This window comes from Lepisosteus oculatus, chromosome 14, assembly GCF_040954835.1.
Source record: "Lepisosteus oculatus isolate fLepOcu1 chromosome 14, fLepOcu1.hap2, whole genome shotgun sequence".
NCBI classification, from domain to species: Eukaryota; Metazoa; Chordata; class Actinopteri; order Semionotiformes; family Lepisosteidae; genus Lepisosteus; species Lepisosteus oculatus.
Window position 1 is genome coordinate 55,910,850 of NC_090709.1, and position 129,151 is coordinate 56,040,000.

The 129,151-nt window shown below is 46.5% G+C and overlaps 2 protein-coding genes, 1 long non-coding RNA gene and 22 other non-coding genes across 25 annotated transcripts; 13 read left to right on the top strand and 12 right to left on the bottom strand.

The window, feature by feature from the left end:
- Nucleotides 1-15,699: 15,699 nt before the first annotated feature.
- On the bottom strand, nt 15,700-18,063 carry LOC138242505 (uncharacterized). Its single transcript, XR_011191645.1, has 4 exons — nt 17,965-18,063; nt 17,549-17,618; nt 16,314-16,382; nt 15,700-15,786 (listed from the first exon to the last, which is right to left on the bottom strand). It is a non-coding gene; the product is annotated as an uncharacterized lncRNA (long non-coding RNA).
- Nucleotides 18,064-37,333: 19,270 nt separating this feature from the next.
- On the top strand, nt 37,334-37,406 carry trnaf-gaa (transfer RNA phenylalanine (anticodon GAA)). Its single transcript has one exon. It is a non-coding gene; the product is annotated as a tRNA-Phe (tRNA).
- Nucleotides 37,407-38,138: 732 nt separating this feature from the next.
- On the bottom strand, nt 38,139-38,210 carry trnah-gug (transfer RNA histidin (anticodon GUG)). The gene has a single exon. It is a non-coding gene; the product is annotated as a tRNA-His (tRNA).
- Nucleotides 38,211-38,904: 694 nt separating this feature from the next.
- Nucleotides 38,905-38,977, top strand: trnav-cac (transfer RNA valine (anticodon CAC)). Its single transcript has one exon. It is a non-coding gene; the product is annotated as a tRNA-Val (tRNA).
- A 1,715-nt stretch (nt 38,978-40,692) lies between these two features.
- On the top strand, nt 40,693-40,765 carry trnaf-gaa (transfer RNA phenylalanine (anticodon GAA)). Its single transcript has one exon. It is a non-coding gene; the product is annotated as a tRNA-Phe (tRNA).
- Nucleotides 40,766-40,874: 109 nt separating this feature from the next.
- Nucleotides 40,875-40,947, top strand: trnav-aac (transfer RNA valine (anticodon AAC)). Its single transcript has one exon. It is a non-coding gene; the product is annotated as a tRNA-Val (tRNA).
- A 1,340-nt stretch (nt 40,948-42,287) lies between these two features.
- Nucleotides 42,288-42,360, top strand: trnav-cac (transfer RNA valine (anticodon CAC)). The gene has a single exon. It is a non-coding gene; the product is annotated as a tRNA-Val (tRNA).
- A 619-nt stretch (nt 42,361-42,979) lies between these two features.
- trnad-guc (transfer RNA aspartic acid (anticodon GUC)) lies at nt 42,980-43,051 on the bottom strand. The gene has a single exon. It is a non-coding gene; the product is annotated as a tRNA-Asp (tRNA).
- A 1,024-nt stretch (nt 43,052-44,075) lies between these two features.
- Nucleotides 44,076-44,148, top strand: trnaf-gaa (transfer RNA phenylalanine (anticodon GAA)). The gene has a single exon. It is a non-coding gene; the product is annotated as a tRNA-Phe (tRNA).
- A 109-nt stretch (nt 44,149-44,257) lies between these two features.
- trnav-aac (transfer RNA valine (anticodon AAC)) lies at nt 44,258-44,330 on the top strand. The gene has a single exon. It is a non-coding gene; the product is annotated as a tRNA-Val (tRNA).
- Nucleotides 44,331-45,670: 1,340 nt separating this feature from the next.
- Nucleotides 45,671-45,743, top strand: trnav-cac (transfer RNA valine (anticodon CAC)). Its single transcript has one exon. It is a non-coding gene; the product is annotated as a tRNA-Val (tRNA).
- Nucleotides 45,744-46,362: 619 nt separating this feature from the next.
- On the bottom strand, nt 46,363-46,434 carry trnad-guc (transfer RNA aspartic acid (anticodon GUC)). The gene has a single exon. It is a non-coding gene; the product is annotated as a tRNA-Asp (tRNA).
- Nucleotides 46,435-47,458: 1,024 nt separating this feature from the next.
- trnaf-gaa (transfer RNA phenylalanine (anticodon GAA)) lies at nt 47,459-47,531 on the top strand. Its single transcript has one exon. It is a non-coding gene; the product is annotated as a tRNA-Phe (tRNA).
- A 109-nt stretch (nt 47,532-47,640) lies between these two features.
- On the top strand, nt 47,641-47,713 carry trnav-aac (transfer RNA valine (anticodon AAC)). Its single transcript has one exon. It is a non-coding gene; the product is annotated as a tRNA-Val (tRNA).
- A 574-nt stretch (nt 47,714-48,287) lies between these two features.
- On the bottom strand, nt 48,288-48,359 carry trnah-gug (transfer RNA histidin (anticodon GUG)). Its single transcript has one exon. It is a non-coding gene; the product is annotated as a tRNA-His (tRNA).
- A 1,388-nt stretch (nt 48,360-49,747) lies between these two features.
- Nucleotides 49,748-49,819, bottom strand: trnad-guc (transfer RNA aspartic acid (anticodon GUC)). Its single transcript has one exon. It is a non-coding gene; the product is annotated as a tRNA-Asp (tRNA).
- A 1,022-nt stretch (nt 49,820-50,841) lies between these two features.
- trnaf-gaa (transfer RNA phenylalanine (anticodon GAA)) lies at nt 50,842-50,914 on the top strand. The gene has a single exon. It is a non-coding gene; the product is annotated as a tRNA-Phe (tRNA).
- Nucleotides 50,915-59,454: 8,540 nt separating this feature from the next.
- LOC138243044 (RING finger protein 112-like) lies at nt 59,455-73,566 on the bottom strand. The gene is made up of 12 exons (XM_069198531.1): nt 73,525-73,566; nt 72,924-73,028; nt 72,778-72,828; nt 72,150-72,206; nt 71,107-71,193; nt 67,606-67,729; nt 65,761-65,873; nt 65,065-65,118; nt 64,807-64,878; nt 64,490-64,702; nt 61,022-61,237; nt 59,455-60,060 (listed from the first exon to the last, which is right to left on the bottom strand). Exons 2-12 carry the CDS (start codon nt 72,924-72,926, stop codon nt 59,911-59,913), a joined length of 1,140 nt encoding a protein of 379 aa, XP_069054632.1. The 5' UTR covers nt 72,927-73,028; nt 73,525-73,566; the 3' UTR covers nt 59,455-59,910.
- Nucleotides 73,567-73,648: 82 nt separating this feature from the next.
- On the bottom strand, nt 73,649-74,543 carry LOC138242668 (RING finger protein 112-like). The gene is made up of 2 exons (XM_069198224.1): nt 74,270-74,543; nt 73,649-73,924 (listed from the first exon to the last, which is right to left on the bottom strand). The coding sequence occupies exons 1-2, from the start codon at nt 74,537-74,539 to the stop codon at nt 73,649-73,651; spliced, it is 546 nt and encodes a 181-aa protein (XP_069054325.1). The 5' UTR covers nt 74,540-74,543.
- A 22,408-nt stretch (nt 74,544-96,951) lies between these two features.
- trnas-gcu (transfer RNA serine (anticodon GCU)) lies at nt 96,952-97,033 on the top strand. The gene has a single exon. It is a non-coding gene; the product is annotated as a tRNA-Ser (tRNA).
- Nucleotides 97,034-99,394: 2,361 nt separating this feature from the next.
- Nucleotides 99,395-99,468, bottom strand: trnat-agu (transfer RNA threonine (anticodon AGU)). The gene has a single exon. It is a non-coding gene; the product is annotated as a tRNA-Thr (tRNA).
- A 1,916-nt stretch (nt 99,469-101,384) lies between these two features.
- Nucleotides 101,385-101,456, bottom strand: trnat-cgu (transfer RNA threonine (anticodon CGU)). The gene has a single exon. It is a non-coding gene; the product is annotated as a tRNA-Thr (tRNA).
- A 1,791-nt stretch (nt 101,457-103,247) lies between these two features.
- Nucleotides 103,248-103,320, bottom strand: trnak-uuu (transfer RNA lysine (anticodon UUU)). The gene has a single exon. It is a non-coding gene; the product is annotated as a tRNA-Lys (tRNA).
- A 2,935-nt stretch (nt 103,321-106,255) lies between these two features.
- On the top strand, nt 106,256-106,328 carry trnak-uuu (transfer RNA lysine (anticodon UUU)). Its single transcript has one exon. It is a non-coding gene; the product is annotated as a tRNA-Lys (tRNA).
- Nucleotides 106,329-116,316: 9,988 nt separating this feature from the next.
- trnal-caa (transfer RNA leucine (anticodon CAA)) lies at nt 116,317-116,427 on the bottom strand. Its single transcript has 2 exons — nt 116,390-116,427; nt 116,317-116,362 (listed from the first exon to the last, which is right to left on the bottom strand). It is a non-coding gene; the product is annotated as a tRNA-Leu (tRNA).
- Nucleotides 116,428-129,151: the final 12,724 nt, after the last annotated feature.

Genomic DNA, 129,151 nt, shown 5'->3' on the forward strand with positions numbered 1-129,151 from the left:
TTAGGGGTCAGAGTGGGGAGCTGTAGGGTATCGGGAGTTTAGGGGTCAGTGGGGGGAGCTGTAGGGTAGATGTGGGGCACCGGGCCCACCACAGGGCGGCCGGTCCAGTCTCGCGGAAGGCGAACGGGTCAGACTTACGGAAAAGCACCGGGACTTGGGCCGGGATCTCTCCCACTGCCAGTCAGGGTTCTGCCTGACCGGTGTGACCTGTGAAGACGCCAAACAGCCCATCTCCGAGACAGCTCTGACCAAATAGCCCAGCCCAGTCGTGTCGAGACTAGAGGCCTTGGGCAGTCTCTACAGTGTGTCCAGTGAGAGTGTGGACAGTGTGTCCAGTGAAAGTCTGGAAAGGTGAGTGTGTACAGTGTGTCCAGTAAGAGTCTGGACAGGTGAGTCTGACCAGTGTGTCCAGTGAGAGTCTGGACAGGTGAGTCTGACCAGTGTGTCCAGTGAGAGTCTGGACAGGTGAGTGTGTACAGTGTGTCCAGCAAGAGTCCGGACAGGTGAGTGTGTACAGTGTGTCCAGTAAGAGTCTGGACAGGTGAGTCTGACCAGTGTGTCCAGTAAGAGTCTGGACAGGTGAGTCTCTACAGTGTGTCCAGTAAGAGTCTGGACAGGTGAGTCTGTACAGTGTGTCCAGGAAGGGTCTGGGACGTCCAGAGGCAATCTGTACTCTCAGAAGGGCCATAATGGACCCGCGACCCTGTCTCTTGAGCCGAGGCGCGTCCTCAGTCAAGATCACCACTGGAAGTGTCTCTCCTCGTCTGGAGGTGTTACCGTGAGACCTGGTCTGTCAAGCGCTTTGCGCTGCTATGTGTATGAAAGGTGCTCTATCAGTCAAGTTTATTATTATTATTATTATTATTATTATAATACAGCGAGCGCTGCTGGGGGTGGAGAGGTCAGTCGGAGGAGGGCTGGACGCTGGACGCTGGACGGCGGGCGGGAGGGGTGGACTTACGACGCCTCGCTGGGCCCAGGTCCTGCTGCGACCGCGCACGGCCGTGCGGCATCTCTGTTGGTGCATCGTCCTGCCGAGACAAGCAGAGTCACAGAGGGGAGGGGAGGGGGCGGAGCCACACAGCTGGGCGGCTTGTTCCCCACCCCCACCCCCCTCTGTGTACAGTAGAGCCTCCTGTCCTGACTGGAGGGGCTCAACCAGCTGTGTCCTGAGAGAAGCCAGTGTATCGGCTTCAACCACACGGGCTGGGCGGCTTGTTCCCCACCCCCACCCCCCTCTGTGTACAGTAGAGCCTCCTGTCCTGACTGGAGGAGCTCAACCAGCTGTGTCCTGAGAGAAGCCAGGGTATCGGCTTCACCCACAGGGCTAGGCGGCTTGTTCCACACCCCTGCCACCCTCTGTGTAGAGGTGCACCTCCTCTCAATATCTTTTTACAGCACGATCACACCAATAAGAGTGGAGTAACGGTAAAAAAAAAAACTTTTTCTCAACTTATTTTGTTATTTCTCACCAGCGGCGCTTTTGAGCGACTTACCGATTTCACGGGGATACTGAAGAGCGATTCTGAAGCTGAAACTAACGATCGAAGTCGAAGTAACTTTATTGGAAGAAACACGTGTTTAGAAAGGACTCTATAGTCCTTTCCTCCTCCTCTCTCTTCACTCCTCTGAGCTCATGGGGCTCCGGCGCCGCCCCCCGCTAGAATCCGCCGCTCTGTGACGTCAGGCGGCTCATTGTGACGCCCCCGTGACGTCGCACCCAGCCGGGTGTCCCTGTACGACCCCGGTAGTCGCCACCTCGGACAGGCAGGGGAAACGGGTCCAGGTGTTACAAGGGTTACAAAAGCTGCACTTGAATTTAAAGACAAAATCACGTCGAGGGCGCATTCAGCACCCCCACGTCCAACACGGGTTTCCGTGGGGTGGGGATCAGTAAAATAGACACCCCCCCTACCCCCAAGTCAAAGAAAGACCGACCTCCACCCCCCTCTAGCAGCCAAGGGCGGAAATTTCGGGCCACGCCACGTCCAAAAAACACGAGTCCCCCCCAACGTCCTGTGGGGAAAAGAGACGCCATTTTCTTTTCCAAGCGCTGCGTGGGACCTCACGACCCCCCCAAAAAAATGGGTTTCGCAGACGAGGAAAACCAGATACATCGACCTCTCTACAACACCACCCGGCTGTTTTTGTTTCAGACCGTGGGAAAAAAATAAATAAAATTTTGCCCCTCACCGACCGCCGCGCAAAAAAACACAACTTCACGCTACAGAAACGGCCTGTGTGAGGGGGGGCATGGGAAAAAAATAAAACCTGCGTGTTTTCGGCAGAGTAAGCTCAACGGGGAAACTCCCTGAATCTCGGGGTTGCTCCTTGAACCCCGAAAACGACCTTTTTTCTCTCGTTTTCTTGGTGTCTGGGACGTTCACGAACCCCGCCGTGTCGGTGCGATTCCCAGCGGGACTTGAACATAGCCCCCCCCCGTGGGGACACAGTGCCCCCGTGTGGCCAAGAGGACCACCACCTGCAGGGCTGAGCTTTTACTGCCGTGTCCCGCTTTCACTCTGGCGATGAAGGAGGGAATCAAGGAGGAGAATTAATATTGTGATCCACCAGTCCATCACAGGACACACACACACCCTGGACAGGACAGCATTCCTTCACAGGATACCAGTCCATCACAGTACACACACACACCCTGGACAGGACAGCAGTCCATCACAGGACACACACACACTCACACACCCTGGACAGGACAGCAGTCCATCACAGGACACACACACTCACACACCCTGGACAGGACACCAGTCCATCATAGGACACACACACTCATACACCCTGGACAGGACACCAGTCCATCACAGGACACACACACTCACACACCCTGGACAGGACAGCAGTCCATCACAGGACACACACACTCACACACCCTGGACAGGACACCAGTCCATCATAGGACACACACACTCATACACCCTGGACAGGACACCAGTCCATCACAGGACACACACACTCACACACCCTGGACAGGACAGCAGTCCATCACAGGACACACACACAGTCACACCCTGGACAGTACACCAGTCCATCACAGGATGTTCAGTGCCTCTCTCTAATAAAGTAGAAATGCGACATTAAACTCCGTTCGAAACGGGAGAAATCACCAGGACACGATACACCTTGCTCCGGACGATGGGAGAAGACCTGTACCTTCACGAGTCCGGGTTGTGAAAACTTCTTCTGGCAGTTCAAAACGTTTCGAAGAGACTACAGCGCTACCCTGTGTTCCATTTCTATCATGTATTATTATACAGTCATAAGTATCTGTACTGATCACAGAGTCCCCCTCTCACTGCCAGGACAGGAGCCCAGTGCAGCACGAATAATAATAATAATTAATAAGTCTGGACTCTCCACTCAGAGCTCTTCCCAGGTCAGGGGGATCCCCTCCAGCCCCCCCAGTGTGCAGCCCCCACCTGGATGATGCTCCAGTCCGCTCAGCACACAGCAGCTCTCAGTGGGGAGGAGAGCAGAAGGATGGAGCCAGTTCAGAGAGGGGGGTGATTAGGAGGCCATGATGGGTCAAGACCAGGGGGGGAATCAGGCCAGGACACTGGGGTAACACCCCTACTTTTCTCCAGAAACACCCCGGGATTGTTAATGAGCACAGAGAGTCAGGACCTCGGTTTGACGTCTCATCCGAAGGACGGCGCCTGTTTACAGTCCAGTGTCCTCTGTCACTATACTGGGGCATCAGGACCCACACAGACCGCAGGGTGAGAGAACCCCCTGCCGGCCCCACTAACACCTCTCCCAGCAGCAACCTTAGTTCTTATTGTCAAGAAGGAAAGAATATTAGGAACATGAAAAGGCTGAATGTCTTAAATGCATTTTTTTATACTGAAACAGAGGAGCACACACACACGTCATTACAAACGCACACCCGCACAGAGACGTTCTCAAGTGCCTTGTTCATATTTATGGGCTCCAACAGGAACAAAAAACGCCAGCCTGACAACTCGAGCATTCAAACCAAGAACCCAACACGTACTCACGTTGGCAGCCTGTGCATCCAGAACGTATCATTTCTTGAAAGGGATTGCTGTCCGCATGCACATCTGAATCCCAAACAGAATCTCTAGTAAAATACGATCATTTGTGAAATAGGCAAATGACTGTCTCAGGGGCCCATTCCTCATTCTCAAGATACATGTATGCAGTACGTACACCATGCATTGAGCAATAGGGACTGAAGACACCACAGGTAAGGTTAGAAGTCATTCTGAGGTGCCACATGTGAGGGATACAGCTAGGCATCTGAAATGCAGGGTTTGAGAGCCCCTCCAGGAGCACTGCATCCTTTGAGACAGACCCGTGCATATTAAACAAATGATTATTTCTTTCAGCATTAGGGACTAAATATACTAAACGTATGATGGTAAAATGTTATTTTCACATATATTAATGTAATAAATGATTGCTTATGCTTAATAAACAAATCTAATTAAAATAAAAGCTTAAGTTTTGTATTTATCTTGTACCATAGAACATGATTTTCTTTGTATTTCAAGCCCACAAAGTGTCCAAATGACACACTACATGATATAAGGAAGATTATCACATGCATATCGGTATTATCTTTCTTATGAAAATGCATTCCTTTCATTACCTTTTACTTTTTAAAATGAACTCAAATTGTGTATAATGTAATAATTTAAGTAGAGGACGCCTTCACTGTCCTGACTCTCCGCTGTGTCTCTGATCCTGTCTCTGTCTGTGGCACTTCTCTCTGTGTATCTGATCTCCTCCATGAGGACTCCTTCACTGTCCTGACTCTCCACTGTGTCTCTGATCCTATCTCTGTCTGTGGCTCTTCTCTCTGTGTATCTGATCTCCTCCATGAGGACGCCTTCACTGTCCTGACTCTCCCCTGTGTCTCTGATCCTGTCTCTGTCTGTGGTTCTTCTCTCAGTGTATCTGATCTCCTCCATGAGGACTCCTTCACTGTCCTGACTCTCCGCTGTGTCTCTGATCCTGTCTCTGTCTGTGGCTCTTCTCTCAGTGTATCTGATCTCCTCCATGAGGACGCCTTCACTGTCCTGACTCTCCACTGTGTCTCTGATCCTGTCTCTGTCTGTGGCTCTTCTCTCAGTGTATCTGATCTCCTCGATGAGGACGCCTTCACTGTCCTGACTCTCTCCTGTGTCTCTGATCCTGTCTCTGTCTGTCTGTGGCTTTTCTGTGAGTTTGACCTTGAGAGATCTGTAATGCTGAGTTCTCACTGGAGCAGTCCGATATGATGGTCAATAAAAGGTCCAGCAAAGTCAAAGCTGGTCGCTCCCAGAACAGGACAACGCAAGCTCAAGTATCAATTCATGAAGTTTGTGGGTTTTAATGGATCCGGCCTGAGCAAGCCTGGTTCAGTTAGCAAACGGGCGGCCCACGATCGGCTTTCAACTCATTTCACAACTGCGGTCTCTCATCCTGTGTTTTGGGTTGTTTCAGAACGCCTGGAGAAAACGGACTCCGACTACTGTCTGGCGCAAACCCCACTCCCAGCTGGTAACGGTGAGATCCGAAGACCTTTTAGAACAGGACTTGTAAATATTCCCATTCCATCGTCGTCAGAAGTATGAAGTGGCTCTGCGGGTTTTTTTTAAAAACCCAGCGACACCGACTTTGTCTTCACCCGCAGCGGAGCAGGTCAAGGTTTATCCCTGCGCTGGAAGGACAGGAAAAGAGACGCGGCGTTTCGGCCGCGGAGCCTCCTTCGGGCGCGTGAAGCCGGAAAAGACCACAGTCGAAATGTCGCGTCTCTTTCCCCTCTCTCTCGGCCGCGTGGAACGATCCCGTACCTGCTGCCTCTGCGGCCTGCGGGTGGCCGACACGGCCCCCTCCCTGACCGTTATCCCTACCTGCCGCGCGTCTTCAGCGACGCTTCCCTGACCGTTATCTCTCTTTCAGGAACCGCGGCACCGCAGGAATTCCACTACTCCGTGATCCAGGATCCCGGGCCCGCGGGCGGAAGTAGGTTTTGCCTTCTCGCGTGTAAGGGCTCGCAGGGCTCAAACAGCAGCGGCGGGGGGCGGCGAGACGCCTGTGGTGCGCGGGCTTGCTAGGTCAGTGCGAGGTGAAGTCGGGGCAGAGCCCCTGGACCACAGCCCCACCACCGGGAGCTCTGCTAAGTGGTGGGTTGGGCAATCATTACTGGAAACGAGTGTCAAGTGTCAACACGAGTGTGAGCAGCGTCGATTCGAGTGTGAACGGTGTCGACACGAGTCCTGTTGGTCAGTACAGTGTCAATGCGAGTGTGAACAGTGAGCCCTGTTGTTTAGTATGGTGTTAATGTAAGTCTTATCCTGTATAGTATAAGTTAACATAAGTATTGACCTGTATGCTGTTCTCTACAGACATCACACTACCCAACAGTGATGTGGAGTACGCCACCGTCAACAAACCGAGAGCAGCACAAAGTGAGGACATTTTTAACTCTTTACCACAGTATAAAACCCACAGGAGTAATGAGAAAGACACTAAAAACAACAACACTGATAGTGAACAAGAGATTTTGAACAATACACATTCTAGTCAGATTTAAATACCCACAGACCTGACCGTTGGAAGTTGTAAAAAAATGCAAATTATTTTTTTTCTGCGTGCAGGTTTTCTAAGAATTGAAGAAAGGTTAAAAACGAGAGAACGCCATTCGGTTTTTCAAGCCTGTCTGGTAGTTAGTGATTAATTGGACCCATGATTTAATCCACCTGTATCTGGAGAGAAGCCAGGGTATCAGCATCAACAACAAGGCTGGGCAGCTTGTTCCCCACCCGCCTCTGTGTAAAGACACGTCACCCATTCTTGGTTTTATTTTCACCTTTCACTATACGTGAAGAATTCCAAAAGGTGCACAAATGCTCTGGAGCTATTCTGTGGTTCAGCGATGTCTCTGGAGCCTTTTTTCACAGTGTGCGACTTCCCTGTGTGTCTCCCTGAACACAGGGTCTGACTGAAGGGGCACTGACCTGCAGGAATGGGAGGAGACCGAGCTGGGACGGTTCTGCCATGTCAGCGAAACTCTGGACCCCGACTTCATCTGCCAAAGAAACAGCAGCGTCAATTAACTCAGCCAGCGAGTTCAACTGTTGCCTCCCTTCTCTCCATCTCTGTGTGTCCCATCTCTTCATAACCCGTCTCTTATCAATCCTACTGTGTTTCATTTACTCTTCCTCACTCTGTCTCCTGTCCGGTTGTCTGCACTTAAAACTGAGGTATTTCCTGTGATCTCCTCTCTCTCGCTGTGTCTCCTGTCCTGTGTGTTTGTTACTGAGGGATTCTCTGTGATCTCCTCTCTCTCGCTGTGTCTCCTGTCCTGTGTGTTAGTATGTTTGTTACTGAGGTATTTCCTGTGATCTCCTCTCTCTCACTGTGTCTCCTGTTCTTCAGTGTTTTAATCCTCTTAAATAATTTAGCTCATTCCTCTCTCACTCACTGCGAACACATCCATTCTGTGTTCAGTTCCTCTGACTTGCCTCTTGCATCAGCGCTAGCAATATCATGCATCTATTTAATTTAAAATTATTGATCTGTCACCTTGATAGTTCGATCTCTGCTACAGTTAGCATAGATGGCACAATTAAAAGGACGATGAGCTCAACATCTGTGCGCGTCTAATTAACTGAACCGTACAGAACGTCCTGCCTCAGCTAGTCTCTCGCTGGCGAGGTCGCCCATCGGCTAGGCCACGTCTCCAGGAAATTCTGCGGACTGGACACTGCGGGAGGGTGGGGCTGTGTTTCCACACGAACGCCGGAAATCACTCAGGATCTCCAGAGAGACTCCTGTAGCCTTACAGCATCACAGTCACAGGCCTCAGCATTGCAACTGTATAATATCAAACGCCCAGACACCCTGAGGTGAGGCCGACCAGTCTGAAGTATTACCTGTAAACACCAGGCACACTGGAACCTGACTTCATCGTCCACTTAGCGCAGAGGTGGGGCGGACGGTCAGTTTTCTGGGGAGAAAAAAAACAACACCAGGAATTTAGCATACTGAAAGGATCATGGAGTGATGATCTGGCTGAACCCGCTTGGCTGAGGGCTCCTGGCCAGAGGACGAGGAGGCTGGGACCCCCCCTGCACAGCGAGGAGGAGTGACCAGGGGGGGCAGCTACACAGGTGGAGACGGGGTGGGAGAGGGACGCGAGGGAGAGAGGGGGATCACGTGCAGTATTGATAGTGTTTCAGGAGAGGAGTCAGGAGTGATTGCTAAAATATCGACAGCCGAGTCTGACCGAACTAGGGTGTGGCCATCCCTCATGAACTGATGCCCCAGTATAATGACGGGGGACACTGGACTGTAAACAGGCGCCGTCCTTCGGATGAGACGTAAAACCGAGGTCCTGACTCTCTGTGGTCATTAACAATCCCGGGGTGTTTCTCGAAAAGAGTAGGGGTGTAACCCAGGCGTCCTGGCCAAATTTCCCATTGGCCCTTACCAATCATGGCCTCCTAATAACCCCCCTCTCTGAACTGGCTTCATCCCTCTGCTCTCCTCCCCACTAAGAGCTGCTGTGTGGGGAGCGTTCTGGCGCACTATGGCTGCCGTCACATCAACCAGGTGGGGGCTGTACATTGGTGGTGGTAGTGGGATTCGTCATACCGAAGGTCGCGCTTCGGGCCGCGGCGATGTTGACGGACTGTCTTGTAGCTGATATTGATGAAGCAATAGTCACAACATTATTCCACACTTCTAACCCTGCACTAGGGGGCGTGCTTCAGGCTCGGGCCAGGGTGAGAGGCGGGTTATGATGACAGTCATGCTTTCTACACCTTATACTGAGCTCAGAAATGGACCGAGCGGACATCTCACGAGCAGATCCCTCCGCGTATAAGAAAGGCAACTTGTCTCGGCAAAAATACCACGGATTCACATCCGAAATATGATAAAAAGGCAAAAACCCCACACTTGGAATGCAAACGTACCCTAAAAAGGAAACACGGTTTTAAAACCAACTTGATTTTCCCCTGGAGAAACATTTTTATGGACACACATCGCATCTATTACACATGTATGACTAAATATAAAGATAAAACTTGATATAAGAAGTCATGACATATCACACATGACAAAGTCTGGTCCAGAATAAACAGTTTACACTGACCCACCTTTATTTACCCTGGTCACTCACTTCTATTAACTGTTTTAATAAGGGTAACAAATGAATATTTGTTTCAATTTGGGATCTACACCTGGGAACCCTGAAATCTTGGCCAGAGGGGAGAAGCTGATATTCAGACGTGAGAATATATTAAAAACAAGGATCTGATGTTGTTTTTCACCTGTCTAATCAAAGCTTGTTCAAAAATTATCTGATTATAGGACACACAAGTTTATAATCATACTCATTCCGCTTTTTAACCCCACAATATGAAACGTATATACACTAAATCTCACGTGTGAGTCCCATAATATACATTTCTTTATGAAAATTAGGAACACTTATTACAATTATCAACCCCCCATGACGAGGCAATATTTCATACCTTTGTTTCTTTGTGGGTTCAAAGTTCTGTCCTGTCGTTTCACACGTAATGTTTTGGTAGTTATCTCAATTTTCCTTTGCAATTATCTCCAAGATCATCATCAACTTTTTGTAAAACGCTATGCACAACTGATATTTAAAGAAAGTCCTGTACCAAAACGTCTTCGTAGGGAAAGACAACTTTTTTTTCCTTACGTCAGTCGCTACACGGTTACTCTTAAAATCCATTCATCGCCGTTAAAAAAAGGTTTCGTTTTTTATTGTGGTTCACTGACATTTCTGTCACAATTCTGAGGGACCCCAAATAAAATTCACTTGCCTGTTTGAAGACGCCGGCGAGGTTAAGACAGGTATCGAGCCACCTGCGTATCTAACGGGCGTTTAAAATAAAAAAAAAATGGCGTGTAATGTTGCGAAGGGCTACTGTTTTTTTATAGTTTGTCGATTGTAAGGGACGTGGGCCGCGAAAGAAATACTGGTCGGAGTAGGAAAAGATTTATTGATGGTTTATTGTACCGCAACGGTCACAATTGACTCACCAGCAAAGATGGCGCCGAGGCCACATCGACTCCCTCCCGCCCTGCCTCGCACCGAAGCTCGAGCTGCGGAGCGCGACGCCGAACCGCCGGTCCGCGGGCGCGGGCGCGGGCATAGACGTCATAACCCCTTCCGAGGCGCAGGAATTATAGATCACTGTAGTTTCTTCTGGACCGGGGTTAGGGACAGTGTGCCCTCCGTGAGAGTCTTCTGAGGAAGCCAGTGTCTCATGGGTGTCCAGGCTGGGTACCATCTGTCCATCACAGGACACACAGACATACACACTCACACACCCATCACATGACACACACACACTCACTCACACATCTTGGACAGGACACCAGTCCATCACAGGACACACACACACTCACACACCCTGGACAGGACACCAGTCACTCACAGGACACACACACACACACTCACACTCACACTCACACTCACACTCACACACCCTGGACAGGACACCAGTCACTCACAGGACACACACACACACAACCTGGATAGGACACCAGTCCCTCACAGGACACACAGACACACACACTCACACACCCTGGACAGGACACCAGTCCATCACATGACACACACAGACTCACTCACACACCCTGGACAGGACAGCAGTCCATCACAGGACACACACACACCAGGGCCAGTTTTCCCAGAAGCCAATTAGCCCAAAAGCCTGTCTTTGGACCCGGAGAACACAGGGAGAACATGCAGACTCCACACAAACAGTTCCGAAAGCCCGAAAAGTGCTTGACGTTTTAATTTGGCAACGCCACGATGGATCCCAGTTTTTTTTTATTTTGGAGGCCAAAGAGGACAAAAAAGGAAACGTCCGGAGTCTTGTAGCGTGAAAAGGGCTTAAATTTCGACTTAAGGAGTTGGCCATCGTTATATTTCGCGAGGTATAATACAGGGGGAAAAAGAACATTTACATTTATCAATCTACTAGTAATACTGGGTGGATGTCACGTTCCCCAAAGTTCAGTGCCTCTCTCTAATACAGCAGAAACACGACATTAAACTCTGATCGAAACGGGAGAAATCACCAGGACACGATACAGCTGACGTCCGGAAAAGAAAAAAAGAACTCCTATTCCCATTTGTAATGACCCTGTCGTGTTTTTCCCGGTGTACGCTTCTCTTTCGGAGACCGTTTCTCTCTGGTGTTGTTTTGCTGTTGGAATAAATGACGAGGTGACCCTTCTGTGTGGAGTCTGCGTGTTCTCTCCAGCGGGTCGTTTCCTCCACCGCAGGGGCTGGTCGAACCGGGGTCTCCCAATCGTCACAGAAGTGTGTGTCGTTTTGGGTGGTGCATCGGGGATACTGCGCCCCGAGGGGGTGGCCTCTCACCTTGCTCCGGACGATGGGAGAAGACCTGTACCTTCACGAGTCCGGGTTGTGAAAACTTCTTCTGACAGTTCAAAACGTTTCGAAGAGACTACAGCGCTACCCTGTTTTCCATTTCTATCGTGTATTATTATACAGTCATAAGTATCTGTCCTGATCACAGAGTCCCCCTCTCACTGCCAGGACAGGAGCCCAGTGCAGCACGAATAATAATAATAATTAATAAGTCTGGACCCTCCACTCAGAGCTCTTCCCAGGTCAGGGGGATCCCCTCCAGCCCCCCCAGTGTGCAGCCCCCACCTGGATGATGCTCCAGTCCGCTCAGCACACAGCAGCTCTCAGTGGGGAGGAGAGCAGAGGGATGGAGCCAGTTCAGAGAGGGGGGTGATAAGGAGGCCATGATGGGTCAAGACCAGGGGGGGAATCAGGCCAGGACACTGGGGTAACACCCCTACTCTTCTCCAGAGACACCCCGGGATTGTTAATGAGTCTCATTAACGTCTGTTGACGTCTCATCCGAAGGACGGCGCCTGTTTACAGTCCAGTGTCCCCCGTCACTATACTGGGGCATCAGGACCCACACAGTCCGCAGGGTGAGAGCGCCCCCTGCTGGCCCCACTCACACCTCTCCCAGTAGCAACTTTGGGGGGGGGGGGGGGCAGGGAAAAAACCAAAAGCTAAACAGATTTTTTTAAAAAAAAATTTATTGATGCTTAACAAAAGGTCATCAGTCCAGTCTGGGGGCCCTCAGCTTCAGTCCAGTGCAGTCTGGGGTCCCTCAGCTTCAGTCCAGACTGGGGTCCCTCAGCATCGGTCCAGCACAGTCTGGGGTCCCTCAGCTTCGGTCCAGCACAGACTGGGGTCCCTCAGCTTCGGTCCAGTCTGGGGTCCCTCAGCTTCGGTCCAGCACAGACTGGGGTCCCTCAGCTTCGGTCCAGCACAGTCTGGGGTCCCTCAGCTTCGGTACAGCACAGCCTGAGGTCCCTCAGCTTTGGTCCAGTCCAGTCTGGGGCCTCTCAGCTCCAGTCTAGTCCAGTCTGGGGCCCCTCAGCTCCAGTCCAGTCCAGTCTGGTGTCCCTCAGCTCCAGTGCAGTCCAGTCTGGGGTCCCTCAGCATCAGACCAGCACAGTCTGGGGTCTCTCAGCTTCAGTCCAGCACAGACTGGGGTCCCTCAGCTTCGGTCCAGCACAGACTGGGGTCCCTCAGCTTCGGTCCAGCACAGTCTGGGGTCCCTCAGCTTCAGTCCAGACTGGGGTCCCTCAGCTTCGGTCCAGCACAGTCTGGTGTACCTCAGCTCCAGTCCAGTCTAGTGCCTCTCAGCTCCGGTCCAGTCCAGTCTGGTGTCCCTAGGCTCCAGTCCAGTCGTCTGGTGTCCCTCAGCTCCAGTCCAGTCCAGTCCAGTCCAGTCCAGTCCAGTCCAGATGTTAGCAGGCACAGAACCAGGAAAGGAACCTGGAAAGAATATTGTTATTGCAGGTGTGAGGGACATAGACACAGACGTCACCATGACATCAAACAGCAAGAGGAGACTCCTCCTTGAATCACAGACATGACCGGGCGGCGCCCCCCTGTCTGCTCACCTGCCCCTCCTCTTCCTCTTCTTGTCCTTCCCGGCAGCCTGCTCCTCCTCTCCCTCGCTCTTCCTCTCCTGAGCTACAGGCTCCGCCACCTCCATCGGCTCGTCTTGATCTTCTGTCTCCACCGACACGCAGCTCAGGGACATCAAAAAGACGCATCGGCGCTTCTGAAGCAGAGACAGGAGAGTCACGTTAAGAGTCGGACTGGACACTCCAGTACATGAACACTGCACTGAGAGAGAGAGGGGTTCATACAGACACACTGACTGGACACTCCAGGACATGAACACTGCACTGAGAGAGAGAGGGGTTCATACAGACACACTGACTGGACACTCCAGGACATGAACACTGCACTGAGAGAGAGAGGGGTTCATACACACACACTGACTGGACACTCCAGTACATGAACACTGCACTGAGAGAGAGAGGGGTTCATACAGACACACTGACTGGACACTGGACAGGAGTAAAGAGAGGATCAGAGCATTACCCACCTTCTTTTTCTTCTGTCTCACAGGAGGTGGTGATTGGACCTCCTCCAGCTGGAGTCCGAGGAGGGAGAGAGGGGGCAGGAGAGGGACAGCACAGGGAGAGAAAGAGAGAGACAGGTGAGTCAAGTGTCCCAAGAGCACAGAGACTCTGCTGAGATCACACTCGCAGTGAGTGAGCCTGGGTGTAGCCCACTAATACTGACCCACTGGAAACCACAGGACAGAGAGGAGGAGGAGAGAGACACACTGAGGACAGAGAGGAGGAGGAGAGAGACACTGACAGTCAGGGCTGAAAGAGAGAGAGACAGAGAGGCAGGGACAGGCAGACAGCAGGCCGAGAGAGACACTGACAGACAGGGCTGAAAGAGACACTGAGACCCAGGGACAGACAAGACGGCAAAACTCCACCACAGACAGGACAGGGGGCAGGGTGGGACCAGCACTGACCTCCTTCCTCTCTCCTGCCGGAGGAGCTGTCTCCACCTCCTCTTCCTCCTGCAAGTCAAGAGACAGGCTGAGAGAGAGACGGGCTGGCGGGACATCGGCGAACAGAGCTGAAGGCAGAGAGCCGTGGAGACAGGCCCAGCTGGGACAACGCAGGACAGACAGAGAGCAGGGAGACACAGGGAGGGAGACCCAGCTGGGACAACGCAGGACAGACAGAGAGCAGGGAGACACACGGAGAGACACAGGGAGAGAGACAGGGAGAGAGGGACAAACACAGAGACTCAGACAGAAGGACAGAAAGACAGAAAGAGAGAAGTACAGACGGACAAAAAGACAGAGAAAAGGACAGATGGACTGATGGACAGAAAGAGAGAAAAGGACAGAAAGACAGATGGACTGAAGGACAGATGGACAGAGAAAAGAACAGAAAGTCAGAAGGACAGATGGACAGAGAAAAGAACAGAAAGACAGAAGGACAGTGAAAGGGACAGATGGACAGAAGGAAAGATGGACAGAGAAAAGGACAGAAGGACAGAGGGACAGATGGACAGACAGACAGATGGACGGACAGACAGATGGACAGAGAAAAGAACAGAAAGTCAGAAGGACAGATGGAAAGAGAAAAGAAAAGAAAGACAGAAGGATAGTGAAAGGGACAGATGGTCAGAAGGAAAGATGGACAGAGAAAAGGACAGAAGGACAGATGGATAGAAAAATAGAAGGATAGACGGACAGACGGACAGAAAGACAGATGGACAGAAGGACAGATGGACAGAGAAAAGAACAGAAAGTCAGAAGGACAGATGGACAGAGAAAAGAACAGAAAGACAGAAGGACAGTGAAAGGGACAGAAGGAAAGATGGACAGAGAAAAGGACAGAAGGACAGATGGACAGACAGACAGACGGATGGACAGACAGACAGACAGACAGACGGACAGACGGACAGACAGACAGACAGACAGACAGACAGACAGACAGATGGACAGACAGACAGACAGATGGACGGACAGACAGACGGACAGACGGACAGACTCTGCCCCACTTGCCTCGTCAGACATCTCCGCCTCTCTCCTTGCCCTCCGCACCGGGGAGCCCCAGGCGGGGCCTGGCGGGGCCGGGCGGGCGATGGGGGGCAGGACGGGTGGGGGCAGGGGCAGGGGCACCGCCCCGGGCAGCAGGGGGGGCTCGAGGGGCATGGCGGCGAGGAAGGGGGGGCGGCGGGGCGGGGCGGTCAGGGGCCTGAGGGGGCCGGAGGGGGGGGCCGGGGGCGGGGAGCGGAGGGGGCTCTCGGGCGAGGACGGGGGGGACACCGAGCGGAACGAGCCGGGCGAGCCCGAGCGGGACGAGCCGGGCGACTCTGGGAGCTCCAGATGCAGCTCGGCCGCCCTCTCCAGCTTCTGGACGAGCTCGGGGAGACACGAAGACACCTCGGGATTCTGTCCAGCGGGGAGAGGGGGAGACACAACGCAGGGGGGATGAGACTACGCCTGGACAGGTGAGTGTGGACAGTGAGAGTGTGGACAGGTGAGTGTGTACAGTGTGTCCAGTGAGAGTCTGGACAGGTGAGTGTGGACAGTGTGTCCAGTGAGAGTCTGGACAGGTGAGTGTGTCCAGTGTGTCCAGTGAGAGTCTGGACAGGTGAGTGTGTACAGTGTGTCCAGTAAGAGTCTGGACAGGTGGGTGTGTCTCTACAGTGTGTCCATTAAGAGTCTGGACAGGCGAGTGTGTCCAGTGTGTCCAGTAAGAGTGTGGACAGGTGTGTCCAACAGTAAGAAGCTGTCTTACCCTGTAACCCAGCTCAGGGGTGTTAGGGGGTGCTCTGTCTCCTCCCCAGATCTCACCTTCAGGCCTGCTGAAATGCCGGACCACTAGGAGACGCTGGAAACGAGGACACAAGACAGAGGTCAGGTCCACAGAGCTCACTCAATCACTACAGCAAGCAGAGACCTCTCGGCCATCAGGACTGTGGGGGTCAGTGTGGGGAGCTGTAGGGCATCGGGAGTTTAGGGGTCAGTGTGGAGCTGTAGGGTATCGGGAGTTTAGGGGTCAGTGTGGGGAGCTGTAGGGTTTCGGGAGTTTAGGGGTCAGAGTGGGGAGCTGTAGGGTATCGGGAGTTTAGGGGTCAGTGTGGGGAGCTGTAGGGTATCGGGAGTTTAGGGGTCAGAGTGGGGAGCTGTAGGGTATCGGGAGTTTAGGGGTCAGTGTGGGGAGCTGTAGGGTATCGGGAGTTTAGGGGTCAGTGTGGGGAGCTGTAGGGTATCGGGAGTTTAGGGGTCAGTGTGGGGAGCTGTGGGGTATCGGGAGTTTAGGGGTCAGTGTGGGGAGCTGTAGGGTAGATGTGGGGCACCGGGCCCACCACAGGGCGGCCGGTCCAGTCTCGCGGAAGGCGACCGGGTCAGACTTACGGAAAAGCACCGGGACTTGGGCCGGGACCTCTCCCGCTGCCAGTCCGGGTTCGGCCTGACCGGTGTGACCTGTGAAGACGCCAGACAGCCCATCTCTGAGACAGCTCTAACCACACAGCCCAGCCCAGTCGTGTCGAGACTAGGGGCCTTGGGCAGTCTCTACAGTGTGTCCAGTGAGAGTGTGGACAGGTGAGTGTGTACAGTGTGTCCAGTGAGAGTGTGGACAGGTGAGTGTGTACAGTGTGTCCAGTGAGAGTCTGGACAGATGAGTGTGTCTCTACAGTGTGTCCAGTAAGAGTCTGGACAGGTGAGTGTGTACAGTGTGTCCAGTGAGAGTCTGGACAGGTGAGTCTCTACAGTGTGTCCAGTGAGAGTCTGGACAGGTGAGTGTGTCCAGTGTGTCCAGTGAGAGTCTGGACAGGCGAGTGTGTCCAGTGTGTCCAGTAAAAGTCTGGACAGGCGAGTGTGTCCAGTGTGTCCAGTAAGAGTCTGGACAGGTGAGTCTCTACAGTGTGTCCAGTGAGAGTCTGGACAGGTGAGTGTGTCCAGTGTGTCCAGTGAGAGTCTGGACAGGTGAGTGTGTCCAGTGAGAGTCTGGACAGGCGAGTGTGTCCAGTGTGTCCAGTGAGAGTCTGGACAGGTGAGTGTGTCCAGTGTGTCCAGTGAGAGTCTGGACAGGTGAGTGTGTACAGTGTGTCCAGTAAGAGTCTGGACAGGCGAGTGTGTCCAGTGTGTCCAGTGAGAGTGTGGACAGGTGAGTGTGTACAGTGTGTCCAGTGAGAGTCATGACAGGTGAGTGTGTACAGTGTGTCCAGTGAAAGTCTGGACAGGTGAGTCTCTACAGTGTGTCCAGGAAGAGTCTGGACAGGTGAGTGTGTCCAGTGTGTCCAGGAAGAGTCTGGGACGTCCAGAGGCAATCTGTGCTCTCAGAAGGCCATAATGGACCTGCAGCTTGGTGTTCCTCGGACCCGCGACCCTGTCTCTTGAGCCGAGGCGTGTCCTCAGTCAAGATCACCACTGGAAGTGTCTCTCCTCGTCTGGAGGTGCTACCGTGAGACCTGGTCTGTCAAGCGCTTTGCGCTGCTATGTGTGTGAAAGGTGCTCTATCAGTGAAGTTTATTATTATTATTATTATTATAATACAGCGAGCGCTGCTGGGGGCGGAGAGGCCAGTCGGAGGAGGGCTGGACGCTGGACGCTGGACGCTGGACGGCGGGCGGGAGGGGTGGACTTACGACGCCTCGCCGGGCCCGGGTCCTGCTGCGACCGCGAACGGCCGTGCGGCATCTCTGTCGGTCCATCGTCCTGCCGAGACAAGCAGAGTCACAGAGGGGAGGGGAGGGGGCGGAGCCACACCGCTGGGCGGCTTGTTCCCCACCCCCGCCCCCCTCTGTGTACAGAAGAGCCTCCTGTCCTGACTGGAGGAGCTCACCCAGCTGTGTCTGGAGAGAAGCCAGGGTATCGGCTTCAACCACACGGACAGGGCGGCCTGTTCCCCACCCCCACCACCCTCTGTGTAGAGGTGCAGCTCCTCTCAATATCTTTTTACAGCACGATCACACCCATAAGAGTGGAGTAACGGTAAAAAAAAACAACTTATTTCTCCACTTATTTTGTTATTTCTTGCCAGCGGCGCTTTTGACTGACTTACCGATTTCACGGGGATACTGAAGAGCGATTCTGTTTATTAAGCGCTATATAGTTCTTTCCTCCTCCTCTCTCTTCACTCCTCTGAGCTCACGGGGCTCCGGCGCCGCCCCCCGCTAGAATCCGCCGCTCTGTGACGTAAGGCGGCTCATTGTGACGCCCCCGTGACGTCGCCCCCGACGCGCTCACGGCTCGGCCGCGAAACAAAAATGGCCGCCATTTTTCGCGGTTGTTTTTTTTGGGGGGGCGGACATTTTATTTTTCCAACTCTCAGCGGCCAGCCGGGTGTCCCTGTACGACCCCGGTAGTCGCCACCTCGGACAGGCAGGGGAAACGGGTCCAGCTGTTTCCGGCCCAAGGGTGACAAAAGCTGCACTTGAATTTAAAGACAAAATCACGTCGAGGGCGCATTCAGCACCCCCACGTCCAACACGGGTTTCCGTGGGGTGGGGTTCAGTGAAAGTAGCAACCCCCCCCGACCCCCAAGTCGAAGAAAGACCAACCTCCACCCCCCTCTAGCGCCCAAGGGCGGACATTTCGGGCCACGCCACGTCCAAAAAACACGGGTCCCCCCCGTCCTGCGGGGAAAAGAGACGCCATTTTCTTTTCCGAGCGCTGCGTGGGACCTCACGACCCCCCCCCCAAAAAAAACGGGCTTCGGTAGACGAGGAAACCCAGGCACGTCGACCTCTCTACAACACCACCCGGCCGTTTCTGTTTCAGACCGTGGGAAAAAAAATAAATAAAATTTCGCCCCTCACCGACCGCCGCGCAAAAAAACACAACTTCACGCTACAGAAACGGCCTGTGTGAGGGGGACACGGGAAAAAAATAAAACCTGCGTGTTTTCGGCAGAGTAAGCTCAGCGGGGAAACTCCCTGAATCTCGGGGTTGCTTCTTGAACCCCGAAAACGACCTTTTCTCTCTCTCTCTCGTTTTCTTGGTGTCTGGGACGTTCACGAACTCCGCCGCGTCGGTGCGATTCCCAGCGGGACGTGAACATAACCCCCCCCCGTGGGGCCACAGCGCCCCAGTGTGGCCGAGAGGACCACCACCCGCAGGGCTGAGCTTTTACTGCCGTGTCCCGCTTTCACTCTGGCGATGAAGGAGGGAATCAAGGAGGAGAATTAATATTGTGATCCACCAGTCCATCACAGGACACACACACACCCTGGACAGGACACCAGTCCATCACAGGACACACACACACCCTGGACAGGACACCAGTCCATCACAGGACACACACACACCCTGGACAGGACACCAGTCCATCACAGGACACACACACACACCCTGGACAGGACACCAGTACTTCACAGGATACCAGTCCATCACAGTACACACACACCCTGGACAGGACACCAGTCCTTCACAGGATACCAGTCCATCACAGGACACACACACCCTGGACAGAACACCAGTCCATCAAAGGACACACACACCCTAGACAGAACACCAGTCCATCAAAGGACACACATACAAACCCTGGACAGGACAGCAGTCCATCACAGGACACACACACACTCACACACCCTGGACAGGACACCAGTCCATCACAGGACACACACACTCACACATCCTGGACAGGACACCAGTCCATCACAGGACACACACACCCTGGATAGAACACCAGTCCATCACAGGACACACACACCCTGGACAGGACACCAGTCCATCAAAGGACACACATACAAACACTGGACAGGACAGCAGTCCATCACAGGACACACACACTCACACACCCTGGACAGGACACCAGTCCATCACAGGACACACACACACTCAAACACCCTGGACAGGACACCAGTCCAGCACAGGACACACACACTCTGGATAGAACACCAGTCCATCACAGGACACACACACACTCACACACCCTGGACAGGACACCAGTCCATCATAGGATGTTCAGTGCCTCTCTCTAATAAAGTAGAAACGCGACATTAGACTCCGTTCGAAACGGGAGAAATCACCAGGACACGATACACCTTGCTCCGGACGAAGGGAGAAGACCTGTACCTTCACGAGTCCGGGTTGTGAAAACTTCTTCTGGCAGTTCAAAACGTTTCGAAGAGACAACAGCGCTACCCTGTTTTCCATTTCTATCGTGTGTTATTATACAGTCATAAGTATCTGTCCTGATTACAGAGTCCCCCTCTCACTGCCAGGACTGAAGCCCAGTGCAGCACGAATAATAATAATAATTAATAAGTCTGGACTCTCCCCTCAGAGCTCTTCCCAGGTCAGGGGGATCCCCTCCAGCCCCCCCAGTGTGCAGCCCCCACCTGGATGATGCTCCAGTCCGCTCAGCACACAGCAGCTCTCAGTGGGGAGGAGAGCAGAGGGATGGAGCCAGTTCAGAGAGGGGGGAGTGATTAGGAGGCCATGATGGGTCAAGACCAGGGGGGGAATCAGGCCAGGACACTGGGGTAACACCCCTACTCTTCTCCAGAGACACCCCGGGATTGTTAACGAGCACAGAGAGTTGGTTTGACGTCTCATCCGAAGGACGGCACCTGTTTACAGTCCAGTGTCCCCCGTCACTATACTGGGGCATCAGGACCCACACAGACCGCAGGGTGAGAGCGCCCCCTGCTGGCCCCACTCACACCTCTCCCAGCAGCAGCCTTGGGGGAGGGGGGAGGGAAAAAACCAAAAGCTAAACAGATTTTTTTTAATTTTTTTTTTATTGATCCTTAACAAAAGAATAAAAATTACAAGCTTCAGTCCAGTCCAGTCTGGTGTCTCTCAGCTCCAGTCCAGTCTGGTGTCCCTCAGCTCCAGTGCAGTCCAGACTGGGGTCCCTCAGCTTCGGTCCAGACTGGGGTCCCTCAGCTTCGGTCCAGCACAGTCTGGGGTCCCTCAGCTCCAGTCCAGTCCAGTCTGGGGCCCCTCAGCTCCAGTCCAGTCCAGTCTGGGGCCCCTCAGCTCCAGTCCAGTCCAGTCTGGGGTCCCTCAGCTTCGGTCCAGCACAGACTGGGGTCCCTCAGCTTCGGTCCAGCACAGTCTCGTGTCCCTCAGCTTCGGTCCAGACTGGGGTCCCTCAGCTTCGGTCCAGCACAGACTGGGGTCCCTCAGCTTCGGTCCAGCACAGTCTGGTGTCCCTCAGCTTCAGTCCAGACTGGGGTCCCTCAGCTTCGGTCCAGCACAGTCTGGGGTCCCTCAGCTCCAGTCCAGTCCAGTCTGGTGTCTCTCAGCTCCGGTCCAGTCCAGTCTGGTGTCCCTAGGCTCCTGTCCAGTCCCGTCTGGTGTCCCTCAGCTCCAGTCCAGTCCAGTCCAGTCCAGTCCAGTCCAGATCTTAGCCGGCACAGAACCAGGAAAGGAACCTGGAAAGAATATTGTTATTGCAGGTGTGAGGGACACAGACACAGACGTCACCATGACATCAAACAGCAAGAGGAGACTCCTCCTTGAATCACAGACACGACCAGGCGGCGCCCCCCTGTCTGCTCACCTGCACCTCCTCTTCCTCCTCTTGTCCTTCCCGGCAGCCAGCTCCTCCTCTCCCTCGCTCTTCCTCTCCTGAGCTACGGTCGCCACCTCCATCGGCTCGTCCTGGTCTTCTGTCTCCACCGACACGCAGCTCAGGGAGTTAAGAAGGGCGCACCAGCGCTTCTGAAGCAGAGACAGGAGAGTCACGTTAAGAGTCGGACTGGACACTCCAGTACATGAACACTGCACTGAGAGAGAGAGGGGTTCACACAGACACACTGACTGGACACTCCAGGACATGAACACTGCACTGAGAGAGAGAGGGGTTCATACAGACACACTGACTGGACACTCCAGTACATTAACACTGCACAGAGAGAGAGAGAGGGGTTCACACAGACACACTGACTGGACACTCCAGTACATGAACACTGCACTGAGAGAGAGAGGGGTTCATACAGACACACTGACTGGACACTCCAGGACATGAACACTGCACTGAGAGAGAGAGAGGGGTTCATACAGACACACTGACTGGACACTCCAGGACATGAACACTGCACTGAGAGAGAGAGAGAGGGGTTCATACAGACACACTGACTGGACACTCCAGTACATGAACACTGCACTGAGAGAGAGAGGGGTTCATACAGACACACTGACTGGACACTCCAGTACATGAACACTGCACTGAGAGAGAGGGGTTCACACAGACACACTGACTGACTGGACACTCCAGTACATGAACACTGCACTGAGAGAGAGAGGGGTTCATACAGACACACTGACTGGACACTCCAGTACATGAACACTGCACTGAGAGAGAGAGGGGTTCATACACACACACTGACTGGACACTCCAGGACATGAACACTGCACTGAGAGAGAGAGAGAGAGAGGGGGGTTCACACAGACACACTGACTGGACACTCCAGGACATGAACACTGCACTGAGAGAGAGAGAGGGGTTCATACAGACACACTGACTGGACACTCCAGGACATGAACACTGCACTGAGAGAGAGAGAGAGGGGTTCATACAGACACACTGACTGGACACTCCAGTACATGAACACTGCACTGAGAGAGAGAGAGAGGGGTTCATACAGACACACTGACTGGACACTCCAGGACATGAACACTGCACTGAGAGAGAGAGGGGTTCATACAGACACACTGACTGGACACTCCAGGACATGAACACTGCACTGAGAGAGAGAGGGGTTCATACAGACACACTGACTGGACACTCCAGGACATGAACACTGCACTGAGAGAGAGAGGGGTTCATACACACACACTGATTGGACACTGGACAGGAGTAAAGAGAGGATCAGAGCATCACCCACCTTCTTTTTCTTCTGTCTCACAGGAGGTGGTGATTGGACCTCCTCCAGCTGGAGTCCGAGGAGGGAGAGAGGGGGCAGGAGAGGGACAGCACAGGGAGAGAAAGAGAGAGACAGGTGAGTCAAGTGTCCCAAGAGCACAGAGACTCTGCTGAGATCACACTCGCAGGGAGTGAGCCTGGGTGTAGCCCACTAATACTGACCCACTGGACACCACAGGACAGAGAGGAGGAGGAGGAGAGAGACACACTGCCTGGACACCACAGGACAGAGAGGAGGAGGAGGAGAGAGACACACTGCCTGGACACCACAGGACAGAGAGGAGGAGGAGAGAGACACACTGAGGACAGAGAGGAGGAGGAGAGAGACACTGACAGACAGGGCTGAAAGAGAGAGAGACACTGAGACCCAGGGACAGGGAGACAGCAGGCCGAGAGAGAGACACTGACAGACAGGGCTGAAAGAGAGAGAGACAGAGAGGCAGGGACAGACAGACAGCAGGCCGAGAGAGAGACACTGACAGACAGGGCTGAAAGAGAGAGAGACACTGAGACCCAGGGACAGACAAGACGGCGAAACTCCACCACAGACAGGACAGGGGGCAGGGTGGGACCAGCACTGACCTCCTTCCTCTCTCCTGCCGGAAGAGCTGTCTCCACCTCCTCTTCCTCCTGCAAGTCAAGAGACAGGCTGAGAGAGAGACGGGCTGGCGGGACATCGGCGAACAGAGCTGAAGGCAGAGAGCCGGGGAGACAGGCCCAGCTGGGACAACGCAGGACCGACAGAGAGCAGGGAGACACAGGGAGAGAGACCCAGCTGGGACAACGCAGGACAGACAGAGAGCAGGGAGACACAGGGAGAGAGACAGGGAGAGAGGGACAAACACAAAGACTCAGACAGAAGGACAGAAAGACAGAAAGAGCGAAGTACAGACGGACAAAAAGACAGAGAAAAGGACAGATGGACTGATGGACAGAAAGAGAGAAAAGGACAGAAAGACAGATGGACTGAAGGACAGATGGACAGAGAAAAGAACAGAAAGTCAGAAGGACAGATGGACAGAGAAAAGAACAGAAAGACAGAAGGACAGTGAAAGGGACAGATGGACAGAAGGAAAGATGGACAGAGAAAAGGACAGAAGGACAGATGGACAGAAAGACAGACGGACAGAAAGAGATGGACAGAAGGACAGATGGACAGAGAAAAGAACAGAAAGTCAGAAGGACAGATGGACAGAGAAAAGAACAGAAAGACAGAAGGACAGTGAAAGGGACAGATGGACAGAAGGAAAGATGGACAGAGAAAAGGACAGAAGGACAGACGGACAGATGGACAGACAGACAGATGGACGGACAGACAGATGGAAAGAGAAAAGAACAGAAAGTCAGAAGGACAGATGGAAAGAGAAAAGAACAGAAAGACAGAAGGACAGTGAAAGGGACAGATGGACAGAAGGAAAGATAGACAGAGAAAAGGACAGCAGGACAGATGGACAGACAGACAGATGGACAGACGGACAGACAGACAGACAGACAGACGGATGGACAGACAGACAGACGGACAGACGGATGGACAGACAGACAGACGGACAGATGGACAGACAGACAGACAGACAGACGGACAGACAGACAGACGGACAGACAGACGGATGGACAGACAGACAGACAGACAGACAGACAGATGGCCAAACAGACAGATGGACAGACAGACGGACAGACGGACAGAAGGACAGATGGACAGACAGACAGACGGACGGACAGAAGGACAGAAGGACAGACGGATGGACAGACAGACAGACAGACAGACGGACAGACGGACAGACAGACGGACAGACGGACAGATGGACAGATGGACAGACAGACAGACAGACAGACAGATGGACGGACAGACAGACAGACAGACAGACAGACAGACAGACAGACGGACAGACTCTGCCCCACTTGCCTCATCAGACATCTCCGCCTCTCTCCTTGCCCTCCGCACCGGGGAGCCCCAGGCGGGGCCTGGCGGGGCCGGGAGGGCGATGGGGGGCAGGACGGGTGGGGGCAGGGGCAGGGGCACCGCCCCGGGCAGCAGGGGGGGCTCGAGGGGCATGGCGGCGAGGAAGGGGGGGCGGCGGGGCGGGGCGGTCAGGGGCCGGAGGGGGCCGGAGGGGGGGGCCGGGGGCGGGGGGCGGAGGGGGCTCTCGGGCGAGGAGGGGGGGGACACCGAGCGGAACGAGCCGGGCGAGCCCGAGCGGGACGAGCCGGGCGACTCTGGGAGCTCCAGCTGCAGCTCGGCCGCCCTCTCCAGCTTCTGGACGAGCTCGGGGAGACACGAAGACACCTCGGGATTCTGTCCAGCGGGGAGAGGGGGAGACACAACGCAGGGGGGATGAGACTACGCCTGGACAGGTGAGTGTGGACAGTGAGAGTGTGGACAGGTGAGTGTAGACAGTGTGTCCAGTGAGAGTGTGGACAGGTGAGTGTGTACAGTGTGTCCAGTAAGAGTCTGGACAGGTGAGTGTGTCCAGTGTGTCCAGTGAGAGTGTGGACAGGTGAGTGTGTCCAGTAAGAGTCTGGACAGGTGAGTGTGTCCAGTGTGTCCAGTGAGAGTGTACAGTGTGTCCAGTGAGAGTGTGGACAGGTGAGTCTCTACAGTGTGTCCAGTGAGAGTCTGGACAGGTGAGTGTGTCCAGTGTGTCCAGTGAGAGTCTGGACAGGTGCGTGTGTACAGTGTGTCCAGAAAGAGTCTGGACAGGTGAGTGTGTACAGTGTGTCCAGTGAGAGTCTGGACAGGTGAGTGTGTCCAGTGTGTCCAGTGAGAGTCTGGACAGGTGAGTGTGTACAGTGTGTCCAGTGAGAGTGTGGACAGGCGAGTCTGTACAGTGTGTCCAGTGAGAGTGTGGACAGGTGAGTGTGGACAGTAAGAGTCTGGACAGGTGAGTGTGTACAGTGTGTCCAGCAAGAGTCTGGACAGGTGAGTGTGTCCAGTGTGTCCAGTAAGAGTCCGGACAGGCGAGTGTGGACAGTGTGTCCAGTAAGAGTGTGGACAGGTGTGTCCAACAGTAAGAAGCTGTCTTACCCTGTAACCCAGCTCAGGGGTGTTAGGGGGTGCTCTGTCTCCTCCCCAGATCTCACCTTCAGGTCTTGAGAAATGACGGACCACTAGGAGACGCTGGAAACGAGGACACAAGACAGAGGTCAGGTCCACAGAGCTCACTCAATCACTACAGCAAGCAGAGACCTCTCGGCCATCAGGACTGTGGGGGTCAGAGTGTGGAGCTGTAGGGTATCGGGAGTTTAGGGGTCAGTGTGGGGAGCTGTAGGGTATCGGGAGTTTAGGGGTCAGTGTGGGGAGCTGTAGGGTATCGGGAGTTTAGGGGTCAGAGTGGGGAGCTGTAGGGTATCGGGAGTTTAGGGGTCAGTGTGGGGAGCTGTAGGGTAGATGTTGGGCACCGGGCCCACCACAGGGCGGCCGATCCAGTCTCGCGGAAGGCGACCGGGTCAGACTTACGGAAAAGCACCGGGATTTGGGCCGGGACCTCTCCCGCTGCCAGTCCGGGTTCGGCCTGACCGGTGTGACCTGTGAAGACGCCAAACAGCCCATCTCCGAGACAGCTCTGACCACATAGCCCAGCCCAGTCGTGTCGAGACTAGAGGCCTTGTGCAGTCTCTACAGTGTGTCCAGTGAGAGTGTGGACAGGTGAGTGTGTACAGTGTGTCCAGTGAGAGTCTGGACAGGTGAGTGTGTACAGTGTGTCCAGTGAGAGTGTGGACAGGTGAGTGTGTACAGTGTGTCCAGTGAGAGTGTGGACAGGTGAGTGTGTACAGTGTGTCCAGTGAGAGTCTGGACAGGTGAGTGTGTACAGTGTGTCCAGTGAGAGTGTGGACAGGTGAGTGTGTACAGTGTGTCCAGTGAGAGTGTGGACAGGTGAGTGTGTACAGTGTGTCCAGTGAGAGTCTGGACAGGTGAGTGTGTCCAGTGTGTCCAGAAAGAGTCTGGACAGGTGAGTCTCTACAGTCTGTCCAGTGAGAGTCTGGACAGGTGAGTGTGTACAGTGTGTCCAGTGAAAGTGTGGACAGGTGAGTGTGTACAGTGTGTCCAGTGAGAGTGTGGACAGGTGAGTGTGTACAGTGTGTCCAGTGAGAGTCTGGACAGGTGAGTCTCTACAGTGTGTCCAGGAAGAGTGTGGGACGTCCAGAGGCAATCTGTGCTCTCAGAAGGCCATAATGGACCTGCAGCTTGGTTTTCCTCGGACCCGCGACCCTGTCTCTTGAGCCGAGACGTGTCCTCAGTCAAGATCACCACTGGAAGTGTCTCTCCTCGTCTAGAGGTGTTACCGTGAGACCTGGTCTGTCAAGCGCTTTGCGCTGCTATGTGTGTGAAAGGTGCTCTATCAGTGAAGTTTATTATTATTATTATTATAATACAGCGAGTGCTGCTGGGGGTGGAGAGGTCAGTCGGAGGAGGGCTGGACGCTGGACGCTGGACGGCGGGCGGGAGGGGTGGACTTACGACGCCTCGCCGGGCCCGGGTCCTGCTGCGACCGCGCACGGCCGTGCGGCATCTCTGTCGGTCCATCGTCCTGCCGAGACAAGCAGAGTCACAGAGGGGAGGGGAGGGGGCGGAGCCACACAGCTGGGCGGCTTGTTCCCCACCCCCGCCCCCCTCTGTGTATAGAAGAGCCTCCTGTCCTGACTGGAGGACCTCACCCAGCTGTGGCTGGAGAGAAGCCAGGGTATCGGCTTCAACCACAGGGCTGGGCGGCTTGTTCCCCACCCCCACCACCCTCTGTGTACAGTAGAGCCTCCTGTCCTGACAGGAGGAGCTCACCCAGCTGTGTCTGGAGAGGAGCCAGGTTATCAGCTTTGTTCCACAGCCCCGCCACCCTCTGTGTAGAGAAGAGCCTCCTGTCCTGACTGGAGGAGCTCACCCAGCTCTGTCTGGAGAGGAGCCAGGGTATCAGCTTTGTTCCACACCCCCGCCACCCTCTGTGTACAGAAGAGCCTCCTGTCCTGACTGGAGGAGCTCACCCAGCTGTGTCTGGAGAGAAGCCAGGGTATCGGCTTCAACCACAGGGCTGGGCAGCTTGTTCCCCACCCCCACCACTCTCTGAGTAGAGGTGCACCTCCTCTCAATATCTTTTTACAGCACGATCACACCCATAAGAGTTGAGTAACGGTAAAAAAAACAACGTATTTCTCCACTTATTTTGTTATTTCTCACTTTTGACTGACTTACCGATTTCACGGGGATTCTGAAGAGCGTTTCTGAAGTTGAAACTAACGATCTAAGTCGAAGTAACTTTATTGGAAGAAACACGTGTTTAGAAAGGACTATATAGCGCTTTCCTCCTCTTCTCTCTTCACTCCTCTGAGCTCATGGGGCTCCGGCGCCGCCCCCCCGCTAGAATCCGCCGCTCTGTGACGTCAGGCGGCTCATTGTGACGCCACCGTGACGTCACCCCCGACGCGTTCACGGCTCGGCCGCGAAACAAAAATGGCCGTCATTTTTCACGGTTGTTGTTTTTTTTGGGTGGACATTTTATTTTTCCCAACTCTCGGCGGCCAGCCGGGTGTCCCTGTACGACCCCGGTAGTCGCCACCTCGGACAGGCAGGGGAAACGGGTCCAGCTGTTTCCGGCCCAAGGCTTACAAAAGCTGCACTTGAATTTAAAGACAAAATCACGTCGAGGGCGCATTCAGCACCCCCACGTCCAACACGGGTTTCCGTGGGGTTTGGTTCAGTGAAATTAGACCACCCCCGCCGACCCCCAAATCAAAGAAAGACCAAACTCCACCCCCCTCTAGCGCCCAAGGGCGGAAATTTCGGGCCACGCCACGTCCAAAAAACACGGGTTCCCCCCCCCCCCCCCCGTCCTGCGGGGAAAAGAAACGTCATTTTCTTTTCCGAGTGCTGCGTGGGACCTCACGACCCCCCCCCCCCCCAAAAAAAAAAAAAAAACGGGCTTCGCAGACGAGGAAAACCAGGCACGTCGACCTCTCTACAACACCACCCGGCTGTTTCTGTTTCAAACCGTGAGAAAAAAATAAATTAAATTTCGCCCTTCACCGACCGCCGCGCAAAAAAACACAACTTCACGCTACAGAAACGGCCTGTGTGAGGGGGGGGCACGGGAAAAAAATAAAACCTGCGTGTTTTCGGCAGAGTAAGCTCAGCGGGGAAACTCCCTGAATCTCGGGGTTGCTTCTTGAACCCCGAAAACGACCTTTTTTCTCTCTCTCGTTTTCTTGGTGTCTGGGACGTTCACGAACTCCGCCGCGTCGGTGCGATTCCCAGCGGGACTTGAACATAACCCCCCCCCGTGGGGCCACAGCGCCCCCGTGTGGCCGAGAGGACCACCACCCGCAGGGCTGAGCTTTTACTGCCGTGTCCCGCTTTCACTCTGGCGATGAAGGAGGGAATCAAGGAGGAGAATTAATATTGTGATCCACCAGTCCATCACAGGACACACACACACCCTGGACAGGACACCAGTCTTTCACAGGATACCAGTCCATCACAGGACACACACACACCCTGGACAGGACACCAGTCCATCACAGGACACACACACACCCTGGACAGGACACCAGTCCATCACAGGACACACACACCCTGGACAGGACAGCAGTCCATCACTGGACACACACACCCTCACACACCCTGGACAGGACAGCAGTCCATCACAGGATGTTCAGTGCCTCTCTCTAATAAAGTAGAAACGCGACATTAAACTCCGTTCGAAACGGGAGAAATCACCAGGACACGATACACCTTGCTCCGGACGATGGGAGAAGACCTGTACCTTCACGAGTCCGGGTTCTGAAAACTTCTTCTGACAGTTCAAAACGTTTCGAAGAGACTACAGCGCTACCCTGTTTTCCATTTCTATCGTGTATTATTATACAGTCATAAGTATCTGTACTGATCACAGAGTCCCCCTCTCACTGCCAGGACTGAAGCCCAGTGCAGCACGAATAATAATAATAATAATTAATAAGTCTGGACCCTCCCCTCAGAGCTCTTCCCAGGTCAGGGGGATCCCCTCCAGCCCCCCCAGTGTGCAGCCCCCACCTGGATTATGCTCCAGTCCGCTCAGCACACAGCAGAGGGAACAGAGGGATGGAGCCAGTTCAGAGAGGGGGGTGAGTAGGAGGCCATGATGGGTCAAGACCAGGGGGGGAATCAGGCCAGGACACTGGGGTAACACCCCTACTCTTCTCCAGAGACACCCCGGGATTGTTAATGAGCACAGAGAGTCAGGACCTTGGTTTGACCTCCCATCCGAAGGACGGCGCCTGTTTACAGTCCAGTGTCCCCCGTCACTATACTGGGGCATCAGGACTCACACAGACCACAGGGTGAGAGCGCCCCCTGCTGGCCCCACTCACACCTCTCCCAGCAGCAACTTTGGGGGGGGGGAGGGAAAAAACCAAAAGCTAAATAGATTTTTTTTTTAAAAAAATTATTGATGCTTAACAAAAGAACAAAAATTACAAGCTTCAGTCCAGACTGGGGTCTGGGGTCCCTCAGCTTCAGTCCAGTCCAGTTTGGGGCCCCTCAGCTTCAGTCCAGTCCAGTCTGGGGCCCCTCAGCTCCAGTGCAGTCCAGACTGGGGTCCCTCAGCTTCGGTCCAGCACAGACTGGGTTCCCTCAGCTTCGGTCCAGCACAGACTGGGGTCCCTCAGCTTCAGTCCAGACTGGGGTCCCTCAGCTTAGGTCCAGCACAGTCTGGGGTCCCTCAGCTCCAGTCCAGTCCAGTCTGGTGTCTCTCAGCTCCGGTGCAGTCCAGTCTGGTGTCTCTCAGCTCCGGTCCAGTCCAGTCTGGTGTCCCTAGGCTCCAGTCCAGTCCAGTCTGGTGTCCCTCAGCTCCTGTCCAGTTCAGTCTGGGGCCCCTCAGCTTCAGTGCAGTCCAGTCTGGCGTCCCTCAGCTCCACTCCAGTCCAGTCCAGTCCAGTCCAGTCCAGATCTTAGCTGGCACAGAACCAGGAAAGGAACCTGGAAAGAATATTGTTATTGCAGGTGTGAGGGACACAGACACAGACGTCACCATGACATCAAACAGCAAGAGGAGACTCCTCCTTGAATCACAGACATGACCGGGCGGCGCCCCCCTGTCTGCTCACCTGCACCTCCTCTTCCTCTACTTGTCCTTCCCGGCATCCTGCTCCTCCTCTCCCTCGCTCTTCCTCTCCTGACCCACGGTCTCCGCCGCCTCCATCAGCTCGTCCTGATCATCTGTCTCCACCGACACGCAGCTCAGGGACTTTAAAAAGACGCACCAGTGCTTCTGAAGCAGAGACAGGAGAGTCACGTTAAGAGTCGGACTGGACACTCCAGGACATGAACACTGCACTGAGAGAGAGAGAGGGGTTCATACAGACACATGACTGGACACTCCAGTACATGAACACTGCACTGAGAGAGAGAGGGGTTCATACAGACACACTGACTGGACACTCCAGTACATGAACACTGCACTGAGAGAGAGAGAGGGGTTCATACAGACACACTGACTGGATACTGACTGGACACTGGACAGATGTAAAGAGAGGATCAGAGCATTACCCACCTTATTTTTCTTCTGTCTCACAGGAGGTGGTGATTGGACCTCCTCCAGCTGGAGTCCGAGGAGGGAGAGAGGGGGCAGGAGAGGGACAGCACAGGGAGAGAAAGAGAGAGACAGGTGAGTCAAGTGTCCCAAGAGTACAGAGACTCTGCTGAGATCACACTCGCAGTGAGTGACACCGACACTAACCAGCCTCAGGACAGCACTGCTAGAGCACCACAACCCAGACTCAACCACATCACAGCACAGATCAAACAGCAATATCTCACACACTGGGACACACACACACAAACACAACATAAACTGGAATGCTACAGAACCTTAAACAGACAATACACACTAGCTGAATATTTGACCAAAATAAAAAATAACAAACAGAAACAGACCCTGACGAAGTACAGGCTCAGTGACCACAACCTGGCCATAGAAACTGGGCGACACAGGCAGACCTGGCTGCCCAGAGAGGACAGGCTGTGCTCCCACTGCCAGCGGGGAGAAATAGAGACAGAGGTGCACTTCCTACTGCACTGTGACAGATACTCTGGGATTAGAGAAACATTCTTCCCGAAATTCAGAAATCTAATCCCAGAGTTCCCACACCTGCCAGAATCACAACGGGTCCCAATCCTACTGGGAGAGGGAGGAGTGAACTCAGTTGATCTGGCAGCCCAGTATGTGATCTCCTGTCACAGCCTGAGGAACAGTGAGTCTGTCTCCCAATAATGCTCCAGCCGCCTACAGTATATGTCAATATTTTATAATATGTCTTTGTTGTAAATGTCTGTAACGTGTCTGCTTTACGCAGAGAGTGGCGGGGGTTGGATGTCAAGGCCTGACGATACCGTATTACGCAGAGAGTGGAGGGGTGGGATGTCAGGGCCATACGACACTTCTTTATTCAGAGAGTGGAGGGGGTGGGATGTCAGGGCTAGATGACACTGCTTTACACAGAGAGTGGAGAGGTGGGTGTCAAGGCTATACGACAGTGCTTTCCGCAGAGAGTGGTGGGGGTGTGATGTCAGGGCCATACAACAGTGCTTTACACAGAGAGTGGTGGGGGTGGGATGTCAGGGCCATATGACACTGCTTTACACAGAGAGTGGCGGGGCTAGGATGTCAGGGCCATATGACACTGCTTTACACAGAGAGTGGTGGGGGTGGGATGTCAGAGCTTGACGACACTGCTTTATGCAGAGAGTGGAGGGGTGGGATGTCAGGGCTATACGACAGTGCTTTCGACAGAGAGTGGTGGGGGTGTGATGTCAGGGCCATATGACACTTCTTTACGCAGGGAGTGGCAGGGGTGGGATGTCAGGGCCTGACGATACTACTTTACACAGTTAGTGGTGGGGGTGGGATTTCAGGGCCATACGACACTTCTTTACGCAGAGAGTGGCAGGGCTTGACGACACTGCTTTATGCAAAAAATGGAGGGGTGGGTGTCAGGGCTATATGACAGTGCTTTCCGCAGAGAGTGGTGGCGGTGTGATGTCAGGGCCATACAGCAGTGCTTTACACAGAGAGTGGTGGGGGTGGGATGTCAGGGCCATATGACACTGCTTTACACAGAGAGTGGCGGGGGTGGGATATCAGGGCCTGACAACACAGCTTAACGCAGAGTGTGGAGGGGTGGGTGTCAGGGTTATACGGCAGTGCTTTACGCAGAGAGTGGTGGGGGAGGGATGTCAGGGCTTGACAACACTGCTTTATGTAGAGAGTGGAGGGGAGGGTTTCAGGGCCATAAGACACTGCTTTATGCAGAGAGTGGAGGGATTGGTGTCAGGGCCATATGACACTACTTTACACAGAGAGTGGCGGGAGTGGGATGTCAGGCCCTGACGATACTACTTTACGTAGACAGTGGCGGGGGTGGGATGTCAGGGCCTGACGATACTTATTTACGCAGAGAGTGGCAGGGGTGGGATGTCAGGGCCTGAAGATACTGCTTTTCGCAGAGAGCGGAGGAGGTGGGATACAACCTCTCAGTGGGGCCAGCAGGGGGCACTCACCCTGCGCTCTGTGTGGGTCTTAATGCCCCAGTGTAGTGACGGGGGACACGATCTGGCCCACCAGCGACGAGCAGGTTACCAGATCTAGACAAAGGGGGCAACTCTTAGTCGTATGAGCTTAGTCACACATCGCAGCGATTAAAAAAACAAAACAAACATATTATGTCTGTTACTAACGACTTTTTTTTCCTACATTGAAAGTCTCTTTCCCGGGTGATTTTCTAGCGCGACTGGGGCTCTTCATTTCTCCTCGGTGTCTCATCGCGGGCGGATTTGAAACAGACCACAGAAGATGGTCACACACTATATTATTATTGAGAGAAAGGCTCACTGTACCTCAGGCTGGGACAGTAGATCACACTGTATTATTATTATTAAGATTATTGAGAGTCTGGCTCACTGTTCCCCAGGCTGGGACAGGAGATCCCACACTGTATTATTATTATTGAGAGACAGGCTTACTCTCTGTTCCTCAAGCTCAGACAGGACATCACATAGTGTATTATTATTGATTGACAGGCTCACTGTTCCTCAGGCTGGGACAGGAGATCACACACTGTATTATTATTATTTAGAGACAGGCTCACTGTCTGTTCCTCAGAGTTGGACAGGAGATCCCACACTGAATTATTATTTTAGAGAGACAGGCTCACTGTATGTTCCCCAGGCTGGGTCAGGAGCTCACACAGTATTATTATAATTATTGAGAGACAGTCTCACTGTCTGTTCCTCAGTCTGGGACAGGAGATCACACACTGTATTATTATTATTGAGAGACAGGCTCACTGTCTGTTCCCCAGGCTGGGACAGGAGATAACACTGTATTATTATTGAGAGACAAACTCACTGTCTGTTCCTCAGGCTGGGACAGTAGATCACACTGTATTATTATTATTGAGAGTCTGGCTCACTGTTCCCCAGGCTGGGACAAGAGATCCCACACTGTATTATTATTATTTAGAGACAGACTCACTGTCTTTTCCTCGGTCTGGGACAGATGGTCACACACTGTATAATTATTGAGACAGGCTCACTGTCTGTTCCTCAATCTGGGACAGTAGATCACATTGTATTATTATTATTAATATTATTGAGAGTCTGGCACACTGTTCCCCAGGCTGGGACAGGAGATCCCACACTGTATTATTATTATTTTGAGACAGGCTCACTGTTTGTTCCTCAGGCTGGGACAGGAGATCACACACTGTATTATTTTTATTGAGAGAGAGGCTCACTGTCTGTTCATCAGACTGGGACAGGAGATCCCACACTGAATTATTATTATTGAGAGACAGGCTTACTCTCTGTTCCTCAGGCGAAGACAGGACATCACATACTGTATTATTATTGATTGACAGGCTCATTGTTCCTCAGGCTGGGACAGGAGATCAGACACTGTATTATTATTATAGTGAGACAGGCTCACTGTATATTCCCCAGGCTGGGACAGGAGGTCATACATTATATCATTATTATAGAGAGACAGGCTCACTGTATGTTCCACAAGCTGAGACAGGAATTCACACTGTATTATTATTATTGAGAGACAGGCTCACTGTCTGTTCCTCAGGCTGGGACAGAGGATCACACACTGTATTATTATTGAGAGACAGGCTCACTGTCTGTTTCTCAGGCTGGGACAGAGGATCACACACTGTATTATTATTGAGAGACAGGCTCACTCTCTGTTCCTCAGGCTGGGACAGGAGATCACACATTGGCTTGTTATTGAGAGGCAGGCTCACTGTCTGTTCCTCAGGCTGGGACAGGAGATCACACGCTGTATTATTATTATTGAGAGAAAGGCTCACTGTCTGTTTCTCAGGCTGGGACAGGAGATCACACACTGTATTACTATTATTGACAGATAGGCTCACTGTGTCTTCACTTGGGCTTGAACAGGAGATCACACACTGGATTATTAGTATTGAGAGAGGCTCACAGTCTGTTCCTCAGGCTGAGACAGGAAATCACACACTATTATTATTACTGAGAGACAGGCTCACAGTCTGTTCCTCAGGCTGGGACAGGAGATCACACACTCTATTATTATTATTGAGAGACAGGCTCACAGTCTGTTCCTCAGGCTGGGACAGTAAATCACACACTCTATTATTATTATTGAGAGACAGGCTCACTGTCTGTTCCTCAGGCTAGGGTAGGATATCACACACTGTATTATTAGTATTGAGAGAAAGCCTCAGTGTTCCCCAGGCCGGGAAAGGAGATAACACATTGTATTTTTATTATTGAGAGACAGGCTCACTGTTCCTCAGGCTGGGACAGGAGATCCCACACTGTATTATTATTATTGAGAAACAGGCTCACTGTCTGTTCCTCAGGCTGGGACAGGAGATCACAAACTGTATTATTATTATAGAGAGACCTGCTCTTTCCTGACTGTTCCTTAGGCTGGGACAGCAGATCATAATCTGCTTTATTATTATTGAGAGACTGGCTCACTCCTGTCTGTTCCTCAGGCTGGGACAGGAGATCACACACTGTATTATTATTATTGAGAGACGGGCTCACTGTCTGTTCCTCTGACTGGGGCAGGAAATGACACACTGTATAATTAGTATTGAGAGACAGGCTCAGTGTTCCCCAGGCTGAGACAGGAGATCACACACTGTATTATTATTATTGAGTATCTGGTTCACTGTTCCCCAGGCTGGGACAGGAAATCACACACTGTATTATTATTATTGAGAGACAGGCTCACTGTCTGTTCCTCAGGCTGGGGCAGGATATCACACACTGTATTATTAGTATTGAGATACAGACTCACTGTCTGTTCCTCCTGCTGGGACTGGAGAACACACACTGTTCTATTATAACTGAGGGACATGCTCACTGTTTGTCCTTCAGACTGGGACAGGACATTCCATACTAGGTTATCATTATTGAGAGACAGGCTCGCTGTCTGTTCCTCAGGCTAGTACAGGAGATCACGCACTGTATTATTATTATTTAGATACAGGCTCACTGTGTGTTCCTCTGGCTGGGACAGTAGATCACACTGTATTATAATTATTGAGAGGCTGACTCACTGTTTCCCAAGCTGGGACAGGGGATCACACACTGTATTATTATTGAGAGACAGGCTCACTGTCTGTTCCTCTGGCTGGGGCAGGGAATCACACACTGTATTATTATTATTGAGAGACAGGCTCACTGTCTGTTCCTCAGGCTGGGACAGGAGATCACACACTGTATTATTATTGAGAGACAGGCTCACTGTCTGTTCCTCTGGCTGGGGCAGGGAATCACACACTGTATTATTAGCATTATTAAGAGACAGGCTCGCTGTCTGCTCCTCAGGCTGGGACAGGATATCACACACTGTTGTAGTGTTCTCTCACGAGGCACCAGTTCTGTAGGGGTTTGGGCATTTACTGGGACAATTATTTTTGTGGCAGTAAATCACAAAATTGATTATTTTAATGGTTTAGAATCCAACCATGCGACATAAATCAAACAATGCACACACAGGTACTAATACACGAGGATACATTTGTTAATATATAGAATATGCATGCAAACCTAACAGATCTTATCGTAAGGCTTAACAGAATACAAAAGATATAAATTCATTCAGTTACAAAGAGTTACACATATCAAGAGGACATAAGTATATCATTCATTTAGACCGTTTCGTAATTGAACTTGTTTACAACGTCTACATGAGATACTCAAAACAAGAACATAACCCTTAGGAATTAAATTGATATCAACTGGTTGGGAGCAGTAATGCAATAAGGTTCAATACTCACTGCCAGTGGGTCCCTTTTCTCACCGTTTCCGTAGTGCAGCGGTTATCACGTTTGCCTCACACGCGAAAAATCACCGGTTCGAAACCGGACGGGAACAGCCTCTTTTTGTACGCTCCTGTACTTCACAGAGGTCTTGAGCGACCGGTCACATGTTCCTTTCCTTCTGAGTGACGTTCCTGCAACACTCTCCCGCTCCTCTTGGTGCGCTCATGCCGCAACACAGGAAGGCTGGAGCAGGTGGCTGTGGGCTTTGCGCACTGCCGAAATAGCTCAGCTGGGAGAGCGTTAGACTGAAGCTCTGAAGGTCCCTGGTTTGATCCCAGGTTTCGGCATTTTGTTTCATCGCGCCCTTTGTTCCTCTCTCCAGCGCCCCCTGCCTACAGTGACGCGTCCCTTTCTCAGCCCGAAACGCAAGCGAGACACCAGCAGCGGTCCCTGCCGGTTTCCGTAGTGTAGAGGCTATCACGTTCACCTAACACGCGAAAAGTCCCCGGTTCGAGACCGGGCGGAAACAGCCTCGTTTTGCACGCTCCTGTACTTCACAGAGGTCTTGAGCGACCGGTCATTTGTTCCCAATGTATTTCCGGTGCCTTCGTGCACTCTTGTACCAAACGCACGTTCCTTCTGTACGCGGAGCCGATCATTTGCAATTGGGCTGTGCCGACAGACCAGGTCGAGCTCTGTCGGCTCAAAAGCAGCGCAGGACCTGCAAGAACAACAGAAAGATTAGCATCCAGCGGGGGCCTCTTAGTGAGCCCAAGAGCTCATCAAGAATCGGCTCCAGCAACAGGGCTGGGCGCATTGTTCCATTCTCCGCCCACTCTCGGTGTAAACAAGTCCCTCCTGGTCTCTGCTTGAAATGCACTTTCCTGCGTTTGCATGGGCGAATGTGAAGAAGATCCTTAGTAAGTCATTGAAGAAAACAGAGAAGAGGTCGGAGTGGCCTCTGTCGTTCATCAACGATCCAGTCAGGCAGTACTCCTCTGTAAAGCGCCGTTCGTTCACGTCGATTGGCTTTTTTTTGCCTTCATTCGTGCGAGTAGTAAAAGCAGACGCCCCTATTCTGCCGTGACCCGGATTCGAACCGGGGTTGTTGCGGCCACAACGCAAAGTACTGACCACTATACGATCACAGCGAGTTACCGAGACACACGCGGCAGGGCGGAAAGGGCTGTGCTCTCTTCGTGTGACATAATTCGGAAAAGTCCTGACGTTGCATTTCAACTGAGCCCCAGTATACATCGACCCTTCGACACTCTGAGTGACAACACTCTTGCGTGTTTTCTCATATTTATGTAGTTTGCTTGCATGATGCCGGGAACAGCATGGTTGTTCGCTGCCATATAGTCTAGCGGTTAGGGTTCCTGGTTTTCACCCAGGCGGTTCGACTCGGTTTTGCCTCCTGCTTTCCAAAAGATCAGCACCGTGTACGAAAGAGCCGCATTAAAACTACTCGAACGTGCAAAACGTGCGAGAAGAGGGGGCGCTTGTTTCCAACCGAAACTTCTCGCGTGTGAGACGAGCTGATCATCGCTGTGGGAGGGTTACTCTGGTAGACAGGGCTGACCTTCGGCAATAGGATTTATAGTCTCCAAGATGATATTTGCACTTTCTGGAGAGGCGATTTTCTCCACTTCAGTAGCCCGATTTCGTCGATTGCGTGGAGAGGGCTGTAGAATGTGGCGCCGCCTTTCCTGCTCCGTCCATGACAGGCGTGCTGGTCTCTGGAGAGAGAGCACGGTCCATCAGCGCACTCCAATAAAGGCACTGGAAGCTGCTAAATCGCATTGGCGAAGCTCAGCGCTGGGCCGCTGGGCACGTCTCACCACCGTTTCCGTAGTGTAGTGGTTATCACGTTCGCCTCACACGCGAAAGGTCCCCGGTTCGAAACCGGGCGGAAACAGACATCTTTTGTCGCCAGGCACAAAAGGGGATTGGGGATTCGCCTAGCGCTGTGATCGAACAGACCCACTGGACCCACCTCTTAGTGTGGCGGGATCTGCACAGTGCATGTCACAGCGCATCCTGCTTTCACTTCAAGGCGCGTCCTGATGCACCCCAGTCTCCCGCGTGACAGGTGGGGACAGGTGACAGGTCCTATACTAACGAGGAAGACATCGCTCTCTCCGACCCCCGGCATCGTGTCCCGACCCACCGTGCTGGAAGCCGACGCGTGCTGTGATTCCTTTACGGAGCAGAAATGACAACCGAGGAGCCGAGAGATCATTTCAGCATTTCGCGTCTGAACGGAAAACACAAACGACCAACTCGGAATGACTTGCCTTTGACGCTTCTCAAAGCGTTCTTTGTGCATCGAACAGACCCACTCACCTCTTAGTGTGGCGGGATCTGCACAGTGCATGTCGCAGCGCTTCCTGCTTTCACTTCAATGTGCTTCCTGATGTCGAGTCGACTGCCGTGCGGAGGCTCTGAAAGCGAGAGCAATGAAAAGGTGCACGACGCTGTGAAAGAAAACAGAGAAGTGAAAGGCAGTCATTTCTCTAAGGAGGTGAAAGAAAAGCTACTCCCCGTCGGGGAATCGAACCCCGGTCTCCCGCGTGACAGGCGGGGATACTTGCCACTATACTAACGGAAGACATCGCTCTCTCCAACCCCCGGCATCGTGTCCCGACCCAGCATGCTGGAAGCCGACGCGTGCTGTGATCCCTTTACGGAGCAGAAATGACAACCGAGGAGCCGAGAGATCATGTCAGCATTTCGCGTCTGAACGGAAAACACAAACGACCAACTCGGAATGACTTGCCTTTGACGCTTTTCAAAGTGTTCTTTGTGCACGACGACTGCGCCGCCTAGCAGATACAAAGGGGTTGTACAACTTTGAACTAGCAACTGGAAGAGGGCTAAGCCCCCTCTCTTTTAGCCCAGGTTCGATCTGTCTCCCAGAATCACCAGGGCGCACACACACACACACCCGTGCCGTTGAAGTGCTCTGCTTCATTTCTAAGTGCAACTCAACATTCACTCCTACCCCGAGTGCAGAAAAGACAGCATCCACAGCAACAACAGCTCAGGTCTCTGCACAGGAGCTAAGCTGCCCTCATCTCCTCTGCTCTGCGGCTCCTGCGGAGTGGAGTCCTGCCTGGAGCCGTGTTTGCAGGCGGCGGCTCCCCGCGCCCTGTCTGGGCGTCGTGTCCAAGAGCTCCTGGGAGGAAGAGCGAGCCCTCCCACTCGGGGGCTTTTCCACGGTCTGTGTGAGGAGGGGCGGGTGTGTCCAGTAGCTTATCGAGCGGAAGCCTGGGGCGGCGGAGAGCTGTGATCGTGCAGACCTTGAGGTGTCACCTCTTTGTCTGCTTTCCCGCCCCCCCTCCGCCCAAGCTCTGCTCCAAAGTAGCCCGGCAACCCCTCACACCTGCACGTGTCACAACCTAAGGTGCGGTCATGAGACACCCATGGGGTGTCGTTCTGTTCTGGCTAATTGTTTCCTGCCCGTCGCAGGCAGGAGTCCATGCGAGGAAGATGCGCTGGACAGAGCTCAGAGGGCGCAGCTGGGTGGCTTTCCTTCTGAGTGACGTTCCTGCAACACTCTCCCGCTACTCTTGGTGCGCTCATGCCACAACACAGGAAGGCTGGAGCAGGTGGCTGTGGGCTTTGCGCACTGCCGAAATAGCTCAGTTGGGAGAGCGTTAGACTGAAGATCTAAAGGTCCCTGGTTCGATCCCGGGTTTCGGCATTTTGTTTCATCGCGCCCTTTGTTCCTCTCTCCAGCGCCACCTGCCTAAAGTGACGCGTCCCTTTCTCAGCCCGAAACGCAAGCGAGACACCAGCAGCAGTCCCTACAGGTTTCTGTAGTGTAGCGGCTATCACGTTCGACTAACACGCGAAAGGTCCCCGGTTCGAGACCGGGCGGAAACAGCCTCGTTTTGCACGCTCCTGTACTTCACAGAGGTCTTGAGCGACCGGTCATTTGTTCCCAATGTATTTCCGGTGCCTTCGTGCACTCTTGTACCAAACGCACGTTCCTTCTGTACGCGGAGCCGATCATTTGCAATTGGGCTGTGCCGACAGACCAGGACGAGCTCTGTCGGCTCAAAAGCAGCGCAGGACCTGCAAGAACAACAGAAAGATTAGCATCCAGCGGGGGCCTCTTAGTGAGCCCAAGAGCTCATCAAGAATCGGCTCCAGCAACAGGGCTGGGCGCATTGTTCCATTCTCCGCCCACTCTCGGTGTAAACAAGTCCCTCCTGGTCTCTGCTTGAAATGCACTTTCCTGCGTTTGCTTTGGTGTAACTGGCTTCCCCTGCATGGGCGAATGTGAAGAAGATCCTTAGTAAGTCATTGAAGAAAACCGAGAAGAGGTCGGAGTGGCCTCTGTCGTTCATCAACGATCCAGTCAGGCAGTACTCCTCTGTAAAGCGCCGTTCGTTCACGTCGATTGGCTTTTTTTTGCCTTCATTCGTGCGAGTAGTAAAAGCAGACGCCCCTATTCTGTCGTGACCCGGATTCGAACCGGGGTTGTTGCGGCCACAACGCAAAGTACTGACCACTATACGATCACAGCGAGTTACCGAGACACACGCGGCAGGGCGGAAAGGGCTGTGCTCTCTTCGTGTGACATAATTCGGAAAAGTCCTGACGTTGCATTTCAACTGAGCCCCAGTATACATCGACCCTTCGACACTCTGAGTGACAACTCTCTTGCGTGTTTTCTCGTATTTATGTAGTTTGCTTGCTTGATGCCGTGAACAGCATGGTTGTTCGCTGCCATATAGTCTAGCGGTTAGGGTTCCTGGTTTTCACCCAGGCGGTTCGACTCGGTTTTGCCTCCTGCTTTCCAAAAGATCAGCACCGTGTACGAAAGAGCCGCATTAAAACTACTCGAACGTGCAAAACGTGCGAGAAGAGGGGGCGCTTGTTTCCAACCGAAACTTCTCGCGTGTGAGACGAGCTGATCATCGCTGTGGGAGGGTTACTCTGGTAGACAGGGCTGACCTTCGGCAATAGGATTTATAGTCTCCAAGATGATATTTGCACTTTCTGGAGAGGCGATTTTCTCCACTTCAGTAGCCCGATTTCGTCGATTGCGTGGAGAGGGCTGTAGAATGTGGCGCCGCCTTTCCTGCTCCGTCCATGACAGGCGTGCTGGTCTCTGGAGAGAGAGCACGGTCCATCAGCGCACTCCAATAAAGGCACTGGAACCAGCTGAATCGCATTGGCGAAGCTCAGGGCTGGGCCGCTGGGCACGTCTTACCACCGTTTCCGTAGTGTAGTGGTTATCACGTTCGCCTCACACGCGAAAGGTCCCCGGTTCGAAACCGGGCGGAAACAGACATCTTTTGTCGCCAGGCACAAAAGGGGATTGGGGATTCGCCTAGCGCTGTGATCGAACAGACCCACTGGACCCACCTCTTAGTGTGGCGGGATCTGCACAGTGCATGTCACAGCGCATCCTGCTTTCACTTCAAGGCGCGTCCTGATGCACCCCAGTCTCCCGCGTGACAGGTGGGGACAGGTGACAGGTCCTATACTAACGAGGAAGACATCGCTCTCTCCGACCCCCGGCATCGTGTCCCGACCCACCGTGCTGGAAGCCGACGCGTGCTGTGATTCCTTTACGGAGCAGAAATGACAACCGAGGAGCCGAGAGATCATTTCAGCATTTCGCGTCTGAACGGAAAACACAAACGACCAACTCGGAATGACTTGCCTTTGACGCTTCTCAAAGCGTTCTTTGTGCATCGAACAGACCCACTCACCTCTTAGTGTGGCGGGATCTGCACAGTGCATGTCGCAGCGCTTCCTGCTTTCACTTCAATGTGCTTCCTGATGTCGAGTCGACTGCCGTGCGGAGGCTCTGAAAGCGAGAGCAATGAAAAGGTGCACGACGCTGTGAAAGAAAACAGAGAAGTGAGGCAGTCATTTCTCTAAGGAGGTGAAAGAAAAGCTACTCCCCGTCGGGGAATCGAACCCCGGTCTCCCGCGTGACAGGCGGGGATACTTGCCACTATACTAACGAGGAAGACATCGCTCTCTCCAACCCCCGGCATCGTGTCCCGACCCAGCATGCTGGAAGCCGACGCGTGCTGTGATTCCTTTACGGAGCAGAAATGACAACCGAGGAGCCGAGAGATCATGTCAGCATTTCGCGTCTGAACGGAAAACACAAACGACCAACTCGGAATGACTTGCCTTTGACGCTTTTCAAAGTGTTCTTTGTGCACGACGACTGCGCCGCCTAGCAGATACAAAGGGGTTGTACAACTTTGAACTAGCAAATGGAAGAGGGCTAAGCCCCCTCTCTTTTAGCCCAGGTTCGATCTGTCTCCCAGAATCACCAGGGCGCACACACACACACACCCGTGCCGTTGAAGTGCTCTGCTTCATTTCTAAGTGCAACTCAACATTCACTCCTACCCCGAGTGCAGAAAAGACAGCATCCACAGCAACAACAGCTCAGGTCTCTGCAGAGGAGCTAAGCTGCCCTCATCTCCTCTGCTCTGCGGCTCCTGCGGAGTGGAGTCCTGCCTGGAGCCGTGTTTGCAGGCGGCGGCTCCCCGCGCCCTGTCTGGGCGTCGTGTCCAAGAGCTCCTGGGAGGAAGAGCGAGCCCTCCCACTCGGGGGCTTTTCCACGGTCTGTGTGAGGAGGGGCGGGTGTGTCCAGTAGCTTATCGAGCGGAAGCCTGGGGCGGCGGAGAGCTGTGATCGTGCAGACCTTGAGGTGTCACCTCTTTGTCTGTTTTCCCGCCCCCCCTCCGCCCAAGCTCTGCTCCAAAGTAGCCCGGCAACCCCTCACACCTGCACGTGTCACAACCTAAGGTGCGGTCATGAGACACCCATGGCGTGTCGTTCTGTTCTTGCTAATTGTTTCCTGCCCGTCGCAGGCAGGAGTCCATGCGAGGAAGATGCGCTGGACAGAGCTCAGAGGGCGCAGCTGGGTGGCTTTCCTTCTGAGTGACGTTCCTGCAACACTCTCCCGCTACTCTTGGTGCGCTCATGCCACAACACAGGAAGGCCGGAGCAGGTGGCTGTGGGCTTTGTGCACTGCCGAAATAGCTCAGTTGGGAGTGCGTTAGACTGAAGATCTAAAGGTCCCTGGTTCGATCCCGGGTTTCGGCATTTTGTTTCATCGCGCCCTTTGTTCCTCTCTCCAGCGCCACCTGCCTAAAGTGACGCGTCCCTTTCTCAGCCCGAAACGCAAGCGAGACACCAGCAGCAGTCCCTACAGGTTTCCGTAGTGTAGCGGCTATCACGTTCGCCTAACACGCGAAAGGTCCCCGGTTCGAGACCGGGCGGAAACAGCCTCGTTTTGCACGCTCCTGTACTTCACAGAGGTCTTGAGCGACCGGTCATTTGTTCCCAATGTATTTCCGGTGCCTTCGTGCACTCTTGTACCAAATGCACGTTCCTTCTGTACGCGGAGCCGATCATTTGCAATTGGGCTGTGCCGACAGACCAGGACGAGCTCTGTCGGCTCAAAAGCAGCGCAGGACCTGCAAGAACAACAGAAAGATTAGCATCCAGCGGGGGCCTCTTAGTGAGCCCAAGAGCTCATCAAGAATCGGCTCCAGCAACAGGGCTGGGCGCATTGTTCCATTCTCCGCCCACTCTCGGTGTAAACAAGTCCCTCCTGGTCTCTGCTTGAAATGCACTTTCCTGCGTTTGCTTTGGTGTAACTGGCTTCCCCTGCATGGGCGAATGTGAAGAAGATCCTTAGTAAGTCATTAAAGAAAACCGAGAAGAGGTCGGAGTGGCCTCTGTCGTTCATGAACGATCCAGTCAGGCAGTACTCCTCTGTAAAGCGCCGTTCGTTCACGTCGATTGGCTTTTTTTTGCCTTCATTCGTGCGAGTAGTAAAAGCAGACGCCCCTATTCTGTCGTGACCCGGATTCGAACCGGGGTTGTTGCGGCCACAACGCAAAGTACTGACCACTATACGATCACAGCGAGTTACCGAGACACACGCGGCAGGGCGGAAAGGGCTGTGCTCTCTTCGTGTGACATAATTCGGAAAAGTCCTGACGTTGCATTTCAACTGAGCCCCAGTATACATCGACCCTTCGACACTCTGAGTGACAACTCTCTTGCGTGTTTTCTCGTATTTATGTAGTTTGCTTGCTTGATGCCGTGAACAGCATGGTTGTTCGCTGCCATATAGTCTAGCGGTTAGGGTTCCTGGTTTTCACCCAGGCGGTTCGACTCGGTTTTGCCTCCTGCTTTCCAAAAGATCAGCACCGTGTACGAAAGAGCCGCATTAAAACTACTCGAACGTGCAAAACGTGCGAGAAGAGGGGGCGCTTGTTTCCAACCGAAACTTCTCGCGTGTGAGACGAGCTGATCATCGCTGTGGGAGGGTTACTCTGGTAGACAGGGCTGACCTTCGGCAATAGGATTTATAGTCTCCAAGATGATATTTGCACTTTCTGGAGAGGCGATTTTCTCCACTTCAGTAGCCCGATTTCGTCGATTGCGTGGAGAGGGCTGTAGAATGTGGCGCCGCCTTTCCTGCTCCGTCCATGACAGGCGTGCTGGTCTCTGGAGAGAGAGCACGGTCCATCAGCGCACTCCAATAAAGGCACTGGAACCAGCTGAATCGCATTGGCGAAGCTCAGGGCTGGGCCGCTGGGCACGTCTTACCACCGTTTCCGTAGTGTAGTGGTTATCACGTTCGCCTCACACGCGAAAGGTCCCCGGTTCGAAACCGGGCGGAAACAGACATCTTTTGTCGCCAGGCACAAAAGGGGATTGGGGATTCGCCTAGCGCTGTGATCGAACAGACCCACTGGACCCACCTCTTAGTGTGGCGGGATCTGCACAGTGCATGTCACAGCGCATCCTGCTTTCACTTCAAGGCGCGTCCTGATGCACCCCAGTCTCCCGCGTGACAGGTGGGGACAGGTGACAGGTCCTATACTAACGAGGAAGACATCGCTCTCTCCGACCCCCGGCATCGTGTCCCGACCCACCGTGCTGGAAGCCGACGCGTGCTGTGATTCCTTTACGGAGCAGAAATGACAACCGAGGAGCCGAGAGATCATTTCAGCATTTCGCGTCTGAACGGAAAACACAAACGACCAACTCGGAATGACTTGCCTTTGACGCTTCTCAAAGCGTTCTTTGTGCATCGAACAGACCCACTCACCTCTTAGTGTGGCGGGATCTGCACAGTGCATGTCGCAGCGCTTCCTGCTTTCACTTCAATGTGCTTCCTGATGTCGAGTCGACTGCCGTGCGGAGGCTCTGAAAGCGAGAGCAATGAAAAGGTGCACGACGCTGTGAAAGAAAACAGAGAAGTGAGGCAGTCATTTCTCTAAGGAGGTGAAAGAAAAGCTACTCCCCGTCGGGGAATCGAACCCCGGTCTCCCGCGTGACAGGCGGGGATACTTGCCACTATACTAACGAGGAAGACATCGCTCTCTCCAACCCCCGGCATCGTGTCCCGACCCAGCATGCTGGAAGCCGACGCGTGCTGTGATTCCTTTACGGAGCAGAAATGACAACCGAGGAGCCGAGAGATCATGTCAGCATTTCGCGTCTGAACGGAAAACACAAACGACCAACTCGGAATGACTTGCCTTTGACGCTTTTCAAAGTGTTCTTTGTGCACGACGACTGCGCCGCCTAGCAGATACAAAGGGGTTGTACAACTTTGAACTAGCAAATGGAAGAGGGCTAAGCCCCCTCTCTTTTAGCCCAGGTTCGATCTGTCTCCCAGAATCACCAGGGCGCACACACACACACACCCGTGCCGTTGAAGTGCTCTGCTTCATTTCTAAGTGCAACTCAACATTCACTCCTACCCCGAGTGCAGAAAAGACAGCATCCACAGCAACAACAGCTCAGGTCTCTGCAGAGGAGCTAAGCTGCCCTCATCTCCTCTGCTCTGCGGCTCCTGCGGAGTGGAGTCCTGCCTGGAGCCGTGTTTGCAGGCGGCGGCTCCCCGCGCCCTGTCTGGGCGTCGTGTCCAAGAGCTCCTGGGAGGAAGAGCGAGCCCTCCCACTCGGGGGCTTTTCCACGGTCTGTGTGAGGAGGGGCGGGTGTGTCCAGTAGCTTATCGAGCGGAAGCCTGGGGCGGCGGAGAGCTGTGATCGTGCAGACCTTGAGGTGTCACCTCTTTGTCTGTTTTCCCGCCCCCCCTCCGCCCAAGCTCTGCTCCAAAGTAGCCCGGCAACCCCTCACACCTGCACGTGTCACAACCTAAGGTGCGGTCATGAGACACCCATGGCGTGTCGTTCTGTTCTTGCTAATTGTTTCCTGCCCGTCGCAGGCAGGAGTCCATGCGAGGAAGATGCGCTGGACAGAGCTCAGAGGGCGCAGCTGGGTGGCTTTCCTTCTGAGTGACGTTCCTGCAACACTCTCCCGCTACTCTTGGTGCGCTCATGCCACAACACAGGAAGGCCGGAGCAGGTGGCTGTGGGCTTTGTGCACTGCCGAAATAGCTCAGTTGGGAGTGCGTTAGACTGAAGATCTAAAGGTCCCTGGTTCGATCCCGGGTTTCGGCATTTTGTTTCATCGCGCCCTTTGTTCCTCTCTCCAGCGCCACCTGCCTAAAGTGACGCGTCCCTTTCTCAGCCCGAAACGCAAGCGAGACACCAGCAGCAGTCCCTACAGGTTTCCGTAGTGTAGCGGCTATCACGTTCGCCTAACACGCGAAAGGTCCCCGGTTCGAGACCGGGCGGAAACAGCCTCGTTTTGCACGCTCCTGTACTTCACAGAGGTCTTGAGCGACCGGTCATTTGTTCCCAATGTATTTCCGGTGCCTTCGTGCACTCTTGTACCAAATGCACGTTCCTTCTGTACGCGGAGCCGATCATTTGCAATTGGGCTGTGCCGACAGACCAGGACGAGCTCTGTCGGCTCAAAAGCAGCGCAGGACCTGCAAGAACAACAGAAAGATTAGCATCCAGCGGGGGCCTCTTAGTGAGCCCAAGAGCTCATCAAGAATCGGCTCCAGCAACAGGGCTGGGCGCATTGTTCCATTCTCCGCCCACTCTCGGTGTAAACAAGTCCCTCCTGGTCTCTGCTTGAAATGCACTTTCCTGCGTTTGCTTTGGTGTAACTGGCTTCCCCTGCATGGGCGAATGTGAAGAAGATCCTTAGTAAGTCATTAAAGAAAACCGAGAAGAGGTCGGAGTGGCCTCTGTCGTTCATGAACGATCCAGTCAGGCAGTACTCCTCTGTAAAGCGCCGTTCGTTCACATCGATTGGCTTTTTTTTGCCTTCATTCGTGCGAGTAGTAAAAGCAGACGCCCCTATTCTGCCGTGACCCGGATTCGAACCGGGGTTGTTGCGGCCACAACGCAAAGTACTGACCACTATACGATCACAGCGAGTTACCGAGACACACGCGGCAGGGCGGAAAGGGCTGTGCTCTCTTCGTGTGACATAATTCGGAAAAGTCCTGACGTTGCATTTCAACTGAGCCCCAGTATACATCGACCCTTCGACACTCTGAGTGACAACTCTCTTGCGTGTTTTCTCATATTTATGTAGTTTGCTTGCATGATGCCGGGAACAGCATGGTTGTTCGCTGCCATATAGTCTAGCGGTTAGGGTTCCTGGTTTTCACCCAGGCGGTTCGACTCGGTTTTGCCTCCTGCTTTCCAAAAGATCAGCACCGTGTACGAAAGAGCCGCATTAAAACTACTCGAACGTGCAAAACGTGCGAGAAGAGGGGGCGCTTGTTTCCAACCGAAACTTCTCGCGTGTGAGACGAGCTGATCATCGCTGTGGGAGGGTTACTCTGGTAGACAGGGCTGACCTTCGGCAATAGGATTTATAGTCTCCAAGATGATATTTGCACTTTCTGGAGAGGCGATTTTCTCCACTTCAGTAGCCCGATTTCGTCGATTGCGTGGAGAGGGCTGTAGAATGTGGCGCCGCCTTTCCTGCTCCGTCCATGACAGGCGTGCTGGTCTCTGGAGAGAGAGCACGGTCCATCAGCGCACTCCAATAAAGGCACTGGAAGCAGCTGAATCGCATTGGCGAAGCTCAGCGCTGGGCCGCTGGGCACGTCTTACCACCGTTTCCGTAGTGTCGTGGTTATCACGTTCGCCTCACACGCGAAAAGTCCCCGGTTCGAAACCGGGCGGAAACAGACATCTTTTGTCGCCAGGCACAAAAGGGGATTGGGGATTCGCCTAGCGCTGTGATCGAACAGACCCACTGGACCCAACTCTTAGTGTGGCGGGATCTGCACAGTGCATGTCACAGCGCATCCTGCTTTCACTTCAAGGCGCGTCCTGATGTACCCCAGTCTCCCGCGTGACAGGTGGGGACAGGTGACAGGTCCTATACTAACGAGGAAGACATCGCTCTCGCCAACCCCCGGCATCGTGTCCCGACCCACCATGCTGGAAGCCGACGCGTGCTGTGATTCCTTTACGGAGCAGAAATGACAACCGAGGAGCCGAGAGATCATTTCAGCATTTCGCGTCTGAACGGAAAACACAAACGACCAACTCGGAATGACTTGCCTTTGACGCTTCTCAAAGCGTTCTTTGTGCATCGAACAGACCCACTCACCTCTTAGTGTGGCGGGATCTGCACAGTGCATGTCGCAGCGCTTCCTGCTTTCACTTCAATGTGCTTCCTGATGTCGAGTCGACTGCCGTGCGGAGGCTCTGAAAGCGAGAGCAATGAAGAGGTGCACGACGCTGTGAAAGAAAACAGAGAAGTGAAAGGCAGTCATTTCTCTAAGGAGGTGAAAGAAAAGCTACTCCCCGTCGGGGAATCGAACCCCGGTCTCCCGCGTGACAGGCGGGGATACTTGCCACTATACTAACGAGGAAGACATCGCTCTCCCCAACCCCCGGCATCGTGTCCCGACCCAGCATGCTGGAAGCCGACGCGTGCTGTGATCCCTTTACGGAGCAGAAATGACAACCGAGGAGCCGAGAGATCATTTCAGCATTTCGCGTCTGAACGGAAAACACAAACGACCAACTCGGAATGACTTGCCTTTGACGCTTTTCAAAGCGTTCTTTGTGCACGACGACTACGCCGCCTAGCAGATACAAAGGGGTTGTACAACTTTGAACTAGCAAATGGAAGAGGGCTAAGCCCCCTCTCTTTTAGCCCAGGTTCGATCTGTCTCCCAGAATCACCAGGGCGCACACACACACATCCGTGCCGTTGAAGTGCTCTGCTTCATTTCTAAGGGCAACTCAACATTCACTCCTACCCCGAGTGCAGAAAAGACAGCATCCACAGCAACAACAGCTCAGGTCTCTGCACAGGAGCTAAGCTGCCCTCATCTCCTCTGCTCTGCGGCTCCTGCGGAGTGGAGTCCCGCCTGGAGCCGTGTTTGCAGGCGGCGGCTCCCCGCGCCCTGTCTGTGCGTCGTGTCCAAGAGCTCCTGGGAGGAAGAGAGAGCCCTCCCACTCGGGGGCTTTTCCACGGTCTGTGTGAGGAGGGGCGGGTGTGTCCAGTAGCTTATCGAGCGGAAGCCTGGGGCGGCGGAGAGCTGTGATCGTGCAGACCTTGAGGTGTCACCTCTTTGTCTGCTTTCCCGCCCCCCCTCCGCCCAAGCTCTGCTCCAAAGTAGCCCGGCAACCCCTCACACCTGCACGTGTCACAACCTAAGGTGCGGTCATGAGACACCCATGGGGTGTCGTTCTGTTCTTGCTAATTGTTTCCTGCCCGTCGCAGGCAGGAGTCCATGCGAGGAAGATGCGCTGGACAGAGCTCAGAGGGCGCAGCTGGGTGGCTTTCCTTCTGAGTGACGTTCCTGCAACACTCTCCCGCTACTCTTGGTGCGCTCATGCCGCAACACAGGAAGGCTGGAGCAGGTGGCTGTGTGCTCTCGGCACCGCCGAAATAGCTCAGCTGGGAGAGCGTTAGACTGAAGATCTAAAGGTCCCTGATTTGATCCTGGGTTTTGGCATTCTATTTCATGGCGCCCTTTGTTCCTCTCTTCAGCTCCCCCTGCCTAAAGTGACGCTTCCCTTTCTCAGCCCGAAACGCAAGCGAGACACCAGCAGCAGTCCCTGCAGGTTTCCGTAGTGTAGCGTCTATCACGTTCGCCTAACACGCGAAAGGTCCCCGGTTTGAGACCGGGTGGAAACAGCCTCGTTTTGCACGCTCCTGTACTTCAGAGAGGTATTGAGCGACCGGTCATTTGTTCCCAATGTCTTATCGGTGCCTTCATGCACTCTTGTACCAAACGCACGTTCCTTCTGTATGCAGAGCCGATCATTTGCAATTGGGCTGTGCCGACAGACCAGGATGAGCTCTGTCAGCTCAAAAGCAGCGCAGGACCTGCAAGAACAACAGAAAGATTAGCATCCAGCGGGGGCTTCTTAGTGAGCCCAAGATCTCATCAAGAATCGGTACCAGCAACAGGGCTGGGCGCATTGTTCTATTCTCCGACCACTCTCGGTGTAAAAAAGTCCCTCCTGGTCTCTGTTTGAATTGCACTTTCCTGCGTTTGCTTTGGTGTAACTGGCTTCCCCTGCATGGGCGAATGTGAAGAAGATCCTTAGTAAGTCATTGAAGAAAATCGAGAAGAGCTCGGAGTGGCCTCTGTCGTTCATCAACGATCCAGTCAGGCAGTACTCCTCTGTAAAGCGCCGTTCATTCACATCGATTGGCTTTTTTTTGCCTTCATTCGTGCAAGTAGTAAAAGCAGACGCCCCTTTAGGGAGCCTGTCAGCACCCGGAGTTTTCCCCTTCTGTAAGCTCTCCATAGCCTCTCAGCTCTTCTACTGTCAAATCCCCCAAAAGTACTTCCCTATCTTCTTCACTCAAAATTTTTTCTAGCTTTGAGGTAAAAAAATGAATTTCTTCATCCTTTACCTCTGTAGAGCTGTACAGTCTTGAGTAGAAGTGTCACACCCTCTGCAGCCAGAGGGCGGTCCTTCTCTGTCCTGTCCCTAGTTTCTGGTCTGCTGTCCTTCTTGCCCTCTCTTTCCCTTGGGCTATATATTTCCGGGTCTTGCACTCTGTCCTCGCTCAGCACTGACGTTCGGATGTCCTGAGACCCGCCTAGCACCAGGGCGCCCCACGTCCACTCCCTGAGGGCACAGGTTTCTATACGGCATTCCTGAACTCTTTGCACTAATGAGCCCGGGCCTTTTTCCCGTCTCGCCGCTACGCATATGGGTCTTTTTCCGCCCTCCTGCTCCCCACGGTTAGTCCCCTTGGACGTCCGTGACAAGAAGGCCTCGATGCAGGAGAGAATAGCACTCAGCTCTGTACTCTCTCTTCCCTCCTCATCAACTACACTTTCCATGACAGACTTGGAGCCTACCACTTTACTGAAAAAGAAGCGAGTACACTTCTCATTTTCTTCCAAGAACTGCACACAGCTTCTTAACAGCACTCCTCGACTACTTTCTTCCGCTATGCTCCGGACATCCTTTTTTAAAAGGGTGATATCCTCGAGCACATCGAAGCCACTGTCTCGTGTAGAGACGCTGCAGCTGCCTCTGTTTCCTGGCTAGCACTCTTCTCCGTCTGGCAGCAGCCTTCCTTCCTTCAGCCATGAAAAAGGCCTTTGTCCTCACCTTCACCTCCTCCCACCACTCTCCTACTGACCTGTACAGACACTGCAAGGACAGCCACTGTGATAGTTTCTCCTTGTAGCGGGATACTACCCCCTCGTTCTCTAGCAGCTTTGTGTTGAGTTTCCAGAGGCCTGGGCCAAAGACAGTCCCACCCTTGAGTTCCACTCTACACCCTAAAGCCTGGTGATCTGAGAAGAAGACAGGCTGAAGAGTGACCCCAACAACTTTCACTCTCTCTGAGACAAAGCAATAGTCAATTCTGGAGCTGCTATTCCTCCCTGACCATGTATATCCTGCTGTTGTGGGATATATACATCTATATGTGTCTGAGAGTTTAAAGTCTTGAACTAAGTTTTGCAGGGCCAGTGAGCTGGAATCCAATTTTATCGGAGAGCTAGACTGCCTGTCTGTATGCTTTAAGATACAATTAAAATCCCACCCACTATCACGTCTGTGCTACATAACAATAGGGGAGAGAGTGCCTTGAGTAGCTCCACCCTTCCTCCCACGTCAGTAGGACAATACACAGTGATTAGCCGCAGGTTAACGGTCCCCCATTCCACATCCACACACAGCAACCTGCCATCTATGACCCTCTGAATACTTTTCAATTTGAATGCCCATCCTTTGAAAAGAATGGCCACGCCAGAGGTTCTGTTGTTATTGTCCCCTGACCAATCAGAAGGCCTTTTATCCCACCTATCTTCAAAGCTTTTATACCTCTCTTGATAGGCTAAAGCACACTCCTGCAACATCAACACATCTCCCTCTCTCTGCTGGAGGTAATCAAAGACAGACTGGCATTTAACTCTGTCATTGATACCTCTGGTGTTAAGAGAAATTATGTTTAGAGCCATATTACATAAGAAAGTGGAAACAGTCTTTACAAAACACATTTCTCTTCTGTCTCACCTGTTACCTTCTTCTTTTTCTTTTTCTTCTTACCAATTTCCTGCCAGCCATCCTCTGAATGAGCCTTCATCAGGGTGGCAGCAGTAAAAGCATTCACGGAGTCCATTTCAAGGAAGGGGGTAGAGGGAGGGGTGGAGGGGTTCCAGCTGTCCCCATCACCATGCTCTCCTTCCTCCTCGCTCGGGGAGAAAACAGAGTCATTTTTCCTTTTCCTCAAGTCCAGCTCCTGGGAGCACTGAGGGTAATGGGGTGCAGCCGATGCACCAGTCTCCTCTTCCCCCTCACCCACCAGCTGCTGCAGATCCTCCGTGATGGACTGGATGGAGGAGAGGAGGGCATCTGTAGCACTTGCAGGTTCTGAGAAAAGCAGCTCCGCTGAATCCTGGGTATCATCGCTGGGCCAGTTCCACTGGGGGACCCCACACTGGCCCTCACTGTTCTCGGGGGTTTTCAAACCCTCGTGCTTGTCTAGTGCAGTCTGCGGTTGTGGGGTCGCAGTGGATTTCTCGTTCTGAGGAGCAGGAGTGGGGGAGGGGTCACTGTTCTCCTCGCTGTTCTCCTCCTTCTTGATCAAGGTATCTCCCCTGCCAGGTAAGTATGAGTTGTACAAGCCCCTGCAAGCGGCCCGCCTCCTGATGTGCCCACTCTTCCGCCACACTAACACTCAAAAGTGTGGGCAAAACGAGAAAACAAGCGCGCCATTTCCTACACATCTGCAGTCACCATTTTGCATTCGCAGCATGCAATTCGGCCTCATTTGCATAACACCAGACCGGCAGATCGCTACGCAAGCTCGCGACATGCGCCTGCCACACACCAAACAAACACTGGAGCCTTTTCAGCAATTTCCAAAAAACGAGTCTGCTCGCCTGCCCACAAGGCTCCGTCTCTTTCCTGCTCTCCAGAGCCTGCTGCCTTCTGTGCTTTTCAAGTGCCGAGAGCTGAGTAATCCTCCGCTTGTATCGTTTCTCCCCGGTGACTAGATCTCACCCTGCGACTCACGACTGCGCTCACCCACGGCAGCCCAGCAGGTGTTAGCCTGGTCTGCACCCGGATAGGAGATTCCCCCCGGAAAAGCTCAGGTTGCAAGAGGTGTTACTGGGACCAGTACGGAGCGCTCACCCTGCGGTCTGTGTGGCTTTCTTATGCCCCAGCATCCTGTTGGCGACACTCTACTGTGCAAACAGGTGCTGTCCTTCGGGGGAGGCGGAAAACTGAGGTCCCGACCCTCCTTGGCCATTTACAAATCCCACGGCGTCTCTCAGAAAGAGACACCGGGGTGTTACTCTGGTGTCAGTGTTCCCCTTTACCAATCAGTTGGGGTCTCCTCCTAATCCCCGTCTCATATGTAACAGTCAATGATTATGCCCTCTGTCCCACGATATTGTACTTGTCTCCTGGCCGCTGACTGGTGCCGTGAGATTTAGTACTCATGCAAGAGACCGGGGGCAAAGCGCGAACACAGCCCCCCGCCCCCCTCAAAGTGTGCACTCCAGGTTCTCTCTTGGGGCTCTGCAAAACAGCATCCTTGTAGTATAGTGAGCAGACATCGCAAGACAACAGAAAGAGAGAGTAGAAGGCGGGAATATATGGTATAAGGGCGTGATTTGTGTAGTTAATAAAATAGTCAAAATGATATAAGAACGGCTCTTTATTTACATTTATAGCGACAAGAGATGAGTGCTTGACGAACTCAATGCGAGCAGAATACTGCTGACTTTAGTTCTCTTGCTGGTAGAAAAGAACATTTGATTTTTCGGACTGTTCGTTTAGCTTGCGCCATGGAAGATATGGCCGCCGCGCCGAGAAGCTTTGCTTATGCCCGGCTTTCTCCACTGCTTCCACTGAATCTCGGAGATCCGGATTTGTATACGGAATACACGATATGGATGGAGTCGTACAGATTTTTTTAAATAGCCAGTGGATCTACAGACGCTCAAGATGCCGTGAGACGGGCTACATTACTGCACTGTATCGGGGCTCCCGTGCAGCGGATTTTCGTCAACCTCCTTGGAGAAAAAGGTACATATGAACAGACTGTAGCTGCCTTAGACGCTTACTTTACACCGCGGAGAAATGTGGTTTTGGAACGGCATAAATTTAGGCAGAGAACTCAGTCTCAGGACGAATCTGTTGATGCTTTTGTGAATGCACTAAGAGAACTGGCTAAATCGTGTGACTTTGGAGTATTGGAAGCTGACATGTTAAGAGATCAACTTGTGGAAAAATGTGCACATAAGAGACTGCTTGATAAATTGTTGCAGGAGGAAGGGCTGACTTTAGAAAGAGCTCTTACAGTCGCTAGAATTCATGAAGCAGCTCAAGCAGAATCAAGAATGCTTTCTGACCACAGTGACAAAGTGACACTGAACGGGGCGCTCGCTCAAAATTTACAAACAAAAGCCGAGCAGCAGGACGCAGTCATGCAAGAGATATAGAACAGGGGACGGCTGACATTACATGTTACAGGTGCGGACTAACAACGCACAAAGCAGATGAATGCGGAGCGCGAACAGCAAAATGTCTACACTGTAAGAAAACAGGACATTATGCATGAGTGTGTAGAAAGAAAGACGGTTCCCATCAGGAAAAGAAACTTAATACAAATAAGGAAGGGACAAAACTACGAACAATTCAAGAACCTTCTTCAGACTCAGATGAATTTGTTAATTCCATTGACCCTGAAGGTAAAGAAACTGTTCGAATAAATGGCCAAGAGATAAAAATGGTGATAGATACAGGAAGTCAAAGAAACTTCATTGGAGTAGAACTTTTCAAGAAAGTGTTTGCACACAGAACAGAACTTCAGCAGACTAAGAAGAAATTGTATGCCTATGCACAAATTAGTCCACTTAAGTGTGTTGGCTACTTTGAGGCACAGCTGAAATGGCAGAAAAATGTAACAAAGGACAAAGCCTATGGAATTGAAGGAAATGTAGAAGCATTGTTGGGAAGAAAAGCTTGTTTTGATCTGAAGATTCTGAATGTAGGAGACACTGTCAATGCAGTTGACCAGTCTTCAGAGAGGTTTAAGCGCTTAGCACAGGAATATGAGTCACTCTTTAAAGGTTTAGGACAGATCAAGGGTTACAGTCACAAGGTTACAGTAGATGAGAAAGTTTCGCCAGTAGCTCAAAGTCTGAGACGAGTACCCTATCCAATGATAGAAGCTGTTAATCAGGAGTTAGATAAAATGTTGGATGATGGAATTATTGAATCATCACACACAGGGGTTGTTACCTTTTCAGAAAGTTCCTTTTGGCTTGTCTAGTGCCCCAGAGGCTAGTCAGAAGGCTATGGACTCAATGTTGTGTGCAATACCAGGTGTTGTATGGTATATGGATGATGTTGTAGTACATGCGGAAAATGAAGAACAACTAGAACAGAGGCTCAGGCAAGTATTCCAAAGATTCCAAGACAGAGGCTTAACTTTAAATAAAGATAAGTGTATATTTGGCCTGAAAGAGATCGAGATACTGGGACATTTGGTCACTGCAGAAGGAATAAAACCAGACCCAAAAAAGGTGACAGCTCTTTGCAGAGCACCGAGACCTGAGAATGTTGCACTTTTGCGCTCGTTCTTAGGCACTTGTGGATTTTTGATGAAATTCATTCCTAATTATGAGGATATATCAGAACCCCTTAGAAAACTAACGAGGAAAGGACAGAAGTGGGAATGGACATCGGAAACTGAGAAAGCCTTTGCCGAGTTGAAAAGAGCACTTGTAACTGAACCGTGTCTGGCATACTTCAAACTAGATGCGCCAACAGTAGTGATTAGTGACGCGAGTCCTGTAGGGCTTGGAGCAGTATTCCTACAAAGACAAGAAGATGGACAGAACAAGCCAGTGGCATATGCAAGTCGCTCACTTACCCCAACAGAGAGGCATTACTCGCAAATAGAGCGTGAAGCCTTGGGTTGTGTTTGGGCAGTGGAACATTTTAGGACATATTTATGGGGAGAGAAGTTCACACTTCAAACGGATCATAAACCCCTCATTTACATGTTCAATCCCAAAAAGGCAACATTGTTACCACCCAGGATACAAAGACTTGGATTGAGATTACGGCCATATGATTACAAAATTGAACACATAGTAGGGAAAACCAGTGTCGCAGACTCATTAACACGTCTTCCTTTACCAGACACAGAAGACACTGGTTATGTAGACACCTATGTTGATAGAGTGCTTTCAATCAGCACTTATGAACTGCATCCACTGACACTTGAGGAATTTAAGCAAGCAACAAACGAAGATGGCACATTGAAATTGTTGATGTCCATATTGGAAAAAGGACAATGGCCTAATCCAATTCCAGAAGAACTGCAGCCATACCACAGGTGTAGGTTGGAGTTATCTACATATGATGGACTGCTTTTAAGAGGACAGAGGATTGTGTTACAGAAAACAAAAATCAGACAAGCATTGAAATTAGCACATGAGACACATCAGGGTGTGGTTCGTACAAAACAGTACCTGAGAAGCAAATTTTACTGGCCCAACATGAACAGTGATGTTGAAAGACTAGTCAGGAATTGTTCCACTTGTGTGTTGAATCAGCCATTGTAGGAGGATCAACTTCTCCAACCACTTGAATTACCACCAATGCCTTGGACAAAATTGGGCATTGATCTGGTAGGTCCCATTCAGAATGAATACATATTGACTCTCATAGACTATTATACCTCTTACCCTGAGGTGGTTGTTGTATCAGACATATCTTCAGCCACAGTTATTAGAGAGCTGATGAACATCTTTGCATGATTTGGTTATCCACTAGAGGTAGTACCAGATAATGGCAGGCAATTCAGTTGTTTGAATCATTTCTGACTAACTGTGGAATTAAACACATCCGTGCATCACCTTACTATCCGAGCAGTAATGGCAAAATTTAAAGATTTCACAGATACCTGAAAAAGGCCTTGAGAGCAGCTGCGACAGAAGGAAAAAAATGGAGAGAGGAACTCCCTAAGATTCCGCTGGCTTATTCATCAACACCTCACAGGGCATCTGGAGAAACCCCAGCTAATCATATCTTTGGACGTGATATCCGGACTAAACTACCAAACGTGGAAAAGAAAGAAGAAGAGCCAAGGGACATTCAAAAGACAAAATATTTCCATAGACATCATGAGGAGTACGCACACAAAATGAAATTATATGCAGACGAGACACATCGATCAAAGGGATCACAACTTCAAGGTCGGTGATGTAGTGTTTGTGGCTGGCCTAGACAACGGTAAATTGGATGCCAAGTTCAAAGACACTCGCTATGTGTTATTGAGAAACAGCTCTTGTAAGTCTTTTGAGTTAGTGAATGTGGAAGATGGCTCAAAAATAATGAGAAATGTAAAACATCTTCGACACGCTCCTCCATTGGATCTTGATTTTGAATCTGCAGAAACAGAAAATGCTGAGAATACTGGACTTTCTGACGTGCAGGAAGTGCCAAGTTCTCAGACAGTGGAGAGTACATCCATAGGAGAGCAAGTAACTTTGCCCAGAAGTGAAGTAACAACCAGAAGTGGTTATGTAGTATCTATGTACAGTAGATGTTGCTTAGACTGCTAGAAATGAGGTGATATTTAGAAGTGACTTAAGTAGAAATTGAAGTAAAATTTGAGTTGGTACGCATAGAAATAGTTGAAAAAAAAAGTTGTAGGTGTTGAATAGAAATGGAAGGTTTTACATACATTTTGTTGTAATAGTTAATAACCGTTTACTGTTTGTTGATATAGAATTGTTACAATTGTATGGTAAAGTTATGACTTTAAAAATAACAAAGGAAGGGATGTAGTTTAGTGAGTAGACATTGCGAGACAACAGAACGAGAGAGTAGAAGGCGGGAATATATGGTGTAAGGGCGTGATCTGTGTAGTTAATAAAATAGTTAAAATAATATAAGAACGGCTCTTTATTAAGATACACAACAGAGATATTTCAAAGTTGATGGGAAATTTATTTATTGACATAGAATCAGATTGAAATAACACAGACGACCGGGATATGTAATATGACTTTAATCTCTGAAAGTCAAAATCAGCTTGACACAAAGTACATAAGGAGTCCTCTCTGCACTAGAGTTCAAAGACCAGTCGGGCAGGCTCATAGTTCCTATTAGCTGTAGACCTGAGAAGAGCTAACCTGCACTAATTAAGACTGTAGACCTGAGGAGTTACTCTGCACCAGTGAGTAAGAAAAATGTTTAAAGGCTTTTTCTGGTTTTGAGTCTCTGTAAGAGGCGAAGCAGACTTGGCTCTTGAATGCGGGAGAGTAATCCAGAGGATTCCTATCCACCCCCCCATCCAGGAAGGCCAATGTACAGGGTGTGAATCCAGCTCTGTAGGGGAATGTTGGGCTCTGTGGACACTGTGGACAGAGAGTCAGCACCAGGAATGGCTACTGGTGGATATTTCCTCATTACTGAAAACTCTGCCAGATGCTGTAGCACCCCCTGGCGTTCACCCATCTGCACAGTGCACAGTGGTTCCCTTGTCTGCACTGGTGCAGTCCTGCTGACTGACTTCACCCTGCACATGGGACAGCAGCTCTACCTCCTTCTGTTCTACAGTCCTCCTCATCCCCTGTGTGGGGTCGGGCATGATACTTCTCTGAGGAAACAGAGTGCAAGGTCATTTTAGAGCAGAGGGAATCACACTATGGAGTGGATATTTGAAATCTGACACTGAAATTGGTATCTGTCGCTTTAAGACATGCACGTATGAGTGACGTCAGTGCGCCAGTAATTGTGGAAGTGTACATCGTAAAGTTGAGCTTGGTGTGTGGTTCCGTGTGATGTGAATGCAGAGGTAAATGTTCAGAATTTAGTTGATGGTGTAGCTATCAAAAATGAAATGTATATTGTTGATATATGAGGGGAGGGTGATATATTAGTTAGACAAAAGTGGTGGATGTTTAGGGATGAAGTGATCCCGACTCCCATGAGGTTCCAGTGCTGTGTGAGTGGGTTAGCGGGAATAATGTCCGTAACGGTAAATGGTCATACATTTTTGTTAGTTTGCATTTCTTTAACCATCGTTTGTGGAGGAAATGATTTGTTTTGTTCTTTGAGAATGACCTTATTCTGTTTAAATTGTTCAGAGCGTGTTAAAAGAAGACTGTGATATTCTGTGCGTCTTGGATTAGACGAGATAAAAGGGTGAGTAGTCTAGTTTTTTTATATTTCTGTGATGTAATGGGACCAATGAAGAATGTGGCATTCAGACTAATGTGGAGTATTTCTTTCCTTAGGGAAATTGCCACTACCGTATTTTTTTCTTTTGTCTTTGTTATTTTAGTATATCCTGCTGTGTGTATATCTCCATGTATATCTATGTAAAGCTTTCGAGTTAAAGGTTATACTGCATCCAATCTAAGTTCTGTAACAGAAAATAATACAACCACTAGTTTTTATGATTTCATGCAGATCCAGAATAAAAAGAATCCCCATTTAAGTTTATTGTAGTACGGTGTGTTCTTTCCCGGGCTACATACACACACTCTCTCACTTCCTCTCAGTTTCTCACTCTCACACTCTCTTTCATACACACGCACTCTCACATACACCCTCACCTGCTCATGCAGAAAGTTTGTGAATTCCTGCATCGCCCTCTTGATGATGAGAAGAGTGTATTCCTTCAGGAATGTCTCACGCTGAGAGTCCAGGATCTCTGAGAGCTCCTGGAAATCCTGCTGACTGACTTCATCCTGCACATGGGACAGCAGCTCGAACTCCTTCTGTTCTACAGTCCTCCTCATCCCCTGTGTGGGGTCGGGCATGAACCTTCTCTGAGGAAACAGAGTGCAAAGTCACTTTAGAGTGGAGGGCATCACACTACACCCTCTGCACTGCTCAGGACTCCCCAGAAACAAAGTGGAGCCCACCCAAAGATACCCCAGAAACAAGCAGAAGACATCCCAGTGGCATCCAGTAAAATACACAGACAATGTGACTTACAAACACTCTCTCATACCCTCCTTGTTTGTCACACTTTCACAGCCTCCATGTTTCACACACTAACACACCCTCCTTGTTTCTCTTACACAAACACTCTCACACCCTCAATCACACACACCCTTCTTGTTTCTCTCACCCTCACATACCCTTCTTGTTTCTTTCACACTCTCACTCTCACACACCCTCCTTGTTTCACACACTCACACCCTCCTCATTTCTCATACACACTCCTTGTTTCACACTCATACCCTTCTTTATCACTCTCACACCCTCCTTGTTTCTCACACTCTCACACCCTCCATGTTTCTCCCTCTTACACACCCTCAATGTTTCTCACTCTAACACACTCACACACCCTCCTTGCAAGACTTTAACATATCAAAGGATCCTCAGTTCCTCGCAATATAGTCTGCAAGGTGAAACATTGTAGGGATGTCTGAGAACATTTTTGGGTAATGTTTTTTTCTTGAGGTTTGGGAGCGAGCCATAAACTCTACTGGAGCTTTCAGAGGAGTAAATGGTTTTCTGGAAGTCAGGCTGTCTCAGTATCTAAGACACATAGAGCGCAGAGACTAAGATCTGAGAGAAGTCAGAGAGTAAGATCTGACTTCAAGCAGAACCTTTTCAAATCTTAGGTCCTTTTAAAACCCTGTGTGGTTTTACGGACGGTACAGTACACGACACACATTATCCCACAAGTTACATCTGTTGTGCATCCACTTTCCTGTCAGTTAGCTAGCTCATGAGGGTGCACCCTCGTGGCTTGGCTGGCAGTTTCCCATTTCATACACGCAAAACATTACCAGAATTTATTTTAAAATCGGTTTCCTGTTATCTGTAGTAAATCAGACACAAACACAAACTCTGAAAGGGCTAACATTATATTTTCTGTTTATTTGTACTTAGCTATGTGAGAGAGCTGATAGGGCCTAAGTGTGTTGGGACTCCTGGTTTGTAATTATCAGGGGAAGGGTTTATTATTTTTTGTGTATATTTGTTTCATTTCTTTACTTTTCCACTATATATAATTGTTTGTTGGTTTGTGGGGAGCACTGTCCTAATAAATCATCACTTTTGCACCTAAGTGTTATTGTGGCCGAGCCATTGTTCTGTTTTAAAATAACTAACTTGGGCATCCCTCCTGCCCTCCCTGTGACACCCTGCTCCCTGATATTGTGACAGACAAGAAGTAGGATTGCTTTGTAGGAACAACAATGGAAAATAAAGAAATTCTTACTGATCATAACTGATAATTCTGTTGCTGTATGCTGTAAGTCAGAACCAGTAGGTTCTTGAAAAACCTCTAGCAGTCACAAGACTTTAACATTAGGGGAAAGAGAAACACAGAAAGGACATTGCTGCACAACAGCTTGAAAGCAGGAGTGTGAAAATATCAAATCTTCAGAAAGATGAGGGGACCCATGGTTAGTATCGCTGTCTCGCGCCGCTGGTGCCTTCATATCAGTTCTGGTCCTGGGGCACTATCTGGGTGGAGTTTGCATGTTCTCCTGTGTTCATGTGGGTTTTCTCTAGGTGCTCCAGTTTCCTCCCAAAGTCCAAAGACATGCTGGTAGATAAATTGGCTTCCCATGCTGGGAGTACCCTGTCTTCTGCCTGCAATCTAAAAATGCTCTTGGAAAACTAGTTTACACAAATCTTGTTGCATGGAACCTTATTATTTTCTGTGACCCCTAATGTAACGTTTATAATGTGCTGGCTGTCTTTGCTGTTTAGTTAATACATTTGATGTTGTTTTGTAATATTTTGCAGAGTCTATATGTATTTGCCCTTCATTGTAGTATTTCGTCTCCGAATAATATACTTCAAAAAAAGAAAACAGAAGGATTATAAGTAGAACACACAAACACTTCTTGTTTCATACTCACACCCTTCTTCATCAGTCCCACACCCTCCTTGTTTCTCTCGCACACAGCCTCTCAACCCTCCTTGTTTCACACACTCACATGCTCTCCTTGTTTCTCTCACATACTCTCACACCTTCCTTGTTTCACACTCACACGCTCTCCTTGTTTCACACACTCACACGCTCTCCTTGTTTCTCTCATACACTCTCACACCCTCCTTGTTTCTCTCACACACAATTCAATTCAATTCAAGGTGCTTTATTAGCATGACCTATGGGTACAATCAGTGTTGCCAAAGCAAATAAAAATAATAAAATTAACATAGAACAAAACAAAAAATAGAAGTAAAATAAAATCTACAGACATGTTACAGACATTTACAACAAAGACATATTATATAATATTGACATATACTGTAGGCGGCTGGAGCATTATTGGGAGACGGACTCACTGTTCCTCAGGCTCTCTCACACAACTCACATGCTCTCCTTGTTTCTCTCACACACTCTCACACCCTCCTTGTTTCTCTCACACACTTTCATGCCCTCCTTGTTTCTCTCACACACTCTCACACCCTCCTTGTTTCTTTCTCACACACTCTCACGCCCTCCTTGTTTCCTCGTTTCTCACTCTCATACCCTTCTTCTTCATCACACACAGACCCTCCATGTTTCTCACTCTCACACACAAACCTTCCTTGTTTCTCATTCACAAACCCCCGAAGAAAAAAACTCAGTCTTCACTCAGCTTTCCAGACAAGATTGTCAGAAGATTGTCAAACAGAGATCTTTAATTCAATAAGCCGAAGGGGAGCATATCACAGAAAATGGGTTTCTCCTAGCACTCAATAAGATATGCTCACTTAACTGAAGTTACACTTTCCTTATTATACATTTAAAGTAGGCTAGACTTTAACATATCAAAAAAATATACAGGGAAAAGACAGTGTCAGAAGTCTTTCAAACATAAACAAAACAGGACAGGAAGATGCCATTTATCTCTAGTTGAATACAGGCTTTAGTTGCAGAAAGACAGCGGTCTTAGGTGCAAACAGAAAACCTTTCCTGTGCATCGTCACTGTCTAAACCCATGTCACTCAGTCTTCCACACCCTCCTTGTTTCTCACCCTCCCCCCTCCAGTTTCTTACATGCACACACACAGTCTCACACCCCCCCAGTTTCTTACACGCACACACACACACTCTCACACACACTCACCTGCTCATTCAGAAAGTTGGCGAATTCCTGCTTCTCCCTCGTGATGAGGAGAGTATATTCTTTCAGGAATGTCTCACGCTCAGAGCCCAGGATCTCCAAGAGTTTCTGGAAATCCTGCTGACTGACTTCACCCTGCACACGGGCCTTCAGCTCAGCCTCTTTCAGCTCCACAGTCCTCCTCATCCCCTGTGTGGTGTTGTGCATGATCATTCTCTGAAGAAAGGGGGAGCAAGGTCAACAAGCCCAGGAGTTCAAACACACACACACTCTCTGACACCTTTATACTAACATTGTCACACACTTTCACACACTGTTACCTGCTCATTCAGAAGGATGGTGAACTCCTGCTTCACATGCCGGAGAGTGAGCTTGTTGAGGGCATGGATTAGCTGGAGGAGGAAGCAAAGGAGTTACCGATTTAACTGACATTGATAGAGATGTTCTAGAATGAAGCACACATTTCAAGGAATGATCTATCCTGACAGGCTGAAGTAACTGAGTCTGAAGGAACTGAAGACAGGAACAGAGAACAGTTGAAAAGGTTTTCTGGGTCAGCAGGGAAGAGAGGGACACACCTCTGCAGGAGAGGAAATTCTGTATGTGCTTGTGAGAATCACATGTGCCACTTCCTGTGAAGACAAGAACAAGTTCAGTGTGGTTTCATTGTGTAGTGTGGGGTCACAGTTTCACAGTTTCCATCACAGGCTATGCAGGTGCTAGTTAGCCCCAGTTCTGTCAAATTGGGACTAACACCTACACAGCTTCTTCCCCCAGGCCATAACTCTTATAAACAAGGACACTTCTCTCATCCCTCCTCTGTGATCAGCTGTATATCTTCATTTGTAGTGCAAAAACAAAATCTACAGATAAAAAGTGATATGTACAATTTAACGATACACACAGTTAAGTAATAAAATGTAAAATTAATACTGTGTATATTTACAGAAAATATCAGTAGAATGTGCCATTAAATATATATATATAGATATTACTTTTGTGTTATTGGAATTTATGTCAATACCTGCACCAAGAGAAATTTATTGTACTTTTTGTAATAAATGAATAAGGTTTCTGAATTCATTCTCAATAATTGACAGACAACACATCAGAACAACTAACAGTTCATATCACACTGTATCTACTGTATGGCTTGTAGTCCATAGGGCTTTACTGCACTGTACTGGTTTTTAACTTTTTAACATGATCTTTGATGTGTTTTACCTTAGTGGTGTATTGATGGCTGTAGATTGGTTCAATGAATATTGTCTTACCTTGAATATCTCTGCCAGTGTCTTTCCTGTCACAGTTGACTGTATTGTCTGCAGGACCTGGACAATGTGGTTGATGTACTCTTTCAAGCAGTGCTGAAACTGTTCATTCATTTCTTAGAAAAACACGAGAAAACAAATGAGTAATAGAAGCTAGTCTTGAATTTAGACTAGACTACTAATTTTTGCTATTCACAATCCTCACAAACTCTGACACATGCAACCCAGTGGATTTCCTCAAAATGAACACTAAACCACCAACCAGACACAAATGGAAACAAGTGCATTAAAACTGAGAGCAGAAGGCGCATCTTTACACAAAGAGCAGTGAGAGTGTGGCACAAGCTATCCAGCTGGATGTGATTCTCAGATCAATGATCTGCTATCTACTACAGAAGCTGGATGTCCTCCTCTTGTTTGTAACCTGTGTGGTGCCAAGGGGGTAGTTAACACCACATTGGGCATGATCAGGCTCTCATTCTCCCTGTCACACTCCTTTATAAGCTCTTTGGGGTTTCTTTTCTTTATCATACACACACTTTCCACTGAGGGTGGCAATCACACTAACCACATCATTGAGGTAGCAGGATACATAACTCCATAATCCATTACATCTGGGCCCTGTGACTTCAGAGTCTCCAGTTCATCCGTTTCTCCTCACTGCTAGGAACCTCCTGCTTCCAGACCCCAACACAGAGCCTCATGCTTCTACTCCATTAGGTCACTGTTTCACACTCAACAGGTGCCTCAGATTCCCAGGTCCACCTCCAGCCATGATGTCCTCCCCTGACGCCACCAGGTTGAGTTACAACCTGGTGGCTCACACAAGCTCACACTACCTACATCACAGAGTCTATTCGGCACTACACACTGTGCCGAGACCCAACACACTGTCCCTCTCTAACACACACTCACAACCTCTCTGGTTTCTCACTCTCACACCTTTAGGTAATGAACTCACAGCTGCCAGCGCACCACTGTGTTACACCTACGTAGCTGCCAGCTCACTTCATTGTGCCCAGCCACCACCGCACTATCTCCCAGAGGGTGCAACTAGATAGACCCCACTCGCTTCCCCGATGACAATGTATTGCCAGGGGGAGGGTCCCTCTACCACACAACCCTCTCTGATCCACACACACTAACTCACAACTCACACATACAGTGGACACGACAGCCCTGCTCTCACACACTAGCAGGATGCTGTCCCTTTAAATCTTTCTATGATCTCATAAAGCTCAGTTTCTTCTGTCAGTCTCCTCACAGACTGACGTTTTCACTCTTTTCCCCGCAGGCTATTCCTCTCATAATCCCCGCTGGAATTGTCATTCGTCTCCACCCCCTCACAAGGTTAATTCATCAGCGAATCATTCTTTATTCACTCATACTAGACATGGCGGCACACTCTTCTAACATCGTCCCGACTAGTAGGGGCTCACAGCAGCTCACAGCCGCTACTGTCAAGCTTCAGCCCGGCTCTCCCACAGCAGAGCCTCCACATTTGTCCTTTCACTACTGCAGCCACAGCCACACTATGTTCTTGCTGGATGTTCCCCCCCTTTTAAACCACTTCTACAGCTGCAGTTCATTCACCTATTCAAGTCTGGTGTGGTTTCCATGGCAACGTGTCTTCCTTAATCCGAGTTTCCACCCTCCACACCAAACACTCCCTGCATTGTACCACACATGCTTCCAGGCCATTAACAAACTCACAGCATTGCAGAACTTTACCACCCGGAGCTACCTGTAGCTGGTTTGCTACTCAACAGTACCTCCCTGTGGTTGACCAGAACACCTGTCTACAAGATTAGGGCAGCTGCTCTGGGAGTGGAGGTGTCCGGTTTTTACCTTGCATGGTTCCCTGTTGACTCCAAAGCAGTCGGTCCCCAGGAAAGGGCATGAGGTGGCAGCATGGCCTCTTCTCCCTGAGGATCCTCAGAACCTGTTTGTTTGTCCCTGACTCCTCCAAGCGCTGAAAGCACAGACAGACATGTCGACAGGAAAGGGGTAGGATCCCATCCCTCTGTGTCTAAAATAATGCAGCTCTGAGCCTGAAGGAACAGGCTCTGGAGGGGGTTTCTTTAGTCTTGAGTCCCAAAATGACAGTCTGAAGGAACTGAGTCTCTTTAGTCTGACGGGTGTGTCCCATACTGCCAAGCTGGAGGAACAGAGTCTTTCTTAATCCAAAAGGAGTGTCCCACACTGACAGACTGAGGGAACTGCTTCTCCTTAGTCTGTGGCCTGTAGTTGTCTGTATGAGGCACTGTTGTAGCTCCTGACCAGTCTAGAGTATCAGTATCTCTCTGCCTTTCACAGCACGGGTCAGGGTTATATATACAGATGCAGCCATTCAAAATGCGCGGGCGATACCACATTATTTTCCGGTATGCTGTACGCAGTCTACCGCAAGCTACCGGTAAATACCGCTAGTTACCGTAAATTCTCCTATAATACGACAAGCAAAATAATAGTATCCGGAATTTCCGCAAGGTGGAGCTAATAAAGCTCAACCTCTCATGTTTGAGCTGTGGCCATCAGTCTTTAACGAAGATATTACTAATAGTATTAGTAATGAATGACCTTGGACAAGCTGTAAGTGTAAACTCAAAGTATTGCCGTGGTCAACATTCTTTTTTTCATTGACCGTCTTTGTAAAAGTAACACCACAGCATTTCACAATCACGCATTTGTTTCCAATCATGCAAAGTACAGTGATTCACCATGCCTTTCACATGCTCATAAAAGAGATTGATTTAGGAACATAAACATATTACCGTATGCAAACTGTACTGTATACAGTATGTATATGTATATTTAATGTCTTAACTGTGCTCGTTTAAGTATTGAATATTCATATCTAATTTTACCACTGAAGGGAAATCTTAGTAGCTGAGCATAAAAAGAATAGGAGCATACTGCAACACGTGTGAAGGCCATAAACGATATTAATTTTGGAACATAAACATACAGTATATAGCTGGTCTTGGTACTTTAAAGAAAAAAATACACACCAGTATTCCATTTCTCCCTAAACATTTTAAGCTTCGAAGTCTTTAACTAACGTGATACTGGAGTCAACAAGCATACTTTTAGAATTTGATTAAAAGGGAATATAATATGGAATCGCGTATCTCAAGAATTTAATAATGGTATGATTATATTCGTGTACTGCGACAGGGCTGTGTAAGGCTGTTTCGCCTCCCTGTTTATGTGAGCTGTCTTGTAGCCTACTGGTCTAGGTGCATGACTAACAACGTACAGGTTGTGTGTTCAAATCCAGCTGGTGCTGGACTTTTCTTTTAACAAACATTTCTTCGAAAAAATAGAATAGCGATATTATGGACAATCAATTGACTTTTATATTTCAAAATATCGCAACATGATCGATTCTAAGTCATTTTTGATAACAATGAATAGTCACCTTCTTCCTTTCTGACAGCGGTTCCTGCTGCTATTGTGTGTGTGTGCAACAGAGTAAATTTTTATAGAGAAATGGAGGCTGGACAGTATGTGTTACAATATAAACATTTATATCGATTTAAATCGTGTTCTAGACTTCACACGCATTGCAGTATGCTCCTATTCTTTTTATGCTCAGGCACTAAGATTTCCCTTCTGCTTTGTGTAAGGATGGTATCAAAAGCAATCTTAAGTGGTGAGAAAGCTGTGCTCAATGTATTTAAGGGACTTTCGAAACTCTGTCCCAAAGTCATGTGACTGATTTTTCGCCCTGTTTCGTTGGTTAAACGCAATGATCACAAGCACCACCATGGTAACTGGGATGTGTAGTTTTTAATTCCGTTTGAATTATAACTGTACGTACTGTCTTCATATTTGGCCAGGGCTTTAAAGAGAAGGCGCGCCAAAAAATTTCGGTGCCGTCGTCTCCGCTTTAAAGGTACCCCCGTGCTGGAAGAATTTGACCTCGGAACGTTTGCCCAGCGTACTGTTAAACCAACGCATTAGCATGTTAAAGCGATTCTATTGAGGGAGTAGCCCAGCTACCACTTAACACTTTACTTCCTACTTTGAATACCTGTGAGACCGGTTTAATTCGTCACAGCCAGCACTCCGGGAGAGAGGGGGTTGAGTAATGGAGGCAGGCGAGATTTCCAGCGAAAGACACCTCCCCCTCAAAAACCCAGTAAGCAGTAATGCTTTAAGTTGAAAACCGAGGTAGATTTTGAGGATGATAAAGAGGGTAAACTGGGATGGGAGGAGGGTTTGGTTTTGCATAAGGGTTTTGCATAAGGGGCAGAAGATTTCTCTTCTGCTTTGTGTAAGGGAATTGAGTGTAAGTAAAATTACCTTACACTCAATTTAAACACAAGCTGTCTTTCTGTATGAACCTCTAAGCTGGTTCATACAGAAAATGTAGAAATGCATTAGCCTGATTATGATTAAAAAACACATAATTAAACACGCATTTGCGATTTAAATCAGAACACGATTTAAATCAATATAAATGTTTATATTGTAACGCATACTGTTCAGCCTCCATTTCTCTATAAAAATTTACTCTGTTGCACACACACACAATAGAAGCAGGAACCGCTGTCAGAAAGGAAGAAAGTGACTATTCATTGTTATCAAAAATGACTTAGAATCGATCATGTTGTGATATTTTGAAATATATCACAACATGATCGAGTCAATTGATTGTCCATAATATCGCTATTCTATTTTTTCGAAGAAATGTTTGTTAAAAGAAAAGTCCAGCACCAGCTGGATTTGAACACACAACCTGTACGTTGTTAGTCACACACCTAGACCAGTAGGCTACAGGGGAACTCACATGAACAGGGAGGCGAAACAGCCTTACACAGCCCTGTTGCAGTACATGAATATAATCATACCATTATTAAATTCTTGAGATACGCGATTCCATATTATATTCCCTTTTAATCAAATTCTAAAAGTATGCTTGTTGACTCCGGTATCACGTTAGTTAAAGACTTCGAAGCTTAAAATGTTTAGGGAGAAATGGAATACTGGTGTGTATTTTTTTCTTTAAAGTACCAAGACCAGTTATATAATGTATGTTTATTTTCCAAAATTAATATCGTTTATGGCCTTCACACGCGTTGCAGTATGCTCCTATTCTTTTTATGCTCAGCTACTAAGATTTCCCTTCAGTGGTAAAACTCAATATCTACAACGGGCACAGTAAAGACATTTACAGTAAGTCTTTCTACAACAGACCAACGGAGCACGAGTGCCCCTGTCGGTCAACCAATCACGTACCGCGTCATGATACGCGATACCGCAGCCAATTACCTGCGGTACGTGTCTGTACCGCGCACTTTGAATGGCTGCGTCTGTATATAAGGTCCATAGTATTTCTCCTACCTGGATGATTCTCTCCAGATGTCGGAATCCTCCAGACTGTCCAAATTCCCGAGTTTGTGTCCAGTCCCGCACCAGGAAATCAAACCCCTTTATCAGAGATTGAGAAAGATCTCATATCAGCTCACCTCACAAAGTCATGAAATCCTAACGATTTCTATAGATTGAAGAGCCTCACTTGCTGTTCTACAGTACAGCTCAAGTAATAATGTGCATGAGAATGATTGAAATAGATGAAATAGCCAAACCAATATTATGACAACTGTTATGATGCCTGCAAACCTGCTTTCTCTCAATTGGACACTGCATGCCTTAGTAAATTGGTACTGCTTAAAACAATGTGTTTATGGCAGCTTTCGACACTGTTAACCATGATACCTTCCTTTCTCATGTTTGCAGAGACTGTGGCTGTGTTTGCAGTTTCTGACACTGCTTCCAATGGTTCAGGTCTTATCTGATGCTGGGGCCTATACTATTCAGAATTTGCCTGTATCTATGTGGTCAATTATAAAGATCACATGGTCTGATCTATCATTTCTATGCTGATGATACTTAAATCTACATCCATACTAAGCCTGACACTGAAGTGGCTGTCTCTTCACTAACTGCATTTCTAATATAAAACCCTGGGTGACTCTAAATTTCCTTAACTTAAACTACAACAAGACTGAAGTCATGTTGCACCTGTGTAACACTAAGGTAAAGCCAGTGTAGTAGCCCTATCTGTGGACAGCAGTGTGCTGGAATTTCAATCAAAATTGAGGAATTTAGGAGTGATCCTAGCTTGACTTCCTAACCAGGTGCACGTGATCACATTACCCCTGTCCTGGAGTCCTTGCACTGGCTTCCTGTCAGGTTTCTTGTTGATGTCAAAATCCTTTTGCTCACCTATAAGGTTCTGCATGGCCTGGCACCTCAGTAACTGTCTGAACTATTATCACCCTACTCCCCACCTCGCAATCAGTTAAAACAGGCCTTGGTCTGCAGGTGATAAAAGAGATCTGATCTTTTTTTGTGTTCACTGCACTCAAGAGTAAATTTCATACCTGAAAATGCTTCAGGTTAAAGGCTCCTTCACCCTTTTGTGCCACAAGATACAGCAGCTGCAAACAGAGTAAACACAAGCCAGCTGTGTGTCAGAGACAGAGAAAGAGAAAGTCATACTGTAGGTTCTCTCTGTTAAAACTGTCTGTAATTGCAGAGTTAATTGTTTCTGTTTTGGCAACAGTGTAGTTTACCACTCATGCCAATAATCCTGAGAAGAATTTGAATCTGTCAGACAGTCTGACAGAGACACAGGCACTCATAAAAAATAAACATGGATACACATATAAAACAAATATACAAATACAATCACATACACAGACAGACACACATGGGGAAAGATAGGACTGGCCTATTTATATAGCCCTGTGAGGAAAACCAGGCAGCACAGAGCATCACACACAATAGCACCTCGAGTCATGCAGTGCTGTGCTCATGCCACACGTCACCAGCAGGGGGCAAACTCATACCCCGGTCAGAGAGACCCAGCACTGCAATTGCTCCACAGTCCCAGTTGAAGGACCTGTGACACTGAGAGGTTCCCGGTTTTAGCCCCCCACTGCACCACAGCTCCCTTGTGCAGGTGCTGTGTGGCACATCAGGGGATAAGACCGTGGCTGGGTGCTGTACCTCCAGGTATTCCAGGTCTGTTTTCTTCACATCAGCATGAACGTTGAAGATCTGGGAGAGAGGACAGGGGAGACGTCACCTCTCCAGAGCACAGCAAGGGGTACAGAGTCATCAAGGAAGGTGGGACAGGGCCACGCAATTCTCACCATATGTGAGCTGAGAAAGACGCTCAGGGCAGACAGCTTCACGCTCAGCTCCGTCTCCCGCAACAAATCCACGGATCCCTCAGTGTCCACCAGGAAGACAGCCAACTGGACAGAGGGGACAAAAACGGAATGTTCTGATCAGAGATGCAGTGGTCATCTGTCTCTTCTTCCCTTCCGGTACCAACACAGAGCTGACAGAGCTTTACACAAAGGGTGGTGAGAGTGTGGAACAAGCTGCCCAGCCAATGGCTCAATGGCCTACTAACTACTGTACCAATCAGACTGGATGGGAATGACCTCCTCTTATTTGTCTGGTGATTTGATGCACCAAAACCTTCCCATTCCTGAGCAGAGAATGCCACACAGATGCCCTGAGTGTGGACAAGTGGGTAACAGGGGCTGGTGAGGGTCAGTAGAGCTCTCATTCCTGCTTATTCAGGATGCCTGCAGGGTCTGTGAAAGACTCTCTGACTTAGTTCAACCTGCACCTGTCTGAGTCATACAGTTGCGCCCCCTACAACAGATGAATTCCCAGCTTGCCCAGCCCTTGCCTTGCCCTCCTGTGTCTCCAGAAACAGAGGCTGGCTCCAGATGAACACACCCTTCGTCATGGTCTCAGTTCCAGGCTGCCACTCGAACCCTCGCAGAGGCTCATGGTCACTCATCCATATGTCCTGTGTTCACAGGTAAAGGAGCATTCACAACCATGGTCATAAGACGGGACTTTACACAGAGAGTGGTGGGGGTGGGATGTCAGGGCTGTATGACACTGCTTTATACAGAGAGCGGAGGGGGTGGGGTGCCACCATTTTAGACAGTTTGCGCAGGAGGTAGTTGAGGAGGAAAGACTTGCCCTTCCTCCTCTCCCCGACAATGGCCACCACACAGAGTGGAGTCTCCCTTACATCTGAGCGCAGGAAACACTGCCGAAGCACATTCTCTTTCAACAGGAGGGAGCCATCAGGACTGACATGGACCAGCTGAATGGGCTTGCCAGAGCCCTGGAGGTGGGAGACAACATTTAGAACTGAGACCAGGAGGCATTTAACTTTACACAGAGGGTAGTGGAAGTGTGGAGCAGAGTGCTGATGCCCACTGGACGGGCATCTCTCTCTGACATCCCCCAGGTCAGAGTGTTTGCTGTTGCACCAGGAGCACAGGGCATCTAAAGTCTACCCATCTCACAGTGTACACTGTGCACCTGCCACACCAGGATTCTCCAGCAAGTGTATCTGGGTTTCAAAATGTTCCCCGTAGCCTGACTGTCAGGAAAGCTTCTAATGGAAAAAGAGACGCAGCCTCTGTGTCACCCTGCAGCCCTCGCAGAAAACAATACTACAACTCACCTCCTCTCTCTTGACTGTGCTCGCACGCTCACACACCTTGTGGCATTGGGGACAGGTGACCACGAGGTCGACCCAGAAGGACTCGATGCAGTCTTGGCAGAACTCGTGGCCACACTGGATAATCACTGGCTTGGAGAAACTGCCCAAGCAAATGGAGCACTGAGGCTCAGACAACACGGAGCTTCCTATGTCCTCCTGCTCGAGATCGGGAAACAGAGAGCTCTCTACTGCCTCCTGCTGCTGCTCGGACATCAGGCAGGCCGAAGACATGCTGGAGCAGAGGGAAGAGAGAGACCGAGACACAGTCAGCAGCCAATCCACAGCCAAAGACAGAAAAGGACTTGAATGGCAGGACCAGCTGTCCTGGAACTGAGTTGTCTTCTAAACACATTATTATGATTTTAAGTTTAAATCATAATAATACCTTTTTTCTGATGGGCACTGAGATTGACTGTCCCAAGTCACAATAATCCTGTTTAGACAAAGATAAAAACAAGAACAAGGACCAATTCAAGTACGATAGCATTTATAAATACACACACTGACAGATCAGAGCAGTGTAACACACAGTATCAATGACACACTGACAGATCAGAGCAGTGTAACTCACAGTATCAATCACTGACAGCCCACAGCAGTGTAACTCACAGTATTAATTACATACTGACAGATGAGTGCAATGTAACACACAGTATCGATCACACACTGACAGATCAGAGCAGTGTAACTCACAGTATCAATCACTGACAGCCCACAGCAGTGTAACTCACAGTATTAATTACATACTGACAGATGAGTGCAATGTAACACACAGTATCGATCACACACTGACAGATCAGAGCAGTGTAACTCACAGTATCAATCACTGACAGCCCACAGCAGTGTAACACACAGTATCAATTACATACTGACAGATGAGAGCAATGTAACAATCAGACACCGACATTTACTTAGCAGTGTAGCAGACAGCAGTGATCACACACTGAAAATCAGCAATATTTAACACTGATCACATTACTAAGTATTTATGTTTCAGATACAGGTCCAGTATTTTCACAGTGTTAAATAGATTTTAAATTTCTCTGAAGCCATAATAGGCTCTTGAACCAAGAAGAAGTATAGTAAGACAGTAATAATAAGAGGAACAGCCACACAGAACTCAACACCACACAGTCCGTCCTATAATAATAATTTTTGCTTACACTTAATATAGCGCTTTTCTGGACACTCCACTCAAAGTGCTTTACAAGTAATGGGGAATCCCAGTCCGCCACCAGTGTGCAGCCCCACCTGGATGATGATAATAACTTCAGCTCTGCTAGTCTAACACATCTGTACGATTTGCTCTAATTTCACTGGGCTGTACTGAAATACCACAGCTGTCTGGGCTCTCCTGATCCCTGTCTGTGTGGATGAGAAGATTTAATTTGTATTACTCACCAAAAGCAGCAGCTCCTTTTTCAGCAGAGTTGAAGTGAAAGTGAAAGATGTTCCATTTAAGGAAATTAGAACTATCAATTATGAGCTGCTCACTCAGAAGGGTTCACAGAAATTGTTATGAAAGACTCTACTGCTAGAACACTTTCGGCCCGACAGTCTTCTTTTAAATTCTGATCTCACTGGACTTTGTTGCATTGGACCTGTTTTATACCCCAATTACACTGGGCTTCATTGCACTGGACTGTGTTTTTACCCTGGTCTCATAGGTTCTACTTCATTGCACTGCATTTTTACTCTGATCTCATAGGTTCTACTGCACTGTGCTTTTGTCATAATTTCACTGGGTTTACTCCACAGACTGGGTTTTTACCTGAAATCACTTGGTTTTATTGCATTACACTGTGATTTTATCCTGATCTCTTTGGGCTTTACTGTACTGTACTGTGAGGATGTGGCCTGTTTGACTGGAGAGCAAACATAAATCATACTGATAGATCAGAGCAGTGTAACAAACAATATCAATCGCACACTGAAAGCCCAGAGCAGCGTAACACACAGTATTGGTCACACTGAAGGCAAACGGGTGTGTGGAACGCGTGATCCAGACTCTCAAAAATGGCACGCACCCACAGCAGGGTGGCCGAACGCCAGCGCCACATGAAAGGTGGAATGACATGTCGCACAGGGTGAATGAAGCCGCTTGGGATCGCTGTCCAGGTGGATCCGAAGGCCCAATTGGGAGCACAAGCTGCAGTCTTTTTGTCTTCTCCTTTACAGGTCACAGAGTAGCTGGGTCCCTCCACCTTCTGCCTCTCTTTTGATGGCACGCCAGCTGCCTCCGCAGAGTGACAGCGCCCACACACTCTGACGTGGAGGCCGAGCCTGCCCCTTCTGGACTCCCAGGCGAAAGGTCAAAGTCCCGGTGGAGCCGTCTGTTCCTGTGACGGAGCAACCCATAGCTCCTTCTCCATGGCCAGCCAGAGTCAGGTCCAGACCAGCCTGGCTTAATGTGTTTATTACTGATTTTTTATAGCTTTTATTGTGCTGGCCAGCCCTACTTCCAGCAGGGCTTTTCACTGTCTGGAAGAACTGTGTTTGTTTCATCTTCTGAAGGGGTGGATGGGGGATGTCATACACAGCGTCCATTTGGGGTTTATGATGCTGTGGCACTTTGGGTTTGGGGATTACCACTTTGCGGCACTTGGGTGCCTTGGCGGGTTTTTGCTGTTCTGTGTCTGTTATGAGTTATGCACAATAAAGAGCAGACGTCTGTGAAATCTGTCCGCCTCATTCCCCACTCTTACATGGTGTAACGCCTATGTATTTCATTTAACTGGATAGAATTTATAATCTCTTCTGCTTGTGTCTATGTTGTGCTATGTTGTGTTAAAGCAGCTTACGTGCTTTGTGTATTGTTTAAACACATTGAAATTTGGAAAGATAGCCTTGCCCTCAGAGTACAATATGTTTCAAGATATGAAATGTAATAATGTTTATGTACATTATTTTGTGAAGTTGTATACTAATAACGAATACATTTAGATACTGGTATAATGATTGACTTGGGTGAGTAAAAAGCAAGGTTTTTTTTTTCTCAGCTTCATGATCATTAAGGGAAGGGGAATGGAGGGTGGGAGCTTGAGACAGCATTTTGGAGTCATCACTTTGGTGGTTGGGATATACAACATTGTAACATACTCTCTCACTCTTACACTGTATTTGTTTATGTTTAATGGATAATTCTCAACATTGTGATATGAAATAATAAAGGTGCCAATAGTATAACCAAACGCTCTAAGATATTGAATAGATTGAAGAGGTTAAAAACACAAGTAGTATTCCTGCAAGAAATTTATTTGAAAACTGAGGATGTGCATCACATCTGTAGAAATTGTGATGGACAAGCTTATGGATCTGGAGTTTCATCCAAAAAGGGTGCTGTTGACATTCTTATTCATAAACTTGCTCCCTTTTCACTCAAAAGTAAAATAGAGTGTCACGATGGTAGATTTATTTGTTTGACTGGTAAATGAAACTCCAAGTTAGTGACTTTTGTTAATGTATATGGTCCTAATTTAGATGACCCAATATTTATTACAACGATAGAAGCTGAATTGATAAGGTTTGCAAACACTTATATTTACACTTATACTTATATAGTTAGCATTAAGCAGAGCACAACATAGCTTCTGTGAAGAAGGGGAAAAAGCAGGGAAAATGCTTGCAGCTTGGTTAAAAAAGCGCTGTATGTGCAATACTATTAGCAACATCAAGAAAATTGATGGGACAATAACCAAAGAACAGAAAGAAAGAAATTCAACCTTTGTTAGTTTCTTTGAAAAATGTATATTCATCTGAAGCCTTTAGCACACTGGAAGATATGCAGATACAGAGCTCCCAAAACTTAGTACAGAAGATAGAAACTTGAGTCATCTCTCACTCTATCAGAAGTCAAAGAAGCAATAGCAATTCCTTTTCTCACAATAAATCACCTGTACCTGATGGATATACAGCTGAGTTCTACCAGACATTTCAGTCCGTACTTAGTCCAATCTTACTGCAAACATGTAATAATATGTGGTTAACAGACATGACTTCACTGTCATTTAGAGAGTCTCTAATAACCCTTGTATATAAAAAGAGTAAAGATCCATCATTGTGCAGTAGCTACCGCCCAATAAGCTTAATGAACTTGGACAATAAGGTTCTAGCCAAAGTATTTGCTAATCGGTGCTACCAAAAACCATACATCCAGATCAAACAGGAGTTATGAAAAATAGATATTCTTTAAATAATACACGAAAAATGTTTAATTTGATTTATCATGCTAAACTCAGTAAATCAACATCAGCTATATGCACACTGGATGCTGAGAAGGCCTTTGACAGAGTTTAATGGAAGTACTTATTTAATGTGCTAAAAGTGTTTTGTATATGGGTAGGAATCTTATATCGCAGTCCACAGGCATCCATAGTGACTAACAGCTGTGTATCCAAACCTTTTGTTTATATAGAGGCACCAAACAAGGGTGTCTTATTTCATCTTTACTATTTAATTTAGCACTCGAACCTTTAGCCTGCAAAATAATAGAATCAGTCAAGATTAAAGGTTTAGGTGTTCATAAAAATGTTTATAAGATTGCTCTTTAGGATGATGATGTTATACTGTTTTTAACAGATGTGCACAAATCAGTCTCAGCAGCTGAAAGTTGTCATTGAAAGTTTTGGTAAGATGTCAGGTTATAAGGTCAACTGGAGCAAAACGGAGCTTATGTATCTCAATTCATTATCATTGAATCATAAGATTGCTCACCCAGTACGAGTTACAACAGAGATAGGGTATCTGGGGCTGAGAATAAAGTCTAGCTTGAAAGCTACCAGAGATGTTAATTTAAGAGACTTGTTAAATAAAATAAATGGGGATATACTCAGATGGAGATGCTTATCTATTTCCATGTGGGGTAGAACTAATAAAGTCAAGATGTCAATACTACCTAAAGTAAATTATACACTGAAAATGCTACCTGTGGAGATTGACAAGAAATGGTTTGAGGCACTGCATAAAACGATTACATCTTTGGCCTGGAAAGGGAAAAAAGTTATTTGTTCTTTTGAAATACTTACTGTAGCATAAATTAAGGTGGGTTAGACCTTTTTTACAATTATTACTTGGCATTTGGCTCAGTTCAAGCAAAGGAGTGGTTTAAATCAGAAAAGAAAAGGATTGGGTACAAATTGAGCATGATACAGCATCATAGCTAGGTATCTCCTTAGAAAGTTTGTATTATAGCAGAGCATGCCCTAAATCTTTACTTGAAACACCAATTGGTTCTTCTTTTAAAAAGAAGTTCTTATTTGGTTGATAATAATAAGAAGTATATAATAAGATGATAATCAGAACAAGTTGGTTCTTATTAAAAAGCTGCAATAAAATATTATCTTATGATGCTTCACTATCTGTACATCAACCATTATTTAGATCACCAAGAATAACTATACTGTCAAAACAAATTAATTGGTCAGTATGGATTCAAGTAGCTGTTAGTAAATTGGGTCATGTGATTAGAGATAACAAATTGTTGTCCTTTTCTGAATTATCTCATCAAACATCTCTTCCAGCGAATTTGTTTTTAAATTACTCAAAACTTAAAAGTGTACTGTCTAAACCCTTTCTGCTAAGTAAATTAAAACAAGAACTGGATAATTACAGCAATAAACTATTGCAGACTACCATACAAGTGAAGGCTTGGACATTTTACAACCTTCTCAATGTAAGGTCAGAGAAGTCTTTTGATATGTGTGCATCTCAGTGGACAGCTGATCTCTGTGTAGGGTCAGAGGACATAGACTGTGATATTGTGTTGCATAATGTTAGTTATCCATTTAGAACTATACATAACAAACTGCTTGAGTACAAAATTTTAAACAGACTCTATTATACCCCAGAAAAACTGGCATAAGTGGCATAATACAGGAATGTGTTCCAAATGTAACACACATAAAGGATCACTATCGCACTTTGGTATTGCACTTGGCACTATGGTATTGTCAGCACATACAGCCATTCTGGACCTCCACAGTGGGAAAAGCTCTCAGGCACCTTAATATCTCAATTCCACTTACTCCCATTACATGTATCCTTGGTGATTTATCAAAGGTTAAAGCAGCAATTCAACATAAAACTACTTTTTTGACTCTCTGTATTATTGCTAAAAAATAATATTGTGAGAATGGATGGACAGTACAGGACCATCTTACAAAGAATGGATTAAAGAGGCTGTATCACAAGTTACATTTGAAAAGATTTCATATAATTAACAGGGGAAACTTAATGAATTTTTGATGCCCATTAGAGACATACTTGAATGGCACTGGATGTTAAGAATATTAGTAGGACGTTTTTGGATTATTTTTTTTGTGAATGTACGTTTTTCTTTTTGTTATTGTCTAATAAAGAACAAAAATGAGTGAGTGAAAACAAAAATAAAAATAACAAAGTCATCCAAAGTTGTGGGGTGGAGGTGGGTTAAAAAAGACATTGAAAAATTATTGAAAATAAAAAAATATTTTCTTTATCTTTAAGTTTTAAACTCACTGTGCAACCTTTCGTAGCAAGCCATGTATTTTTCCAAGACATACAAAGCTGGAAAAACAGATCTACATAGTTGTTTCTTCAAGACTTTCTAAGTTAAAACAGTTATTTTCTTACATTCTTAAATAGATCAATAATGGATTCAATTTCCATCTGTTACCTTCATTCTTACTGGCAGGATCTCCAACTTTCAGATGAAAGTGGTGAATGTTTCAATGTTATAATAATATATGTGTTTTCCTTGTGTTCAGCTTTTAACACGCCTTTATTTCACGCATTACTACTCTTGTACTGGAACTCTCAGGGGATGAGGGAGTTCGTCTTGGGGTGAAAAACACTTTCTAATACTATGTATATCTTCAGGGTTGTCAGGATTATCTCCTGCCCTTCTCCTTTTCCATCTCTCTCTCACAACAAATTTCCTGATCCTTGCACACAATCTATGGAAGTCTAAAATAGAGTGGGAATATGTAAAAAAAAAACTTTTTAATTTATGGGTGGTTTTGTGACCAGCATCATGGCTTTGTTTCAGCCACCTTGTTAAGCCCAATTAAGATGTCAATCATTTTTAGCAACATTTGGAAGTGTAAAGATTCTCCACCAGTAAGGAATCAAAGGTATTTTCTCAGATGTCTGAAGGATAGGGACATAGACACAGCAGTTAGTGTATTAGTCTTGAGGGGAGAACCACAGTTAACTCTTTCTGTTGTTATATCTAGTCACTTCCTAGGATGCACTATCAGAAAGATGACCTGCTCCAGGGTTGTGGCAGGGATGAACACAGTCAGCTCGCCTCAACATATTTTCCACAACTAGGAGTTATGGTTCTTTCTGATTCTTTTATTCATTTTTTTTCATTTTTTTATCACTTATATATAATTCATTAGATAAATGAAACTTATCATCATGTTTGTAACACAATACAACTGATTCTAAAGAATTCTCAAGAACTTGTGTTGGAGACCCTTGTTTTAAAGTTAACTGTGATAAAGTATTTGACAGATCAGGTAGTTTGTTGTTTTCTTAAACATTATTTAGGGACTTTGACAGTATGCCCAGGCGATGCATTACATACCTGTTACATCGCCCTGCTAATGGAGATATGTGTGTCCTCCATTTAGGAGAAGGGATTTGCAGTTTAGGTAGTGCAGACGAAATTGGGGAAATAGCAAACGTTAAGACAAGGTGATCGCTTGTAACTATTCATAACACTATTAATAAAATGTTAAGGTATAGTTTACAAACAATTGCTATTATTACTACTGCTGCACTGGTTTCACAGAGGACAATGCATTCCATAATCATTACAGGGACTATGGCATTGCAAAACTGCAGAAACAGACTTGCCACAATCAGCTGATACTACCCTTATCTGTAAGTGACATTCTTGAAAACCAGCCTTTTGTTTTCTGCTTACCTGCACTTCCTCATACTCCTGAAACCTCAAAAAGCAGTTCTCATTTTCTTTGACTTCTTCAGGGGGGTAAAAATGCTAGTCATCTAAAAGCTACAGTAGAAGTAAAACTGAACAGAATAATGCCAGTGGTGGAAATTATGTAAGAATTACATACCAACTGTGCCAAGTACTTTGTTACAGCTCATAGCATTTCATGAATGTTGAATCCAAATAATCATCAAAGCTAGGTATCACATCCAAAACATTACATCTATATATTAGGCTAAGTATGATATATAACCCTGGAAGTGTTACATAGAATTTCAAAACACAAAAAGCATGCTGCCTTGTGCTTTCTTGGAAATCAAGTGATTCACAAGTTAAAATCATGTGAGGCCACAGCCAACAAATTTTAGTTACATGAGATGGAAGCCAAATGTGTTGATTGGTGGCTAATACTTCAGGTTACATCAGTATATTAATTCCCTCACTCAACTTGTCAGAAAATGAACTTAATTGCCCAGAAGATCGTTCTGGATGTGATACCTAGCTTTGATGATTATTTGGATTCAACATTCATGAAATGCTATGAGCTGTAACAAAGTAGTTGGCACAGTTGGTATGTAATTCTTACATAATTTCCACCACTGGCATTATTCTGTTCAGTTTTACTTCTACTGTAGCTTTTAGATGACTAGCATTTTTACCCCCCTGAAGAAGTCAAAGAAAATGAGAACTGCTTTTTGAGGTTTCAAGAGTATGAGGAAGTGCAAGTAAGCAGAAAACAAAAAGCTGGTTTTCAAGAATGACACTTTCATATAAGGGTAGTATCAGCTGATTGTGGCAAGTCTGTTTATGCAGTTCTGCAATGCCATAGTCCCTGTAATGATTATGGAATGCATTGTCCTCTGTGAAACCAGTGCAGCAGTAGTAATAATAGCAATTGTTTGTAAACTATACCTTAACATTTTATTAATAGTGTTATGAATAGTTACAAGCGATCGCCTTGTCTTGACGTTTACTATTTCCCCAATTTCGTCTGCACTACCTAAACTGCAAATCCCTTCTCCTAAATGGAGGACACACATATCTCCATTAGCAGGGCGATGTAACAGGTATGTAATGCATCGCCTGGGCATACTGTCAAAGTCCCTAAATAATGTTTAAGTAAACAACAAACTACCTGATCTGTCAAATACTTTATCACAGTTAACTTTAAAACAAGGGTCTCCAACACAAGTTCTTGAGAATTCTTTAGAATCAGTTGTATTGTGTTACAAACATGATGATAAGTTTCATTTATCTAATGAATTATATATAAGTGATAAAAAAATGAAAAAAAAATGAATAAAAGAATCAGAAAGAACCATAACTCCTAGTTGTGGAAAATATGTTGAGGCGAGCTGACTGTGTTCATCCCTGCCACAACCCTGGAGCAGGTCATCTTTCGGATAGTGCATCCTAGGAAGTGACTAGATATAACAACAGAAAGAGTTAACTGTGGTTCTTCCCTCAAGACTAATACACTAACTGGTAGTAGTTCAGGTGGGTAGCTGCGTCAGCATGCGTAGGCTGCAAAGGAACAAGTAATAGGTTTATTCCATGCTGAAAAAAAGAAGAAAGAGAACACAACGTTTCGGCCGTGGAGCCTTCTTCAGGTGTGAGAGAGACAGGGCAGTAGGCAAAGGTAAAGTAGCGGGAGAACAAAGGTTGGGAGGGAGGAGGAGTGAGAGGCAGGAGCAGGGGACAGAAAGAGAGGCCAATCAAGAGGTGTGAAGTCAGAATGGGTGCAGAGAGGTGTGAAATGAAACTTCCAATGAATGGAGAAAATTTAAAAGAACAGTAATCTGTCGTTAAGGGAAGGGAGAATGTGTGATCCTAACTGCAGAATAATTTTAGTTTCGGTGGTCTTTCTGATGTATGAGTTCGGAAAACCGTCTTTGAGAACACAGACGGAGAGATTAGTGTGGTCGTGGCCGTCAGAGGTGAAATGAGAAACAATGGGCTTGGAGAGATCTTTAATCTTCACAGCCCTGACGTGTTCTCTGAAGCGGTCTCCGAGTCTCCTTCCTGTTTCTCCAATGTAGATGGCTGGGCATTTACTGCAAGAGATACAGTAAATAAGGTTGCTGGAGGTACAAGATGCTGTCTGGATGATCCGGAATTGTCCTGAGGGGCCTTGAATGAGTGTGGTGGTGGCTGTGTACTTGCAGGTGATACAGCGAGCTCTGTTGCAAGGGAAAGTGCCTGGTGTGGATGGTTGTTGAGGGCGGTCAAGGGAGCTGTGAACAAGGAGGTTACGCAGATTAGGTGGTCGGCGATATGAGATGATAGGGCGATCAGAAAAGAGGGCCCCAATGGAGGGATCATCCTGTAGGATGGAAAAATTCTGGTTAATGGTCCTGGGGATAGGAAGTGTGTTAGGGTGGTAAGGAAGCACCAAGGGAATGCGGTTGTTACGGCGGGAGTTCCTGATCGGGTTGATGGTCCGGGGGGTGTTTTTGGCTCGGGCAAGGGCCCTGTCAATCACACTGCTGGGATATCCTCTGTTGATAAAAAATGGGTACATTTCGAGGGCTTGGTTCTCGAAGTCGATGTCGTCGCTGCATAGTCTTCGTAACCTAAGGAACTGTGAAAAAGGAAGAGAGTTTTTAGTGTGGTTGGGGTGAAATGAGCTGTACAGGAGGTAGCTGTGTGAATCCGTGGGTTTGTAATAAACTGAAGTGGAAAGTCGGGGGTAGTTGATAGACAAGTGGATGTCTAGAAACGGAAGAGTGGTGGAAGATATGTGAACTGTATATTTGAGGGACGGGTGGAAGTTGGTGAAATGGTGCAGGAAGAACTCGAGCTGATCGTTGGAGCATGTGGCGGCACCGACGCAATCATCAATATATCGTTTGTAGAGGTCAGGGACATAGCCAGTGTAGGAGGCGAAGAAGCGTTCTTCTACCCAGCCGACAAAAATGTTGGCATAGCTGGGTCCCATTCTGGTGCCCATGGCAACTCCACTGACCTGTTGGTAAAAAAGATTATTGAAAGAGAATGCGTTCAGTGTGAGGACCAATTCTGCAAGGCGTACCAGGGTGTGGGTGGGTGGATCAAGCACTGTGCGTTTGTCCAGCGTGTGCTTGAGTGCTGTAAGGCTGTCATTATGGGGAATGACGGTGTACAGAGATGTGATGTCCATGGTAAAAATGTGGCATTCGGTACCCTGAAATTGGAAATCATTGAAAAGTTGGAGCGCGTGGTTGGTGTCTTTGATGTATGAGGGAAGATCTTCAACCAGCGGTCTCATGAGGCTGTCGAGAAAGGCTGAGATGTAAGTAGTTGGACAGTTACATGCTGATACGATGGGGCGTCCAGGGGTGTCCGGTTTGTGGATTTTGGGGAGGAGGTAAAATTGAGATACCTGTGGATGTTCCATGATGAGCCGGTTCGCCTCCTGGGGGAGCTCGTTACTGCTGATAAGAAGGGAAATGGTGGATACCACTTCCTTTTGGTAGTCAGTGGTAGGGTCCTGTTGGAGAGGGAGGTAGGCAGAAGTGTCAGTTAGTTGTCTAGAGGCTTCAAAGATATATAGATCCTTACGCCACACCACAACAGCACCTCCTTTGTCCGCTGGTTTGATGACGATATCATCCCTGTTGCGGAGAGACTGGAGCGCCTGATTTTCTCCTTGGGTGAGGTTAGACCTATGTTTACTGGGTATAGAGAGTGCTTTGGGGGCTTGATTAGTGCATTGGTTAATGAAATAATCAACTGGTGGAAAACGGCCAGAGGAGGGAGTCCAACAGCTCTGTTTGGGATTAATGTTGTTAATGACATCAATAACCGGGTTGTTATCAACTGCCTGTGAAGAGGAATTGTCGGCAAAATGTGCTCTGAGACGGATCCTGCGGTAAAAGCGGTTAAGGTCGACATTGGTCTGGGGGATGTCCAGCTTCCTGGGAACTGGTACAAAACTGAGCCCTTTGCTGAGGAGGGATCGCTCGTCCTGTGAGAGGGAAAGGTCAGAAGGTATGGTGACAACAAGGTTAGGGTTGGTGAGGGTGTCCGGGGTGTTGATGGTTTTCTTCTGTAGAAGATGACTGAGTTTTTTGTCCTTCTCTGTAGTGAGAAACTGGTAGAGTTTAGAGTTGAGAGATCTAATGAGGTTAGTTATGAAGGGAAGATGGTGTGGAGCTGTCAGCCGTAGAAATTCCTTAGCCTCTTTGATGTTGTTGTCAGAAAGGATAATCTGTTTTTTGAGGGAGAAAATGGTAGAGAGCATTAGTTTCCTAGAAAATTGTTTTAGAAGTCTCTGAGTGTTACTCTGGGTGTTATCAGAGTCAAAAGAAAAGGTATTAAATTTAAGGCGAAATCCTTTAGGGATGATATTGTGTCGACGACATCTGTAAAGGAATAGAAGGTGGTTAGAAAGCCTGGTCTTGGAACAGATAGCTGTGAAGAGACGGAATGCTGGTTTAGTGAGAGAAGCGGGCAAGTGGCCCAGGGAGGAAGAGAAGGTATGACGAAGAGATCTAGAAAAAGATTTGGAGGAAGGCATAGTACACTAACTGCTGTGTCTATGTCCCTATCCTTCAGACATCTGAGAAAATACCTTTGATTCCTTACTGGTGGAGAATCTTTACACTTCCAAATGTTGCTAAAAATGATTGACATCTTAATTGGGCTTAACAAGGTGGCTGAAACAAAGCCATGATGCTGGTCACAAAACCACCCATAAATTAAAACGTTTTTTTTTTACGTATTCCCACTCTATTTTAGACTTCCATAGACTGTGTGCAAGGATCAGGAAATTTGTGAGAGAGAGATGGAAAAGGAGAAGGGCAGGAGATAATCCTGACAACCCTGAAGATATACATAGTATAAGAAAGTGTTTTTCACCCCAAGACGAACTCCCTCATCCCCTGAGAGTTCCAGTACAAGAGTAGTAATGCGTGAAATAAAGGCGTGTTAAAAGCTGAACACAAGGAAAACACATATATTATTATAACATTGAAACATTCACCACTTTCATCTGAAAGTTGGAGATCCTGCCAGTAAGAATGAAGGTAACAGATGGAAATTGAATCCATTATTGATCTATTTAAGAATGTAAGAAAATAACTGTTTTAACTTAGAAAGTCTTGAAGAAACAACTATGTAGAATTGTTTTTCCAGCTTTGTATGTCTTGGAAAAATACATGGCTTGCTACGAAAGGTTGCACAGTGAGTTTAAAACTTAAAGATAAAGAAAATAATTTTTTATTTTCAATAATTTTTCAATGTCTTTTTTAACCCACCTCCACCCCACAACTTTGGATGACTTTGTTATTTTTATTTTTGTTTTCACTCACTCATTTTTGTTCTTTATTAGACAATAACAAAAAGAAAAACGTACATTCACAAAAAAATAATCCAAAAACGTCCTACTAATATTCTTAACATCCAGTGCCATTCAAGTATGTCTCTAATGGGCATCAAAAATTCATTAAGTTTCCCCTGTTAATTATATGAAATCTTTTCAAATGTAACTTGTGATACAGCCTCTTTAATCCATTCTTTGTAAGATGGTCCTGTACTGTCCATCCATTCTCACAATATTATTTTTTAGCAATAATACAGAGAGTCAAAAAAGTAGTTTTATGTTGAATTGCTGCTTTAACCTTGTATGGTAGTCTGCAATAGTTTATTGCTGTAATTATCCAGTTCTTGTTTTAATTTACTTAGCAGAAAGGGTTTAGACAGTACACTTTTAAGTTTTGAGTAATTTAAAAACAAATTCGCTGGAAGAGATGTTTGATGAGATAATTCAGAAAAGGACAACAATTTGTTATCTCTAATCACATGACCCAATTTACTAACAGCTACTTGAATCCATACTGACCAATTAATTTGTTTTGACAGTATAGTTATTCTTGGTGATCTAAATAATGGTTGATGTACAGATAGTGAAGCATCATAAGATAATATTTTATTGCAGCTTTTTAATAAGAACCAACTTGTTCTGATTATCATCTTATTATATACTTCTTATTATTATCAACCAAATAAGAACTTCTTTTTAAAAGAAGAACCAATTGGTGTTTCAAGTAAAGATTTAGGGCATGCTCTGCTATAATACAAACTTTCTAAGGAGATACCTAGCTATGATGCTGTATCATGCTCAATTTTTACCCAATCCTTTTCTTTTCTGATTTAAACCACTCCTTTGCTTGAACTGAGCCAAATGCCAAGTAATAATTGTAAAAAAGGTCTAACCCACCTTAATTTATGCTACAGTAAGTATTTCAAAAGAACAAATAGCTTTTTTCCCTTTCCAGGCCAAAGATGTAATCGTTTTATGCAGTGCCTCAAACCATTTCTTGTCAATCTCCACAGGTAGCATTTTCAGTGTATAATTTACTTTAGGTGGTATTGACATCTTGACTTTATTAGTTCTACCCCACATGGAAATAGATAAGCATCTCCATCTGAGTATATCCCCATTTATTTTATTTAACAAGTCTCTTAAATTAACATCTCTGGTAGCTTTCAAGCTAGACTTTATTCTCAGCGCCAGATACCCTATCTCTGTTGTAACTCGTACTGGGTGAGCAATCTTATGATTCAATGATAATGAATTGAGATACATAAGCTCCGTTTTGCTCCAGTTGACCTTATAACCTGACATCTTACCAAAACTTTCAATGACAACTTTCAGCTGCTGAGACTGATTTGTGCACATCTGTTAAAAACAGTATAACATCATCATCCTATAGAGCAATCTTATAAACATTTTTATGAACACCTAAACCTTTAATCTTGACTGATTCTATTATTTTGCAGGCTAAAGGTTCGAGTGCTAAATTAAATAGTAAAGATGAAATAAGACACCCTTGTTTGGTGCCTCTATATAAACAAAAGGTTTGGATACACAGCTGTTAGTCACTATGGATGCCTGTGGACTGCGATATAAGTTTCCTACCCATATACAAAACACTTTTAACACATTAAATAAGTACTTCCATTAAACTCTGTCAAAGGCCTTCTCAGCATCCAGTGTGCATATAGCTGATGTTGATTTACTGAGTTTAGCATGATAAATCAAATTAAACATTTTTCTTGTATTATTTAAAGAATATCTATTTTTCATAACTCCTGTTTGATCTGGATGTATGGTTTTTGGTAGCACCGATTAGCAAATACTTTGGCTAGAACCTTATTGTCCAAGTTCATTAAGCTTATTGGGCGGTAGCTACTGCACAATGATGGATCTTTACTCTTTTTATATACAAGGGCTATTAGAGACTCTCTAAATGACAGTGAAGTCATGTCTGTTAACCACATATTATTACATGTTTTCAGTAAGATTGGACTAAGTACGGACTGAAATGTCTGGTAGAACTCAGCTGTATATCCATCGGGTCAAGGTGATTTATTGTGAGAAAAGGAATTGCTATTGCTTCTTTGACTTCTGATAGAGTGAGAGATGACTCAAGTTTCTATCTTCTGTACTAAGTTTTGGGAGCTCTGTATCTGCATATCTTCCAGTGTGCTAAAGGCTTCAGATGAATATACATTTTTCAAAGAAACTAACAAAGGTTGAATTTCTTTCTTTCTGTTCTTTGGTTATTGTCCCATCCATTTTCTTGATGTTGCTAATAGTATTGCACATACAGCGCTTTTTTAACCAAGCTGCAAGCATTTTCCCTGCTTTTTCCCCTTCTTCACAGAAGCTATGTTGTGCTCTGCTTAATGCTAACTATATAAGTATAAGTGTAAATATAAGTGTTTGCAAACCTTATCAATTCAGCTTCTATCGTTGTAATAAATATTGGGTCATCTAAATTAGGACCATATACATTAACAAAAGTCACTAACTTGGAGTTTCATTTACCAGTCAAACAAATAAATCTACCATCATGACACTCTATTTTACTTTTGAGTGAAAAGGGAGCAAGTTTATGAATAAGAATGTCAACAGCACCCTTTTTGGATGAAACTCCAGATCCATAAGCTTGTCCATCACAATTTCTACAGATGTGATGCACATCCTCAGTTTTCAAATGAGTTTCTTGCAGGAATACTACTTGTTGTTACGAACCCTGGCTCCCGGCAACGGGGAGTAGGCGTAGCCCCTATCTATCAGTTCACCTATCAGTTTTCCCATTTACCACCACACCCCCGTCTCATCCTACTTAAACACCTGTCCTTCCCTAACTTGTTGCTCAGTATTGGTTTTCCCTATCGAGCTTCCTGGTTGCGCTTCTTCTACTCTGTGTTTGTCTTGGATTTCGGCTTTCGGTTTTTCCCTTTGGACTTCGGCTTTTCGGATCTCGGCTTGGATTGGTGCTTTCGCTCTGTTTTGGATTTCTGGCTACGTCTGGATTCTCGGATTGCTCTACGGACTACGGCTTCGGATTACTCTTCGGCTTCGGTACACGTACCCTTTTGGATATCTGGCTTCCCCTGGACTCTCGGCTCGTTCCTACGATTACGGTTTGCTTTCGGATTACGACTTGGCTTTGTTCGCTCCTGCAAGTGGGTTCACTCACTCGTTCGGTCCCTGTTACCGAACTCGTAACAGAATACTGAGCCATTTAACATGGACCCAGCGGAGCAACAGGAGATTCGCTCAGCTTTGGATCAGCACGGACAAGCCTTACTCCAGCTCCAGGCTTCTGTCCAACAGATCTCTGCGCACCTGTCTGCAATTCCGCCCATCGGCAATCGAGGAAGCAACGCTGGAGCTGCCCCTGCGGCTCCGCCCCCGCCAGCCGCTACACCTGCCCCTCGACCTCTTCCACTAACTCCACCTGACAGGTTTGACGGCAACCCTACCAAATGTCGGGGCTTCTTAGCACAGTGTGCGCTGGTTTTCAGGCTCCATCCGGAAACTTTTTTTTCTCCTCAGGACAAGATCGCCTTCATAGTTTCACTGCTAACCGGCCGCGCTCTGGAATGGGCTACTGCTCTGCTTGATCGCGGGGCTCCTGAAGTTCAGGATTATGATTTTTTTTTAGAAAAATTTAAGGGGGTTTTTTGTCGCCCCGTAGTTGGCCAAGACTCTGCATTCCGCCTCTTTTCCATCCACCAAGGCCGCCGGTCTGTACATGATTATGCTATTGATTTTCGAGTAGCGGCAGCAGAGACTCACTGGGACGATGAGGTCCTTATTTTTCTTTTCCGTCAAGGACTCAGTGAAGAAATTAAGGACCATCTGGTAAATATGCCACAATTGGGCAATACCTTGGAGGAAGTTATTTCACAGGTTTTGCAATTGGAACTCAGAATTCGTCATAGGAGTGCTGAGAGATCCCGGTCCTCTATACTAGAGGCTCCTCGGCTATCACCTTTCAGATCTGCCGACTCGGAACAACCTATGGAAATAGCCCGCACCCGGTTAACCCCTGAAGAACGTGAGAGGCGCCAACGAGAGGGTCGCTGCCTGTACTCTGGGAAACTTGGACACTTTAAAGCGGCCTGCCCTGCTGCATACTCGTCATTGAGGCGCTGCCCACCTTCTCGGAATCCTAAGGTGAGTGAGACTACTCAATTCCCTCAGTTTTCCTCAGGATTTTTTATTTGTTCTACCCTATTCTGGGATAATGAAAGGAGACCTCTTCTTGCTTTTATTGACTCGGGGGCGGCAGGAAACCTTATAGACGCCTCCGTCGCTCGAGCTTGGAAATTACCCTTGACCCTGGTGTCCACCCCTCTTCGTGTCCAGTCTATTGATGGCTCCCCCGCATCTCCAGGACTTATTAGGTGGCAAACGGAAATTATAAGCCTGCAGATAGGCGCCACCCATGTCGAAGACATCTGGTTTTATCTCCTGGAGACTCCTACACATCCTCTGGTTCTAGGATTTCCTTGGCTACAGCAGCATGACCCACACATTTCTTGGTCCCGTAAAGAGATTGTAGCTTGGGGACCCAGATGTATTAGAAAATGCTGTCGCCTACCAGTGAAGATTGCACTCATGGCGACGCCCCCTTCAGGGGTTCCTACCATACCCCCTCAATACTCTGATCTTCAGGAAGCCTTTAATGAGCAGGAGGCCTTGGCCCTCCCCCCTCATCGACCATACGATTGTGCCATTGACCTTTTGCCTGGTACTATCCCTCCCAAAGGTCGTATTTTTCCACTCTCCAATTCTGAGTCTGAGGCCCTGAAAGTCTATATACAAGATTCTCTGAAGGCTGGGCTTATACGTCCATCCACCTCACCAGCATGTGCCAGTTTTTTTTTTGTGGAAAAGAAGGATGGTGGGCTCCGTCCCTGCATCGACTATCGTGGCCTCAATGAGATCACCATCAAGAATCGGTACCCTTTGCCTTTAATTCCAGCAGCACTTGAGTCGGTGCATGGAGCCAAGATCTTTACTAAACTGGATTTACGAGGGGCTTATAACCTAATCCGCATTCGGCAGGGGGATGAATGGAAGACGGGATTTATGACAACCCATGGACATTATGAATATTTGGTCATGCCCTTTGGTTTAGTTAATGCTCCAGCAGTGTTTCAATCTTTTATTAATGACATCTTTCGGGATCTCCTACAAAGATTTGTATTGGTTTATCTAGATGACATATTAATTTTTTCTGATTCCTTCCAGGATCATGTTCTCCATGTCAGAGAAGTACTCTCCCGTCTCATTAAGAATAAGCTATATGTCAAACTAGAGAAGTGTACCTTCCATGCTTCAAGGATTCACTTTTTAGGGTACGTCATCTCGCCGGATGGGGTGGAAATGGATTCGAGTAAAGTCTCGGCGATTACTGATTGGCCCACTCCCAAGAATCTAAAACACATTCAACGATTTCTCGGCTTTGCTAACTTTTACAGGAAGTTTATTCGAAATTTCAGCTCGGTGGTCACTCCCATAACCTCTTTGACCCGTAATGGACCTAAACAAGGCAAATGGACCCCTCAAGCCGAAGAAGCATTTCAGCGTCTGAAACATCTGTTCACTATAGCCCCCATCCTAAAACACCCTGATCCTACTTTGCCCTTTGTGGTCGAAGTGGATGCTTCTGGCCATGGTGTGGGTGCTGTTCTCTCCCAACGTCATGGAGAAAAACAGATTCTTCATCCCTGTGCCTTCTTCTCTAAGAAGCTATCACCTGCCCAAATGAACTACGACGTCGGTAACCGTGAGCTCTTGGCCATTAAGCTGGCATTGGAGGAATGGAGGCACTGGTTAGAGGGTGCTCATCACCCTTTTTTAATTTACACTGATCATAAAAACCTGGAGTATCTGCAGTCGGCCAAACGTCTTTGTCCTCGCCAGGCTAGGTGGTCCCTTTTTTTTTCCAGATTTAATTTCTTGATCACCTACACTCCAGGTTCCAAGAACATCAAGGCAGACGCCCTTTCACGGATCCACGACCCCTCTGAGGCCGAATTGATTCCAGAACCCATCATCCCGTCTGGAAAGTTCCTGGCAGCGGTAAGATGGGACATTGAGGTAATTGTCCGACGAGCCTTGGTAGGGCAGACGGTACCTCCTCAGTGCCCTCAGGACAAGTTATTTGTCTCTAATTCCGTCAGATCGGCAGTTTTACAATGGGGACACGACTCCCGCTTCGCCGGACACCCTGGATTCCACCGTACCTTGGATTTCATCTCCAGAGACTTCTGGTGGCCAACTATGGCCAAGGATGTCAAGGAATATGTCCAGGCCTGCTCTATCTGCTCCCAAATGAAGTCTTCCCGGATGAGGGCAGCGGGCCTTCTTCAACCCTTACCCATCCCGGACCGTCCTTGGACCCACCTCTCAGTAGATTTTATTACTGACCTTCCACCCAGCCATGGACACACAACTATTATGGTGGTGGTAGACCGTTTTTCCAAATCTGCCCATTTTATTCCCTTACCATCCTTACCTACAGATCGAGAACTAGCGGAATTGTTTGTACAACATATCTTCCGAGTGCATGGCATCCCTAAGGATATTGTTTCTGATAGGGGCCCTCAGTTTGTCTCCAGATTTTGGAGGGCCTTCTGTAAGTCACTGGGCGCCTCAGTCTCACTTACCTCAGCTTATCACCCTCAGGCCAACGGTCAGACTGAACGAATGAATCAGGAACTGCTGACCTATTTACGGACTTATATCTCCTCTACCCATGATAATTGGTTGTCCTTGCTCCCATGGGCAGAGTATGCACACAATTCTTTGTATACCACATCTACCGGCATGTCTCCCTTTAAGTGTGCTTTAGGTTATCAGCCTCCTCTTATCCCTGACTCCCATCCCAACACAGAGGTACCTTCGGTTCAGGACTACATCTCTAACCTGAAGACCTTCTGGAGGAAGGCCAAAGCCACCCTTCTTCGCACCTCAGCTCAGCGGAAGAAGGTGACTGATCGGCGCCGTCGTATCCCACCCAGACTTCGATGTGGTCAGTTTGTTTGGTTATCTACTCGTAACCTTCCTCTTAAGCAACCTTCTGGCAAGCTTGCTCCCAGGTACATTGGTCCTTTTCGTGTCCTCGCCCAGATCACTCCTGTGACTTACCGACTGGCCTTGCCTCCTACCCTTCGGATCCACCCTACTTTCCATGTCTCCCTCCTTAAACCCTTTCACAGATCCACCCTGTCTAAACTGGAAAAAAAAAACCACCGCCTCGAGTAATTGATGGACTCCCTGCTTACACGGTCAATAAAATCCTGGATTCCCGATGGTCTCGTGGATCCCTACAATATCTCGTCGATTGGGAAGGCTACGGTCCGGAGGAGCGCTCGTGGGTCTCGGAGAAGGATATTCTGGACCCCAACCTCATCCAAGACTTCCACCTTAACTTCCCGGATCGTCCCGTTAGGGATTCAGGAGCCGCCCGTAGAGGGGGGGGTAATGTTACGATCCCTGGCTCCCGGCAACGGAGGAGGCAGAAGTAGGCGTAGCCCCTATCTATCAGTTCACCTATCAGTTTTCCCATTCACCACCACACCCCTGTCTCATCCTACTTAAACACCTGTCCTTCCCTAACTTGTTGCTCAGTATTGGTTTTCCCTATCGAGCTTCCTGGTTGCGCTTCTTCTACTCTGTGTTTGTCTTGGATTTCGGCTTTCGGTTATTCCCTTTGGACTTCGGCTTTTCGGATCTCGGCTTGGATTGGTGCTTTCGCTCTGTTTTGGATTTCTGGCTACCTCTGGATTCTCGGATTGCTCTACGGACTACGGCTTCGGATTACTCTTCGGCTTCGGTACACGTACCCTTTCGGATATCTGGCTTCCCCTGGACTCTCGGCTCGTTCCTACGATTACGGTTTGCTTTCGGATTACGACTTGGCTTTGTTCGCTCCTGCAAGTGGGTTCACTCACTCGTTCGGTCCCTGTTACCGAACTCGTAACACTGGCAGGCAGTTCAGCGAATATGATGCCCCTGCAGGGGCCGAATATTAGACAGACGTATACATACAGTGATCGTGTGGAGTTTATTCCTCCTCTTCCGCAGTCTTTGCCTCTTGTCACATTTACGCTTAATTGTCGATTTTTTGTATAGAACACCGAATATCTTGAGGAAGCCTGTCAAGCGAAGACTGATGGATTATTGAGGTGCAAGCACTGGTTCAAAATCAACACCCTCTGCTATTGCCGTTGTTTCTTTGATAATTTCTTCAAATTCCTCATCTGACCTTCAATATCGAGGGATATTGAGCATAATACCATACAAATTGTAACTTTCTTTTGATTGCCAGTTTTATTAAAATGCCATCCCCTTTTACAGTTATTTTAGATGTTTGGCAAGGCGTAATATCCCCCCTCTCACCCTCAGCTAAAATATTTTAAAAGTACAACAACATTTCATTATATTGAACAGCGTTTATGTTAACATTTATATTCAAATTAAGGTAAATATACGAAAATATTAAAATAGAACTCCGGCGATCTGTTGTTTTTGCTTGACAAGTTCTCGAACAGTTTTGCATTGTTTTTTAAATTACTTTAGCTGAAGATGCAACGGGAGCATAAGTGAATTCTCCCTCACTCACTGGAACATATAATTCTATAGGTGAATACTAACTGCTTGCAAGTTGCCAATGTCGGTAATTATTGGAAATTCCCGGTAATGTTGACTCTGGTACTCAATTGTTTGAGTAAATATCAAAATAGTTCAGGTTTTGCGGAACAATTAAATTTTTGCAGTAATGATGTTTACTATAGGAAGAAGTGCGTCCCTGGGTGGGATCAAAAAACCCACCTAGGGATTAATAGCCGAAAACGCTAACCGATTGCACCACAGAAATGCTTACACCTTGCTTTTTTTCATTTACATACTTTTGGTGAACAAAAAAATTCGCTCGCATTTCATCTTTCGCAAGCTGTATGATTTAAAAAAAACAAGTTGTTCTGCAAAGGAAATGAATAAACACATTAAACCAAATCAAGACCTCTTTGAGTGTCCCAAATTACATGTTCTGTAAAACAAGACAGGAAAAAAAAGGTACCGCTTGAATTCGGATCCAGGATTTCCTCTTTATGAAACAGGTCTTTTAACCAGCTTTACCACAGCACTGGCAGAATACTATTCTTATATAGGTGGGTACCCACCCTCAAACCTTTGTTCTCTCGCTATTTTACCTTTGCCTACTGCCCTGTCTCTCTCACACCTGAAGAAGGCTCCACGGCCGAAACGTTGTGTTCTCGTTCTTCTTTTTTTCAGCATGGAATAAACCTATTACCTATTCTTATACAGCCTCTTGGACACCGCTCTGATACATCTGAGGTCGATGTGCGCTGAGCCTGGTCGCCGAGCAAAATCATGCCCAAGGGGGGTGGCTCTTGTGACGAGGTGGCCGAGTGGTTAAGGCGATGGACTGCTAATCCATTGTGCTTTGCACGCGTGGGTTCGAATCCCATCCTCGTCGGTTTATGTTTTCGACTTGTGATCCGTTTCTAAGTCGGACTTGCTTTCTTTAGCTACTGTAGTAGAGCAGTAATATTTCTAGCGTTGGCTGAACATGGCTTACAGCAGTAGCTGACAGATATAGTCTCTTAATATTTAGGTTAAATGTATGCTTTGTACTGCTTTCACCTGATATTAATAGTAGTCCTGATGAACGATTTAGGGACATGGCGCATCTTGAAAATGTTCTTGTTAATTTCAGTTTGGAAAAGATGCACTCACCAGAAGCAGAAACTGGTCGTATCTGCAAAATGCGCAATGCAATAGCAATGCCTTGCTATGAGTCCTTACCTGTTACAGGAGGCGTTGTAGGACTTTTTTAGTTCAGAAAAAGCTATCAATTCATCTTACATTTCTACTCCATCAATATTAGCAATGTTATCTTTACTAAGCTCTAAATATAGCTCTAAATAAATGCAAATTTTAAAATACATTTTAAAATAAATGCTATTCCATATGTTGTAACTTTGTGGTATTTAGAAATTTTATCTGAGGATGCAAGGGAAAGTATTATACAACTGTGAAAGAGGCTTGTATTTTAATACAATTTTCGATCAAAAGAAAACCAAAGTCCCTATGATATTACCGCATATCTCTTGATATCAACGTTCAGTTGAAAGATTTGAAGAAACTCTCAAACAAGCAACTGCAGTAGCAGAGAGTTTTGATTTAAACCGATGCTTGCAGCTCAATACTCCATTCATCCTTGAAAGAAGCAAAGACAGGGATATTTTGAGTGTCTCCATGATCCTCTTCTCAATCCAAAAGAAAGGTTTTATATGATCCTGATCCCACTAGAAAAAGGGTCAATTTCAGCCTGCACTGATGTCCCTTCAAACGTTTTATAAGAACTCTGGACGTTTATACAGTGGAAGCCTGGTCCATTTCTTCTTCTGAACGAGACTATGGGAGTGAGTATTTTGACGTCGAACTGGGATTTAAATAGAGGAACACCACTACATTGGGCTACACGTGTGACAAAGCGTTTGCTTTCCGACCTCTCGGTAGCTCAATTGCTGGATCTTAAGACTATAGACAAAAACAGGGGGCATTTCTTATGTCCCTGGTTTGAATCGAGCTCGAAGGATGGTGTTTTCTTGTTCCTTAATCAAAAAGTGAAAATTGTGAATTTGTCTTTCACTTTGACGTTCACCCGAAAGCTCAGTATATAAAGAAGTAAAGGCTCCTGTTCTGGATCCTAATCCTAATCCTCACGTCAGATTGTTTTGCTTAGACCTTTAAAATGTACACTGTGGACTGTTTGCTCTTCCTAAGACAATTAAAAAGCCGCCGACAAACTTATCGATCGGGAGTTTAGTTCAGTGATAGCGCGCACTTAAGACGCTCCGTTTTCTATCGCCGGCATCTCTGTATTCTTTTTAAACGCGATATTTTTTATTCTTCGTGTGTGAATTTCAGGGAGACTGATAAACCCTTTGTCTGTTTTAAAGATACATTATTTTAAACCAGACATAATGAAAGACGTAGTAACTAGACACACATACAAGACACATGAATAGTAGCGGCTCTGAATGCAATACAAACGCCAATGGCGCAATAGATAACGTGTCTGATTACGGATCAGAAGACTTTAGGTCTGTACTCCTTCCTGGTTCGTGAAGAAGCTTTTAAACCTCACTACTCAACACTGACATCGTAGGGTGTGCGGTCCTACACAACCTTACTATCGACTGGATGAGTCTTCTGTTCAATCTCCGAATCTTTCCGCACATTCCTGCTATTTCACCACCGTTATTGTAGGATAACAGCCACAGACACGAGAAGATATACTATTCCGAACAAATGTCTTAAAAAATCACGTTGAAAAAGGTGACAATACGTTTTTGTTTCTTTAACTTAACCTTACTTTTGCCTGTAAAGTTCACATTATTTTCTGTAGCCGCAAATCCCCAATATTTCTGCTGTCTCCCGGGAAACACAAGCGTGGAGTCAAATCATATTAAATGACACAACACATCTATTAATTTAACACCCAGATGTGACAGAACACATGTAAGACTTACACACAGCTTTTAATATGCTCTAGTGAATTTGCAGGTGTCCTGGGGAGGGAAGAGAACTGATATTAAGGAAATACATATTTAAAGGGGATGTAAGTCTTAAATGTGTTTTGTCACATCTGGGTGTTAACTGAATAATTTTTTAGCATTATTTATTGTGTTTTGACTCTATACTTGTGTTTCTCAGGAGACAGCAGAAATATTGATGTTTACATTTCTATTCACATTCCCGGTGATATTGACTGAGGTAATGCAGAAGCATGTTCTCTATAACAATAAACGGTGCGAGAAGACAGGAAGAAAGGCACCGCTAGGATTTTAACCCAGGATCTCCTGTTTACTAGACAGGCGCTTTAACCAACTAAGCCACGGCGCCGACAGAATCCTCCTCTTTTACTGCGACTTGGACACACCGCTCTGAGACACCTGCGTTCAGTCAGCGCTGAGTCGGCTGGCTGAGCACGTTGCCTCCTTTACATTCAATAGGAGCCCCGACACTAAGAGAAACGTATAGAAATGGGTTTTATCCGGCACTTTTCATGTCCAATGCGCTTGACATCTCCCACGGGCGACGAAGTTCATTTACAACACCTTTCTTTCTTTCTTCTTTCAGCAGGAGTACAATAATGGCAACAACATGTTTGGAGTTCGGCATTTCATTTAGTCTGCGGAAACATCGTATCGGAATGAACTGCCTGAGATAAAAGAGTAATTGCGGCTTCAGATTTCGTTTTTACAGAGCATTGCGTTGTTCTGCTCATGCTGACTACACGCTTTAGATATGTCATTTACTGCAAGCGTTGCTTTTCCAGGTTTTTCTGAAATTCCTCGCATTTGAGCCAGCACTAAAACATTTCATTCCCGTCGCTGAATACATCGTGGAAACGGTATTTGCAACGGAATGCTGTCACATGAAACATTTTCGTTATTCGGTTCTGAAGTTTGAAAATGAAAATAAAACGGGGGTCACTTCATAGGCTTGAAAGAAGTCCAAGCAGCATAAAAACCCGTGAATTCTCACAAATTGCATTGTGCTGCACCTTTCTCCTGCTGCTGTTATAAATCTGCCTTAAACATTTGAATGCATACCTTACTGCTGCTAATCACATTCACGTGTTTACGAAGCTTTTTTCTGTCCGTTATGTTTTTGCTAAGCAGTTTCTCAGTTTTCCTTGTACTGTGATTGTCAGCGAACACAACAAGACTGAAACAGTGTAAAGGCAGGTAAAAAAGTCAGGGTAAAACGCCTGATTGTCGGGAGTGGGATTTGAACCCGTGCCTCTATTTGGAGAGCGAAACACAAAGCTTAAAAGACACGAATCTGTAAATTTGCTGTTTTAAACCGCTCAAATATCCTGAAGAAATGGGTGCGGATTGTATCAGTCACATCCGATTTTCCGTAAATTTAGGACGATTGATACAACTGGACGAACAATTTGTGGCGTTTAGTATGACATGGAAAACGGTACCGGAGCGTTCGGGTCCGGACTACAAGACTCAGAAACAGTTTTTACCCCCGCACTATCAAACTATTAAACTCCCAGCCTCTCTCACTCTCACCTCACCTCTCACCTATGATCTGAACCTCACAGTGCCTTCTTTCTCACCAAAAACCCAAACACACATTGAAAATCTACCTCTACCATACATGTCAAAAGCTCACTCCCCATCATTTCTATCCCTTTATTTCATTCTTTTGATGCATGTTTTTGCACATAACCTGTTACCTTTTTGTTGTTTTGCACACTGCCTGTTGTTGTTTTTTGCACATCGGCTGTTGTCTCTGTCTTTCTTTTTTTATACAATTGTATTGTTGTTGTGTTTTTTTTTGTACTACTTATGTCCGAGAGCTAGCTAAATAGCATTTCGTTATACCATATACCTGTGTATGAGTATAATGACAATAAACTTGAACTTGAACTTGACATAGTCTTGCAGGCAGTATATTATTTTATCGTTTACTCGTATGAAAAAGCACGGTCTTCTCGTTCCTAAGTCAGATTTTTAGTGCTTTCGAACGTTACTTCCAACCTGGACTGACAGCTCACCAGATCTGTTTGTGATCAGACCATGGAGTGGGGGGCTGTACCAAGCGCACGTTCCTTCCCAATGCTAAGGCGATCATTCGGAAGATGGGTGTGAAGAGAGACAAGCTTTGTTGACTAAAAAACAAGGCAGGATATGCAAGAATACTAATCACTGGCGACAGTTATGTTTTCTTACTATTGAGATCCCTACATTGCGAGTTTTTTTAAGACTTTGAAACTAAAGGAAAGCGGTGACAAATGAAACAGGCACGGGTGGGGTTTGGACCCACGCTCTTTGGTTTACGAGACCGACGCCTTACCACTTGGCCACCGCGCCTTCGAATAAGCATGGGAATAAGGTTGTTCAAATTATTTTTTTCTGAATCTGGTTTACATCGCCAAATGTAAACCGGAGGCAGCAACAACAATAAAAGGGATACTTGTCCTTAAACTCGGACGTGATGTTCTGCAGACATGTGCATAATGTCCTGTTTTCTTGCAGTGTAGACATTTTGCTGTTCACGCTCCGCATTCATCTGCTTTGTGCGTTGTTAGTCCGCACCTGTAAAATGTAATGTCAGCCGTCCCCTGTTCTTCTATTTCTCTAGCATGACTGTGTCCTGCTGCTCGGCTTTTGTTTGTAAAGTTTGAGCGAGCGCCCCGTTCAGTGTCACCTTGTCACTGTGGTCAGAAAGCATTCTTGATTCTGCTTGAGCTGCTTCATGAATTCTAGCGACTGTAAGAGCTCTTTTTAAAGTCAGCCCTTCCTCCTGCAGCAATTTATAGTCTCTTATGTGCACATTTTTCCACAAGTTGATCTCTTAACATGTCAGTTTCCAATACTCCAAAGTCACAAGCTTTAGCCAGTTCTCTTAGTGCAGTCACAAAAGCATCAACAGATTCGTCCTGAGACTAAGTTCTCTGCCTAAATTTATGCCGTTCCAAAACCACATTTCTCCGCGGTGTAAAGGAAGCGTCTAAGGCAGCTACAGACTTTTTCTCCAGGGAGTTTGGCAAAAATCCGCTGCACGGAAGCCCCGATACAGTGCAGTAATGTAGCACGTCTCACGGCATCCTCAGCTTCTGTAGATCCACCGGCTATTTAAAAAAAATCTGTACGACTCCATCCATATCTTGTATTCCGTATACAAATCCGGAGCTCCGAGGTTCAGTAGAAGCGGTGGAAAAAGCCGGGCATAAGCAAAGCTTCTCGGCGCGGCGGCCATATTTTCCATGGCGCAAGCTAAACGAAAAGTCCGAAAATTCAGAAGTTCGTTTCTACCAGCAAGAGAACTAAAATCAGCAGTGTTCTGCTCGCTTGAGTCCGTCAAGCACTCATCTCTCGTCGCCATAAATGTTGTGTATCTAAATGTAGAGACGTTTTTATATTATTTTAACTATTTTATTAACTACACAGATCACGCCCTTACACCTTAAATTCCTGCCTTCTACTCTCTCGATCTGTTGTCTCGCGATGTCTACTCACTATACTACATTAAGCATGACTTCTTGTTGTTTAGAGCAGCGCTCAATAAAAATGATCAGAACCCGAAAGCGCTTCTTATGCGGATCAATATATTCCAATACCACTGGTTCTGCAGAAGAAATAAGAAAAGCCGAACTCAAAGCACTGTGTTGCCATTACGGGTACTCTGTCTGCAGCTTCTTTAAGATCTTCTCACACCGTGTTGCCATTAAGGCTACCTAGTTAAAAAAAACTTATCGTCACCTTTTTGAACGTGATTATTAGACACCCGTTAAATCTCAACCGAGGTTTCTTGAGAGATCGTTCAGCGAGCGAGTAATAAAAAACTACTTCGCTTCCATCCTCTGCTGTCACTGTAAACTTGGACATGATGTTCTGCAGATGTGCAGTGTGCTTTTCCTCTTGTCGTATTCAAGAGTACTCACTGTGTGAGCTGTACTCTACTGTGATTTAATTTAGATGATTACGTGGAGTAGAGTGACAAGATCTACTTGAACATTTTCGGTTTGTGAAATGAAACACTAAATACACTACTGTAAAAACAAGTAATGGACATATAAAATAACCACAGTACAGGTAGAAGAGTGAAAGATAAAAGACTATTTAGAATGACATTCACAATAGAATTAAAAACGGCACAGCCGCCCGAACAGGGACTTGAACCCTGGGCCCTCAGATTAAAAGTCTGATGCTCTACCGACTGAGCTATCCGGGCTCTGAAAGAAGATCGACACTGTCGGGATCCTCGCAAGTCACGTGTCTCTTGCGCCGAAGAGCAGTCATACCTGACCCGTCTGGAATGACCACTGACAGACTTTATCCAGAAGCGACGGCACCACTCCCAGTAGAATGAGTGAGAAATACAGCATGACATGGGTAGTTAAGGGGCTCCTACAATCCATCTTTCCTCACATTACTGATTTTTTTCAATAGCATTTTGACCTTTTTTCACATTCTGATTTTTTTCACATTTAATAAAATCTTTTAATCAACAACATTAAAAAGAAAACAAATGGAACATTTTTTGGAACAATAATTTAAAAAAAAAACTTTCAATGCCTTGGTTGTATACGTGTGCACACCCTTTATAAAGGGAGTTGCAACAGTGCTGAAATGTAAAGAGCATTTCTGTAGAGAAAACAGAATTTTTTCTGCCTCGATGTTCAGCTTAGGGAGCCTGTCTTTTAGAAATTCTATTTCTTAACACCTTGCACAGCCTCCCGGCAGACTAACGAATATTTTTTTGGAGAAATTGTCTCACACACCGGAAGACACTAACGTTTATTTACGTTAGAGTATGTAAAACTCAGGCTTTAACAGATGTTCATGATGTTTCACACGGGGTGTTACCTGTTGTAGTGTTTCAAAAGATGTGTTAGCGGACCACAAATTATCTTGAAAAGATTTGGGTTTGTACTGGCTGGGATTCAAACCCGACTCAATTATTTGGAAGGCGCCTGTACCACCAACGCACTTCCGAGAAGCACCTGCAAATTATCACAATTCTCTCTCTCACCTACAAAGTTATGGAGACACAGACGTCCAATGAAAACTAATTTTATTCACTCAAGGCTTCACTCTTTTGTTGTAATGTCATTTTAATTAATATTAGCTTTGATAAGGTGTCGTTTTTGCCTCTTAAAGTTAAAGTCTGCTCCTTTCTTCCTGGTATAGAAATAACATGTTCCATCTTTGTTTAAAAACACCACTAAAAGTAAATTATTCAGCTCTAACGCCTGTGTGCATTGACAAGACATCTCAAAAGGACTTATCAAATAAGAACACGATCCTTCCTGTTACCATTCCTGTGGTTGGGGCGTTGTTTCACCCTTTTATTTTCTTCTACAATATTTGCAGACAGGGCTTTATCACTCGAGTTGTACAGAACAAGTGTGCATCGGTCCATGAAAATCATCAGTAGTGCTGTTTTTCTATGCATAGTTTAATCAAGAGCACTTAAAAGATGCAAAAAGCTTTCAAATAAAACAGAATTGAAAGACAGTCGAGTAATGAGGTAGAAAAAAAGTACTCCCCCGTCTGGGAATTAACCACCGTCGCACGTGTGACTGGATACAAAAATCATAGATTAATTTGTGCCCAGTCTCTTGAAGCTTCAATGCGATTATTTTTCCTTCCTTATTTCTTCATTCCCATGAATTTACTCTGTAGTAGAGGAAACGCGAAAGTGGGAAACTGCAGGCATTCTTCGTGAGTGGTGGATTGTGATCAGTGAGCATCTGGACAAGTCTGTTCCATTACCTTTTCCGTCGGGGATGTACAGTAGCTCAGTGGTAGAGCGCATGCTTCGCATGTATGAGGTCCCTCGTTCAATCCCTGGCATCTCCAGGTGCTTTATATTACAGTACTCACTTCGCATTCTTCTGTTGAGTGAGAACTCTTTGCTTGTTTTCAGAGAGAGCCAGGTTTACACAACTAAATGCAGGCACACTCGACGTGCTGCAGAATTGCGCTGCTGTTTTAAATGTACCTCATTTAGTTCTGTTAAATCCTAAATTATTTGAACTAATCATTTAGTTCAAATTCAGGAAATCCAGAGATTGCTTCACACTTGCCGTGGCTGTTGCAGAAAACACCTCTAGGATTCAGCGAGCGAATCCTCATTCTGAACTCCGCACTAAACTGAAAGCTTCACGAACTCCTCACTGCGTGTTCTGTACTGTTACAAGTGCTTTCGTGTAGATGTGAAACACTGCCATAAACACACTTTGAACTTTTTCCGTTTGTTAATGAAAATGCAAAAGAGCATGACAAGTATTGATCGTATAAAATATCCATGGCACAACTCGAGAAAGTGCTGAAGGACTACACATCGACTTTTGATGATTACAAGAGATTCAAGAAACACAACCGTCCGTACCTGGGTTTGGATCCTGAACGCTAGAGTTTAAAGAACATAAGCGACGTTTATGACCTATAAACTCTCTAAATTGTCTTATAGTTTATGAAATAAAACAATTTCTTAATAATTACTTACTGATGATAGACGATTTATTGAATTTTAACAAAATCACAATTACAGACTTTTTCGGTTAAACTGTTATTCACATACTCTAACGTAAATAAACGTTAGTGTCTTCCGGTGTGTGAGCCAATTTCTCCCAAAAATATTCGTTAGTCTGTCGGGAGGCTTTGCAGGGTGTTAAGAAATAGAATTTCTAAAAGACAGGCTCCCTAACCTTAACATCAAGGCAGGAAAAAATGCTGTTTTCTCTACAGAAATGCTCTTTACATTTCAGCACTGTTGCAACTCCCTTTATAAAGGGTGTGCACACGTATACAACCACGGCATTGAAAGATTTTTTTTTTAAATTATTGTTCCAAAAAAATGTTCCATTTGTTTTCTTTTTAATTTTGTTGATTAAAAGATTTTATTAAATGAGAAAAAAATCTGAATGTGAAAAAAGGTCCAAATGCTATTGAAAAAAATCAGTAATGTGAGGAAAGATGGATTGTGGGAGCCCCTTTACTACCCATGTCATGCTGTATTTCTCACTCATTCTACTGGGATTGGTGCCGTCGCTTCTGGATAGTCTGTCAGTGGTCATTCCAGACGGGTCAGGTATGACTGCTCTTCGGAACAAGAGACACGTGACTTGCGAGGATCCCGACAGTGTCGGCGTCCTTTCAGAGCCCGGATAGCTCAGTCGGTAGAGCATCAGACTTTTAATCTGAGGGCCCAGGGTTCAAGTCCCTGTTCGGGCGGCTGTGCCGTTTTTAATTCTGTTGTGAATGTCATTCTAAATAGTCTTTTATCTTTCACTCTTCTAGCTGTACTGTGGTTATTTTAAATGTCCATTACTTGTATTTACAGTAGTGTATTTAGTGTTTCATTTCACAAACCGAAAATGTTCAAGTAGATCTTGTCACTCTACTCCACGTAATCATCTAAATTAAATCACAGTAGAGTACAGCTCACACAGTGAGAACTCTTGAATACGACAAGAGGAAAGGTACACTGCACATCTGCAGAACATCACGTTCGAGTTTACAGTGACAGCAGAGGTTGGAAGCGAAGTAGTTTTTATTACTTGCTCGCAGAACGATCTCTCAAGAAAACTCGGTGGAGATTTAGCGGGTGTCTAATAATCACGTTCAAAAAGGTGACGATAAGTTTTTTTTTAACTAGGTAGCCTTAATGGCAACACGGTGTGAGTAGATCTTAAAGCAGCCGCAGAGTACCCGTAATGGCAACACAGTGCTTTGAGTTCGTCTTTTCTTATTTCTTCTGCAGAACCAGTGGAATCGGAATATACTGATCCGCATAAGAAGCGCTTTCGGTTTCTGATCATTTTTTATTGAGCGCTGCTCTAAGTACCACAGGCAAGATGGCTGTTGGTCTAAGGCGTTGCGTTCAGGTCGCAGTTAACCCTGGAGACGTTTGTTAAAATCTCACTTCTAATAAAGAGGTCTTTCTCGTTAGAGTAGAAACGATAGAAGCCTTAAGCGGGAAAAAAATCACAACATCTCGCATTTCACGTGTTTAATGTTAACTGTCTCAGTGGTTGCCTCGGTGATTGATGGCTCTTCTCCCTCGCAGGGTGACGGAAAATTCTTCAGAGAGGGAGTCTTCCAAGCACGGCTTTTCTTTATCAAGAGCTGAGACAACAGAAACAGACTTCCAACTGACATGAATTACTTCTTGAGCGTTTATGACTGTCTTTAAAAGCTGAGAGCAGGTGAAAAAGTCTTTGGAAATGAGTGCTGACAGTAAACAGAGCTGACGCTCAGCTGCAGACAAGCGCTCCTCTTTAGTATAGTGCTGAGTACCCCCGCTTGTTGCGCCGGAGAGTGGGGTACGTTTCTGTGACAGGGCGTTGGTTTAATTTTTTAACAACCTGACTTCACTTAAAAAGTGTACTACGTTTCGTACTAGTTAGTGCGGTAGAATATGGAGATCATCTCCAGCTTTGAGCTCAACTGCAACAAGAAGTCATGCTAAATGTAGTATAGTGAGTAGACATCGCGAGACAACAGAACGAGAGAGTAGAAGGCAGGAATATATGGTGTAAAGGCGTGATCTGTGTAGTTAATAAAATAGTTAAAATAATATAAAAACGTCTCTAAATTTAGATACACAACATTTATGGCGACGAGAGATGAGTGGTTAACGGACTCAAAGCAAGCAGAACACTGCTGATTTTAGTTCTCTTGCTGGTAGAAACGAACTTCTGAATTTTCAGACTTTTCGTTTAGCTTGCGCCATGGAAGATATGGTAGCCGCGCCGAGAAGCTTTGCTTATGCTCAGCTTTTTCCACCATTTCTACTGAACCTCGGAGCTCCGGATTTGTATTCGGAATACAAGATATGGATGGAGTCCTACAGATTTTTTTAAATAGCCAGTGGATCTACAGAAGCTCAGGATGCCGTAAGACGGGCTACACTACTGCACTGTATCGGGGCTCCCGTGCAGCGGATTTTCGCCAACCTCCCTGGAGAAAAAGGTACATATGAACAGACTGTAGCTGCCTTAGACGCTTACTTTACACCGCGGAGAAAAGTGGTTTTGGAACGGCATAAATTTAGGCAGAGAACTTAGTCTCAGGACGCATCTGTTGTTGCTTTTGTGACTGCACTAAGAGAACTGGCTAAATCTTGTGACTTTGGAGTATTGGAAACTGACATGTTAAGATATCAACTTGTGGAAAAATGTGCACATAAGAGACTATAAATTGCTGCAGGAGGAAGGGCTGACTTTAGAAAGCGCTCTTAAAGTCGCTAGAATTCATGAAGCAGCTCAAGCAGAATCAAGAATGCTTTCTGACCACAGTGACAAAGTGACACTGAACGGGGCGCTCGCTCAAACTTTACAAACAAAAGCCGAGCAGCCGGACGCAGTCATGCTAGAGATATAGAAGAACAGGGGACGGCTGACATTACATGTTACAGGTGCGGACTAACAATGCACAAAGCAGATGAATGCGGAGCGTGAACAGCAAAATGTCTACACTGTAAGAAAACAGGACATTATGCACACGTCTGCAGAACATCACGTCCGAGTTTAAGGACAGCAACATCAGAGATTGGAAGTTAGGGAGTTTCAGGTCTGTTTTTTTATTATAGGTTCAAGAAAGTCTGAATACCTTTGCAAGAAGTATTTCAGAATCCCACTCAAATCCAGTACGAATGCCGCATAAATCTGCATTGTACAATTAGTATACTGTTTGTCCGTTGAATCAAACACGCCTTATGAAGCATTTCTAAAACAGGAGAGATCGTTAGGGAATGCGTCTTCCTGTAAAAATAAAATGACTTCAAGGGCACTAAAAGCAGAGGTGTGAAAGCCTGCTCTACAGAAGAACTATAGCCAGAGATGCCAAAGAGGTCGAGATTTCACCACGTGAGAGAAAGCATCTCAGAAAACGAAGCTGCGGTCAATTCCACGCGTTATAAAAACACTAGGTCAAACAACAAGAGCTGAAGAGCCGCTGTTGAGAGTAACTTGGCCGAGTGCTCTAAGGAGCTGGCTTAAACCTCCAGCCTCTTCAGGAGCATCTGTTGGAGTCGCACTGCTACAGCGTATCTCCTTGTTAAGTATCCCTTTTATTGTTGTTGCTGCCTCCAGGCGATGTAAACCAGATTCAGAAAAAAATAATTTGAACAACATTATTCCCATATTTCCTCGAAGGTGCGGTGGCCAAGTGGTAAGGCGTCGGTTTTGTAATTGTGGGTTCACCCCACCCGTGCCTGTTTCATTTGTCTCCACTTTCCTTTAGTTTCAAAGTCTTCAAAAAAACTCGCAATGTAAGAGTCTCAATAGTAAGAGAGCATAACTGTCGCCAGTGATTAGTATTCTTGCATATCCTGCCTTGTTTTTTAGTCGACAAAGCTTGTCTCTCTTCACAACCATCTTCTGAATGATCGCCTCAGCATTGGGAAGGAACGTGCGCTTGGTACAGCCCCCGACTCCATGGTCTGATCACAAACAGATCGGGTGAGCTGTCAGTCCAGGTTGGAAGCACTAAAAATCTGACTTAGGAACAAGAAGACCATGTTTTTTAAACGAGTAAACGATAAAATAATATACTGCCTGCAAGACTATGTCAAGTTCAAGTTCAAGTTTATTGTCATTATACTCATACACAGGTATATGGTATAACGAAATGCTATTTAGCTAGCTCTCGGACATAAGTAGTACAAGAAAAAAACTCAACAACAATACAATTGTATAACAAAAGAAAGACAGAGACAACAGCCGATGTGCAAAAAACAACAACGGGCAGTGTGCAAAACAACAAAAAGGTAACAGGTTATGTGCAAAAACATGCATCAAAAGAATGAAATAAAGGGATAGAAATGATGGGGAGTGAGCTTTTTGACATGTAAGGTAGAGGTAGATTTTCAATGTGTGTTTGGGTTTTTGGTAAGAAAGAAGGCACTGTGAGGTTCAGATCATAGGTGAGAGGTGAGGAGAGAGTGAGAGAGGCTGGGAGTTTAATAGTTTGATAGTGCGGGGGTAAAAACTGTTTCTGAGTCTTGTAGTCCGGACCCGAACGCTCCGGTACCGTTTTCCATGTCATGCTAAACGCCACAAATTGTTCGTCCAGTTGTATCAATCGTCCTAAATTTACGGAAAATCGGATGTGACTGATACAATCCGCACCCATTTCTTCAGGATAGTTGAGCGGTTTAAAACAGCAAATTTACAGATTCGTGTCTTATAAGCTTTGTGTTTCGCTCTCCAAATAGAGGCACGGGTTCAAATCCCACTCCCGACAATCAGGCGTTTTACCCTGACTTTTTTACCTGCCTTTACACTGTTTCAGTCTTGTTGTGCTCGCTGACAATCACAGTACGAGGAAAACTGAGAAACTGCTTAGCAAAAACATAACGGACAGAAAAAAGCTTCGTAAACACGTGAATGTAGTTAGCAGCAGTAAGGTATGCATTCAAATGTTTAAGGCTGATTTATAAAAGCAGCATAAGAAAGGTACAGCCTTTGTAAGAATTCGCGGGGTTTTATGCTGCTTGGACTTCTTTCAAGCCTATGAAGTGACCCCCGTTTTAATTTCATTTTCAAACATCAGAACCGAATAACGAAAATGTTTCATGTGTGACAGCATTCCGTTGCAAATACCGTTTCCACGATGTATTCAGCGACGGGAATGAAATGTTTTAGTGCTGGCTCAAATGCGAGGAATTTCAGAAAAACCTGGAAGAGCAACGCTTGCAGTAAATGACATATCTAAAGCGTGTTGTCAGCATGAGCAGAACAACGCAATGCTCTGTAAAAACGATCTGAAGCCGCAATTACTCTTTTATCTTAGGCAGTTCATTCCGATACGATGTTTCCTCAGACTAAATGAAATGCCGAACTCCAAACATGTTGTTGCCATTATTGTACTCCTGCTGAAAGAAGAAAGAAAGAAAGGTGGTGTAAATGAACTTTGTCGCCCGTGGGAGATGTCAAGCGCATTGGACATGAAAAGTGCCGGATAAAACCCATTTCTATACGTTTCTCTTGGTGTCGGGGCTCCTATTGAATGTAAATGAGGCAACGTGCTCAGCCACCAGACTCAGCGCTTACTGAACGCAGGTGTCTCAGAGCGGTGTGTCCAAGTCGCAGTAAAAGAGGTGGATTCTGCCGGTGCCGTGGCTTAGTTGGTTAACGCGCCTGTCTAGTAAACAGGATATCCTGGGTTCAAATCCTAGCGGTGCCTTTCTTCCTGTCTTCTCGCACCGTTTATTGTTATAGAGAACATGCTTCTGCATTACCTCAGTCAATATCACCGGGAATGTGAATAGAAATGTAAACATCAATATTTCTGCTGTCTCCTGAGAAACGCAAGTATAGAGTCAAAACACAATAAATAATGCTAAAAAATTATTCAGTTAACACCCAGATGTGACAAAACACATTTAAGACTTACATCCCCTTTAAATATGTATTTCCTTAATATCAGTTCTCTTCCCTCCCCAGGACACCTGCAGATTCACTAGAGCATATTAAAAGCTGTGTGTAAGTCTTACATGTGTTCTGTCACATCTGGGTGTTAAATTAATAGATGTGTTGTGTTATTTAATATGATTGGACTCCACGCTTGTGTTTCTCGGGAGACAGCAGAAATATTGGGGATTTGCGGCTACAGAAAATAATGTAACTTTACAGGCAAAAGTAAGGTTAAGTTAAAGAAACAAAAACGTATTGTCACCTTTTTCAACGAGATTGTTTATGACATTTGTTCGGAATAGTATATCTTCTCGTGTCTGTGGCTGTTATCCTACAATAACGGTGGTGAAATAGCAGGAATGTGCGGAAAGAATCGGAGATTGAACAGAAGACTCATCCAGTCGATAGTAAGGTTGTGTAGGACCGCACACCCTACGATGTCAGTGTTGAGTAGTGAGGTTTAAAAGCTTCTTCACGAACCAGGAAGGAGTACAAACCTAAAGTCTTCTGATCCGTAATCAAACACGTTATCCATTGCGCCATTGGCGTTTGTATTGCATTCAGAGCCGCTACTATTCATGTGTCTTGTATGTGTGTCTAGTTACTACGTCTTTCATTATGTCTGGTTTAAAATAATGTATCTTTAAAACAGACAAAGGGTTTATGAGTCTCCCTGAAATTCACACACGAAGAATAAAAAATATCTCGTTTAAAAAGAATACAGAGATGCCGGCGATAGAAAACGGAGCGTCTTAAGTGCGCGCTATCACTGAACTAAACTCCCGATCGATAAGTTTGTCGGCGGCTTTTTAATTGTGTTAGGAAGAGCAAACAGTCCACAGTGTACATTTTAAAGGTCTAAGCAAAACAATCTGACGTGAGGATTAGGATTAGGATCCAGAACAGGATCCTTTACTTCTTTATATACTGAGCTTTCGGGTGAACGTCAAAGTGAAAGACAAATTCGCAATTTTCACTTTTTGATTAAGGAACAAGAAAACACCATCCTTCGAGCTGGATTCAAACCAGGGACATAAGAAATGCCCACTGTTTTTGTCTATAGTCTTAAAATCCAGCAATTGAGCTATCGAGAGGTCGGAAAGCAAACGCTTTGTCACACGTGTAGCCCAATGTAGTGTAGTGTTCCTCTATTTAAATCCCAGTTCGACGTCAAAATACTCACTCCCATAGTCTCGTTCAGAAGAAGAAATGGACCAGGCTTCCACTGTATAAACGTCCAGAGTTCTTATAAAACGTTTGAAGGGACATCAGTGCAGGCTGAAATTGACCCTTTTTCTAGTGGGATCAGGATCATATAAAACCTTTCTTTTGGATTGAGAAGAGGATCATGGAGACACTCAAAATACCCCTGTCTTTGCTTCTTTCAAGGATGAATGGAGTATTGAGCTGCAAGCATCGGTTTAAATCAAAACTCTCTGCTACTGCAGTTGCTTGTTTGAGAGTTTCTTCAAATCTTTCAACTGAACGTTGATATCAAGAGATATTGACGGTAATATCATAGGGACTTTGGTTTTCTTTTGATCGAAAATTGTATTAAAATACAAGCCTCTTTCACAGTTGTATAATACTTTCCCTTGCATCCTCAGATAAAATTTCTAAATACCACAAAGTTACAACATATGGAATAGCATTTATTTTAAAATGTATTTTAAAATTTGCATTTATTTAGAGCTATATTTAGAGCTTAGTAAAGATAGCATTGCTAATATTGATGGAGTAGAAATGTAAGATGAATTGATAGCTTTTTCTGAACTAAAAAAGTCCTACAACGCCTCCTGTAACAGGTAAGGACTCATAGCAAGGCATTGCTATTGCATTGCGCATTTTGCAGATACGACCAGTTTCTGCTTCTGGTGAGTGCATCTTTTCCAAACTGAAATTAACAAGAACATTTTCAAGATGCGCCATGTCCCTAAATCGTTCATCAGGACTACTATTAATATCAGGTGAAAGCAGTACAAAGCATAAATTTAACCTAAATATTAAGAGACTATATCTGTCAGCTACTGCTGTAAGCCATGTTCAGGCAACGCTAGAAATATTACTGCTCTACTACAGTAGCTAAAGAAAGCAAGTCCGACTTAGAAACGGATCACAAGTCGAAAACATAAACCGACGAGAATCGGATTGGAACCCACGCGTGCAAAGCACAATGGAGTAGCAGTCCATCGCCTTAACCACTCGGCCACCTCGTCACAATAGCCACCCCCCTTGGGCATGATTTTGCTCGGCGACCAGGCTCAGCGCACATCGACCTCAGATGTCTCAGAGGGGTGTGTCCAAGAGGCTGTATAAGAATAGGTAATAGGTTTATTCCATGCTGAAAAAAAGAAGAACGAGAACACAACGTTTCGCCCGTGGAGCCTTCTTCAGGTGTGAGAGAGACAGGGCAGTAGGCAAAGGTAAAATAGCGAGAGAACAAAGGTTTGAGGGTGGGTACCCACCTGTATAAGAATAGTATTCTGCCAGTGCTGTGGTAAAGCTGGTTAAAAGACCTGTTTCATAAAGAGGAAATCCTGGGTCCGAATTCCAGCGGTACCTTTTTTTTCCTGTCTTGTTTTACAGAACATGTAATTTGGGACACTCAAAGAGGTCTTGATTTGGTTTAATGCGTTCATTCATTTCCTTTGCAGAACAACTTGTTTTTTTAAAATCATACAGCTTGCGAAAGATGAAATGCGAGCGAATTTTTTTGTTCACCAAAAGTATGTAAATGAAAAAAAGCAAGGTGTAAGCATTTCTGTGGTGCAATCGGTTAGCGTTTTCGGCTATTAATCCCCAGGTGGGTTTTTTGATCCACCCAGGGACGCACTTCTTCCTATAGTAAACATCATCACCGCAAAAATTTAATTGTTCCGCAAAACCTGAACTATTTTGATATTTACTCAAACAATTGAGTACCAGAGTCAACATTACCGGGAATTTCCAATAATTACCGACATTGGCAACTTGCAAGCAGTTAGTATTCACCCATAGAATTATATGTTCCAGTGAGTGAGGGAGAATTCACTTATGCTCCCGTTGCATCTTCAGCTAAAGTAATTTAAAAAACAATGCAAAACTGTTCGAGAACTTGTCAAGCAAAAACAACAGATCGCCGGAGTTCTATTTTAATATTTTCGTATATTTACCTTAATTTGAATATAAATGTTAACATAAACGCTGTTCAATATAATGTAATGTTGTTGTACTTTTAAAATATTTTAGCTGAGGGTGAGAGGGGGGATATTACGCCTTGCCAAACATCTAAAATAACTGTAAAAGGGGATGGCATTTTAATAAAACTGGCAATCAAAAGAAAGTTACAATTTGTATGGTATTATGCTCAATATCCCTCGATATTGAAGGTCAGATGAGGAATTTGAAGAAATTATCAATGAAACAACGGCAATAGCAGAGGGTGTTGATTTTGAACCAGTGTTTGCACCTCAATAATCCATCAGTCTTCGCTTGACAGGCTTCCTCAAGATATTCGGTGTTCTATACAAAAAATCGACAATTAAGCACAAATGTGACAAGAGGCAAAGACTGCGGCAGAGGAGGAATAAACTCCACACGATGACTGTATGTATACGCCTGTCTAATATTCGGCCCCTGCAGGGGCATCATATTCGCTGAACTGCCTGCCAGCGTGTGTACGGTGTTATAATTCAAGAATATCAATGGTCAGACGCTTACAACGGGTGTTTGTGCTTGTATTATTTAGAGAATTGAAAAAACATTTTCAAAACTACAGCTCGAATGAAATTAAAAAAAAGTTTATTTGTCTCTTTGCTGTAACAACTGTGCCAAAACTATTCCGATACATCAAAATAGCATCAGAATGTAACTAGATTTTATTGGATTTTAGGAAATGTATTTTTGCGCATTTCTCTATACGATCAGAATACCTTCCTGTTTTCACCGTGTTTATTGTTTCTGCCTATGATCTCGGAAAGAAAGATCCAGTATCTGTTCACCGAAATATTCCAGGAGTTTGATATGGTTTGAGAGGAGTGTATGAAGGTAATGAAGGAGGGAGGACACGCGCATTCTGCACGGGGAGCGCAGAGCAATGAGCTGCGCCTGCAGCTCTCCGAGTCTTTTCTTAATCAACCTCTGAGTCCGGACACACAGCGTCTCCAGCCAGAGATTTACAGTTCAGAAAACGGCTGTCTCGAGCAGAAACTGATCTTCCTGCTTTAGTTAAGGTTTGGTTATTGTGGGGGTTTAGCGCTTGTATCTCTCTTCTCTTACTAAACACTATCTACTGTAAAGTATATAAATAGAAGCTAAAATGCAGCTAAAATACTTCAGTAAGGCCGAGCAGATAGGAAAGTTTAATAAAAATAATAATAAATGATCTATGTTCTAATTGCCCATATTTTTTTTAACTCTCTGTTCGAGCTCTGATTTAATCCTCTCGGCTCCTGCCGCTGTCACCGGGAGAGTGGCTGCATTCCGTAGGGCTACAGGCTGATTTCACAATGCCACATTTAATGAAATACAGGGGAAACCGCAAGGAAAACAATATGTTTTAATACATCTTCTTCTGGATTTATATTTCGGTCTTTCACCTTTGAATGCATACCTTGACCGTAAATCTTTACTCGATTACAGGCACCCCAAACAGTTCTTAAGGGAGAAATCGAAGCCTATTTGACTTTCTGCTAATCACATTGAAGTGTTCACGAAGCATTTCCCTGCCCATCATGTGCCCGCAAGCCTGTTTCTCCGTTTTCTTCTTTCTGTCGTTGTCAGCGAGCACAAGAAGACAGGAAAAATGCAAGAGAGGGAAAAGCTGTCAGGAGTGGGATTTGAACCCACGCCTCTATTCAGAAACCAGAACACCCAAGCAATGGAAAGACAGGAGTCCTTGAGTCTGGCGCCTTAGACCACTCGGCCATCCTGACGAGTTGTGTAAGTTGGTGTGTTAAAAGCACCAGTAGTTCACAAAACTGAGAAATGCTTTGCTGGAGAAGCGCCACGTTGCCTAATGTTGCCTAAACGGATCGCGGAAATCAAATATTCGGATCGATTTAGAGTGTGCTTTACAGCCTTTGTGTAATATTTTAAATTGTTTTTAAAAAGTGTGTACTGTGTACTACGTTTAGGACTAGTTAGTGTGGTAGAATATGGAGATCATCTCCAGCTCTGAGCTCAACTGCAACAACAAGTCGTGCTGAACAAAGTCAGAGTTCAGCTGAACCTTTGCTCAGTGTGGTGCTCAGGACTCAGGAGTATTGTTGTGGTTCTAATTAGCACGAACTGCAGGGGCTCTGAATCAGAACATTTCAATTTATCTGTTCAGTAAGTTAAAATGCAGGACATGTTAAAATCAGATTATCACTGTGTCTCTGTCCCGTTTGTATATAACCGAATGTTTAAAAGATACCAGTAAGGACACAGAACTACTAATGCGGTACTTATTGGAAATAGTCCCAAAACAAGTACGTCCGGCAGCTGGTAGACTCCTGTAATAATTTTGCAGTGACACTTTGAAGATTTACGCTCTATTTAAATATTAATTTACTAAATTTCAGTTCTCTTTTCTCACACTCCCTGGCATAACTGAACTCTCACTCTCGCATACTAAAGGCTTTACATTCATTAGCTGTAATACAGATTCTAATAAAGACAGAATGAAACTGTTTGTTTTGTGTCTCATGGTGATCCTCTTCTCAATCCAAATGAAATGTTTAATATGATCCCTCGAGAAAGAAAAGGAGTCAATTTCCGCCAGGAAAGTTTGATGCTCCATCAAACATTTTGTAATATCTCCGGAAGTTTATACAGTAGAATCCTGGTATGTGGCTTAAATTCAAGGTAAACAAGACTAAGGAAACGAGTTGGAAACGATGTCGATCTGGGATTTAAATCATCCGGAACATTTCACTACATCGGACAGTATGTGCCAGAGAGCATCTCCTGACATCTGTTGGTAGCTCAGTTGGTAGAGCGGAGGACTGTAGTGGAAACAAGAGGGAATCCTTAGGTTGCTGGTTTGACACTGGGTCGAAGGAAGGTACCCTTTGTGTATTTCATTCAAACAGTTAAAATAGCCGATCTTTTTCCACTCAGACTTTGATCACAAGCTCAATAAACGACGAAGCAGAGGCTCTTGTTCTGAATTCAGCTCACGTCTGATTGTCTTGTTTTGGCCAAGATCTGATCTTTGAATTCAGGGAATACTCTGTCTGCTTTGTACAGTAATTCAAAAGTAGATACAAATGTCACTTTTTTATTGTAGATATAAAGGTGTTCTCTGTTTTCAAAGGATAGGTACTTAATTGGCTTTATGATTTGGTTTTGATTTTGTATCGTTGTATTATTAAGTTTGTGCTTTTTGTGTTTTTAACATATTGTGAACTTATTTTTGAAACAAATGCTTACAAAAGCAGACATGGCACACATCTGTTTATACCAGCGGTGAATTGTATATTTTATTAAGTAGAAGCTACTGCGCACTTCTGGGAGTATAACAGGTTCGATATAAAGTGGCAAAAATATAAAAGGGGAAAATACCCCAGACTGGGTGTAAAGGCCTCGTTGTGACTGTTGTTTTATTGTTGAATACGGCATACTGTGCACGAAATGTTGCAGAAACACAATCTGATAGTTAAATAATTAGTATGAGGCCACGGATCCAAATATTAATTGCTGATTTTTTTAAGTGATATCTTCCTATCCTCTGGTAGAAGTAACACGATGTGAGCAATTGTGTTTTGTTCTTTTTTTTCACGTTGCGATCCAAAAAGCCTCAGATGCACAGTCTGACAGCAACCAAACCAGAATGGATTCTGCTGGGAGCCGGACTGAGCTCATTCTTGCTCCCTGTGCTGAAAACAGAATTAGCTCTTCCTCGAACATCGTCTACAGCTGCTGGATGGTGCTCTACGTCCTGCTGCTCCAGCAATTATTTGGACGAAAGACAGATCACTTGTGCGCTTTTAACCTTCTCGCAGCTACAGGCGAGACTGAAGCTGGCGATATAAAGGCACGCGCTGGTACACCTTCTCGAACTTTCACAATCGCGATAAACATTTTTTTAAGACCTTTGAAAAACTAGATATAGATATAGATAAAACTAGATAAAAAAACATGAGCTTTATCGGTTTTTACATTAATTGATTTTGAATCAAATTTGATCTTTTTACATTGCATTTTACGTTGAAATGTAGCATGCATACCTAATCCACCAACGGACAGAGCAATATTTTACGTTGCCTTCCAGAGCTTCCAACGTGTGATGGATTTGTATGGGTGTCTGTATGATACCACTACAGCACTGGCGCAGGTGCAAAATCCACTTTCACACGACTTTTTCAGTGTCTTCTCTCTCAAATGGATCGAAGCACAGGAGCCAATATTAGAGAAAACGACAGGTGTTTAAACAGAGGATGTCCCAATGTCTGGGACAACACATTGTGATTTTGTATAAACGCAAATGGTTTCTCATTTAAAAGCCAACAATATTATTTTTCTCCCTGGCGCTAATAAGCTACCACACACAAAATTCCAATGTCCATAGGAAGGCAGAATAAAATCCAGAACTGTGTTGGTGATATCGATAAACAGGGCTCATGTTCACAACAAAACTTTACTGTATAAAAAGTTAAAATTCGTAAATATATATATTTTTTATTATGCAAAGTGTCTGTTAAACCATTCATGAAGGATTTTTAGACAAAAAAACACACCATTATATGAGAAAATATATTTACTATATCTGCATTTAACTCACTTTTTAACAATTTCAATTTCAAGGCCGATATAAATTGTTGCCCTGCTTTTTTGTCATAAATACACAAGCTTGTTATGTCTTGTGTCAGAAATAAACTGCATGAAATTTGCTAAAGCAACAAAAAGTAAGCGCCACAAAGAAGACAGACATTTGCGTTTATAGTGCAATGTTATCTCGAGCCTTTAAAATTACTTTAAATGCAATTTGTTTTTCTCTGTGGCTCTAAGGCTTTGTCATTTACTGTAGTTACTCAGGAGAACATTATGTTAATCGTATAGATGAAACGTTTAATATATTCAAGTGGGTAGCTACGTCAGCATGCGTATCTGCAAAGGAACAAGTAATATTGTAGGTTTATTCTATGCTGAAAAGAGAAGAGAGAAAACAAACCTGAAGAAGGTTTCACAGCTGAAACGTTGTGTTTTCTCTCTTCTCTTTTCAGCATGGAATAAACGTATTACTTGTTCCTTTAATATATTGTTCGGTTTGACTCAAAATGCTTTACTACTACAAGAGAGAATTATAATATGGAGGATGAGACAAATTTATGATTTCTTGGAAGAAAATGTTTTTTCTTTGCATTCGAAATGAATCGAAACTTTAGCGCGACACACAAACCCTTTGTCATTTTTAAAGATATAATATTTTTAAACAGATAGTATAGAAAAGGTTTTTTTTTACTAAGCAATTTTGGCTGGGGGCGACGCATTACTAGTAGTGGCGCTGAGGTCACTATGGTGCAGTTGAGCACCGTAAGATTAGGGCCAGTGACGTAATGTATAACGCATCTGACTGTCTGAAGATCAGCTCCTCCTCTGAGCTCAATAGCAATGCAAAACTGTGCGAAACAAAGCTGGCGAGCAGCTGATCTTGTGCTCAGTAGTCAGTACGGTCCTGAGGGTTCAGTTCTGGCGTTGTTCTAATTAGCACGAACTGCAATGGCTCTGAATCTGACCATTTCTATGGAAGCCCGTTTCAGCCAGGGAGTAAAAATAAAAACGCGCTATGGTATCTCAGAATTCCGACTTAGTAACTGAGAATTGCGACTTAAAAACTCAGAATTCCGACTTTATATCTCGTAATTGCGACTTAATATCTCATATTTGGGACTTCGAAATAACCCATATTTCATTGTCTGTCCTTTTGTTATTGTAACGGATTCAGGTTCCAGGGCTTGTGCCCTCGCCGCTCCCACCCTAGTTCGTGCCTCACTGCATTGGCTCGAACCCAGGCCTTGCCAGCTGAGCTAAAGAAGAGTTTCTTTTTTAAGTAAAAAAGGACATACAATGGAAATATTTAAAAAGTATAAGTTTCAGCTTTTATAATTGTGAATTATTCTGGATGTGAAGAGTGAAGTGTCTATTTCTGTATCTTATTTCATTCACTGTCTCTAAAGTCGGACGTGATGTTTCACGGATGTGCAGTGTGCCTTTTCTCTTGTCATGTTCAAAATGACTTGCTGTGTAGTTTCCTGAATGCGCGTCCTGTACTGCTCTGTTATTTCATTTAGATTATCTATGTGGTGTACAGATAACACCAAACTGCATGGTCTAATTTCTGGGTTCGGCACCAGCTGAACCTGAACATACATCATCCGATCTCAACATAATTTGAACACACAACCTTTTGATGTGGTATCAGATGCACTACCATTGCACCACGAGGTCACTCCCCATAAGTGCTTTTAATTCCCCCAAGGAGAAAAATCAGCGTCCCTGAAATTTTTTTTTTTTTTCATTCTCTCCTGTGAGAAGCGCCGCTCTTCCAACGAGGGTCTCTTCTTCCCAGACCACAGATTATTTTTCCTGTCTGGCTCTCACACAGAGAGCAGACACACCGTCTCCACTAATGTGTTTGCTACATCTATAGATCTGGCCCCCTTACAGCCCTGATATTCCTGGACAGGATCCCATATTGAGCAGTATTTCTCGCGTTCTGAACTTACAGTGTGTACACAATGTACTTTATACACAAAGTAAGTGTTTTCGTAACTCTTGGACGTTTTGTGAAAATGTTACTGGCATGCCAAAATCGCCCCCTCAACTGAACAGTAACACCCCCCTCAGTTTTGGATAAAAGGTTTGGATAAAAAGTTTTTGAACACTTTCACTTACTTAACTTGAGCCGTAAAAAATAGTTGTACTTTGTCAATGGTCAGATAACTACATTAACCCTGAATTCACAGTTACTACATCAGACTGTTTGATGTGCAGGGGGCTATTCGGCCAGGAACAGCACGTTACATAGTGTCTATGTTTTGGGGTGTCAACATTATTATGACCTTATTTGCTCAGGTGGACCAATGCCTTGCAGTAGTTTATCCTCATACTTACAATCGTTATATAACTAGGACTGTAGTTATAGAAGTTTGTACTTTCTGTTGGTTTTACAATGATTTCTTAATGATTCAGAACCTCGTTACCATTGATGTTGTTGCAAAAATGAACACATACTGTATGCTTGATGCTCCAGGCAAAAATAATCACGTGAGTTCTGATGAACGTGGAACTGTTCTGAATCCGGGTGTGATTCCCACCTGACCCATCGACAAACCTTTTCCAATGAATCTTTGATCGATTTAAAAAAGTCTTGAAGCTGGTAGGCTAGGGAAGAAGCACTATTTGAGTGCACTGAGGGAAAATGTGCTACTGTGTTGTGCTGCTCCAGTAGCGCAATTGGTCAGGTTGTGGTGCTTTTATAGTGGAGTTATACCGAGGTTGTGAGCTCAATCATCACGTGGAGTAGGTTCTGTTTTCAGCTGCAGAAACGTGCTGTTGAATTTAAGTCGGTTCTTGTGTTACTTTTTCCTCTCGATGGAGCTGTATTAATGCAGGCACACCTGCTTCCACGTCAAGTTATTTTATCGTTGCTCACAAACCAACACAATGCAGACATCTCTGATATTGTCACTGCTTGTGGGCCACATGTTCCTGCTGTCAGCCTACTATACCATGATCATACACCTAATAGAAATATTACTGCTGTAGTACAGGAGCGAACAAACGAAACGAAAGCACACCAAGTTTAAAAAGGTCAAAACGTGTCAAAGCCCTTCCTTGAGAAGGATGGGGTTCAAACCTACTTGTGCAGAGTATAATGTATTAAGAGGTGTGTGCCTTAACCACTAAGCCACCTCCGTCTGCGCTTTAGCCCCCTCCAGACATGAGTTGGCTTCTTTCCCCATACTCAAGGGTAATTTTCCTCTTCCACCTACAATTTCAACATTTACCTTGGGAGATGTCAAACCACAGAGCCTGTGCTGCGCTTCAGTGTTAGCTGTAGTGGACACCCCGTTGAACATAAAAAGCATATTGAGCTCCTTGGACATAAGCCATTTCTCGTCACTTGCCCAGCGAGCAGGCTCAGCGCACACTGAATGCAGGTGTCTCAGAGCAATTGAGATGTGTCCAAGTGGCTGTGAAAGGGATATTTGATGCCAGTGCCATGGCTTAGTTCTCCGACGGCAGGCGTAGCGGCGTGCCGGTTGGAGTATTCTCGGTCGCATTTAATGGCAACGTCATGTCAACATCAGCTCAAACCACCAAATCGAGATGGGCGTGCCGACAAGCTGACCCTGCTGATGCGGGATTAACACTAGGCTAAGAGAATGCTGTGGTGTAGTTGGTTAAGGTGCCTGTTTAGTAAACAGGAGATCCTGGGGTTGAGTGCCTGTCTTGCCACACAGTTTATCAGTATGGACAGCAACATGCTTCTACATTAAATTTAATGGAAGTGTTCATTTAATTTTTGGAACAACTTGTTTTTTAAAAAATTCATACAAATTGCGAAAGATAAAATACTCATTTGTTTTGTCAGTGCAGAGGAATTACTGCCAGCTGGCAAGGAAACGAAAAAGATTTTTTGTCTTTAGCCAAAAACCTGTGAATGTAGAAGAAAGGTGATGTGCGTTAGTTTCTATGGCACAGTCAGTCAGCGTATCCTTCAGTTAAACATAACGTTGGTAAATCAAAAGTCCCCAGAGACGCATTTCTAATTAATCCGACCTCAACACCGTCTCCCCTAAATGTGATGGGGTTTCTTTGGATGTCCTTAAGCATCCTGATAGTTGCAGAGATTTCAAACTTTTGGCTAAAGTCAAACTACAAGAAGTTAATAGTTGAGCGCCTAAGTCAATATCACCGGGAATGTGACTATGTAAACTTAAATAGTATTCAAAATATTGCAATTTTGTTGTAGTTTAAAAAGATATTTTAGCTGGGGATTCTCAAATGATGAGGGTAGAAAAGAGAACTATTCGACACCATCAGGAGTGCTTAACATGTGATAAAAGTGTTTTTTAATCACAAAGTGAAAATAGTGAATTTGTCTTTCACTTAGATGTTTATCAAAAGCTCATTAAACAATGAAGGAGAGGCTCGTGTTCCGAATTCACTTCGTGTCTCATTGTCTTGCTTTGATTTTTAAAATGTACACTGTTGACTATACACTCTTCCTAACACGATTAAAGAGCCGAGTTTAGTTCAGAGGTAAAGCATCTCATGCATCATATGAAGCTCTGTTTTTTATCACCAGCGTCTCCACTCTGGATTTCTTTTTAAGTGCGATATCTTTTCTGCGATTTCTTTCATTTGAATTCCCTCATGTGTGAATTTCAGCGCGACATAAACTCGTTTGTCTGTTTTAAAGAGATGCAATTTTTAAAACAGACAAAATGAAAGACTTATTAACTAAATACACGTAGAAAACGTGCACCTAATTGAGAAAATTTGGACTGGGGCGATTTATTATTGTAGCGGCACAAGCTCACAGTGGTGCACTTGAGGAATGCGGTACAAGGGCCAGTGGTGCATTGGATAACGCATCTGATTACGGATCAGGAGACTGTAGGATCGTAATGCTCTTAAACCCAATACCATAACCATAGTGTGTTCAGTCCTACACAACCTTTCTATCGACTGAATAAGCCTCCTGTTCCATCTCCATCTTCTTCCCACACATTCCGGCTATTTCAGCACCGTTATTGTTGGACCACAGTCACAGATACGTAAGGAACACTGTTCCGAAGACCGGTCTTAAATAAATAACGTTGCAAAAGGTAACAATAAGGGTTTCTTAATGTAACCTTACATTTGGCCGTACAATACAATTTTCTGTACCCTTAAAAAACAAAAAAAAAATATTACTGCTTTCTCCTGAGAAACACAAGTGTAGTGTCAAATCACAATAAATAATACAACAAATATACTAAATTAACACCCAGATATGACAACACACAGCTATGACAGAACACATTGAAGACTTAAAAGCCCTTTAAATTTTTATTTCCTTAATCTCCATTCTCTTCCCTCCCCAGGATAACTGAAAACTAACTATAATAAAGACTGTATATGCGTTACTTGTAATACAGCTACTAATAAAGATATACATGGAACTTCATTATTAATAAATAACACTTTTATTAATAAATACGTGTAATGATAACATTCATTGTGAATATAAGTTTATTGCAATTGACCCATTGTAGCTACCAATCAGCAGCAAGGAAAAACAAACTTCACTTGTGCCTTTTAAAAAAAAGGAAACAGAGTAGTAGTTTATGTGGTAATTTCAGGTACTGTACAATGTAAGAACTAATGTTAACTACTCCCATAGTAATGCGTGGGGTCCTATCAATAGAAAAAAAAATTGTTGTAACCCGAAAACACAACAAACACAAAACAAGAAGTCTTCCAGGAACCTAGGTAAATCCCTGTAGTAGTCTAACAACTACGAAAAAAAAACCAAACGCAACAACTTCAAAAGAAAAAGAACATTAAAAACAAATCTGGGGAACAACAAAAACACAGAGTCTAATGCGAGAGCTTTTTCAAGTCTTCAGTGCTCCTCTCGTCTCAGTAGACCTCTCTCATATATTTGTGTACAGGTCAGCTGGAGGTACACAGCTGATGGTAATTTAAGTAGGGAGCTGCGTCAGCATGCATGGGCTTCAAAGGAAAAAGTCAAGGTTTATTCCATGCTGAAAAGAGAAGGAAACACAATGTTTCAGCTGTGGAGCCTTATTTGATTGTGACTCGAAGTAAACCTTTACTTCTTCGTTTGATGTTAATTCATCTCCATCGGATACCTGATAGTATCTAAACTTAACAGTTGCTTTCAGTAGCTAAAGACACTACTCTAGGTGAGGCTTGAACTCACAACCTTGGCCTGACTCTGCTGTGCATTGCTGTATAAGTACCACACGCTGACCGATTGCGCCACTGGAACTGTGCAAGGTGTGCAGAAACACAGGGTGAAAACGGTTTCGGTTGTGGATCCATCTATACATGGGGAACACTAAAATAGCAAGGAAAATACAAGAAAAGAAACTGAAAGAATTGTGCTAACAGCAAAGGGGGACGGAGGGAGGTGGTCAGACAAGTAAATCAACCTGGCAGATTATTTGTATCGACATTTTTTGAGTCAATCAGCAAACAGATTTCTCTTCATGTGCCTTAAACTGTGCAGTTTGTATCTTCGTTGTAGATAGGTTTCTTCAGAAGTCCAGTAAACTGACAATAATGGAGAACTAGCTGACGCACCCTGTCGTGAAGACCCTCTGTAAGGTGATTACACGTTTCATTTTCAAGTCGCCTCCTTTACACGCAATTGCAGCCTGGACACTGAGAGAAAGTATGAGAAATGGCTTCAATTTCAATGTGAAAGCGCAGTACAGGCTCGATGGCTTCACATCTCCCATCAATCAAATAGAATTGCAGTAAAGCGATCTAAATATGACTCTGAAGTACTGGGAAAGATGATTATTTTGAGTGTGCCTCCCAGGGTCTGCTACGAGGCTGAAGTTACAGTAGCTTCTTATTCGCCAGCTTCTTATGCGTGTTTTTCGTTCCACCTTAAATGGTGCTACTGTGATGTTATGTCGCCTTTCGCCTGTAGATGGCTCTCTTCGATCAGTACTAATCCGGCTGGAATACTGCAGACATCTTCACTGAAAGGGAATATCCAAATAAATAGCGACTGTCCAAATTATATTTTTGTATAGAATATATTTCAGAAAATGGCAAACCAATTTTAAAAACTCACCACAACACGGACTTACACTGGGAAAAGGTGATTGCACTTTCTGCTTATTGCTACGGCCTTCCCCCCGATTATGAAAATGTCTCACAGTTCTGACACCGACGTGTGAAAGACAATGTTACAGACTATCAAAATCCTGAAGTACAAGAAACTTTAATGCACAGATTTGTTCGAGAAACTTGTAATCGCCTTAAAGAGAGTCTTCTTGAAGATGAGCACCAGCTAGCTCTCCACTGTCAATTGACAGGACTTTAGAAGAAACTGTTCTCATACAACCAACATACAAATTACACATCTTAAGGAACATGAAGAGAAATCCGTGTACTAAATAACATAAAACTGTCGCTGCAAATTATTACCAAGCTGTTTTATGTGTCTGACCACCTCTTTACTACTTTGCAGCGAGCACAAATCTTTCTGTTTCTTCTTCGCTATTTTACTGTCTCCTTCCCCTATGTGGAGATGGATCCACAGCTGAAACTTTAGGTCAGTTCCTGTTACTCTGTCCGATTGAAAGCGCTGTATTAAAGGCACTCCCATCTCTACAGGAAAGTTATTGCTGCTCTCAACACAATATAGTGCAGCCAAATGTGATAGCGATACTGTCACTGCCTGTGGGCCATGTGTTCCTGCTGTCAGCCTATTATGTCATGTTCATCCACACCCAGAAACATTACTGCTGTAGCACAAGAGTTATATAGGCGCAGTCCATAGAGCAAGAATCTCTTAATCTCTTACATCGCCAAATGTAAACCGGAGGCAGCAACAACAATAAAAGGGATACTTGTCCTTAAACTCGGACGTGATGTCCTGTTTTCTTGCAGTGTAGACATTTTGCTGTTCACACTCCGCATTCGTCTGCTTTGTGCGTTGTTAGTCCGCACCTGTAACATGTAATGTCAGCCGTCCCCTGTTCTTCTATTTCTCTAGCATGACTGTGTCCTGCTGCTCGGCTTTTGTTTGTAAAGTTTGAGCGAGCGTCCCGTTCAGTGTCACTTTGTCACTGTGGTCAGAAAGCATTCTTGATTCTGCTTGAGCTGCTTCATGAATTCTAGCGACTGTAAGAGCTCTTTTTAAAGTCAGCCCTTCCTCCTGCAGCAATTTATAGTCTCTTATGTGCACATTTTCCCACAAGTTGATATCTTAACATGTCAGTTTCCAATACTCCAAAGTCACAAGATTTAGCCAGTTCTCTAAGTGCAGTCACAAAAGCATCAACAGATTCGTCCTGAGACTAAGTTCTCTGCCTAAATTTATGCCGTTCCAAAACCACATTTCTCCGCGGTGTAAAGGAAGCGTCTAAGGCAGCTACAGTTTTTTTCTCCAGGGAGGTTGGCAAAAATCCGCTGCACGGGAGCCCCGATAGAGTGCAGTAATGTAGCACGTCTAACGGCATCCTCAGCTTCTGTAGATCCACCGGCTATTTTAAAAAAAATCTGTACGACTCCATCCATATCTTGTATTCCGTATACAAATCCGGAGCTCCGAGGTTCAGTAGAAATGGTGGAAAAAGCTGAGCATAAGCAAAGCTTCTCGGCGCGGCGGCCATATCTTCCAATGCGCAAGCTAAACGAAAAGTCCGAAAATTCAGAAGTTCGTTTCTACCAGCAAGAGAACTAAAATCTGCAGTGTTCTGCTCGCTTTGAGTCTGTCAAGCACTCATCTCTCGTCGCCATAAATGTTGTGTATCTTAATAAAGAGACGTTTTTATATTATTTTAACTATTTTGTTAACTACACAGATCACGCCCTTACACCATATATTCCCGCCTTCTACTCTCTCGTTCTGTTGTCTCGCGATGTCTACTCACTATACTACATTTAGCATGACTTCTTGTTGCAGTTGAGCTCAAAGCTGGAGATGATCTCCATATTTTACCGCAGTAACTAGTCCGAAACGTAGTACACAGTACACACTTTTTAAGTGAACTCAGGTTGTTAAAAAATTAAACCAGTGCCCTGTCACAGAAACGTACCCCAGTCTCCCGCGCAACAAGCGGGGGTACTCAGCACTATACTAACGAGGAGCGCTTGTCTGCAGCTGAGCATCAGCTCTGTTTACTGTCAGCAGTTATTTCCTCATTTCCAAATACTTTTTCACCTGCTCTCAGCTTTTAAAGACGGTCATAAACGCTCAAGAAGTAATTCATGTCAGTTTGAAGTCTGTTTCTGTTGTCTCAGCTCTTGATAAAGAAAAGCCGTGCGTGGGAGACTCCCTCTCTGAAGAAGTTTGCCGTCACCCTGCAAAGGGAGAAGAGCCATTAATCACTAAGGCAACCAATGAGACAGTTAACATTAAACACGTGAAATGCGAGAAAGGCTTCTATCGTTTCTACTCTAACGAGAAAGACCTCTTTATTAGAAGTGAGATTTTAACAAACGTCTCCAGGGTTAACTGCGACCTGAACGCAACGCCTTAGACCACCAGCCATCTTGCCTGTGGTACTTAGAGCAGCGCTCAATAAAAATGATCAGAACCCGAAAGCGCTTCTTATGCGGATCAGTATATTCCGATTCCACTGGTTCTGCAGAAGAAATAAGAAAAGCCGAACTCAAAGCACTGTGTTGCCATTACGGGTACTCTGCAGCTGCTTTAAAATCTACTCACACCGTGTTGCCATTAAGGCTACCTAGTTAAAAAAAAAACTTATCGTCATCTTTTTGAACGTGATTATTAGACACCCGTTAAATCTCCACCGAGGTTTCTTGAGAGATCGTTCAGCGAGCGAGTATTAAAACACTACGTCGCTTCCAACCTCTGCTGTCACTGTAAACTCGGACGTGATGTTCTGCAGATGTGCAGTGTGCCTTTCCTCTTGTCGTATTCAAGAGTACTCACTGAGTGAGCTCCTCAGT

Excerpts from the sequence above, each read along its gene's own strand:
- LOC138243044 (XM_069198531.1), bottom strand. Across the intron at positions 72,207-72,777 it reads CAGACCTGGAATACCTGGAG|CTGCTGTATCTTGTGGCACA; the intron begins GTACAGCACCCA and ends CTCTGTTTGCAG. Across the intron at positions 67,730-71,106 it reads ATCTGGAGAGAATCATCCAG|CGCTTGGAGGAGTCAGGGAC; the intron begins GTAGGAGAAATA and ends CTGTGCTTTCAG.
- LOC138242668 (XM_069198224.1), bottom strand. The coding sequence starts at position 74,539 with ATGTCTTCGGCCTGCCTGATGTCCGAGCAGCAGCAGGAGGCAGTAGAG. Across the intron at positions 73,925-74,269 it reads GCACAGTCAAGAGAGAGGAG|GGCTCTGGCAAGCCCATTCA; the intron begins GTGAGTTGTAGT and ends TCCCACCTCCAG.